The sequence below is a fragment of the Anolis sagrei genome, chromosome 6, assembly GCF_037176765.1.
Source record: "Anolis sagrei isolate rAnoSag1 chromosome 6, rAnoSag1.mat, whole genome shotgun sequence".
Lineage (NCBI taxonomy): Eukaryota > Metazoa > Chordata > Lepidosauria > Squamata > Dactyloidae > Anolis > Anolis sagrei.
In genome coordinates, this window is record NC_090026.1 from 32,069,765 (window position 1) to 32,213,943 (window position 144,179).

The 144,179-nt window shown below is 41.7% G+C and overlaps 1 protein-coding gene across 1 annotated transcript; it reads right to left on the reverse strand.

Moving 5' to 3' along the window:
• Positions 1-12,213: 12,213 nt before the first annotated feature.
• On the reverse strand, positions 12,214-84,249 carry NGFR (nerve growth factor receptor). Its single transcript, XM_060780841.2, has 7 exons — positions 83,857-84,249; positions 55,633-55,771; positions 31,192-31,551; positions 21,492-21,575; positions 19,847-20,048; positions 18,154-18,314; positions 12,214-15,797 (listed from the first exon to the last, which is right to left on the reverse strand). Exons 1-7 carry the CDS (start codon positions 83,932-83,934, stop codon positions 15,496-15,498), a joined length of 1,326 nt encoding a protein of 441 aa, XP_060636824.2. The 5' UTR covers positions 83,935-84,249; the 3' UTR covers positions 12,214-15,495.
• Between the last annotated feature and the right edge of the window lie 59,930 nt (positions 84,250-144,179).

The window sequence follows — 144,179 nt, forward strand, 5'->3', positions numbered from 1 at the left end:
GCATAGATTTCACCAGGAAACTGGCATCCCTCCTCACTCAGATCAGGAGCCGATTTCATATTCTGACTCTGTGGTTGCTTTCCCTTCAAGCCAGTTTAGTACTATGTCAATTTTTAAATGGCCATTTATCATAACATGTAGTTTGGCAAATGATGAGAGGTTATGTACATAACCAAAAGCTGTTTTGAAATTTCTTAGGGTGTAAACACAGGATTTTGCCATTGCCTCCAGCAGGGTGCTTGCAGTACAGGGAAGAGTTTCTATTCATAGTAAATTTTAATTCTTTCATCTCCTCCCCTTCCTCCCTCCCTCCCCCTCCTCCTCTCCACTCCTCTCTTTGCTAAGAAGTTCAGAATGATCTGTCTCCAGCACCCTGTGAAGTTGCAACTGCCTCACAGTCTCCAATAAAAGCTTCAAATATCAACAGGGCTTTGATTGTGTATTCCTGGCTGGCAGGAAGTTGGTTTGGATCGTCCTTGTGGAACTCCTTGACAATCCTAATTTCAGTTCCTATTGTAAAATGGATTAAAATCCAAATGAGTGCATTTTGTCCTTGGGTACCCTAGAACTATATTTAATAAGAAGGGTTAACATTGGGAGGCTGGTTGGTTGTTCTTAATTTTTCTCCCTTGCAGGAGGAGGGCAAGTTAGTGCCCTTATCCATTACCTTTAAAACATACTTAAGGATGGAGGCTCTTGAGAGCACAATATGTACTTTGAAGTCCATTGCTTGTGTTTAGTGTAGCTTACTCTGAAATAAGTGCATAGAATAGGTTGTAGGCAGCCATTATTATTCATGCGAGGAATGAATGATAACAGCTGTCATAATGCTTCTGAGTGCGGGATCATTTACTACTTACCTACTTACTTAGGTGATCCCTCGTTGTCCAAGTAGGATTGTCTTCTAAGATCAGTGTATTGGCGGTGGGTCCGTAGGTGACTGTGGAGACCTATTCTTGATCTGCATGTTCTCCTGTTCTCCTTCCAGGTGAAAGGCGGTCCTGGTCAGGGTTGGCTTGACACGCCTTCCTCTTGGCACGTTTTTCTCTTTCGCCCTCCATTCGTGCCTCTTCAAATTCTACAGCACTGCTGGTCACAGCTGACCTCCAGCTGGAGCGCTCAAGGGCCAGGGCTTCCCAGTTCTCAGTTATGCCAGAGTTTTAAAGGTTAGCTTTGAGCTCATCTTTAAATCTCTTTTCCTGCCTACCAATATTCAATTTTCCATTCTTGAGTTCAGAGTAGAGCAACTGCTTTGGGAGACGGTGGTCGAACATCTGGACAATGTGGCCAGTCCAGCAGAGTTGATGGCGGAGGACCATCGCTTCAATGCTAGTGGTCTTTGCTTCTTCCAGCATGCTGACATTTGTCTGCTTGTCTTCCCAAGAGATTTGCAGGATCATTTAGTACACATCTGATAGATAATTCCTGAGGAACCTCAACTATATTTGAGTCTTGGTGGTCCAATTTTACCGGATAATTGCAAACAGGACAACAACCTCAGCTTTGTCTTAATGGGGACTTGAACCCCTTAGTCTCCTGTTCTGAGATCAATGTCGGCCCAGCATGATTGATTTCAATACCATTGGAAATAATAAAGAAGAAAGTGCCTCTGAGCTTGTAGTGAGTGCATTTGCCTGCCACCTGACTGTCATCCCCCCACAAGCCCACAAGCCCTTCCTCACATCTGGACTTATGACAGACTTTCAGTTTCAGATCTGCTTATAAAATGTTGAGTCAAGATAATAACAATGAAGTAAACAGCCTTGGCTATCTTTCAATGAGTAAACAAGACACAAGGCGAAACTCTGCTTGAAATCAGTAACATCTGGCGCACTTCTCCTCCCATTGCCAGTCAGATGCCACTGTTTATGTTCCTTTTCTGTGGGAGGTTTGGGGTTTAAGAGGAAATGGGTTAAAACAAGTACTTGCTAAAATAATTCAGTCTAAAATCAGAAGGTTGCTGTCTCCCTCCTCCCCAAAAGGAACGTGAATGAATGTGTATGTATAGTGTGAATATCTAGGTAGTTAAGGGACTGAGAATGGCCCAGAACTATGCACATGTATATGCATATTTATAGAGAGAGCTCTATAAGTCTTAATATTGGAGTTCAAGGCTGGAACATTGATGCTGTTAGAGAGATAAGAGCCGTTTGGTATTCCCCTATGGAAGTGCCTGGGTGTTTTTGTATAATGAATAATAACTACATTTGGTTGAAGCCCATACTAGTCGACTCACAGTTGGAAGATATGAAAAGATACTTGTGGATCGCTTTAGGATAGTAATCAAATTGGAAAGATGGGAACTGAACTACCACAAGTCTAATGCATATACATGCACATGCAAAATCTGGCAAAGAAAAGAAATAAGCTTGGCCTTCTTTGTAAAACATATGAAGTACCTTTATTTTAAGTACTTGGGTCAGGAGGTTAGAGAGGCAAGAAGAACGTGGCTGTTGGTTAGCAGGATTCAGGAAGAGAGAGGATGCAGGAAAAATGTTAATGAACAGAAAATTACTATAAAAATTGCTGTGTCTAAGTTTCTAGAGAGTCACGTGCAAATTAGCATTTAAGGAATAGGCAAAAGTAAAAGTTTTCCTGACATTAAGTCTAGTTGTGTCCGACTCTGGGGGGGGGGGGGGGTTGCTCACCTCCATTTCTAAGCTGAAGAGCCAGCATTGTCCATAGACACCTCCAAGGTCATGTGGCCGGCATGACTGCATGGAGTGCCATTACCTTTCCGCAAAAGCAGTACCTATTTATTTATTTATTTTTATTTATTTACTTTGCTTGTATACCGCAGTTTCTCAGCCCGTAGGCGACTCAACGCGGTTCACAACAAGAGCAAAAAGTCAATCATAACAACATACAATTTAAAAACCATTAACAGCATAGTATACAAAGTAATGACACATCAATAACAACACATTAACGTCTCGTAACTAGAGTCGTGATCCAACTCATCATCCATAATTTCGTTCCTATATTCATCGTATTCATTGCACTGTTTATCCGAATGCCTGTTCAAACAGCCAGGTTTTTAGTTTTCTTCGAAACACCATTAACGAAGGAGCTGATCTAATGTCCATGGGAAGGGCGTTCCACAGCCAAGGGGCCACCACAGAGAAGGCCCTGTCCCTCGTCCCCGCCAGCCGTGCTTGTGATGCAGGCAGGATCGAGAGCAGGGCCTCCCCAGAAGATCTTAGAGTCCTGGTGGGTTCATAGGCAGAGATACGTTCGGATAGGTAGCTTGGGCCAGAACCGTTTAGGGCTTTATAGGCCAACGCCAGCACTTTGAATTGAGCCCGGTAGCAAATCGGCAGCCAGTGGAGCTGGTGCAGCAGAGGAGTTGTATGCTCCCTGCGCTCCGCTCCTGTTAGTATCATGGCTGCCGAGTGTGGGACTAGTTGGACCTATTGATCTACTCACACTTGCATGTTTTCAAACGGCTAGGTTGGCAGAAGCTGGGCCTAACAGCAGGAGCTCACTCCACTTCCTGGATTCGAACTGCTAACATTTCAGTCAGTAAGTTCAGCAGCTCAGAGGTTTAACCCGCTGCAACACCAGGGGACCTATTTAATGAATATGGACACACAAAGTTTGATAACTATAGTAGTGGCTCATGCAGTGTTGTTGTGCCTATGCATTCTTTATGCCAATGCCTACTGAAACTGGCAGCAGAACGTATACAGTTTTGCTCTTAGTCACACATTCAGTTGCACGTTCGTTTGTGGTTTTTGTTGCACATTCAGCTGTATAATGTGCCATTCAGGACAGTGATTGCACAGCCTATTCACTGTGTCATTCTGCATTTTGAACTTTATATATCTGTGTAACTGGTTTCGTTCTATAGAATCCTTGGATTTGGAGTTTAGGGAGGAGCAGTTAGGACCTCCAACTAGAAAGTTCTAGTACCTCACCAAACAACTCCATAGAATGCAGCCATGGCTGTTAAAAGTAGAATCCCAGGACTACATATTGTGAAAAGTCCTTTGCTCCCTCTGTGGGAATGAGTTGCATTTCTATTAATTTATAGTGATAATATCTTTTTGCATCCATATATATAACAGATGTGTTTATTTTCCAAATCAATTGCCTTTTTTCTTTGTAAGTATGTGTTTGTTGGCAATGAAGAAGTGTTCGCCTTAATTGCTATGCCAGATAGCACCACTTTTGTTTGGGAAACTGGTTCAGGCCTTGATTGTATCCTTAAAATGCCTGGACTGTTTCCAGCTGGGAATTCATTACAGAATCATCACTGCTTATATATTACTGCTCTGCAGAAAGTTCATCTAACATCATCATCCATTTCTAATCCTCACTCCACTTCCTGAAGTTGTTTAGTTCCTTGACCTCCTCCTTGTGTTCCTCTTCCTCCTTCCGCCTCTTCTTCTTTTTATGCCTCCTCCTTCTCACACCTTCTCCCCCCCCCTCCCATTTTTCTCTTATTTGAGAACATACTTTTTGGTGCCTTCTCTTCACATAAAGGACAGGAGACTAGTGTCACGGCTGCTTCATACAACTCTTTATCCATTTGACTTGAAGAGATAAGGTGTGAACTACAGTTGTGCACAGATTTTGTTCCCACTGTTTTTTTCATCTCTTTCGTTTCTTCAGGAGCATGAAACAAGAAGCCTCCCTGCACAAAAATCTGCTCAACATGAAAAGTAAGGTTGCTTACCTGTAACCATGTTTCTTCAAGTGGTCAACTGTGAAATTCACACCTGTAGTATTTCCTGCGTCCACGCAGCTGATGCGGATCCTTATTGAAAAGCTTTTGCCAAATCAGGGACTCCAGCCCTGCCCATCCACTCCAGTAATAAAGCTAGGCAGTGGGGCTTGAGGCCTTAGTTCCTTTTGTCTGCGAAAGACAGTTGGAGATAGAAGGCATGACGGAGTGTGGGGAGGATGGGTGGGTTGTGTGAATTTAACAGTTGACCACTCGAAGAAACATGGTTACAGGTAAGCAACCTTACTTTCTTCAGCGTAGTCACTGTGAAATCCATACCTGTGATAGACTAGCGAGCAGCCCCATGGATAGTGGGCATCATGCTAGTGCAGAAAAAAGAATTGCCTTCCCAAAAGCCGCATGTATGTTGGCGGCCAAGTCCAGTTCATAATGGGAGACAAACGTGTATGGGGTCGGCCAAATGGCCACCCGACAAATGTCATCCAGTGGCACACAGTGCAAAAATGCTGTAGAGGCTGCCACTGCTTGAGTGGAATGAGCATGGATCTGAACAGGTAAGTACAGTCCTGCCATCTGATATGCTAGCCAGATAGCTGGGACTATCCAGGCTGTCAATCTCTGGGTAGAAACTGGAAGGCCTACAGAGTCTAACCAATAGTTGTTTTAGGAGAGTAGAGAACACCGAGTTGTTGCTGCTTTTGCGGACAAAAGGAACTAAGGCCTCAAACCCCGCTGCCTGGCTTTATTACTGGAGTGGATGGGCGGGGCTGGAGTCCCTGATTTGGTGAAAGCTTTTCAATAAGAATCCGAATCAGCTGCATGGACGCAGGAAATACTACAGGTGTGGATTTCACAGTGACCACGCTGAAGAAGCCTACTTTTGTCTGCAGCCAAACTTCCCTCCTTGCCTTGGAAATTTTTCTCCTTGCCTTGTGTAGGCAGACCTGGAGTGTGCTTGCAGTTGAGCGCCTTATTCACTAGAATAAGAAGCGCTCGGCTGTAGGCACTGGCAGGCGTGTGTGCTTTCTGGGCCTGCCTGCATGCCCCACCACACAAGGAGAATGTGTGTATGCCATAACATGCAAGCAGGCCCGAAAAACACAGGTGGCTGTCAGTGCCTACAGCCAAGCACCTCTTACTCTAGAGTAGAAACAGCAGGTGCCAGGTAAGAAGAAAGGAAGCCAGGAAGGGGAACCAGTGGGTGAAAAGCTCCCCTCCCTATAATGGACCAATTTTCAGGGCCCCAAACCGAAAACATCCCTCCCGATTTCAGGAGACTCCCAAAAAACAGATTGAGGCACCCAATGAAATCTAGGACACAAAATGGGGCAAGGTTTACCATAAAAGCACAACCTTAGTCTGAACCTAACACAATTCAGTATACTTTCAGTATCAGTTTTGGACTGCATGCTATTTGTATCATCCGTTTTTCAAAATAGATCTTTTAAGTAGTGTTAAAGCACTTTGCCAAAGCACTTTTCTGGCTATATATTTGTAAAGATATGCTGAAGTAATAGCAAAATGTCGCTTACATAATAAAGAAGTGTTAAACTCCTTTACCCTTATAATGACATATTGTACATACATTCTTTTAAAATTACAAAAACCAAGCTTTTAAGTGGAAGGGACTTAATGGAAACAATTGGAATTTTTCATGATTTATTTAAATAAAGAGATATATATTCTTGCAGTGCTGTACTACTGCTTTAAAGAAATGGCGTAAGACTATAATAGCGTGAAAAGCACTACATAATAACGTTTTAAAAAACCAACCCTTTCCAGACATGACTATTAACCATAATGCTAAAATAGTGCTGACTGGAAAAGGTTTTTAATAAAAGAAAATTTAAAAACATACCTAGTGTTTTATAGCATTGTTATACGAGTGCTGTACAATAGAACTCGCTGCATTTAAGTAGCATTCCAGTCTTTTAATGTGCCTTTTAAAAATCATATGGCTACTTCAATGATAGATAATATAACAATTAACAGGAGGTTTAAAATGGCACCTCTTGCATAGACTGTAATGATAGTTACGCTGTCTGTGATAGGTTGAGCTGCCCAATAAAAGCTACAACCCCTCAATAGAAAAGAAAAGTGGCACTAAGAGGTACCAGTATGGATAGAACTTTCTGGGACACACGTACGTATGTTGTGCATATTATTTGTTAAATTCTATTGTGTTTGTACAATACAATCATCGCTCCTCATTTGTGTTTTTGACTTTTGATTCTTCAGATTTAATTCACCACAGATTTGATTTATAATGTTCTCTCTATAAATTTCTAGATCCTCCAGTGTGACTGCATGGTCAGATTCCTCCAGAAGTTTCTTGGTCCACCAATGGAATTCTGTATTCAGCTAAAGAATTATGATAGAAAACTCATTGCTGATCCTGGGACCTCAGGTTGTGGCAGTGGCTAGGGAGGCTTTCACACAATTAAAACTTGTGTGCCAGTTGTGCCCATATCTAGGGAGGTCAAACTTGGCAGCGGCTCTCGTTACATCCAGGATAGACTACTGCAGCACTCTACGTGGGGCTGCCTTTGAAGACTTTTGGAAGCTTCAAATAGTCCAACCAGAGGCAGCCAGGTTAATAACTGGGGCTGCATACAGGGAGCACACAACTTCCATATTGCACCAGCTCCACTGGCTGCCAGTTTGGTACTAGGCACAATTCAAAGTGCAGCATTTGGCCTATAAAGTCCCAATCCCCCCCTGCCCAGTTTACCCACATATAATGAATTCATGCCCCAGCATTGAATGTTTGCCATTTGTATGTTGTGCTCTGCCTTGAGTCCCCTTCGGGGTGAGAAGGGTGGAATATAAATGTTTTAAATAAATTATAAAATAAATACCTGTTCAAATGTGTCTCCCTCCAAGGAGTCCCTGCTCTTGGTCCCGCCACCATCACAAGCACAGTTGTTGGGGATAAGAGACAGGGCCTTCTCAGTGATTGCCCCTCGACTATGGAACTCCCTCCCTGGCGAGATTAGATCAGTTCCCTCCCTCCTGTCCTTTAGAAAGATGATAAAAACTTGGCCATGGGACCAAGCCTTTGGGGACAGTGCAATAAGATAATAATCCGGTATGGCTAGTTTGAGATGGTTTTTAACAATTTGATTTCAAAGTGGATACAACTGATTTTAATGATTGTGTATATTTATAGTTTGTTTTTATTCTGGCATTGAATGTTTGCCGTATTTATGTTGTGCTCTGTCCTGAGTTGCCTTCGGGGTGAGAAGGGTGGAATACAAATGTGCTAATAAATAAATAAATAAATAAATAAATGATAAGACTTAGTTATTCCTAGAGAAGTGTTATCTTTATTTATATTGTTTTACTTTCTTGTTTCCATAACCCCAGCAAAGGCGGGAGATTGGCTGTATGAAGTTGGAAAAGCAAAGGTTTATGAGGAAGAGTTGACATCTGTCTGAATACACCATAGGTTTAATTCCACCTCTAAAGCTGAGCAAATACGATCCGACCAGCAAGAGGGGCAAGGAAAAATACCACCCAGTGTACATATTACATTGAACACCTTGAAGGATGAGAAGAAAGAAAGAAGACAGATGCAACCAATAAAACAAAGGAAACTCCAAAGGAGGTCCTCCTGGAAGTGATCTCCACTCCTCAGGCAGTGCTATGCCAGTCCTGACAAATCACATGCTGACTCATTGGACTGCATGAATGTGCTTCAGTGTGAATATTTTAGCAAAAAAAAATAAACATCTGTTGACTGAACCAGAGATTTGGAGCAGAGGTATGCACATTACATATGTTTACCTTAACCTGCCTCATTTGTCTGTTTTGATTGCAATGTAAACTTGAAAGCACTGCAGAAATTAGGGAGGATTAGCAAAGGGGGCACCGTTGAATGAAGGAAGAGGGGATGGTGAAATATTCTAGCCATTTGGAAAGCAACAGATGCGGTCAACGGAAAACCAGGCTGGAACTTGTAGAGACAAGAGCACAGTGGGCCGCTCCCTTCACTTGATTGCTGGAATAGATACAAGATGCGATGGGGCACAGGTATGTATATTTATTCACATCTGAACAGTACACAGTTACAGTTGTCCACGCAGCCGCTACAGAATCATCTACCGCCATACAAGTGCATCAGTCTCCCTTGAACCCCCACCCACCGCTGCCATCCAGCAATGTCCCCCCTCTGACTCCAAGTCATCCATCCATGCAAACTGAAACACAAGGGGAAGAAGTCTTTGGGCAATCACAGTGAAAACCTACTGACCGATCCAGTGCTTCTGTTGCAGAAATATTTATTGGCAGTAAGAATGTTCTAATAAATTTGCATTTGTATTACAGGCAAACCATGGGACAGGGTAATAACATTATTGATTAAAAAAAGGTTCCCCATGTGTCACAATAAACAAATGAAACATATAAAAGGCATCACAGATTTTATTTTAATAGATAATAACTTTGGTTATTTTATTTTTCTCTTTCCAAAGAATTCCTTCCTTCCCTCCCTCCTTCCTTCCTTGTTTCCTTCCTTCCTTGTTTCCTTCCTAGATTCAGAAACTAGTCAAAATGTCATATGAGAAACCATTTCCAAATGTTTATTCTTTCTTTCATGCAAATGCCATATTTAAAATAAGCATGGCTCCGATATAGTACATTTCTCTCCTTATTAAATTGAATTACTGAATGGAACAATCCCGTTTTACAGTCATGTTTTGATCTGTGTTCTCCACGCTCCCATCTCTTCTCGTCTCTCATTGCTAGATGGTTGCCAGCTCAAGAATTGACCATCTTTGTACTTCTTAGATGTAGATAAAGAACTTTCGGATTTGAATTCTGAAGCAGGGATGTTACTATTTGAACATTTCATTCCCGCATGCAAATAATAATTTCCCTCTTTTTCTACCTGTTGCAAGAAAGTCCTTAAAAAGTGAAGCTTTTTGACACTTCTTCTGTGCAAATAAAATAAAATTAAAAATCCAGCATTGCAAAGTACTGCAAATGTGCAATTCTATATAATCATCTGACCCAACTCCTGCATATAATCTCCTAAACTCCATTTTACAGCAAGAGGCAGCTGGAAAGATCACCCTGGAACACTTCTACCAACAGCAGAATGAATCTTCACCACTCGGTGTGGTTGCTGGCTGTTCAGATAAATTTAGGAGGCATTTTTTATTATGGTAATAATGCCTAAATCGTAAGCATGAACAGTTATGAAAATGTAAATCTAGCTAGCATATTTGTTATTACTCAAAAGGATGCCAGCCAGCATAATCTGTGTAACAAATCAATTTTTCTTTGCCATCCAACCGCTCCCAGAAATCCATACACATGAAACCTTTATGTGGGCTTCCTTACAAAGAATAGTCCCAAACTGCAAAGAGTCTTGTTGCAGGGATTTCTCATTGCAGTTTTCTTAGAATTCAGAAATCTCCTTTCCTCCTGTTGATAGAACATTTCACACAATTTTTTCCATCCCTGCTCTGAAGGTACAATATGCACAACCATATACCTCCACTGGCTAACATGTCTGTTATTTTAACATTCATGTAAACATGTAAAAATAAATAAATGAGGGTTTGTTTGTTTTTACCATAAATGTATTTTGAGGCCTCTCATCATAAGCTGTGGCCCTGACCTGTATGTTGCTTAGCATAAATCTGACATTGGGAGAACTCCCATTCTCTGGTTGGCTTTTCTTGCATGCTCTCCCAAAATATGGTATGACAACATTATGGTTTGTGTTTCCTTGCACCAGCATCTTTCAATGATGTCGGACAAAAGCAAGGAGGATAACAGCATGGTGGCATCCGCACAAGTGACTAATTCAGTGGCACAACACTCTTGAGGATAGATGGGAGAAACGTTTGGAGTTGCTTATGGTCCTGAAATAATTTACACTTCAGTTTATTATAGGGACTCATTAATCTCTGCCTATGTCTCTGTTATACAGTTATACATCTGTATATACAATGTTAGTCATCCACTATGACAAACTATGAAAGAGTGATGGAATACAGAAGTTTGATTACACAGTGAAATGACGGTTCTATTTTACACTGGAGATGTTCAGCAACAATCTGAGCACTTGGTTAATTTAATTCCAATACTCTATTCCATCGGATGACCTCTCAGATTCATCTTCATTACAGTATCATCCTTAGGGCTGATAGTGGTGGTGGATATTTTTTTGTAAGAAAACAAAACCAAAGTGCTGAGGATGTTGCTGCTGTTAGGTAGTTAAATGTGATCTAATCCTGATGATGATGAACTCCCTGATCTTCCAGAGGTAGTAAACTCAGAGTATTACAACAGCACCTGTTTTGTACTCATTTCCTACAACAGGTATTCATCAGAGGGACTCTTTGTGTCTGTTCTCCCTTATAGTAGAATTGGTGCCAAATTCTGTTACAATCATAATAGATGTTGAATCTTTTATTCTTCTGCCTATGGTGGAAGAAATCCCTAAATGAAATCAAGGCTTACTGGAATCACTTGGCTAATCCAGAGGTTCCTAGGTGTGCGCACACATATATAATAAACTTTGGCTTCTTCTTATGGTCAATGAGATCATTGACAATATGGCATGCCAGGGGTTCTGCAGATGTGCACTGAGGCCTAGTGTGGTTCCCAGACATTGCTTAAGTCCATATGCACACCTGCCAAGGTTGCCAGGGTGTCATGAAATCACTGATGTAATCATGTGTGAGGTCCGTTGGACACCTATCACACACAAAGGTTCACCCAGGATTTGCAGGTGTCTTGGCTTCTCTTGCATTCTAGATTGTGAACCAGATGTTCCCTTTCTTCTATTTCTACAGAATCTTCCTCCACCTTGCAGTGTTTAATATCCAAGATGATAATGAGATTATGGTACTAGTATTTCACAACAATAATCAAAGTCTCTCCAATGTACCACAATTATTATATTATCCAAGGGATCACTCATTTTCAGAATTTGTTAATATGTTAGAATTAGTTATTATAACTTTCAGAGTGGGAAGAACATGACATTACTTCTTGAGGTCTGGTACTTTTTGTTATTTTCATTGTGAGTTTTTCTTGTTGTTGATATGGAGGAGGAATCCTAAGGATGCTTGCCACAGATGCAGGAGAAACATCAGGAGAGAACGCTTCTAGAACATGTCTATACAGCCTGAAAAACTTACAACAATCCTAAGAGTGATATGACATAAAAAGTTGAAAATCCCTGTCAAATTACCTCCAAAAAACCTTTTGAAGTAACTAGAGGCCAATATTAATTAAACTCATTATGTTGCTTTTGAAATGTTATTTTTTTATTCCCTTGTTGCTCCAAAAGTAACTAGCTTTCTCATATTATATTAGTTCTGATATTGCTAATAATTACTAAAATTTCCTAATAATGGTCAAAACTGGTCATACAGATTAAGTTCAAGAGGGTTGTAGGTTTTTTCGGGCTATATGGCCATGTTCTAGAGGCATTTTCCCCTGACGTTTCGCCTGCATCTATGGCAAGCATCCTCAGAGGTTGTGAAGTCAGACCTCACAACCTCTGAGGATGCTTGCCATAGATGCAGGCGAAACGTCAGGAGAGAATGCCTCTAGAACATGGCCATATAGCCCGAAAAAACCTACAACGACCCAGTGATTCCAGCCACGAAAGCCTTCGACAATACATTGAAGTTCAAGAGGTTTGTATTTTGTGCTGAATGCAGAAATCAGGCCACCAACATAGGAAAACACTCCTCACTGTGCTGGAATGATCAACAAGAATTGCATCATGCTTCCATCAATCTATCTATTTAGATTTAGTAGAGGTGAAAAGGAAAAGGCTGGTTTGCTGCATTGTACCTAAAGAGGAAAGACATGCTTAAGCATCCTTCATGCTCAAAGACAGCTAAAACATTCTGCTCCATCATTTGACTTATATTACCTAATCACGTTATGTTCCTTCATATGAAAAATAAATTGTGTGCAGTGTAGGGATACAAGAGTAATGACTGTACCACAAAAGACCTTCTGATACTAATGATCCTTAGCTCAGTAAATAGCATGTATAGGATCCAGATTCAGTTCCTTTCTTCTGTGGTGGGAAGCTTCCAACCTTCTAAATATTTTGGACTATAATTCTCATAGTACCTTACTACTGAATTTTCTGAATAGAGCCAATAGGAGTCTAAGCCAAAACACTCGGAGGGCCATGAGTTCTGCATACCTGCTCTACAGCTCTACCCAAAATATGGTCTTGAGTAGGCAGGTTAACAAAAACAGTACTTTCTTTCCTTCACTATGTTGTGATAATCCCTTTGGAACTGTCATTCAATTTTGTATAAAATCAACTTCCAAGGCAAATATTGGACATTCCTGTTAAGGCAAAACATTCCAGTGATTTTTTTTAAAGGAAACAAAATGGATGGAATCTTCTTACTGACATACATGCACATCTTCTGTTTAACCATGGTGCTGCAGTGTTCCATTCATCATTGTATACCCTATAACAACAGCTGCTAAGCCCTATGGATCTACTGCTACAATATTTGCTGCACTTTTTAAAAAACATTATCCCCACACTTTCTTTCTTGTGTACTGCAGCAAGATGCTGTAGACCCAAGTGAATAGCTGCAGCATTTGCCCCGTGGAGTTGGGAGTTGTCATTGAGTGATTACACTTACATGCAACACATAAAATCTTTGTCAATGAGTCTAGATCAGAGCACTCACATTTCGTAGACAGTTGGCCCATACCCTTCATCATACACAACTGATCTCTTTGGATGGGAAGGGAAGTTAAAATCCTCTTCTGTCTAGAGTCCAGAAAAGTTACCTTACTGGATAACAATCCTAAAATCCTTCAGCTAACATTAGCAATGGTAATTGGAAGACTCTGGGACAGGCATCTTCAAACTGTGGCCCTCCAGCTGTTTGGGCCTCCAACTCCCAGAAGCCCTAATGAGCTTGTCCAATTGTCAGGAATTCTGGAAGTTGAAGGCCCAAACAGCTGGAGGGCTGCACTTTGAGGGTGCCTGCTCTGGGAAATGTGATCCAGAAAAAGTAGCTGTTTCAAACTTTTCATTATGTTCTGGCATTCCTTTAAATTTGCTGCTATCATTTCCACAAGCCACTACAATTTAATGCATGTGCATATCAGGAAATTCTTCCCTTTACTTAGTTTTCAGAACTAATTCAGAAGAACAACAGACATAGTAAAATAATACCAACTAGTGGCCCAACTTGATGAAAAATTCAAAACAATAAGTTCAACAGGTTTATATAACTGTTCAGAACCAGAATAAAACAAAGCAAAATAGATCTTCCTTGTAATACGTATCAAGGTTGGATGGATGTGAGATGATGGATCATTTCCAGTTTACTTTTCTTGGATTTCTAATTATTCCTCCTAGCTTATGGACACCCTTCCCTTCCCCTATGTTTTTCTCCCAGTCCATTTTAATATTGATGAAAATGGAAAATGCTAGCAAACCCTAGAAGTGGTACATCACAAGATGCAAGAATAAATTCCAATTCAGCTCAAAGAATTTGTTCATACAATCTGTGTAGAAGCAAGAGATCTCATATCTTTACCATAAGCCTTAAGGCCACCCAGGGGTTATTTCGCTCTACCCTTTTAATACAATAGAGGTAATGGCTTGATGACCCACAGTGTTTGGTTCATAACTCTTGAGAAAGATTACAGAGTAAAGCTTCCAAAGTCTCACCAACACAACACCAACACTAACATTGCAGCTGGTTTTTGGCTTGATTTATAGCATCACAGTGATTATTAATAATTCACACCCATTAACAAATGCCATCTGCACTGTTGGTTTGTTGGTTTAGACCAGTTCAACTCCTCAGTATGGCTTATAACCCTTTTGTATCAGTGCAGTCCAGTTTATGATTCTGCTAGCTTTGATCAAATCCAGAAAGAAAGCTACAGTGCGAGGATCACTACGGCTTACTTCAACTACAGGAATGTATCAGAGCAAGAAAAGAAAGAAGGCAGGGATTAAGATGCCACCACTTCAATGCACAGACGGAATTGTGGATGATTTTGCTTTTAGTTCCACTCATAAACATCAAGGTTTGATCTTCCCAGTGTCACTTTGACACCCAGAAATTTATGTCCTTCCCATCTTCTGTCTCCCCTCTTCCTCCCACCCAGAGATCTCCCACAAATGTCTTTCAAAGTCTCCACAGTGTCCTCCTCATGCCATATATCATCTTCCTCCAAGCCCAATATTTCATTTTCTTTGCTTTCCTCAAGTCCATCACCAGCCATACAACATATTCAGACAGGCCTCCATTTGTTCCTCTGTTTAGGGGACAATGGCACCCAGAAGGGAAGAGCCAGTGATGGAAGAACAAGAGGTGGAAGTATGGAAACAGAATTCACATAGAAGAGAAAGGAGAGGCACAAAGATGAATTTTGCAAACAGAGGCACCTGAAAGAGAGAGGCCAAACTATATTGGCGTTGACTGGACGTGGTTCTTCACTCTTGATTTTCAGCAGAACTAAGAAAATGTGGTCAGTCCAAGAAAGTTATACCATAACAAAACAAATATCTGTTTTGGTTATCTTCCTCTGCTTCTTTTCAGTATATAACTGTTTTGCCACTGGCAAGAAATACTGGGTGAAAATACAGAGGAGAAGAGAAATAAAACCAAGTCAGTGCATATAGGACTGCTTCAGAGTCTCCCAAAATGGTAGCTTAGTTAGAACAAACTCCGCTTTTTAAAACTTTCCTTCACATGCTTTCTCCCAGGAGGCACCAGTGAGAGAAAAGCAAGGTATGGGGGAGTAACAGAGGAGTTGCTCAGAGCACCTCTGCCCTTCTCCCGACTTCACACCGGTGAGCTAGCGGTGGATTCGCTGTAAAGGTTTTCCACAATGTCTCCCCTCTGGATTTTACGTAAGGCAGAATAAAGGGCGTCCATTGTGGCACTGTCCTTGCTGGACCAATCTGAGAGCAGGGCCCGGACGGGATATTCCTCCTGAGTGAAGGAGTCTATGAAGTCCTCCTTGTATCCCAGCTCTCCGGCCAAGTGGCGCCAAGTCTCCTCCGTGGAACCATTCAGCAGCTTCTCAACTTCCTCTCGCTTGTTAGCAGGCAGATTTGTATAAAGGTTTCCATCTCCTTTAAGGCCTGGATTGGGGACAAAAGATAGGGTAGGGAAGAGGATGAGATGGCTTTAAAGAGAAGACAGCAGCAGCAGCAGCAGCAGCAGCAACAAAAGATCAGGGCTCTTGGAGGTCCCTCACTCATAGGGTCATTCTAAGTCAAAGCTGCCTTATAGCAAATAACAACAGCTGAGATATGGGTATTTGGGTAACCAAGTCCAATTATGCCAGCCTTGGAGAAAAAGAAACCAAAATATTTGAATCAGGAATGTGTGAGAGAATCACTCATAGTTGGTGAGTGTTGGAGTAGCAGTCAGAGGTGACATATGCAAAATAAATATGCTCTGACCATTAAGAAAATATTCTTAGCATGCGAATATACCAAAATGAAAATAAAGCACACCTATTGAATGCCAAAAAGATGTTACAACAAAATTTTGAAGATCTGTCCTTCCTTATGTATTTTGTCTCCTAAAACAATAGTGATGCCTACAATCAAGATGAACTTTTGCAGAAAAAAGCCAGAAAAGAAAGAACAATGTGAGATAATAGAAGATACCAGATTGAAACCTGACTGACAACATCACTCCTCTCTTAGTTAAATAAGTGTAATGGAAATGAAGAATTAGATGTAATAACCATAACTATGTAAATTGCCTTCCTTCTGGGAAATATTAGATATTGGTAAAGACTTAATTTAATGACAATTACTCCAATATTCCCACCTTCCCTTTTTCTTTCTTATCCAACTTTTACACCTTTCCCCCTTGTATGAGTGTGAAAAAAGGAAATGTTGCATGTGTGTGTGTGTGTGAATTGTGCCTATTTATATGTATGTTTTATAGGTATGTATTATCTGCCAAAGAGTAACATAGCTGCAACACATTCAGTACCATATATGGATCCCTTCAAAGCACTGTATCAATCTGTATCTAACATCTTCAATTTATGCTAAAGTGACTGTGAAATAGGCTTGTACAAAGGAGTGGCTCACAAAAAAAAAAAGATTTTAGAGGACGTAATACACTTGTTTATACAAATATTGCACGGCTTTGTTTGAACACTTCTTGGGTATTTAAATAAAAGTGCCTCCCTACAACCATGCAAAAAATCTTTCTAACCACAACTACTATACATATACATGACTAATGCTAGCACTATCCTTCCTGAGGATTATGCAGAAATATATCCAACTAGTCTGAGAGTTGAGTTGATTTCCAGATAAAGAAATAAAGAATGATTCACTTGTTTGGACTTTTGTTTTGAAAATAGCTGGATCTGTAGAACCTATCCTTTCAGTTCTAGAGACAAAATGTGCAGAATCTCTATCCTTAATGTGACTATTGGGATCTATGGAGGTTGGGGAGGACATTGTAAATATTGCCGTTGCATTTCTACTATGTTGTTTTGCTCTTTCCAGCTTGTAATTGCTACATCTGATACCTGATCCCAAATGTAGCCTCAAGCAATGCTGTCCTGCAATGCGTCCCCCGGTTTGCAAGCCAAAAAACAATTCTCTACATATTGCACTGTGTGGAAAACAGTGGATGGGAAATGTTTGTCCCTCTGGAGGTTTCAGACTACAACTCCAATAATCCTCAGTAATCAGCCAAGCTAGATGCACTTCTTTAAGTTGAAATCTAAGACATATCAGTCATAGAAACATAGAGTTGGAAAAAAGCACAAGGGTCATCCAGTCCAACCCCCTGCCATGCAGGAATACACAATCAAAGCATTTCTGACATATGAGCATCCCATCTAGTTGAAAAATCTCCAGAGAAGGCAATTTCCCAACATTCAGAGGTAGCATGTTTCATCGTCAAACAGCTCCCACTGTTAGGAAGCCCTTCCTAATATTTAGGTAGCATCTCAAGCACCAGCTTGAATGATTATTTTCATGTTTTGGGAAGGATTGACATTATAGAATTAATGAAGTTCCACAATACTTGGACTGCTGTGGCTCAATGCTATGGAATCTTTTTCTCTGTATGTTTTGCCTGATATACTAGTTTGGCTTATTTGAAGCTACCGATTATAGGTAATGACCTGTCTCTACTCATCAGACTTTGCTGGGATAGACTGTGTACAGGATTTGATAGGACTGATTTACAAAAATAGGCACCAGAGAAATGGAATCTATTGGGCTGATGGTTCTCCTCATAGCAAGCCAAAGAGTTTGTAGTATTTCTGTGGTATGCCTGAATAAGTTATTTATTTTGACGATGACTCCCAGAATCCACACTTGCCAGGCTGGCAGGGGGATTCTGGGAATTATCAGATAAAATAATTTTTCCAAGCTCCGCAGAACCCTTTGTTCTTGACCCTATCTCCTCCATTTACGTTTCCTCCCCAAGCAGGGTGAACCCAGCCCACTTGCGTACCTTGCATTGATGCTGTCTGTGTCTGTGGCTGTTGATCATGGAGGCTCTGGCTGTCAACTGAGATGCCACTGTCACTGTGAAGCTTCTCGCCTTCCGGTGAAGGTGTCTGGTTGACAGGACGGTTGTTGGCACCCTGCTTGTTCTGTTTGCAGCTGTTCCACCTAGAGGTTGGAAGCATTTCACAGCTGAATTTAAGAGATATCCCACTCCTGCTTCCCAAGCTCAAGGTGTATATGCATCACAAACCATGATAGATTCCCTCTTCCACACCACAGCACTTTGAGTATAGCTGCCCTGGCAGACCTCATTGGAGGAACTGTTTCAGCAATCTATTTATTTATTTATTTATTTATTTAAAACTTTTATATCTCTATCTCCTCTACCTCCGTAGAGGGACTCAGACTGGCTAACAGCAAGGATTCAATGCTAACAGTACAGTCTAAAACATCTAAAACAACAAACATCAACAGTGAATTAAAATTTAAACACATGGCTGCAGCTTTCCTCTCCACAAGCAACTCAACAATAATCAAAGATCACTGGCTCAAATGGGCAGTGACATCTCCAGCCCATCCCCTGTTCAGATATCAGCTAGCATGCCAACGCCTTAAATCAAAGAATAGCCTCCTAAGATCTATGGAGATACTCGCAGGAAACATCAGCAAGTGAGAGTCCAAACATGGCAGGCTGAAACCCGGAACCTCAACCCATGGCTGATACCAGATGAGAGACTCCCCCTGGGCAGACAGAAGACTGGGTGACTTGGAAGGTGCTGAACAGATTGCGCTCTGGTACCACAAGATGCAAAGCCAACCTTAAGAAATGGGCCCACATAGTGGAGTTCACAACATGCAAGTGTGGAGAGGAGCAAACCACAGCTCACTTACTACAATGCTGTCTGAGCCCTGCCACATGCACAATGGCAACACCAGAGGCACTCAAAGTGGACAGCTACTGGTCAAAAGGCATTTAGTATAATGCCAAGTTTTTTAAACTTTGTGTTTTTTTAAATACAGTACAACTGAACCCTCAGTTTGCTTCTGATAAGATTAAAAAACTGGCTCTAATTGCCTGCTGTTTCAAAGAGAGAGCTATGTGAGTAGGAAATTCTGTTTCTTCTTCTTTCTTCTTCTTTCTTCTTCTTGCTTTGGTTCCTTATGTACCGATGTGGTGAGAACGAGCAATGAAAACAGCACAGAGAAAGAAGTGTCTCCAGGACCCAAAGATTCATGGTGTGGTTGAAGCAATGGTACCCTTGCCTTGCCAGATGCCAGCTGAGGCAGATTGCTGACCCTCCCACATGTTCCCCACCCCTCCTTTACAACCTTCCACTTTGCAAAGAAGAATTGAGATCTGAAAGGGGGTTTTGGGTCTCAGAACAGAAAAGGTATTCCTTCTGATTTCAAACTATGATTATGTTGCTTTCTAGAAGCAGACCTTTTCTGGACAACAACACCTTAAATTTCCAATCAGCCTAGCACTATATATGTTGGCTGAGATTTTTATAAGTGCTGTTGTTCAGAAAAGTCAAATTTCCAAGCTCTGCCTACAAGTTATCTTTGCTTTCTTGACCACCATGAAAATTCTTCCTGGTAGCAGAACATGGCAATGAAAACACAGTCTTTGTGACTATCTGAAATCCTCAACCTCTCATACATCCTTCTATCTTAGGGATTCAAGTAGCACTATTTACCTTTTGAAAGCAATGTATGCCACCAGTCCCACAATCACAGCTGCCAAAATCGAGCAGTACACAGGGATAAGATTGTCTGCTGTGCCACCTCGGATTACTGGCTGTGAGCTGCCCATGATTGTGGTTGCTGTGCCAGCCATTGTGCTCCCAGAAACATCCAGGATATCTGGAACACTTGTGACAGGAAATGGGCTTTCTGGATCTGCAAAAATAAAGAAGGAAAATAATGATTAATTGACATGGAAAGCTGGGAAAGTTTTTTTCTTGAAATCCATAAGTTCTGGAGGAGGAGCAGGCAACACCATTGGAACTTACAGTGTAAAAGGTCACCTTTCCAGATTCTGGAAAAAGGTGAGGTTGCATTCAGACAGATGAAAGATTGCATTTCAAAATTAAAGCATCATCTGTGTCTTTCTTATATATGACTATTTGTTTGCATGGTGTTGATGGAACATATTAGTCATATTTAAAAGCCCAGTCTTTTGCAAGTTCAAACATATATTAAAATGCATATACAAAGACAGAGCTTTCCAGTGCAGAAGTACTGTACATCTACAGTGTAATCCTATTGATCCAGTTTAATGAGACTTACTCTTAGAAAAGTGTTTACTAATGCAACCTCATTCATTTTGAAATGATGTGCCTCATTTCTCCCATTTTTAAAACAAAGGCTAAGCAACCCCCTTGCCCTTTTCTAATAATCTGATTGGGATGGGTTCTTTGTTTATCAAATTCTCATTTTCTGGGTAGTGTGCAAGCCCCAACCACCTATGGTGATTCCCCAATTTTTCTGGTAAGTAGGGTATCTCCTTATATGCATATATCTAGTTTTAGGTTTTTGTAGGCTACCTAGAAGTGTCCTAATCATTTGCATACCATTCTGAATGAATGACTAAAAATTCTTTGTAATATTTTTAAAACCCTCTTTTACTGTGCTTAAGTAAGTATAGAGGAATGCTCTCATCCTGAAGTTATGTAAGAAAGAAAGTCAGAACTTGTATTTTAAAGTATCTAAATCACAAAATAAGTAACAGTTCTTTCCTTTGTTGCCAGCTTTTGGCTGTTCAAATGTTGATGAACTATAACTGGAATTCACTTGGGGACCGATGCCTTTTAAGTGAACTTACACATCTGGGAAATAGAATTGAGCAGTTTTGCAGCATCCATATTTAGCTACTTTTATGTTGCTGTGTACGGAATCCAGCAAAGTGACCAATGACAATGGGATCAATGTGTATTGGAACATTGGCTTGAGTGTACCGCTGTTTATCACCACTTTTGATGCAAATGATGAGATTCTTACTGGCACAGAGATACACATTTTTACAATTCACTAATAAGAATTTCTTGGTGCTCCTGTTATGCAGTTAGGTAAATTTACATAACATAGACCATGAAAGAGAATTCCTATCTGGATTTTCACCATGTTCTACCACTGATCGGGTTGATGGAGACTAATCGGAATCCATCTTCAACTACTTCTGAAATGCTATATTCCCTATCATTGTTTTGGTTACCAAACTAAACTTTCATGAAATTCATGTTCTCAGCAAGGTACTTGCTGGGACCGCAACTAAATTAAAAAAATCAGGAATTGTTTCAACAGTATCATGGAACAGAACATAATGAAGATATGCAAAAATACCGGGTCTGAAATCTGTGACTGCCTCACTGGTGTCGGAATCCATTGAGGATGTTGTCGGTGGAATTGTCCATCGTGGATGAAGAGCTGCCAAAAAGACAGGGGAGAACTAAGTATCATCATTACCAAAAGTCCTCGCTGCACTTTTCTTGAAGGTCCCAATTCTCCCCTATGCTGTCCCCGAAATGGACAGAATGGCACAAGAACCATGGTGCCATTTTCAAAGCCATCAATGTTTAATGTGTTTAGTCAGGGTACCTTCCAACATTTTGCAGATAAAAACCAGAACATGTGTGGCCAAGCAACATTACACTGTGGTCAAAATCATGTATCCATGGACAAAAATTTTAATGAAGAAGAATACACTCATTTAGCATTTTAACAGGAACTCTAGGCCCGTTGAGGTGAAGCAGTGAATCCACTCTAAGTTGGATGGCTGCTTCTTCCAAAGCTGCTCCAAGTTGGATGATAAGCTTTATTGATGCCAAACCTCTACCACAGAGTGGACAATACCAAAAGTGCTCTTATATAACCTGGAGTAGTTGCAGGAGGAATAGCTGAAAATTGGAAGTGGATTCACTAACATTTTGCAACAACAACCAGCTATATTTATTTTCCATATTCATATCCCATCTTTCTCACCTCAGAGGGGACTCAAGGCAGCCTTAGAGCAGGCAGCAATTTGATGCCATACACACATATCTCTATATAAATAAAAATGTAATGTTCACTTTTGGGATTAACATAACTCAAAAACCACTGGACAAATTGGCACCAAATTTGGACATGATACACCTATCAGGCCAAGAAGTGACCATCACTCATAAATATGCTGAAAAACACATCAGAAGAGACTTAAAAGGCAACCCCCCCCCCAAAAAAAGCTGCATTACAATGCATGCGCAAAACCACCTATATATACATGAACACACATTTATACAAATATACACAAATATATACACAAACAAAACACATACACACAGACTGGGCCACAGTCTGGGGATGGCTAGTATCAAATAAACAATCACAATTAAAACCAAATAATTAAAACATGAATTATTAAAACATCAATTAAAAACATGCCACCTAAAACATGAGTCTGTTACTCTTTCTGGGCCAAATTACCTGTATGCCAAGAATTTTATGCTTGGTTTCCTAATCTCCCTCCCTCCCATCCATCTTTCTTTCGTTTTAGGCAAAATGCAGGCATGGGAATATATCAGTTATGTGTAGGCTGGAAAGGGTGGGGGTGGTGTTTTCCTAAATTCATAATTCAAATGTACTTTTGTGAGAACACGCCAATATTGTGTTTGGCTTTCTCCTACCATTCTCTGCAACCTCAACCTATCATTCTTTTTCTCCACATTCTTCAGACAGCTGTGAATTTGTGGTTTTGCTTCAGAGAATGAACACTCAAGCTGCAACCAGGTCCTTGCAGCTCATTTTAGTTAAGTAATATTATGAAAGTCAGGGCAAATGTTTGCATTTGTCATCTTAAACCTTGTTTTGTTCTTTTCTGGAAAGCTGAACCAGTCTCTTCTTGATGCCACCTCGCAAATACACATATTTCCTTAATGCTGCTGATCTGATCCATTTCTGCTTAGGTTTATGGAATTTGGCAATGCCTAAGGGAACAGCTGTTCCTTTTGCTTCGCAGGCGGTAGAACTCTGACCTTCTCTACCTGGAGCCCAGTTATATCACAGCAACACTTACTCATCTTCAGGGGATACTATACTGCCATTTATGTCTACTCTAGCAGTCAGAGGTGGAATTCTTGTGGTTTCAAGTTCTCAAGGTGTCCACCAGCTATACCTTTCAACACCAGCCATCATCCACACACCTTTAAGAAAGTGCAGAAAAACTACTAGTATTTACTAGGTCCCAAAGAAAAGAGGGGTTTTCTCCATCTACCACATTGTTTTTTCCTTCTGTCATGAACTACATTTTAAACTACTGAAATTCTAATAATTCTAATAAATATGCTAATAACTAAAATTAAAGATAAAGCTAGAACACATTTTGTAGGAGGTAGAGGACTAGAAAATATTTAATCTCATGGCGAGGAAGATTCACTGGCTCTTTTCTGATGGGTAATAACAAGAAGAAATCTAGGATGACCAACGAAAATGGCAGCAAAGGTTGGCAGAGGAGGAACCTGCAAAGAACCAAAAGTGAGGGGCCAAGCAAATACGTAGTAGTCACTACGGTTACACATACATTTTAGAATTAATGAAGTTTAATGCTGTGCAGAAGTCATTGTTGTTATGTTTGTGTTTAACTGTTAGAGTATGCGTTTGTGTTTGTAACAGTAGCTAAAACTGGAGTCATCTGGTTTGAATCCACAGTGAGCGTTGCCAAGGAGACGAGGCTGGCTAGCTCATGAGAGGGAGAAGTGGGCGGAGCCAAGCAGGAAAAGTTATGTGGTTTTAAAAAAGAGGGGAGAGAGACTTGAAAAGGCCTGAGAGAGAGGCTTGGAAAGGCCAGAGAGAGAGGCTTGTGTGTGAGCGGCTGGTGTTTTTTCAGTCTAGGAGGGCTGAAGAAAGAAACCTGGCCAGATTCTTTAGTCAAAGAAGACTAAAGGAAGCCTAGTTAAGATCCCTAGTTAAGGCAGGACTAGAGATCAGAGATTTGATCGAGGGAAGATCAATTGAAAGGCTATTTATAGTAGTGAAACATTGTTCACTAGAGAGCTTCACCTCAGTGAAAGTTAGCCACAAGCTGTGTTATCTGGAAGAGTGGACTGTATTATAAACCACGTGATATTCAAAGTTCCATAAGTTATTTAACAGCCTGCAACCATAAGCTTTGTACACAATAAACTTGTTATCTTTTGTTGAAAACTGTCTCATCTCAACTAATCTGCGTCTGTGGAGCCAGATCTCATCGGTGGTATCTCAAATACCTCATGTTGGTGGCAGTTACCTTAATTTACAAATAATAATCGGCCTCCTCCGTAATATACTCTTCTACACCATTGAGGCCTGAGGTAAATTCCCTCCATAACATCCACATCTGTACAATTGGTGGCAGCGGTGGGATTAAAAAGTGCTTGAGGTAAAATACCTCCATTATTAGGGCCTGCCGTTGCCAACCTCAGCAACACACAAGCACCTCCTCGCAATTGGTGATAGCAGGGTGGGGATCTTCAAAGAAAAAAATCCCTATACCCTGTCCATCGTTGTGTTCACATCTTCCCAAATGCCACTTTAACAGTCATGGCTCAGTACTATGGAATCATGTGAGTTGTACTTTTAGAAGGCATTTAAAAGGTAAAGGTTTCCCCTTGACATGAAGTATAGTCATGTCTGTGGTACTCTGTGGAGAGTGGTACTCATCTCCATTTCTAAGCCAATAAGCTGGCGTTGTCCGTAGACACCTCCAAGGCCATTTGGCTGGCATGACTGCATGGAGCACCGTTACCTTCCCACAGAAGCAGTACCTATTGATCTACTCACATTGGCATGTTTTCGAAGTGCTAGGTTGGCAGAAGTTGGGCCTAACAGTGGGAGCTCACCATGCTCCCTGGATTCGAATGGCCAACCTTTTGGTCAGCAAGTTCAGCACCTCAGAGGTTGAACCTGCTGCACCACCAGTGGCTCCTTTGCCTTTGGAAAAAAATGCTGGTGTCCCACCAAACTATATATCCCAGAATTCCATGGGATGGAGTCACGGTACTTAAAGTGGTGTCAAATTGCATGAATTCTACAGTACAAATGCAGCCTATGTCTCAGGCATGTGTCAAGTTATATAGAACTTAGGATTTTCACTTTTTTGGACTACCAACTCCCAGAATTCCCTAATCAGCATGGCCAGGTGCTATTTCTGGAAGCTATCATCCAAACAACAGTGTTGTCTACAGATGAATCAAATCCCTGTGTAACAAAAAAAAGTCCAAAATCTGGAACTCCCGCTGCTTTTGAATCAGCCATTTTGCTATCTCTTCAAAAGACATTCATTCTGTGGAAATTCCCAGAGATGAATCATTTTTCTCTCTGGGCCTGATATCAAAGAATCATCTGCTACTTTCTGCAGGTTGCACCACAGTTAAAGAAACAGGATGAGAGTGGATTGTTTGTGTTTGTTTGTAGGCAAACCCAGGGAAATACATATAGTGTGTGTTCCAAGCAAAACAAATGTAGCTATTTATTACAAAAAGATGGGCTTGAGATTTCTTTGCCAAGAGAATAAAGGAAAGTCAGCAAGAAAAAAAGAAGAACACACACTGGGTGGTTTTGTTTTCTCATCTTTGATGCACAAGGAAGAGGAAGAAAAAGGCACTAGGGGAATGGTTGCACTGGGAATGTGGGAGATGCCCTGGTTCCATGTGGACATGTTCAAAGAATAAAAACTGTGGATGGAAACTCTGTAATCATAGCCTTCTTGCACCAGTTATGTGCATCTGGGCCACCTGGCTGGATGAGCTGGGCATGCCATTGGCCACAAGCCTTTGCACATAGTTTTATGTGTGTATGTGTTTGCTTTCAAGTTGACTGTCATGGTGACCCTATTAATTTTATAGGGTTTTCTTAGGCAAAGAATACTCAGAGGAAACATGCTACATTCCTTTGAAATATAGCATGTTTCACCTGGTATTCATTGGCAGTCTCCCATCCAAGTACTAACCAGAATTGGTTCTGCATAGCTTCCAAGATCAGAATGTGATTTAGTGCCATTAGAGTATGTAGATCCTGCACTCCTTTATACAGCTTCACAATCTCTGCTTACTGCAGATGCAAATAGTAGGAAGGAAATCAGAAGACGTTTACTTCTTGGGAGGAGAGCAATGACTGCTCTACATTAAATAGCGAAGAGTTAAGACATCACACTGGCAATGAAGATCTGCATGGTTAAAGCCATAGTATTCCCCATAGGAACCTATGAATGTGAGAGCTGGACTTGAGTGAAGGAAGGCTGAGTGAAGGAAGATAGACGCTTTTGAACTGTGGTGTTGGAGGAAAATTCTGAGAGTGCCTTGGACCACAGGAAGATCAAAACAGTCAATAGGAAGTAATGCCTGGCTGCTAACTGGAGGGAAGGATATTAGACACAAAGATAAAGTACTTTGGCCACATCATGAGAAGACAGGAAAGCTTGGAGAAGACAATGATGCTGGGGAAAATGGAAGGAAAAAGGAAGATGGGACGACCAAGGGCAAGATGGCTGGATGGTATACTTGAAGTGACTGGCTTGACCTTAAAGGAACTGAGGGTGGCCATGGCTGACAGGGGGCTCTGGTGTGGGCTGGTCCATGAGGTCACAAAGAGTTGGAAGCAACTGAACGAATAAACAACAACACAATTTGCTTGTATCTCTGATTTCTTTATCCACTCAAAGGATGAATTAATAGTTGAATTTTCAGAATTAGCATAATCTGCAGCATGATTAGAGATAAAATGTTTCAGCTTTGTATTGTTTTTCCTTGTTCGTAAATTGTGAAGCCCTTGTGGGCTGGGAGACAATAGAGAAATCTGATCAATAGATGATAGGTAGGTAGACAGACAGACAGCAATTAATTCCCTCCGCCAGAGTTTAGAAACATTACTGTCATATTACAAAATGCTGGCTGGGGGGAATTCATTGAGTTGTCAACTCCCCGGTGAACCGAAGTCATAAATCACTCTTCCTGACAGCCTCCAGGTATTTTGGACTACATCTCCAGTCATCCACAGAAAGCATGGCTATTACATAGTGGTACCATGTTTTGACTTGTAAAATGCTAGAGAGGCCACTTACACCACTCAAAAAAAAAAGAGAGCAGAATTCTGCATAGACTTTATATTAGATTAATTAAGGTGTATAAGGTAAAGGTTTCTGCCAACCTAGCAGTTCGAAAACATGCAAATGTGAGTAGATCAATAGGTACCGCTCCGGCGGGAAGGTAACGGCGCTCCATGCAGTCATGCCGGCCACATGACCTTGGAGGTGTCTACGGACAACGCTGGCTCTTCGGCTTAGAAATGGAGATGAGCACCACGCCCCAGAGTCAGACATGACTGGACTTAATGTCAGGGGACTACCTTTTCCTTTACCTATAAGGTAAAGGTAAAGGTAAAGGTAAAGGTAAAGGTTTCCCCTTGACATTAAGTCTAGTCGTGTCCAACTCTGGGGGTGGTGCTCATCTCCATTTCAATGCTGGCATTGTCCAAAGAGCTGGCATTGTCCATAGGCACCTCCAAGTTCATGTGACTAGCATGATTGCATGGAGCATTGTTACATTCCCGCCAAAGCAGCGCCTATTGATCTATTCACATTTACATGTTTTGAAAATGCCAGGTTGACAGAAGCTGGGGCTAACAGCAGGAGCTCACCCTGCTCCCCAGATTCAAATCACCAACCTTTCAATCAGCAAGTTCAGCAGCTTAGCTGTTTAACCCGCTGCATCACCAGGTCCATATTCCAATTAAAAAGTTGGACTACAATTTAGCTAGAAACATGAGGCAATTCACATTAGGGAAAGAAGACTTTGATTAGGCAACCCAGATTTCTCCAGATGCAGCTTCAAAGTCTGTCCTACTCTTCATTCTTAGACTTATTTTCAAACTGGTCTTGGATTGGACTAGTCTAGTAAGCAAGACAGATGATCACTCCAGGACAGTGCTACTGAAGCAATGGTCACTGGACCAGCAAGCCATTATCTTTCTTTCCTGGTGAAATTTGGGTAAAGAAAGAAACATTTTTAGCCAATGAGTACAAATCTGGTCCTGGTCACTGGCACATTGGAAAATACTAAATGACAGTCCTTTAGATTAAATAGCCTGGGAAACATTATGCTAGGACATGCTGGAACATCTTGCTGGTGGTACTCAATAACTGTGATGGTTATGTTTATACTGATGTAACATTTTTTAAAAGAAAACACCTTCTTATTCGTTTTGGGGATTTGTGGCAGGATATAAATAATAATAATAATAATAATAATAATAATAATTATTATTATTATTATTATAGGACCTCGGTGGTGCAGCAGGTTAAACCATTGAGCTGCTGAACTTGCTGACCAAAAGGTTGGTGGTTCAAATCCAGGGATCGGGATGAGCTCCCGCTGTTAGCCCCAGCCCAATCTAGCAGTTCGAAAACATGCAAATGTGAGATTAATAGGTACCACTTCTGCAGGAAGGTAATGGCATTCCATGCAGTCATGCCAACCACATGACCTTGGAGGCATCTATGGACAATGCTGGCTCTTCGGATTAGAAATGGAGATGAGCACCACCCCCCAAAGTTGGCCTAGACTAGACTTAATGTCAGGGGAAAACTTTATGTTTATTATTATTCATTTGTTTTGTGTGACCTTATCTCAAGATATCCTTTTATTCTGTAAATTGAAAAACTTACCAAATTTGCCACCCTCTCTCTTACTCTCTCCCCGATTCTGTCTAGATTGATAGATAGACACATATGATAGATAGAAACTACTCTTTGTGTTCTTCAGGCAGGGCAATGGTAAAAGGCCAAGAGCAAGGTTGAAATAAATGGGAGTTATGAACCAAAAGACACAGGGTTGCTATTGTTGAGAGGCCCTCAAGTTTATGAGGGGTGAGGGGCAGGGTTGCAGCAAGCCGGATATGGACACCACACAAGGGCACACTTTGAAGAGGCAGTGAGAGGATCCAACAGGCAGCACTCTGTTCCTGGGTGAGACAGAAAAACAACAAGTTTGGCTCTTCCTCCCTCTGCCTACTTCTGAGCCTATGTAGGTATTTTGAGGACCAGAATGTGAACTGAGCCCACAGCCCTTCCACAAGGGGGTAAAGGCTCTAAAATGGCAAATGATCAACTGCATGTGACAGAATGTTAAATGTGTTGGTGCTTGCATACTCTCCAACTGTGCCAATTTGGCAGGGACAATCCCATTCAATATTTTGTCATTCCTCTATTTCAGTTCCCTTTAAATTATCCCAGTTATTAGAGTCTTGCGTGGAATTTGTTCCTACCATTTCTACCGTTTCTTTTGTATCTTCAATTTCTTCGGGAGCACAAAAAGGGAAGCCCCCTCCCTGCACAAAAATCTGTTCAACATGAAAGTCTGTGTTCATTTGCAGCCGAACTTGCCTCCTTGCCTTGGAAAGAGAGTGCATGTGTGGTGGGGCGTGCAGGTAGGCCTGGAGCACGCCTGCAGCTGAGCTCCTTTTACTCTAGAGAAAGATGCGCTTGGCTTCAGGCACTGGCAGGTGCATGAGCTTACCGGGCCTGCCTGCACACTAATTCTCTTTCCAGGGAGAGTGCATGTGTGTCATGGCATGCAACCAGGCTTGGAAAGAGTGCATACCTGCCAGTGCCCACATCCGAGCGCCTCTTACTCTAGAATAGAAACAGCAGGTGCCAGGTAAGAAAAACAGAAGCGCACACCGGGAAGAGGAGCCAGTGGGTGAGAAGCCCACCCCATAATGGTCTGATTTTTTGGGGGCCCAAACCAAAAACAACCCTCCCAATTTTGGGAGGCTCCACAAAAACAGATTGGGGCCCCCAACGAAAGCCGGGACACAAAACGGGACAAGGTTTACCCTGAAAGCACAACCCTACAAGTTATTCTCTCATCTTATCTCTTTCTCCTTTGTTCTTAGTTTATTTCACTTACAGAAAGCTGGGTCAAATGTGCAAAAATTTTGTGCACTCAGATAAGCCAGGAAATGGGAGAGCAGCGACTGGAATCATCTCCTTCCTAGTAAGCTCGTACAAAAGCAAATTGCTGCAGCCTCTCCTAAGTTATTTGTTGTTCTTCCTTACTAACTTTTGTCATCTTGATCAAATTCTGATCTTACCTGGTTACATGTAATCTGGTTTTAATCTGTGAAATGTTGGAAAGTATGGTGTTTATTGGTGAGAAAAACAGCAGGGAGAGGACTGGAGTGTTTAAACAGCGAAAGAGCAAGACTTGGAGAGACAGTTTACTGAAGGCTGAAACTATCTTAGAGTGCTGGGTCAAGATGGCACCAGAAATAGACTAAAGGACATGGATAAACAACAATGACAGCTTACGAATAGGGTTTTTTTTTTAATCATGTCAGAAGCGACTTGGGATAACTCCACAAGTTGCTTCTGGTGTAAGAGAGTTGGCAGTCTGCAGAGGATGCCTGGATGTGTTACCATCCTGTGGGAGGCTTCTCTCATGTCCCCGAATGGGAAGCTGGTACTGACAGAAGGGAGCTCACCCTGTCTCACGGATTTGAACCGCCGACCTTCAGGTCAGCTAGCACAAGGGTTTAACCCATTGTGTCACTGTGGCTCCCACAAATAGTGGTGACACATTGCTTTCTTTTAAAACTGCCCATCATTTAACAGCAGTTGTTTGGTACGTTGTGGAGCAAAATCACATTATACCTGGACTCTTCGGCTTCCAGACTGTCACTTCAACTATGCTCCATTTGTAAATTTTTGTATGATATACCCCAATAAACTATGGTTTGTCCTTCCAAAAGGACCCAAACTTTGGAAACACTATCCCACCAACCTTTCATTGCTCTGCGAACTATGGAAAACATTATAATTTTCAATAATTTATTACTGATAAAAATGGTAGCCTGTGGACCAGTGGTACTCCAGAACCATTGGCTGCTGGCCCACATAAGTTTACAAGAAATAAAGCTACCAGTCCCTGGCATATTTTATATTTTTCAATGTTAGCCCCCTCACAGACTGCTGCCATAACAAATCCTTCCCCTTCAGCAGCCAAAATAGGCAGGTTACTGTTGTAATTATTACCTCTACATCTAGCATCAGATGTTGCCGTGCACTCCTTGATTGTGATCTCATCCTCTTCGCACACCGTGCAAGGAAAACAGGGGTCCACATGGTTAGCCTCATCGGAGTAAGTCCCCAAGGGACATTTCTCACACATGGTGTTCTGATTATCCCCGCAAGGGTACATGAGGCCGTAGCCCACCTCGCAGATTTGGCACTCTTGGCATTGATTGGTCTTTTTGTCCCGATAGTAGCCGTAGATACATTTGCAGACCGTGTTGTCTGACTCCACGCAAGGCACCAACATGCTCTCCAGGTCAATGCATTCCTTACAGGGCTTGCATGCCTCTGTGGCACTCACTGTGTCAGAATAGCTAATACCTGCAACATATGAGAAGAACAGAAGTCATTCATAGTCCTGCAAAAAGTTAATTGTGCACTGATTTCTGTGCATCAATCGCAAAGCCTGGAATGGTGAGCTCTTTATTACTATAATCCCCTATGGAGTGTTGCAATTGTTGAAGTTATAGTACAAAAGGTAATGAGTTGCTGTGAGTTTTCTGGGCTGAATGACCATGTTCCAGAGGCATTCTCTCCTGATGTTTCACCCACATCTATGACAGGCATCCTCAGAGGTTGTGAGATCTATTGGAAACTAGGCAGGCAAGGTTTATATATCAGTGAAATGTCCAGTGTGAGAGAAAGAACTCTTGTCTGCTTGAGGCAAGTGTGAATGCTGCAACTGGCTACATTGATTAGCATCCAATGGCCTTGCAGCTTCAAAGCCTGGCTGGGTGCCACCTGGGGGATCCTTTGTTGGGAGGTGTTAGCTGGCCCTGATTTATTCTTGTCTGGAATTTCCCTGTCTTTTGTGTGTCGCTCTTTATTTACTGTCCTGAATTTAGGTCTGTTTAATAAGTGCAACAACAAATCAAATCAATCAATAAATCCATTAAAAATCTGTGATCTGGAAAATTCTTATGAAAAACTGAACCAGTCAAAATCCTCAGCTAGTTGAAACAGGAAGTTGCAGGTCAGAAAAAAAACCCTCAGTTAAGTCACAAAACAACCTTCTGCCCTCCAGAAATGCTGGACTGCAATTCCCATTGTAGGACATATGTGGAAAGCACCAGGTTGGGGAAGGCTGGTCTAGAACACAAGGAAAACACTTCATATGTGGATATAAAAAGCAAATAGTGCAATCTCCTGTCTGTCTCCACAGCAATAAGTCTCACTATGTTCAATGGGATTTTCTGCCAGGTGAGTAGAAATAGAAAAACAGATTCTATTGCACCTATGAGTTTCCAAAAAGGCCTGCCAAGTCTTTGTCTGTAGGGTCCTTTCAGGAAAGCAAAGGCTGCAATATATCCACTCCCTAATTATGTGGTCCTTATTTTTCCCACCCTCATTTCCTCCCCAAATTAAGCAATGCTATGTGACTCCTGAAATGGAAGAGGGAATAGGCCTGTTTAAAGTTTGCATAACGATGCCTGAAGGCAAAATTCACTGGCTATTCATTGCTGTGCAGTTATAATCTGCTCGTAACAATAAAATTGACCTGACTCCTTCACAAAGATCTCATAGGATGAATCACACACCACTGAGTACTATAAAGTGCACTGCAATGCCTAAAGAGGCAATATATTATGATTTAATGGGGAGTTAAACCAGCGGAAGAAGCTATGCGCACAGGCTGACTTCAGGTTAAAACAGTTTATTTCGATTTAGCTTTGGCACCAGTGAGCCTGTCTATGTAGAAAACAGGGCACAGAAGATCTCTTATTTGGTGTGTACTAGAACGAAGGAGGCTGGGAAAGGAGCCATTTCTAAACCCTTTAGAGTGATATGGAAAACGTCTGTGCTGCATGCTTTTCATGGCACAAACCTGAAACTGAAGCAGGAAGAATTCTCCCTTCTCTTCATGCAAGGTGCCATATATAAAGTGCACTTCTTGGAACTTTCTTGAAGACTGACATTTTGGAGGCTCCGTGTATAGCAGTGGTGCCCAGCCTGTGGTCCATGGACCACCAATGGTTCCTAAGAACTAAAATATGGTCCATGGTCTCACTGTTACTACCCCGTTGCAATGAGAGTGACTGGTCTTGCGAAACCCCCTTATAGTCCCGTGGCAATGGGATGTTGGGAGGGGAGGTGCTGACTACCCACGAAAGGTGCAACAACAAGCCTCCTGACTGCTACTTCTCCTCGTCCTCCCTCCCCCTGAGTGGAGTCATTGCAAGTGGTGTTTGGAAGTGGGGATTCCTTGGTGTCTTCATTTTAGGTCTGTTCCAAGGGTTATTTGAGGTGCTGATTCAGAAAATTACACATTAGAAAATTGCACACATAGACCTCATCATAGAATCATAGTTGGAAGAGACCTCATGGGCCATCCAGTCCAACCCCCCACCAAGAAGCAGGAAAATTGCATTCAAACCACCCCTGACAGATGGCCACCCATCCTCTGTATAAAAGCTTCCAAAGAAAGAGCCTCCACCACATTCCACTGCTGAATGGCTCTCAAAGTTAGGAAGATCAAGCAGAATCTCCCTTCTTGTAGTTTGAAGCCATTATTCCGCATCCTAGTCTCCAGGGCAGCAGAAAACATGCTTCCTAATATTCAGGTGGAATCTCCTTTCAACAATAGATTATTAAGTACGGTTTTCAGTAGGCAAGCAGATGGTGACTACTGGATCGCATAGGTTCTGTATCTCAAACTAGAGCTGATGTGGTTTATCCAATACAGTTTTCTGAATCAACACCCCAAATAACCAAACTGAATGTAAAGTTGACCAAAAACAGATTCATAACCCTTTTGGTACTAATGTTGGAGAGTCGTCCCTGGTTAAAGTGGTCCCTGGTCAAAAAATGGTTAGGAACCACTGGTGTGTAGGTTTCTCCAGGACTTTGGGAATTTATTTGTTAAAAAGAACTAATTACAGTTGTTGGCCAGAATCCTCTATCACAGTTTTGATTATTTGCAGACTTGTACTTCCATGCTTGCCTCCCAAATTTGGGCTGCTGTGTGAGCCCTGTACTCAGGAAGTGAGGTTGGCCCCATCTTTGGGAGGTTCCCATGACATGGGCACTGATGACTTCTCCCTCTCTTTCACTTCCTGAGGAGAGGGCATCTGACTTTTCACAGGTGAACCCCATTTTTGGGAACTGAGGGAGGTTAACTCTCACCCCTACTATTCTTCTCATGAAGGGGCTATTACTGGAATGTTCACAGGGTTTGGGGAAAAAAGTTTGGTCACTGCTCTACCTTTGGTTCACCAGGTGTTCTGGACTTCAGCTCCCACAATTCCTAACAGCTGGTAAGCTGGCTGGGATTTCTGGGACTTGAAGTCCAAAACAACTGGAGGACTAAAGGTTGGGAACCAGTGATAGTGACATGTTTGCATTCGCTGGATTTCATATTGTTTTATTTATTTTTGTGAGACATGCTGAGTACTGTCACAGATCTTGGAACACTCACATTTTGGGGGCTGCAACACCTAGAACCACCGAGTTAGCACCCCCATTTTCTATGCTATGTGAGGAATTTCTGGAATTGTAGTTTCAAAAAGCCGCACAACTTCCAAATTCTGCACTATAAACACTGTAAGGAAACACACACACACACACACATATTGATATGGCCATCACACATTTCTGCTGTTACTGCTTCACAATAGACCAGGATGAGGGGGAAGCCATATTTGGGGAAGCATTCAGTTCATCTGTTTTCCATCCATTAGCGAAGGGAAAGGATGATGGTGATGATGTCCAATATAAATACTCAACAGTGATGCCAAAATTCTGACTTTCTGTTGACCCTCCTCTTCATTCCTGCTTCCTTGGTTTCAACTAATCTCTGTAGGGAATTAAATCCTGAATACAAATTGGTCTTCCTGTTCCCTATCTCAAACCATTCTCCACCTTGGAATCCTCTTTGTTTTCATTTCCCAGAAATATTGAATGGAGAAGTGTTCCCCGCTCCCCAGACTGTTGCAGGAATACAATTGCTATTTTCATTAAATAAAAACTAGTAGTCCTTGGGCATTTTTGCTGTCAGGAACATTAATATCCATTGATATCGAGTCATTAAAGAGACGTAATTAAAGCAGATGATTCATCCTCAGGAGTACTTTCTGTACAGTGGAACAGCTGTGGTTCCTTCACTGTCAGAAATCTGATGGTGAGCATAAAAAAGACATTTAGAGATGGATCCTTTAATTCTGTTAAAAGTTTTCACAGCTGAGCTGCTGAACTTGCCGAATGAAAGTTTAGTGGTTTGAATCCAGAGAGTGGGGTGAGCTCCTGCTATTAGCCCCAGGTTCTGCCAACCTAGCAGTTTGAATGTGAGTAAAATAATAGGTACCACTTCTGCAGGAAGGTCACGGCACTCCATACAGTCATGCTGGCCACATGACCTTGGAGGTGTCTACAGACAACACTGGTTCTTCAGCTTAGAAATGGAGATAAGTGCCACTCCCCAGAGTCCGACATGACTAGACTTCATGTTAGGGGAAACCTTTACCTCTACTATATCCCTTCAATCAATTGGATTTGCATATATTTTCACTTGCTACCTACCTATTGATGAAGTGAACTAATTTAGCTGGGACCATCCATTCTTCTTAGACCCATGAAAATGAGGTACAATAAAATGAAATGTTATGGCAAATGTATGGGTTTTTTTGTGTTCTTACCTCATGCCTCCCATAGTAACAAGTGGACACCCATACCATCAGGAAAAAAAAATTAATTATGAAAATAGCTGCATTTCTTCAGTAACCAAAAATCACAGAATCATAGAGTTGGAAGAGACATTGTGGGCCATCCAATCCAACCCCCTGCCAAGAAGCAGGAAATTTGCATTCAAAGCACCCTGACAGATGGCCATCCAGCCTCTGCTTAAAAGCCTCCAAAGAAGGAGCCTCCACCATTCTCCGGAGCAGAGAGTTCCACTTCTGAACAACTCCCACAGTCAGAAAGTTCTTCCTAACATTTGGAAAGTGTCACCCGATCCTTTCCTCTAGAACGGCAACTTTTCTGCATCCATGCCACACAAAAAGTTTCACTTGTGCATATTCAGCGTGCTTCCACACATTCATGCATAAGCAAACATTCTCCCACAAATAAATAGCTCTGGGAAAGGTGCAGAGAAGCCTCGCCTATTACTAAGCAATTTCCAGTAACAAATATATAAGAGGTTTCACACTGGTTTTTTGCCAAGTCAAGCTTTCCTCCTTCCTTCCCTTTTTTCCTTCCTTCATTTCCTGGTTTCCCCTCCTGCATCAGGTGAGGACTTGAACCTTTCTCTGGGGGGGGGGGGGGCTGGTGATATTAACTCTAATCCACCATTGATTTCCTCCACCCGCTTTCAGAGCCGCCCAGCTCCACCCGTCTCCCGCCCAGCACAGCACATTAATCTTTAATTAGCTGTATGATTCTCTGGAGGACATTCTTGGGAAATAGCTACTTTCCTTATGAATGGCAGGATGCAAAAAAGTCGCTCCCCAGATTGCCTCCATCAAAACATGCCGGCGCTCTCATTTAAACTTGCCCTTTGCTGTCACTATCAATGAGACCCTGGCCTTTGTCACAGCCCTCTCCAGCGCTGCCCCTGCCGCCACCCTCAACCCACCCTCCGTGCCCCATGGAACTCTAGGGAAAGCAGTAATAAGTCTAAATTGCAGGGAGAAAAGCAAAGGTTAACTAGAAGGGGGCATTTTTTGAAATATTAGGAGACTCGAGGACTGAGAAAAATGTTATGAAAGGTTTCAGCACTTTGGGGAAAAGGGCTTCACGTTGGAAGAACTTCATATGCTTTGTGTGTTCTTTCCAGCTAAAGAATCAAGCAGGGCCAATCATATTATTACATACGGATGGGACAGTTGCCCAGGTAATAATAATTTGATTAATTAGCCTTTAGGCCACATCACAATAACAAACCAAGCAACAAGGCTTGATAAGACTTGATTGCACTCTATGCAGTAAGTTAAAATAAGACGCTTATAACAATACAGTAAATAAATATGATAAAATAGGATAAAACTGAGTATCATCATATTTCCTTATTGCCCCTACAATTTACCCCAATCAGCCCAACATATATGGTTCCCAGGGGATTTTTCCCAGATGTTTTGATGTTTTACCATCCTTGTGGGAGGCTTCTCTCATGTCTCCGCATGGGGAGCTGGAGCTGACAGAAGGAGCTCATCTGCACTCCCCTCGAATTGGAACCTGTGTCCTGTCAGTCTTCAGTCCGGCTGGCACAAAGGTTTAACCCACTGCACCACTGGGGACTTAATGAAGGATATGGAAGGGGAGCCTAGGGAAGTCCCTCCCCATAATGGGCTGGACAGAGTGCTTTCTTAACCCTGTTTCCGACACCCAGGCTCCAGGGAAAGAGGAACCTCGTAAGTTCCCCATAGCTACCAATGGGCCAAAAAGAGCTGCTTTTTTAGGATGCGGATCGAAAACGCCCATTCTGCAGCTCACCCATTTTTGGGAGGCACTGGAAAACGGATATGGGGGGCTTCTGGTATCAGCCAAGCAGAAACAGATAACAATTCACCCAAAATGGACAAACCTAATATAGAGTAATGTGAGAAAACCTAGAAACTCCTATAGGTGCATTTTCTTGGATTAAAAAATAGCATTTTCTTTATTTGTGGCTTTTCACTTTCATGGAGTCTCTAAACTCAACAAATGTGAAAGGCTGGCTGGAGAGTAGATATTTCACTGCCCTTTTGTTTCACCCACAAATTGAAGGGAATATTGAGGGAGGCTGATAGAAAGTGAGCCATGTATGGAACTTGGAAGTATTACTCTTTAAACTAAAAGCTCTCACAGTTCCTCAGAGTCTCTGGGGAAATCTAGGACTTGTGGTCCTAAACAGTAACATTTCCATGCTCTGAAAATTCCTCCAATTCTCTCATGTGGATTCATGCTCCATTAAGCAAGGGAAGCCTCTGCCTAAACAAACAACCAGCCAAACTAGCCCTTTGCAGAAAAGCAGATAGAATTCCCGTGAAGTTAATTTTAGGAAGTGCCATAAATTATTCAACAGAATAATAGATAATTCACACCACGAAACAGGATTCAAGCCATAAAAGGCAAAGCATTCCGATAGATCTGGCAGGAGTCAAAAAAGTGTATGTGCTTTCAAATCTCTTATTAACTTATGGAGACCCAATGATTTCATAATACCTATCTCCATCAATGTTTGATACAAAATGATACCTGAATTGGAACAGGAGCAGCTTGATGGTTTGGTATCTTGCAAAGACATTTAGAGCAAAATCAAAGTACTAGAATTGTTTTTATTTGTTTATCATGTCAGAAGCGAATTGAGGGTACAGTTATAATGTATTTAAAAACAGAAACAAAGTTAAAAACTTGGCATGGTACTAAATGTCCTTTGACCAGAAGCTGGCCACTTGGGGTGCCTCTGGTGTCACTGTGAGAAGTTCCTCCATCGTGCATGTGGCAGGGCTCAGACTGCATTGCACTAAGTGGTCTGTGGTTTGCTCTTCTCCACACCCACATGTTGTGGACTCCACTTTGTAGTCCCATTTCTTAAGATTGGCTCTGCATCTCGTTGTGTCAGAGTGCAGTTTGTTCAACACCTTCCACATTGCCCAGTCTTCTGTGTGCCCAGGAGGGAGTCTCTCATCCGATGACAGCCATGGATTGAGGTTCTGGATTTTAGCCTGCCACTTTTGGACTCTCACTTGCTGAGGTGTTCCTGCAAGCATCTCTTAGATCTTTCTAAGTAGATCTTAGGAAACTATTTCTTGATTTAAGGTCTTAGTGTGCTCGCTGATATCCGAACAGAGGATGGGCCAAAGATATCACTGCCTTGGTCCTTTCATTATTGGCTGCTACTTCCCGACAGATGTCAGGTGGTGCAATATAGCAAAACAGTATAATTTCTCCAGTGGTGTGAGCATAGACATCTTGTGATAATGCAACATGTCTCATTAAGAGCCACATCCACTGTTTTAACATGGGGAGATGTGTTGCACACTGGGCATGTGTATTCAGCAGTATTGAGGCAAAGCACAAAGACAGATGTCTTCTCTGTATCTGGTTGTGATCTCCAGGTTGTGCCAGTCAGCTTTCATACATTATTATTTCTAGCACCCACTTTTTGTTTGATAGCCAAGCAGTGCTTCTTGTAATTCAGAGCACAGTCAGAGCACAGTCCAAGGTAACTCCCATGTGTTTTGGTTTGGTGCAATGCTCCAGTGAGATTTCTTCCCTGGTGATCCTCAGAGCTCGAGATGCTTGTCTGTATTTGATATGGATTAGGAATCAGCTGGTTTTCCCTGTAATAGGCAGTAAGACCACCTAAAGCTTCAGAGAGCTTCTGTTCAACCATTTCAAAGCTCCCTGCTTGATGGCACAATCAACCACATAGATGAAACTCAATGTGTAATGTGTGGACAGACTGTAGTTTGTGCCTTCTCCTCCACCTCAGCCTAAGATGCTGCTCCATTGGGCCCCATCCAAAGACAAGAAAAGTTTTTATTTAAGAGCTTGTTATCTCATATGTTTTCTCAAGCTGAGAAGTCTTCACTTGCCTTTATAGAATTTAAACTTCCCCCTACGTCTCAAAAGAGTAATTAAAGTCAATTAAAGGAAATTACAAAAAAATAATTAAAGGGTTTCATGGTTTGCATTTATGTCAGACAGATAAAATGTATGAGAGGCTGTTGACTGGGCTTGGCTAGGGGAAGCTTTCTGGTGGGTCAATGTACACCTACTGTGCTGTCGCACGCTGGGCCTGTGCATAAGACTGTAGACAGGACATAAATTCTGTGTGCCCATCAGGACGCCAGGGCTACCTCAGATTAAAGGCCTTTGAATTTTCTTAAAACTGAGTCTCTAGATTGCTCAAAGGTTCAACAAAGTTCTTTATTAATGAAAACAAACAGGTACTTTAAGGCTTTCTTAACAGTCTATTGGCTTTCTCTCAATCTTGTCCACAGGGAACAGGCACTATCTTCATAAACTGTAACTAATGGGGAAATCCTTAACTTCTAATCTGGGCAGTCTGTCTTTGCCTCTGTTGGCATGGAGCCCCTGCACCCGGTACCAACTGCTTCTGGCTTCCGCGAGTGACCCTTACCAAGCAGAGCTTTGTAGACTTCCAGGGGAAAAAGAACTCAGGTTTCCGTGATGGCTGACTGAAGTCCTTCAGCAAAGGAACTGTAGGGCTGTATAACCCCGGCCAAGCTGTGGGCTGTATATCTCCCCGGCCAAGCCATAGAAGATGAAGCTTTCTACAGGAGCTCTTGGTATTATGTCCTGCATGAAAAGCTTCTCTGTGTGGACTGAACTCAAAATGGCTCCTTTTCCCTCTAAAACTCAAAAAGGGGGCAGGACCAGGGAACCTAACTATAATTGACAGGTGGCTTGCCCTATGATTGCAGCCAAAAGAAGCCACCTATCTGCAGAGTCCCTGAAACTTAAGACTACAACAAACATTCAATGCAAAGCAAACAAAATTGGAGCTCCTGGTACAGTTGTACCTGCACACCAACTTTGTTTCATACACACAGTTAGTTAAAATATGAAACATACATTCATATTGTGTTGAATCTTGGGTCCCATCTCCAGGATATCTCATTATGTATATGCAGATATTCCAAAATTTAAATAAAATCCAAAATAAGGAATATTTCTGATCCTATACGCTCTCTACCTGTACTAAAATTTGAGTTTTACATCCTTATTAGTATCATGCTAGTTATTTGGCAAATCAATCAATCAAAACTAAATTTCAAGTTTTAAAACCTTATTAGAATACTTTCATTATTTGGTAAAATAATATAAGGCCTCTTGGACCTGCCACAGTTTAGAGTTCAACTTATATTAGCCCAATCCTGCTGAAGCAACTTAGGCGATCCCTCGTAGCCTCGTAATGTAGTTTCTTGCCGATGGGTCTGTAGGTGGCTGTAGAGCAGTGGTTCTCAACCTGTGGGTCCCCAGATGTTTTGGCCTTCAACTCCCAGAAATCCTAACAGCTGGTAAACTAGCTGGGCTTTCTGGGAGTTGTAGGCCAAAACACCTGGGGACCCACAGGTTGAGAACCACTGCTGTCGAGCCTTATTCTTGATCTGCATGGTATCCCGCAGTGAGGACATTGGTTTCCAGGTGGAAGGCGATGGTTTCCAGGTGGAAGGCGATCCTGGTCAGGGCTGGCTTGATGCACTTTCCTCTTGGCACATTTCTCCCTTTTGCCCTCCATTAGTGCCTCTTTGAAATCTGCAGCATTGCTGGTCACAGCTGACCTCCAGTTAGAGCGCTCAAGTTTTTAAGATTGACTTTAAGCCCATCTTTAAATCTCTTTTCCTGTCTACTAACATTACATTATAGGCACATCAGCACTCACCTGATGTGCCTATCACCCTCTGCAGTTGATACGACTTTTCCAGGAATGATAGGAATTGTAGTTTAACATATATGTAGGAAAACAATTTGCGGAAGGCTGATCTAGAGCCTCTCTATCAAATCTCAGGCTTCCTTCCTCCAACATGATTTTTTTTTATTTTTGTTTTCATCATCTTCATGCCCCTTGCTTTAAAAAAAAACCCAAAAAACATTGATGTGCTTTGATCACCTTGGCTACAGCTATTTCCTCTTTGCCAGACTTCTCTCCTGCTGCTGTTAAACTCATCTCTCTTTTTATTCTCTCTCACCTGTCATTTATCTCTTTCTGTAAATACGTATGCTGACAGCTACTTGTCACATACTTCAAAATGCTTAAAGAGGAAGAGCTTGTTTCACTGCAAAACATCAAGAGACAACACTGGTGACAAGATGAAAATCTGACGCAAACAGAGTTCATTAGGTATTGCTGCCTAATTAAGAGATCTAGCTGGATAAATGTCTAAAAATGTGTGCCAAATACCGGTTTCTGGTTCTTAATATTAAAATGTTCTTCCCTCATTCCAATACTGTATTGACTTGTCAGTTCTTGATTTATCAAGAGATCGTGGGTGCATCTACATAAGATTAAGCCATCACAGTTTGACACCATTTTAATTGCCATGGCTCAAAGCTGTGGAGTTCTGTGAGCTGGGGTTTGGTGAGGCACTAGCATCCTTTGGCAGAGACTTTGTAAAACTACAACTCCGAAAAGTTATAGCAGCAAGCAATAGCAGCTAAAGTGATATCAAACTGCAGTAATTCTACAGTATAGATGCATCAATGTGGCCATGGGCAAAGTGCTTTCCAGTCTTTCCCCTGTTTCTATAATGGTAGGTCTCACCACAAGATTACCAATGGACAGAGGTGTGAATGTCAATGCAAAGGTAGCTGTAAAAATAGGCCATAGTGAACAACCCGGGAAAGGACGAAATGAAATAGAGTCACATAATAATAATAATAATAATCATCATCATCATCATCATCATCATCAAGGTATGGATTGTCGATGTTGCAATCCCAGATGACAGTAGGATTGAAGAGAAACAACTGGAAAAGCTGACACAATATGAGGATTTAAAGATCGAACTGCAAAGACTCTTCCACAAGCCAGTAAAGGTGGTCCCAGTGGTGATCGGCACACTAAAGACCTTGGCCTGCAGATCCCAGTAAGGTGGCCTTTTGAAGCTGGCAGATGGTCATTTTGTCAATGCCGATTGTGTTTAAGTGCAGTGCCTAAAGATCTTGGCCTGCCCTTAAACTCAATTGGTGCTGACAACATTACCATCTTCCAGCTGCAAAAGGCCACCTTACTGGGATCTGCACGCATTATTCGCCGATACATCACACAGTCCTAGACACTTGGGAAGTGTCCGATGTGTAATCCAATACAACAGCCAGCAAAGTGACCTTGTTTGCTGTGGACTCATCTTGTTGTGTTTCAAATAATAATAATAATAATCATCATCATCATCATCATCATCATCATCTTTATTTCTAGATCACCCTCTCTCCCTGAAGGGACTCACACATATAAAAAGGCAAGCATTCAATGCTTCAGGTGAGTAAATAAGACAGTGTAAATAAGCCAGTGAATCTGGTCAAGGTTTTAGTCTTGTAAGAGGTATCCACTCTACTTTAGCACCTTGGGAAAATCTGCTGAAATTTGGGCTAAAACATGGACTACTGACATAGAAATCACAATTCACTTGAAAGTTCCTATTCAATTTTCCAGCTACATAGTGGGCTGGAATATATTATCCTTTTCTATCCCCCCTCTGCAACTTGCCATTTCTCCCACCTCCTTAAGATAGTTCTGCGGGTCTTTCATAACTATAACCATGGCTTTACATCCATCTTCAGCTCACGTGCAAGAGCAAATCTCTGCCATTAACATGGGTAAATCCTTACATCAAACTGAATTATTGATAAGTTGGCCATTAGACTGGTACAGAGATGGGAGAAGGCACTGTGTTAGAGAAAGTAAATGGATGGGCTGCATGGGTACTCTGTCAGGAGCAGTCTGGGGTAAGAGATGAGTTCTGCAGATGGCAAACCTAGCCAAACTCTGTATGATGATGGATGTTATGGGGAGAAAGATAAATAGTTAATCCTTTCCTCACCATCAGTGGAGCAATGCCAAGCATCAGGCACACCCCCAGGTTGGGAACTAAAGTGCTAGTCTATTATTCCACAGCCTGCTTCATCTAGTCCCTCATTTCTAAAGTGTCCTTTATTTCTTTATTTTTGGCACTTCCCAGTATAAATACCCTTGTGATTTCAAGTGCAGCATCTTTCAATGAAATCAGTTCTTCTCACATAGTTCACTGAAAGCCGTGTTATGCAGTTCAAGTCTTGTATATCCTCAACTTTACCTACCCTCATCCTGAAGGACCTGGAAAATTCCTAGGGAAGATACTTCTCTAAGAAGTCCTCCAGAATGACCCCTGGAAATTACTAACAATATAACTAGATGGCCCAGTACTATGATTTGGTGTATGTTGCATCACTACGTTCCTTCCTTTCTTTGAATAGTATTCTTATATGTTCAGAATTTGCTGTTGTAGTAGTTGCTAAGCTAACATTTGATCATGTCCCAACCCTGTTATACACCTGTGAAACATGGACTGTCTACAGACATCATATGCAACTCCTGGAATGATTCCATCAGCTCTGCCTCTGAAAAATCCTGCAAATCTCTTGGGAAGACAGGCAGACAAATGTCAGCATGCTGGAAGAAGCAAAGACCACCAGCACTGAAGCGATGCTCCTCTGCCATCAACTCCACTGGACTGGCCATGTTGTCTGAATGCCTGATCACCATCTCCAAGTGACTCTACTTTGAACTCAAGAACAGAAAATGGAATGTTGGTGGACAGGAAAAGAGATTTAAAGATGGGTTTAAAGCCAACCTCAAAAACTGTGGCACAGACACTGAGAACTGGGAAGCCCTGGCCCTTGAGTGCTCTAACTGGAGGTCAGCTGTGACCAGCAGTGCTGCAGAGTTCAAAGAGGTACAAATGGAGAGCGAAATGGAGAAACGTGTCAAGAGGAGGGCACATCAAGCCAACCATGACCAGGACCGCCTTCTATCTGGAAACCGATGTTCTCACTGCAGGAGAATGTGCGGATCAAGAATAGGGCTCCACAGCCAATTACGTACCCACTGCCTAGACACCATATCTGGAAGACAATCATCCTCGAGCTATGAGGGATCGCCTAAGTAAGTAAGTAAGTAAGTAAGTAATTTGATCATGTCTGCATATATTGCTTCAATAGATTTGATTTTAAAAGATTCAACAGCTGGATATGCTATGTGAATTCAAAACAGAATTAAAGACCAGACTCTTCTGGCAGATCTACCCAAATAATTATGAATTTTTAAATTATGGATTGATTGTTTTAACATTTACTGGTTTTATATGTTCTTTTAGCTGATGTCATGCATTTTAAGTCATCTATTTGTTTTTAACTGATGTCATGTGTTGTAGTTCAAATTGTTGTTTCTTGCTTCAATCCATAGAGAGAAGCAGTTGTTGTTCTTATACAACTTTTTGTTTACTCCCTTTTTGACATTCTACTGTTTCAAGGCTGACAAACTACAGACAACTTCAATTAATTTGATGAAGGATAATTTCTTCTTGCCGACGGAGGTTCACTTGGGTCTGCTTGCATGTGCATGTTCCCAAATCTTGACTACAGAAATTGTGGAGCCCTCATCAAATCAATGGCACATGTCTGTAATTTGCAAGTTTTGAAGTAATAAGTTTCTATCAGTTCTACTTGCCTTTGGAGACTCACTTTGGACAACTCACATGCATGCATTCTGTTTGCAAATCAAGCTGAAAGGAGGTAAGAAGCTAAAAGGACTTGGGTTCCATTTTTCAATGATTCCACTTTCTGACAATGCTCTAGTCAGATATGTGAGAGAAGCCTGTATATTTTTAAAAGGCTATGAGCCTAATTGTAGAGTCCAATATGTACATAATTGCCTGAGTCAATATGAAGAACTACAGTACAGAGTCATTCAGTGATGGGTTAAGAGGACATTAAATTATAGATAGCTTTACTAATTATATTCACTCTTAAATAAAGCATTGAAAAATGCAATAGATGTATTCAAAAGAAGGACACAGGTTTCTACTATATTAAAAAATAATAAAAGTGCCCAACCCAGTGTGGTCAATGTAAAATGCTTAAATTGCTAATTACACACAGCAAGCAAGGCAACCAATATTCTAAACACTATAAGCGGAGAAAAATGTGCAGGTGCTCGATGCTTTACAGCAACATAGGCTGACAGAAGTATATAAATAGATAATGCTGTACAGCAAGCATAAATATGTAAATACATTAAGTGAACAGGCAAAAGTATGCAAGTAAACAACAGGGTTCTAGGTAATAACCTGTTTCATGCAGAGACTTCTTCAGGTGCCCAGCTTCATGAATTTAATCATCTTGGCAGCAGACAGCCACTTAATTGGCTTTTACTACCATGAACATCTTACATTTTATTTTTTCAAACTTGCCTGTGGTTAAGTTGAATGCATTTTAGGACGCAGATAACCTGCTATGACTGCAATTAAAAATGTGTCATTTGCCTTTTGGAAGATTTGTATCCTAAGTCCAGGCATGTTGCAAGTGAGAGACTTTAGTTTCAAGTAAATATTTTACTCTGCTGCCAGGAAATTTCCCTGACTCAGGCATCCGGTTCGAGTTCGGGTCTTTTCTAAACCTTTGAGGGTTGACCAAGGGCTTCTCGACATTGCTCCAAAAATCTATATTTACTGTGAATTGATTGATGGCAGTCTTCATGACGCACAGCACCTTCCAGTAAGTATCCCAGATTTTTTGCTTGAAACTGATTTTGCCCATGTTTGGCCAAGGCAGAAGGTACTCTGGAGTTTTCTTGAAACTGCAGCGTATCCTTGGACTTCAAGGCAGCCTGGACAGCTGAATTGAATCCAAGTTCATCAGATCCACTGTCCAGATGGGCATTGCTGCCATCCCTATTTTCTTGTACTGATCAGTGAAGGAAAAGGGATGGATTGTGCCTCTGTCACCACCGTTGCTGCTCTTGGCCGGCTTTGGAGTTCTGTCTGAGTGCTTGGCTACCATTATCGCCTCTGGATCCAACACATATAGAATGTAGCCAGGGACATTGTCCAGATGGGTTGGGATCACATCTGCCCTGCTAATCTCTCGCCTCAACCATTTTACCCTCACTGCTGCTCCTAGCTGGCCGTGAAGTTCTTTCCAAGAGCCTTACCACCACAGTTGCCTCTGCTGATGTCAGAATTGAGTGTCCACATGGCCAGCAATGAGAAGGGGATTGATCTCCCCTTCTTCTTGCTGGCTGTGCAAGTGCTTTTTTCTGACATTAGCAAAGGTGACCACAGAAACCTCTGAATGTGGAGTCTGTGCAACAAGGAAGAAGGAAAAGAGATCATTCCCTTTCTTGGTGGTTATGTGGACCCCCATTTCCGATATCAGGAAAGACTACTGGGGTGGCCAGCACTTGGACAGAACTTCAAGGTCAGTTGGGAGCAGAGACAGTGACAAAATTGGTGAGGTGATGGATCACTAGGGCAGATGTGGTCCTGACTCATCTGGACAGCATCCCCAAATACAGCATATATATACTGGGTCCAAGGCTGCTTCAGGCCAGATTTGCACTGGGCTAATTAGCCCAGTGTAGATGACCTTCAAATGGTTTGTTTACTCTACAACTGTTAAAACATCAATGACTGAGTTGCTGTGAGGATTTTTTTTGGGGGGGGGGGGTGTATGGCCATGTTTCAGAGGCATTCTCTCCTGATGTTTTGCCTGCATCTATGGCAGGCATCCTCAGAGGTTGTGAGGTCTCAGACCTCACAACCTCTGAGGATGCCTGCCATAGATGCAGGCAAAACATCAGGAGAGAATGCCTCTATGAGGATGCCTGCCATAGATGCAGGCAAAATATCAGGAGAGAATGCTTCTGGAACATGGCCATACAACCTGAAAAACTTATAGCAACCCAGTGATTCCAACCATGAAAGCCTTCGACAATGAGTGACTGAGTTTGCATTATTTTTGTACAAGATCTTCCTCATCGTCACAAAGAGTGATATTTGGTGGGAACCAGCTCTCTTTGGCTGAGAATTATTATTATTTATTATTTACCTCATTTCTACCCCACCTTTCCCAACCCAAGAGGAGACTCAAGGCAGCTTACAAATTTGGCAAAAATTCAATGCCGCACGGGTAAACAATAAAACACATCTCATAATAATATAAACAATCTAAGCATATAAACAATTATAACTCATAACAATCTATTAAGCAGATTAAAAACCACATAAAAAACACAGAGTCATGATCTAAGGCTAAATATCTTGTAAAACTACAACTCCCTTGACTCCATAGCATTGAGCCATGGCAGTTAAAGTGGTGTCATATTGCATTCATTCTTCAGTATACATGCACCCCCAGAGTGGATTTGTCATCCATGTGATAACTCATCCACTAGTTGCACCCCATTGCATTGAGCCATGGCATTTAAAGTGGTGTCAAACTGCATTAATTCTACAGTTCAGATACAGCCTCAGTCTCTTAGGGTGTATCTGAACTGAAGTTCTCTTTTATATTCTTACAGATTAACATGTTTATGTCTTTGAATATAGATAGCCGTTAATTATTTCTCATGTGCATTTTGTCAAATTACATCCAATCAGACAAGTTTTAGGAGCCCCCGCACTTTTACTGAAATAATGTACCAAAAGTAGTCTCTCTCCCACCCCACACCCCGAACAAGATACCCAAATATACAGACAAGAAAAAATCAAATAAAAAACACCAAGAAATTTGCAATTCAACCACTATTGGCAGCCAATAAAAACCTAGGTATTGCACAATTTTAAGCAAAATTGCAAAACAGTTATGTCCGGTGCACCACTATTTTTAGCAAAAAAAAAAAAATAACCCCAAAAAAAACTATGTCCAAGTTCCCCTTTTCTCTAGATTTTTCCAGCTGTTTCTTTTCTCTTTTTGGCCATTTCCCTTCTCCTTTCTGCAAACATGACCTTTTCATTTTACTTATAGTGTCTTCTCTCACAATTTCTTTGCAAACTGACTGGATTTTCAATACATTTATACCATTTTAAACAATCTAAAGATATATATTTTAGAAGTAACAACAAAAATGGAAATCTGGTGAACAACAGGTTCACTTAGACTGTAGAATTAATGCAGGTTGACACCATTTTAATTGACATGGCTCAATGGCATGAAATCCTGGGAGTTTTATTTTGGTATAGGATCAGAATTCTTTGGCAGAGAAGGTTTAAAAGCCTTGTAAACTCTACCGATTCCATAGCATTGAGCAATGGTGGTTAAAGTGGTGTCAAACTGTATTAAATCTACAATTGATCAATCGTTCCCAACCTTTTTTTGATCAGGGACCACTCTCCAATATTAGTACCAAAAGGGTTACAAAGCAGTTTTTTGGTCAACTTTAGATTTGGTTTGGTTATTTGGGGTGCTGATTTGGAAAATTGCACTGGATAGACCACATCAGCTCTAGTTTGTGATACAGAAATATGCCATCCCGTAGTCTCCATCTGCTTGCCCACAGAAAACCATATTTAATAATCTAGAGCTGATGTGGTAAGAGCAATCTTTTATGGGTAGTCAGCCTCTCCCCTCCCGACATTCTCATTGCCTCGGCCCTATACGGGGTTTCGCGAGACCAGTCACTGCATTGTTTCGAGGCAATGGTGTAGTAATGGTGAAGCCGTGGACCATATTTTTGTTATTGCGAACCACTGGTGGTCCATGGACCACAGGTTAGGAACCACTGGTGAAGATGCACCCATAGATACATCCTAAAGCTGTAATTTAGGCCTCATATTGAACCTCATTGTATGCTTCTACAATGCCCATATAATGCAATTTCAAACTGCAATATATGGTAGTACAGATGGGACCTTGATGCACCAACGTGGTCGATGTAGCAGAATTCGGTGGAAGCTTATATCAGATTAGACAGAGCTAGGATTGATCTATATGTGACTATAAATAATAGAATAGACTCAATTACCTCTTCTGCTTTGCCCCTTAGAAAAAACCCTGAAAGATTGTTCTTTTCAGCCTCACCATCATTATGTCCCAATTGAAGTTTTTGCCTGACTGTGTATTTTAGAAGTTTTCATTGGGACAATTGACATTTCCTTTTACTTTCTGTGCTCATCTCATTTTCTCCTTTATGGTTTTGACTATATACAAAGGATTGATGGTGGTTTGAATTCCTTTTAAGACAACATTCTTTTCTGGCAATGATCATCCAAGCCAAAGACTCCAGTTTACCAAACCAGTATTGAGGGCATCTTGGGAGCAGCACAGATTCACTAGAAGGAAGTCTCACTGAGGTCAGATTTATGCAAAGTAGCACAAAGCAAGAACATATGTGTTTATCCCCACAACCACCCACAGGCAGCTTGACAGATTCAGATGCACATCCCAGACTGTGGTAGTTTCAATGTGGTAGACGAATCGTAAATCTGCTCCTAGGAAGCAGTGCATCTTCCCAAATAGATATCCCAGATGAGAAAGGAAACGTCTCCTCCAATAACATCTTAGACTCTAAGGTTGGGCTTAGTAGAAGGAAATGTTTCCCCAGAACAGAAGCCAGACGTCCATGTCAATCTCATTAACTTTAGCACAGAATGAGGTATGTGTGGTTTGAGTAGTGCAGGTGGTCTCATTCATTATCAATTATAATCCCAATCCAGTAGCTGCTCTTGTTCCTCCATGTGGGTTTCATCTGTTCAATGAGGGCATAAGAAATTACCTGCGTTTTAGTTTAGCACTATATAAAAGGGTGAGAGGTGTTATAGTCCTGAACTTGAAAAAGTTTCTTTTTTTGGACTACAACTCCCACCCAACATGACCAAGAATCAAGTACTTGTAATCGAAAACCTTTCCCAATCTCTGGTCATGAAGCTTCAATATCACAGGGACAGATCAATATCAAATTGACCTATGTCAAGGCAATTGTAGATCCATTACCACATGGATGGAAAATCCACTCTTGAGGTGTACACTGTAGAATGAATGCAGCTCAACGGTGCTTCAATTGCTATGGCTCAATGCTGTGGAATCATGGGAGTTGTCATTCAAGGTCTTTAATCTTATTTGCTGGAGAGTGCTGATGCCTCACCAAACTACAAATCCCAAAATTCCATAGGACAGAGCTACAGCCATTAAAGTGGTGTTAAACTGAATTAATTCTACAGTATAGCTGCATCCTTGGTTTCACAGCTGCTCCTCTTTATAGCCATTCCAATAAGCCGTCCAGATGTGCAACTATTTTCCTGGCAAAAGGTCAGCCTTAAACAAATTCCCATAGAACCTTGAGCAGATGCAATAATATACTATAAGCTGTAAGACTGAAAGTAGATTCGGAGAAAAGCTCAGCAGCTTCCTCTATGCAGGGATGTACCACCAGGCTATTGTGGGATGGAAATGCTGAGAGATGGGAGAAACCTTGCAGTCTTCTGACAGACATTAAAACAAAGAGATGAAGATTCTCTTGATCAGGCAAATGAAGGGGAGGGAGTTGTTTAGTATATAATCTATGAACCAGCATGCTTTCAGTTCAAATCTGACCTCATACCAACGCCTCACCATACAATATTAGACAAGGCACTCTCCTTTCAGTTCTAGTTTCCCAAAATATTGTTGAAGGCTTCCATGGCTGGAATTACTGGGTTGTTGTAGGTTTTTTGGACTATATGGCCAAATTCTAGAAGCATTATCTCCTGACATTTCGCCTGCATCTATGGCAGGCATCCTCAGAGGTTGTGGGGGTCTGTTGGAAACTTGGAAATGTGGGCTTATATCCAGGGTAGGAGAGAGAACTCTTGTCTGTTCCACAGATATATAAACTCACATTTCTTAGTTTCCAACAGACCTCACAACCTCTAAGGATGCCTGCAATAGATGCAGGTGAAATGTCAGAAGAGAATGCTTCTAGAACATAGCCATATTTCCCAAAATACTTTGGCCTTTCGTTGTCAAAGGCTTGAAATAATGTATGCCAGCATTGTCCAATCTAGTGCTCTCCAGACTAAAAACCCCACCATCCCTGACTATGAACCATCCTAGCTGAACCTGATGAGAGTTGCAATCCAACCCACCTGGAGGATCTGAAGTTATAGTAGGTTGATGCTTATGTGTCAGGTTTTACAATGTATTGTAATGTAATATAGCTGAGTCATGCACTGCTATTAGGCTTCTATTGGAAATGCTAAGTCATGCATTAACTGTATATAGGGAATCATTTGGGGAATGTGTTCTGGCCTAGTCCAGGTGATTGTGAATGATGTAATCCTGGGTCTGAGTTAATCAGAGATTGCTATGTGTAATTGTATAGAATTGTATATAAGGAAGTCATGCAGAGTGTATACTTTCTCCTTGTGCTGTGATGCTGTTCGTCGAAGGCTCTATGTAATTGATTAAAAGAACCTGTCTGCTAAGACAAGATATAACTGTATGCTGTGGTAAGTTTGTAATGTCATCTAGACTGGGGGAAAACAATAGTAAAACTGACAATGGCCGGGCATGTGCTCAAGTGTCTGTAAATGAGTTCCAGAGTTACTGCAGGCTGTAGGAGCAGTTGGCTGAGAATACTGTGCAGGAAGAAGCTACTGGAAAGCGCTGAAGTTGTGCAACTGATCTGGTGCTGAATTGTGAAATTAATCTCAACATTATGATATGCTTCTGAAACATCAAATATGCTGTTTCTGTGATGCATATTTATTTTGTTGTTAAATATATTTGCTACCTCTACTCTTAAAATTAGTGCCCTGGGCAATAACATACATATAAAACATTATAATTGAAGCTTTAAACCACCTCCCAATAAAAATATCAAATAAAAATATGAACACAAACAGATTTTTTTTAAAAAAAGAACTGTCTTGGATTGCAGAAAAGATTAAAGGTGTGAATCTGGGACATAGCAAGGTTTGTGTATAAGGCAACATAATAGAAAGCATAGGAAACCTAACCCCTGGAGTGCTAACTTTAGTGCTAGTAAATCCCAAAATGTAAAGGAAGCTGGCACAGGAAAAAAAAGGACAAGATACTGGGGTTATGTTCAGGCACTCTGTCCTGATTATTATGTTTCAGCCTTGGTTTGGTATTTTGGGAACTGACTCATCTGAAAGTTGGTTTTTGTCTCTCTGGGCTCTTTGCTGAGTTCTCTTTATTGATTTCCCCCTATCCGGAGTCAGCTTTCAACTGAAATCCCCCTGTGGCTGCTGCCATCTTTCATTCTTTGTGTGTGCGTGTGTGGAGCATACGTTTCTGCCAGCGTATCTGCGTATAGAAGAAATAATTATAGAAAAATGGATTGCAGGATATATCGCACACAAGATCCAGATAAATTGCCACAGACCTGCATAAACAGTCCATTGGATCCAAAGCGTTGATATGCGCTTGCAATTCCAAAGTTTGCAGGTTTCCTTAAAATAAAAGCAGAATTGCTTCTCCTTCCTTTTTCCTCTGCCCTGCCAAATGCCAATACAGCAACTCTTCCAAGGTCAGATTATCAGCTTGGTATTCGATACCCAGTATCTCTGCTGCCATTCTCTGCTGAGGTTAAGTAGCAGCCATTGATTTTGCATGGGAAGGTTATTTTTAGTTATTTTCAACCAGTGTTGCAAGGAGTGGAACAGACCTGAGATTTCCCCAAGCAAGCCAGCTTTTCTCATTTCTAAATCACCATGCTTCTGAAGGTTTGGGGACCACTGTTTCAGCCAGGCACACTGGTATTATCACTAGAGCTTGGAAAAGTAACTTTTGAGGCTACAACTCCCAGGATCCTTCAGCCAGTATGGCTAATGGAACCTGGGAGCTGTTGCCCAAAAAGTAAGTTTCCCAAGTTCTAAAGATCAAAGCCCAATCTTAGCTATAGCTCATATAGCAGACACGCTTATATTTTAGCTTAAGAAGTTTCTAATTTAAAGGAAAGCTTAGAGAAGACAATTATGTTGGGGAAAATGGAAGGAAAAAGGAAGAGGGGCTGACCAAGGGCAAGGTGGATGGATGGGATCCTTGAAGTGACTGGATTGACCTTGAAGGAGCTGGGGGTGCTGACGGCCAACAGGGAGCTCTGGCGTGGACTGGTCCATGAGGTCAGGAAGAGTCGGAAATGAATGAACAAATGAACAACAACAACTGAGCACCCCAAACTAACAAAGAAGCATTAAATGTGACCAGTTACTCAACTGGTACAGGCCGATCTGCATTGCTCCATAATGCATTGTGCTGCATTATATGGCAGTGTAGATTCAGCCTTATGACCTCATCATACGGGCTAATTTGCCCATCATACCCGGTTCCTCTCCACTTTGGCCACAGAGGCCATCCCATGATGTACATCTACTTCCAGTGAGGCTCCATGGCCAAAGGGGAGACAAAGCAGCATATGCAATCATGGTAGCAACACAGGGGCGGGGGGGATCCCATGTTGTATTTGCAACACTGGGGGAAGCCAGGTGGCGGACACTTCCCTCCATGGATGGGGCCAAAGGTAAGTCAAGTGATGTGGGGTATGGGGCAATGGGTTCCCCAAACCTCCTGCCAGACTCCCATGGATTTGCCATGATGCATGGCGAAACCATAGGTTCTTGTGATAAGGTCCTTAGTCATGATTTTAGTTAATTTGGGGATTAGAATGTGCCATTTTACTTTTTGCGTGTGCAATGACCTGTTGGAAGAGATTTGACAGCTAGATCAGCTGTCAGAATTTGAAGACACAACTGAAGATCTATCTCCTCCAGCAGGCCTACCCAGCCAATTTTAATTATGACATTAAAACTCATGTCTTGTGTCCGCTATCATTTGATCATTATTTAGTAATACATATATTTTACATACTTTAATATATGTATTTTGTAGAAATATATTTTAATATGTGTATTTATATAATGATTATGTGTTTTAATTATATGGTAACCCTCCTCAAGCCACGGGAAGAGGCATGTAATAAAATCATCATCATCATTTTTATTTGTGAGGGGAAATCTGCCAGCCAACCTGAGAGGGACAAAACTTCATTGGAAGATCTTTCCCTGGCCCAGAGGCGGCCCTAGGTAATTTTCAACAGTAAGCAAACAGTATTTTGGCGCCGACCCCCACCAATCATTGATATATATTTTCTGTTCGTCATGGGAGTTCTGTGTGCCATATTTGGTTCAATTCCATCATTGGTGGAGTTCAGAATGCTCTTTGATTGAAGGTGAACGATACATCCCAGTAACTACAACTCGCATATGTCAAGGTCTATTTTCCCCCAAGAGTGCCTCAAGAGTGCCCCTGGGCAAAATCAATCATACTGCAAATGCTTACTTTGCGTAATGGGTTGAGCCGCCCCTGCCCTGGCCCTAAATGATCATTTTATGCATCCCTAAAAGAAAAACAGGAAATGTACTGATTTTTAAAAAAGGCAAAATTGGATGTCAGTTTGGATATGTGATTCATATGGAAAGAGGGAGATACACACTGGAGGACTTCCAAGAGGAATGCTCTCTCAAGTAAAAAAAAAAAGTTTTTTACTCACAATCTTCCCACTTTTAACACCATCAGATAGGGAGGGTCTAGTGTAATGTGTTTCTTTTTCTTGTATACTGCCTTCAGCTTTACTTTTGATCTGTCCAAAATCATTTAGGGTTAATTTGGTTATTGTGAAATAAGTCTATTCATAAATAGTGTTTAAAAGTCAAAACTTCTCCAAGTTTCAAAGTGTTTCACTTGTGATGTAGCTAAGGGACTGCCTTTTGATTGATTTTTTTCTATGCATGTAAACAAAAAATATACACAAACACAAATAAGTTGAACTTAAGTTTCAAAGATACTATACCTCTAGAAAAGCAGTTCTTATTCTGTGCCTAATCTAAACCAACAGTGCATCTTTTGACATTTTGATTGCAAACAAAAGGATGCTGTACATGTCATAGCATATGGACACGGGTGATTTCCTTGTGTATTACTTACTGTCCAAGCATGGTTCACAGACAGTTTGGTTTAACCCACACGGCTGGGCAACCCCTTCCCCGATATTACAAGTTCTGCAGCATTCTCCGCTTGCGGTATACTTCCCGGTATCGCATTTCTCCTTGGCCCATGCAGACCTCTGTGGAAAAAGGACAACAGAAGGTAAGAGATTACAGATTCTCCACCATTATATACAAGGTCACATAGGGCAGCATCCTATTGATGACTTAGGCAAGCATAACAAGAAGTTACACACTTACGTAAGTACTTTCTTGGATTTGCAGAAGGTATTCAGTATCCCAAAAAGACCTCCACTAACAGAAGAGAGTTAGTCCAAAATAGAATCATAGAATCATAGAGTTGGAAGAGACCTCATGGGCCATCCTGTCTAACCCCCTGCCAAGAAGCAGGAATATTGCATTTAAATCACCCCTGACAGATGGCCATCCAGCCTCTGTTTAAAAGCTTCCAAAGAAGGAGCCTCCACCACACACCGGGGCAGAGAGTTCCACTGCTGAACAGCTCTCACAGTCAGGAAGTTCTTCCTCATGTTCAGATGGAATCTCCTTTCTTGTAGTTTGAGGCCATTGTTCCGCATCCTAGTCTCCAGGGAGGCAGAAAACAAGCTTGCTCCCTCCTCCCTGTGGCTTCCTCTCACATATTTATACATGGCTATCATATCTCCTCTCAGCCTTCTCTTTTTCAGGCTAAACATGCCCAGCTCCTTAAGCCGCTCCTCATAGGGCTTGTTCTCCAGACCCTTAATTATTTTAGTCATCCTCCTCTGGACACATTCCAGCTTGTCAATATCTCTCTTGAATTGTGGTGCCCAGAATTGGACACAATGTTCCAGGTGTGGTCTAACCAAAGCAGAATAGAGGGGTAGCATTACTTCCCTAGATCTAGACACTATGCTCCTATTGATGCAGGCCAAATCCCATTGGCTTTTTTTTTTGCCGCCACATCACATTGTTGGCTCATGTTTAACTTGTTGTCCACAAGGACTCCAAGATGTCTGAAGGGGCATAAAAATAGACCCAAGGGCCACAATTTTGTCCACCCATGCTATAAAGGACCTGAGCTCTCCTTCAGATGTTAGACTATCATTGATGAATGTTGGTCTTGTTGGCTGGGGTTAAGGAGAGTTAGAGGTTCAAAATGTCAAGAGAACTACAGGTTGGACAGATTCGTAGCTCTGGCTAAAATGGCTAAAAATATCTCTAGCTACAAGCAAGGGCGAGATGGATGGATAGTATCCTTGAAGCGACTGGCTTGACCTTGAAAGAGCTGGAAGTGGTGACTATCGACAGGGAGCTCTAGTGTGGGCTGGTCCATGAGGTCATGACGAGTAGGAAGCGACTGAACAAATAAACATCAACAAAACACAATATTCACGATGAAACATCTGCTGGACTGAAAATGAGGGAGATTCACAGGTCTAAATGTCATTGCTATTCCCAATGAGAGTAGGTTCATTGAATTAATGGGATTTATAGAAGTATTGATTTGCCATTCACCAGTTGTTTCTACGGATGTTTGCTAGTTGGAAATAGCAATTGGATTTAGGTCATTATTTTCTACTTTTCCTTAATGACCATGACAAATTTAGCATCTGTATGTCTGATACTGCTTGATGAACAAATGCAGAGTGGAAATTAATCTGCAATAGATAAGCCCATGTCTGATCCTCTTTCCAAGTACTTGGCATAACAATTACCTAACAGAGGGGAGTCTCCTTGTGATCCTGAAATCTCTAGGTTTCATTGAATTCAGATGCTAAACAGGGTCAGATCTGGTTTGTACTTGAATGGAAGGGTGCCAAAAGAATACCAGGCCTCTTTAGGTAATGCTATGAAAGAGCTCCCAGTGGTGCAGTGGGTTAAACCGCCGAGCTGCTGAGCTTGTTGACCGAAAGATCGCAGTTTCAAATCCGGGGAGCAGCATGAGCTTCTGCCAACCTAGTAGTTTGAAAACATGCAAATGTGAGTAGATCAATAGATACCACTTCGGTGGGAAGGTAACGACGCTCCATGCAGTCATGCCGGCCGCATGACCTTGGAGGTGTCTATGGACAACGTCGGCTCTTCAGCTTAGAAATGGAGAGGAGCACCAACCCCGAGTTTGGACTTAATGTCAGGGCAATACCTTTACTTTTACCTTATAAAAGAATGGTACTTAAAACACTGGAGAGCCACTGCCAGTCAGAACAGACTGCACAGTGGAGTTGCTCATTTTTTATGTTCGTGTGTTCTTCTTTATTGTGTTTTAAGATAGTAAGTATCTCCTGTCTAGAAAAAGAGCAGCTCATATCATCAAACTGTAGAGAGAGAGAAATATCAGATGTCTCTAAAGTCAAATTGAGAGGGACTAAATAAGATAATCACTTTCAGTGTGCGTCTACACTGTAGAATTAATGCATTTTGACACTGCTTTAGCCGTCTTGCTTTGGAATCCTAGGAGTTGTAGCTTGGTGAGACACCAGCACTCTTGGGCAGGGAAAGGTAAAGATCTTGCAAAACTACAGCTACCATAATTCCCCAGCATTGAGCTATGGCAGTGAATGTGGTGTCAAACTGCATTAATTCGACTATGTAGATGCACCCTCAATGCAGAAACCAACCCGGTGTGAAATCTGGCAGAGAATCAAGATAGAGATGCAACTGTGAAATATGTGGTTTAGGCACATGGGAGTTTTTAATTACCTTGGAAATGTATTTATTTCAGCACTCTGAAAGTTATCTTGTAACACATCAGTTTGTCCCTGCCTGCACAGTTAAGGGATTACTTGAAATAAATCGAAGTTCCAGTCGCAGCTGGAAAGCATGAATTTGGTGAGTATTTCAAATGAAGTGTGGAATTAGCTAGTTTTGCCATATGTCAAAACTGACAGGCAATTGACTTCTCAAACTGTGGTATATTTTCTCCTGAAATCTTATCTCTATTAGTGAACTGAGTGGAACCCAGCGAAAAGGATTTGAAAAAATTCTTCCCTTTGTTTTACTAACTCCAGAATTTACATTCACCTTGAATGATTTCCCTTCAACATTTTGTGTTATGGACTCAATGGCAGGTTCATATGTTAGGCGATTATAGGATTAAACTCAAAGGGGTTTTCACTAAAATATGACAGCTTTCCCTCCAATGGAAGCTCTTGCAGATCCAATGTGAAGTCATGACTTCAACAAGATTTCGTTGTTTTCCATAGCAGTTCCCATATCAGTTAGGTGGTGAATCCAGTCTGGGTTTTGGTCTTAACTTTAAAAGAGCTATCAAAAGTGCTGAACTAATTTTGAGGATGAGGTTTAGAACTTTGGGATAGTTCTTTTAAAATATGGATTAATATCAGGAATGGGTTGTTGTAGGTTTTTTGGGCTGTATGACCATGTTCTAGAAGCATTCTCTCCTGACGTTTTGCCTGCATTTATGGCAAGCATCCTCAGAGGCTGTGAGGTCTGTTGGAAACTAGGAAAATTGGGTTTATATATATATATGGAAAGTCCAGGGTAGGATACAGAACTCTTGTCTGTTGGAGCTAGGTGTGAATGTTTCAATGGCCACCTTGATTAGCATTTGATGACCTGACAGTTTTTAGGTTTGGCTTGTTACTGCCTGGGAAAATAATAATTAATAATAATTAACTTTATTTGTATCCCGCCACCATCTCCCTGATGGGGACTCAGAGCGGCTTACATGAGGCCAAGCCCAAACAACAATTACATAAAATAAAACCAAAAACGCAAATAATAAACAATAACAACGTAATTACATAAAACAAATTAAAACATAGCAATTTAAAATTACAATAAGCACAATCACAATGAGAATGGGCAAGCTACATGTAATGGACAAAAGAAAAGCTGATTAAAAGCAGATGAAAAACTTAGGCGAGAGGTGATTAGCTGTCCCTGATTGTTTCTTGTCTGGAGTTCCCCATGTTTGAGAGAAACATTCACACCTAGCTCCATCAGACAAGAGTTTTTTCTTCCACTCTGGACTTTCCACAGATATATAATCCTAATTTTCCTAGTTTCCAACACATGTCACAACCTCTGAGGATGCCTGCCATAGATGTAGGTGAAACGTCAGGAGAGAATGCTTCTAGAACATGGCCATACAGCCCGAAAAACCTACAACAACCCAGTGATTCTGGCCATGAAAGCCTTCAAAAATATCAGGAATGATTTCTCAGTCAGCAGGTGGCGCAATGGGTTAAAACCTTATGCCAGCAGGACTGAGGACTGACAGGTTGGAGGTTCGAATCTTGGGAGAGCATGGATGAGCTCCCTATGTCAGCTCCAGCTCCACATGCGGGGGCACGAGAGAAGCCTCCCACAAGAATGGTTTTCGTAGTAATGACGATGTTTTTGTATAATTGCTGGATTGTGAATTGTTTTTATACTGTGTCTTGAATTTTGTTGCTCCTATGTTGTACACCGCTGTGAGTCGCCCCCGGGCTGAGAATAACGGTATATAAGCAAAGTAAATAAATAAATAAATAAATAAGTATGGTAAAACATCAAAACATCCTAGGCAATATCCTTGCAGATGGCCAGTTTTCTCACACCAGAAGTAACCTGCAGTTTCTCAAATCACTCCTGACAAAACAAAACAAAATAAAACCTGCTTGATTAACTGGGTTAAAAATTTTAGAAAGTATTCAAGAACCTTTATTAAAATCAAAAGTTAAATTGAAACATTTGCAAAATGTCAAATCCTGATACCTGAGATGTTGCTAAAATCTGTGAAACTAAAATAATTCCAACTCTCCTTGGCAGGCCTGAACTTGCTCAAGCCAGTTTACAACCAAATACACCAAAATAAGCTTTGCAAGAGGTTGGCCTCAATAAATCACCCCTCAAACAGTTTCCTTGGCTTTAAAACTAGATGATGCTACTAATAGTCTTACTGCATGTGGGAGAAAATTGCATTCTCACAATTTATTCCATAATATGAGGGAGGACATGAACTTCGCAAGAATCCAGGAACTCAATAATTGGAAATATATATAGTACTCTCAAAAGGCTTTATAATAATCTGCTGCTGGGTGGATTTTAGATGTATTTTCTCTCTCTTGTAAATAGAAGTTAGTTTACAAATAAATATTATTCCCTCTTGGAAGGCAGGGAAATATATCCCAAGACTTTTATAGGGCCTGTAAACCTCTAGGATAGAAAAGAGGTAAATTCTACTGATGAACAAAATTAATCCTGCCAGTGATTTCCAACCTAGTTGTGTATTTCATAAAAATAAAGTTGCCTACCTCCTGTATAGCAATGAAGGGCTTGTTGATCTATAATAAGAGTGTATCTTATCCCATTTGGTGGAGAGCAATCAAAATGTTGAAGAGGGATGAAAATGAGAGGCCTCGGGGGGGGGGGGGGGGTTATACAGCTGGATGGAGCTCATAGGCTACAAATTACCTAAACTTCTCATAGAGTAGTGCAGGGGTCCTCAAACTTTTTAAACAAGGGGTCAGTTCACTGTCCCTCACAACCTGGCACAACCTGGGGGTCACAACCAGACACAGTGAAGACATCTGCCCTTGCATGCCCAGTGTGGAACACATCTCACCATGCTAAAACAGTGGATGTGGTTCTTAATGAGACATGCCGCATTATCACAGGGTGCCTGCGCCCTACACCACTGGAGAAATTACACTGCTTAGCCGGTATTGCACCACCTGACATCCGCCGGGAAGTAGCAGCCAATAGGGAAAGGACCAAGGCAGAGACATCTCCAGCTCATCCCTTGTTTGGGTACCAGCCAGCACGTCAACGACTTAAATTAAGAAATAGTTTTCTTAGATCTACAGAGACACTCGCTGGAACACCTTAGCAAGCGAGAGTTCAAAAGTGGCAGGCTCAAACCCAGCACCTCAATCCGTGGGTGATACCAGATGAGAGACTCCCCCCCCCCCCCCCGGGCACACAGAAGACTGGGCGACTTGGAGGGCGCTGAACAGACTGCGCTCTGGCACCACAAGATGCAGAGGCAATCTTAAGAAATGGGTCTACAAAGTGGAATCCACGAGTGTGGAGAAGAGCCAACCACTGACCACCTGCTGCAATGCACCCTGAGCCCTGCCACATGCACGATGGAGGAGCTTCTTGCGGCAACACCAGAGGCACTCCAAGTGGACAGATACTGGTCAAAGGACATTTAATCAACTACCAAGTTTGCAAAATTTGTGTTTTTTTATCTGTTTGTTTGTTTTGTCCTGTTAGAAATGTAATACAATGTTCTGGTTGCAGATGACACGATAAATAAATAAATAACTGTCCCTCAGACCGTTGGAGGGCTAGACTAAAAAAACTATGATCAAATTCCTATGCACACTGCACATATCTTATTTTGAAGTAAAAAAAAACGTGGGAACAAATACAGTATTTAAAATGAAGAACCACTTTAACTCAATGTTATGGAATCTTGTAGCTGCAGGTTGATCTTTTTGCAGAAAAGGCAAAACAGCTTATATTGCCATATAAACCAGTTCAGTGTGGATTTTATACAGCTGTGTGGAAGAGGCCAAAGCAGTTTACAATTTCAAATCTACAAATATATGAAACGTTACAGCAGAATTAAATATCATTAGCATTCTTTAAAGCAGGCATGGGCCAACTTGGGTCCTCCTTGTGTTTTGGACTTCAGTTCCCACAATTCCTCACAGCCTACCTACCGACTATTTTCACAGCAGGAGCCTGGATTTGCCAAAGAGAAGCAGAGGACAAAGAGGGGAAGAAAAGGAACCCCAAATTTTGAGAAGATGTATTTCCTTCAGGAACAGGCCTGTAGCCAGGGAGGAGGGGGTTAGGGGTTCAACCCCCCCCCCCCGAAACCTTTCAGGTTAAAAAAACCCTGGTTTACTCATGAATTTTAACTGGTTAACCAAATCCCCATGCTAAGTCTATGAGACGCAAAAAAATTCCCCCAGAACTGCAAGCACTATCTCAAGCAAATATTGACAATTTATTCACACTGTCATTACTTGCAGCAATAGCCGATGCAGTGAAGCAACCAAGTTGGGGGGCGAGAGGGTTGAATGCTCTCATTAAGGAGGCCAGACTTGGTGGAGGTGGTTGACAGGGGCGGAGCTGCAGGCTATTGAAGGTTGCTCTGCCCCTGCTGTGCTCTTTGCTTCAGCATGAGCTAGGAGGCAGGTTTCAACCCCCCCCCCACCCAATTTTCAACCCCTCCCAAAAATATTTCTGGCTATGGCCCTGTTCAGGAGACTGGCATTTCTGCCACCCCCACTGTCCCCTTCCTGTTTAACTGGGGGGGGGGGGGTTTCAGGGGCTCCTTGAGCCCTGAACCCTGATAGAGGTGGAGGGAAGAGGGATGGCTGGATGGTGAGGAGAGCCTTCGGTTTGCCTACTGGCTGCACAGAAGAAAGGAATATAAAAAAGAGAAAGGGAGAGATAAAAGAGAGAGAAAGAGGGAAGGGAAAAAGGAGGAGGGAGAAAGAAAAAGAAAAATAGAGGGGAAAAGGGGAGAGACTGGAACAGGGTGAAAGAGAGAGAGCATGAGGTGGAGACAGAAAGAACGAAAGGAGCTCTGCATTAGCAGAGCCAAGGCTGATTTCACTGAGAGGGAGGCTTCCTCTTTGGTGGGCCAGATAAATGCCCTTGGCGGGCCACATGTGGCTTCCGGGCCATAGTTTGAGGACCCCTGGAGTAGTGGTTCTCATCCTGTGGGTCCCCAGATGTTTTGGCCTTCAACGGTTCTGGCCCAATTTACCTGTTCGAACGCATATCCCCTTAGGAACCATTAGGACCTTAAGATCGTCTGGGGAGGCCCTGCTCTCGATCCCACCTTCATCACAAATACAGTTGACAGGGATGAGAGACAGTGCCTTCTCAGTGGCGGCCCCTCGGCTATGGAACGCCCTCCCTACGGATATCAGATCAGCTCCCTCCCTCTTAATGTTTTGGAGAAAAGTTAAGACATGGTTGTTTGAGCAAGAGTTTACAAATGCAGAGTAACTGACACAGGAAATGGAATGACTAAACGATGGAATTGGACAATGTTTTAACAAGGAGATGCTAATGATGCTGGTTTTATTGTTTTTGTTGAGTTGCCGATAGGCTGAGGAAGGCGGTATACAAATACAGTAAATAAATAAATAAATAAATAAATAAATAAATAAATAAATAAATAAATTTTACATTGCTTTTGATGTTTTAATTTGTAGTTTGATATTATGTGTACTGACTTGTTGTAAACCGCTTTAAGTCGCCGACAGGCTGAGAAAGGCGGTATACAAATACAGTAAAATAAATAAATAAATAAACTCACAGAAATCCTAACAGTGGGTAAACTGGCTGGGATTTCTGGGAGTTATAGGCCAAAACACCTGGGGACCCACAGGTTGAGACCACTGACATAGAGGAACACCAGCATTAGATTGGCCACATATCCTACTTAATAGCAAAGAATATTTTATTTGAAAGCACTTCCTTTTAAGAAAATAAAGGAAATGAACCACAGAGCTTAGCATTATTCATTTTCAGGAGCGGTCTCAAGGGAAACATTGGAGAGCAATTTTTGGTTCCTGTGCAGGTTACAGTTTTCATAAAACGAGAGTTACTGTAACAATGGCTTGCCTGAAGGTCTGTCATTGGAGTCTTCCATCAATATCTAAGTCTATTTTATGCTGAGGCAGGCTTGTGTTCCATCCACTTGTATTGATTGTTTGGTTGGTTAATTAGTTATATTAGATGCATTTTATTCTGGCTTTGTTCAAAAGAGCTTAAGGTGGGGTATAGGGCTGTGCTTTTCACTACATCTGTACAATAATACCGTGTAGCAGGTCTTCTAGAAGGTGGACCTCTCAAAGTCCAGCCCAGCTCTCCTAAAATCACACTATTCTGGAAATCTACTCTGATGGGTAATAGTTCTTTTATATATCAGGCAGGGTTTCCTGCAGCAATACTTCTTTCGGGAGGGAGCCACAGTGGCACAATGGGTTAAACCCTTGTGCTGGCTGAACTGCTGAACTGAAGGTTTGGTGGTTCGAATCTGCAAGACAAGGTGAGCTCCTGTCTGTCAGCTCCAGCTTCCCATGGGGAGACATGAGAGTCTCCCACGGGATGGTAACACATCCAGGTCTCCCCTGGGCAACATCTCTACAGATGGCCAATTCTCTCATACCAGAAGCAACTTGTAGTTTCTCAAGTTGCTTCTGACACAGTAAAAAAACAACTCTAAGGGATGTGTTTTAAAATGATAGTGTTTTAACATTGGGAGGAGGGGGAGGAGATAGATTTTATTTATTTATTTATTTATTTATTTATTTCAGATATTTGTACCCTGCCCTTCTCAACCCCCACTTTGTACATATTCTACATTCCAGCCATCATCATCACCACCACCACCATTTCAATGTACACCTTTCTTCAAACAACTTTAAAGTGGTATTTTATGTTGTTTATTCCTAAATATCCTGGAGTCACCAGATTCGACTGTCTCCTGAAAGCTAAGAAGGGTCAGCCCTGGTTCATACTTGGGCAGGAAATTGTCAAGGAATATCAGATGCTGTAGTCCAGTGGTTCTCAACCTGTGGGTCCCCAGGTGTTTTGGCCTACAACTCCCAGAAATCTCAGCTAGTTTACCAGCTGTTATGATTTCTGGGAGTTGAAGGCCAAAACATCTGGGGACCCATAGGTTGAGAACCACTGCTGTCGTCTATATTTCAGAGACAGGTGATATCCATCACCTAAGAAAATTCTGTGAAGTTCATAGGGCAACATAAATTGACAGGTGGCTTGAAGGTACATATTAAATGTGTTGTTCAGGTAATACAAAAGGGGTTGTTCCTAAACAAATGCAGGGACTAGAATGCCCTAGCATTCGGTTTTTCACACTTCTCTAAATGTTATGATAGAGTTCTTTCCGCCAAAGAAACACATACTAAATGTGTAGCTTGAAAAGGACATGATACAAAAATCAAGGGGAAATGTTTACACAAAATCGACATTTCAGGAAAGAACATACAAAACAGCATGCAAATTTTAATGTCTCTTAAAATACACATGGGTTGTTTAAAAAAACAGAATTTCCCTACTGATGAGGAAATGGGATGGAGAGAATGTATGCTTATATAGATCTGACCATCCTCAGGTCAAGGCTGGATGTTACTGTATTTATCTCACACCATCAGTCTTCATTTGCTATGTTGGCTTGGACTGCTGAAAGTTGCACCCCAGCAACAAATGAAGAACCACAAGTTGTCCTAGAAACACAGCAGACTGAATATGGAATCTACTACATGCTGACTATGTGCTCCATCACTAATCCATAATATCTCGCTTGAGACAGAACTGCAGCCAACATAGTCATCTTGACCTGCTGTGTTGAAAATCAAGCATGTAGAATGGGTCTATCAAATCCACAGTGGGCCCCTAAACCAGGATGTTTAGCAAAGAGCTTGAAAAAATAAGTAGGAATTTTGCTTTGCTTTTTAGACCACAATGCTGGCAATCAAATCTTGCTGATAGGACAGTTCTGGGAGTTGTGGGCCTAAAAAAAGAGTAACGTTTCCAAACTCTGGTCAGAAAGAGCCTTAGCTTGTGCATCTTTGCTAAGGTCTGCAATGAACCAACTCGTGTAATGCTGTGAGGACAGAAAATACACTCCATATACCGAGAAGCAACAATGGGTTGGGTACATCTACATGCAGAATGCAAACTTGATATATTTACATATCAGACTAGCATTTTAAGGTGGGCATTAAACCCTGCATTTTTGGTCTCTCCAGTAGAATTCTGGGAAATGTAGTTTAGGGCAGGGTCTTTGGAATTCTCAGCTATAAAGGTCCTCGCCTTTATAGGCAGAAGATGCTAAAATACAGGAGGTGCACACTTTAAAATGCTAGTCCGATAAAGCCTGTACAAATGAATGCTGTTTGACACCAGTTTGACCATCATGGCTCAATGCTATGGAATCTTTAGGCTTTTAAGTTTGATGAAGTACCAACACCCTTTCACTGAAAAGGTTAAAGACTGTGTACAACTACAACTTCCATGATTCCATAACCTTGACACACAGAAATGGCAATGGATTCAAACTGCAGTAATTCTACAGTGTAGATGCACCCTTAAGCTGTTAGTCATCATAACTGCAGAAGAGAAGGCTGAAAGGAGACATGATGGCCATGTATCAATATGTGAGGGGAAGTCATAGGGAGGAGGGAGCAAGCTTGTTTTCTGCTGCCCTGGAGATGAGGACGCGGAACAATGGCTTCAAACTACAGGAAAGGAGATTCTACCTGAACATGAGGAAGAACTTCCTAACTGTGAGAGTTGTTCAGCAGTGGAACTCTCTGCCCCGGGAGTGTGGTGGAGGCTCCTTTTTTGGAGGCTTTTAAACAGTGGCTGAATGGCCATCTCTCGGGAGTGCTTTGAACACAATTTTCCTGCTTCTTGGAGGAAGGGGTTGGACTGGATGGCCCACGAGGCCTCTTCCAACTCTATGGTTCTATAATAACTAATAATTCGTTCCCTTGATATCAGTGGTATATCTTTGATTGATATGCCTCCTTTCCAACCCATTTGGTTAATTATGTATTGATTTTTTTAAATGGGACCATTAGACGTACAATCTTTCCAAGATGTAAAAAAAAAGTTGGATAAAGTGGTCTGACCGAAGGGAGATAAAACAGGTGTTTCACATTTCCCAGGGATTGTTTTCTCTACCTAAAATAAGTTTCATAGTTCCCTGTTGGCTGAAATTGAGTCCTCAATGTATTCCTCTCAGGAAAAACTATCTTGAGAAGAAAATAGCAGAAATGAGAGAGTGCTTCACCCGTAATCTGTTTCTCTTTCACGTGCACACAGAACATCCAAATTGTTCAATGGTGTGGAAGATATATATTTCCCTATACATCCAGGCCTATATCTTACAAGTACTTTATACACGAGGCTTTCAATAGTGTCCAATACCTTCCTCCCTCCCCACCAAAGATAGCACTCTTTGGGGAGGGCACCTGTTCTGCATTAGTCCCATCCCAATGTGCTTGCTATTAACACAAGTCCTGTTGACAAAGCCAAAGTATTAACCCCATAAAGCATTCTGACAAGTGGAACAAAATGAAGAGGGAGAAAGAAGGAGAGAGTGACATCTTTGCTGAGCCCTTAATTGCTTTTTTAAGTTGGGTTCATGTTTTGATTGTTCTTTTTCTTTTCATCTGTGAGATTCAGTAACTGAGAAAGAGAGAGATCTTTAATTCCACACTTAGGGATTTTTTAGAAGTTATATAAGCCTTTAGAATAGTTGATTTTACAAGGTTGATATGAAAGTTTGGGTTAATGCAGAAGGGAAGAAACAGGAATGCTTCAAAGCTAAAACATTCCAGAAACAAGTCTTTCAAAACATCATTGTGGTACAGCCATAGTAGTATAATTGGCTAGAGTTTTTCCAATGCAATAGTTCAGTGATTCTGACTGGCTTCATGTATATACACACTTTCGCATTCACCCTCTCAGTTGGAAACGTCTAAGTAAATAGCATCCCTACTTCTGTGTATGGTAGCTGTTCAAACATTTTTCAAAGCAGCTGGAAAATCTTACCATTATATTTTGCCAGCTAACTTTCAAAAATGAGATTTCCATCCCAGGATGCAAACAGGCTCCAGATGACTGCATTCAGGTGTCACCATGTCTAGAGTAGATCCATTGAAAATCATTGTTAACTACAGGTTTCATACTGTATTGTTGAAGGTTTTCATGGCCGGAATCACTGGGTTGTTGTAGGTTTTTTCGGGCTATATGGCCATGTTCTAGAGGCATTCTCTCCTGACGTTTCGCCTGCATCTTTGGCAAGCATCCTCAGAGGTAGTGAGGTCTGTTGGAACTAGGAAAATGGGTTTATATATCTGTGGAAAGACCAGGGTGGGACAAAGGACTCTAGTCTGCTGGAGCTAGGTGTGAATGTTTCAACTGATCACCTTGATTAGCATTTGATTGCCTGGCAGTGCCTGGAGCAATCTTTTGTTGAGAGGTGATTAGATGTTCCTGATTGTTACAAAAGATTGCTCCAGGCATTGCCAGGCTATCAAATGCCAACAGACCTCACTACCTCTGAGGATGCTTGCCAAAGATGAAGGTGAAACGTCAGGAGAGAATGCCTCTAGAACATGGCCATATGGCCTGAAAAAACCTACAACAACCCAGGTTTCATACTATTCAGTTGAGGAGCCTTTATTTCAGTGAGTCTCCTTTAAGCAAGATTGTATGAATCTATCTCTCCATTTCTCTACTAGGATGGGAAATATGATGTTATTTCAATTGCCATTCCCAATGCCTTGGCCAGTAAACCCAACCTAACTTCCTATGTTGTGAACAGAAGCACAAACTCAGGACCCTTCCACACAGACCTATATCCCAGAATACATATCATGGCAGAAAATCCCACATTATCTGAGTGTGGACTCAGATAACCCAGTTCAAAGCAGATATTGAGGGATTTTCTTCCTTGATATTCTGGAATATAGGGCTGTGTGGAAGGGCCCTTGCTGTCCCAGGAGAAAAGGGGAAATGTATAGCTTTCAACATCATGGGAATAATATATAAGAAAATAAAGATTAAATGGAGAATTTTGATATGGGAAATACTTGCTTTATATTGAAATCTAAAATGAGTACATATGTTGTTGTTATGTGCCTTCAAGTCATTTCCAATCTACAGTGACCCTATTTCAGGGTTTTCTTGGCAATGTTTGTTTAGAAGTTGGTTTTTCATTGCCTTCAACTGTGGCTTAGAGAGTATGACTTGCCAAGGTCACCCAGTGCTTTTCACAGAATCTTAAGTCTTCAAAGTCATAGTCTAACACTTAAATCACTATACCATGTTGGCTCTAAAACCCTATACAAATTACACTATTGACATTCATCTCCTTGCACTCTTTCAGATCTTCGCTGGAGTTATATAGCACTGAAGAATACATATAACACATTTATATAGACTCAGTTGATATGCAATTAAGTATACATTGCTTTATTTAACATGTTTTTGACAGATACATAACTACTACAACTATAACTGTAGTAATGTTATTATATATAGAGAAAGGGGGGGTGCAGATGGTGAGAGGAAACTGAGATGAAATGCATAGATGAATTAGGTGGCTGGAAGAGACAAAAGTCTCAGGAATCCAGGCTTCCTGATTTTTAGATCAGGCTGTAATTTGAAATAAAATGGCCAGAGAGTATGCCTTCCCTTATCTTATCTCAAAGAGTCCAAGTATGGAAATGTTAATATTTGGGACTAGAATTCCTAGAATTCCTCATTTGATCCCAGGATTTCTCCAAAGAACAACATTTTCAAATTCTTTCGGGGGCTGTACTGTATGACTTCTGGCCATCACAACATACCAGCTTCCCCAGTCTCCAAGCACTTGAGAACAACAATGACATAGGTCACAGAATAATTTAGGCATGGAATGCAATGAAGAAGAAGGGAAAGTTATGTCTCCGCATGACTACTTTAGGTAAGCTATGCCTGGTGTGCAGGACAGGCCTTGTATCTCCCCATCTCAACTCATAGCATGGTGGGAAGAATGCAAGAATTGGAGGGTGGGCTTCCATTGCTCCCTTTTGGGCACTTGCCGCCTGAGGCAGTTGCTCCACTCTGTCAAAGGTTAGGGCCAGCTCTGGGTGGTTCATATTTGCCAGCGGGGCCATACTGGACTGCTGGCCTGACCAAACTGTGCTCATCATTCAGAAATGCAATTCGTGTAAACTAGGACCTCAATGTATGAATCTACATAGGGGCAACTGTGTTTTTAGCACTGCAGACATGCCTCTCAGTGAGTCATTATGCAAACATGCCCTTCAGCATTGCCTGAGCACAAGCTTCAGATACTTTCTTGAGGTTCAGATGACTTGAAATAAATGTCAACACAATGTGTTCTCTGCATCCTCTTTTGATCTACTACACTATGGAAATTAATTCCAATCTCTGTCTTTGACTCATTGCAAAGCAAGACTGCAGCTCCTAGAAGTTACTAGCCAGCAACAGTAATAGCCATGCTGGCTTATAAATGCTGGTTCCTGTACTGCAAAAACATAACAAAAAAAATCTCTGGAAGAACCACAATCTCTCTCACCCACAGTTCTCCCATCTGTAAGATGGGCATAAGCAAGGACCTGCCACAGTAAGCTGTGCCAAGAGCCAATGGAAATTATAAAACATATTGCATGAGATGAACGATGCCTAGTAATAACAGCTGCTATTTTGGTTTGTCTGAGAAATGAGGAGTTTTCAATTTTATCCCCCTTTTATAAAGGCTAATGGGTTGACAAAGTGGTTACTAACCCCTGATAGACCAATCTATCTCTTCATTTCCTTTCCATTTCCACTTTGGCCAACCATATGCTGAACTACTATTCAAGATGACTACCCACTGTGATTTCCCACCACTGTCAAGATCTTTAAATGCAGGAAAGGACGTGTTCATAAACTACTTTCCCCTCTGTATGTGCTATTTCTGACCCCGAGGTCGTTCTGCTTGAACAAGAAGAATTCACAAGAACAGTTGGAAGGGGCGCCTGTCGAGTTGTAATACTTTTCCTGATTCGATTATTTTTCTCAGGAAAAGGATATGAATCGTGGTCAATTCCTCCAGTTGAGCTCTCCCATGGCAATTTTGTGCTCATTTCCCTCACCTATCCTGGAGGGATTTTCTATAGTGCTAAACCCTTCAGCTAATGAGGTGCACTTCTGAATTCCATTTACTAGAGACTGGTTGTCATCTTACTAATTCAATTTGGTCTCCATTGTACCACAAGCCCTGTAAATTATATATCCAGCACCTTCTGTGTTTACGCTTTGGAGGAAGTAAGATGTTGCCTTTGACAGTTCTAGCTGCAATAAATCAATTAGCCTCTAAGGTGCTATAAATTAATCCCAGGTGTCAGGAGGTTGCTAGGAGAAGTATCCGTCATGAGATGGAGGCAACCCTGTGTCATCTAACAAATGCTGGTACTGTGCAGTACAGAAATTGGAGAAGTTGGGGGAGATGACATAGGAAGAAAGGAGGTAGACTCAGCTATTCTATCAAGGATGGTTCAGAGCAGGACTAGGCAGCATATGGGCTTCCAGATGCTTTTGGACTGCCATTCCCCAAGGAAGACAGGATGTCTCCTTACACTGAGTCAGATCATTGATCCAGCTAACTGGCAACTCCCTAGTTTTAGGCACAATTCTCTCCTAGGCCCTCCAAGCCTTCTGTTTCAACATGTCCTCTGTTTCAAAGCCTGCTAGTTCAAAGAACCATAAAAAGAATTAGCAGCCTATAGACAATAGGCTGAAGCAGTGTTGTGAAATGTACTTTATTTCTATTGCTAGTGTTGTTATTTCAAAATTTCCAGATAAATGAGAAAATGCAAATAGACACAAGAGCCAGTCTGGTGTAGTGGTTTGAGCATCAGACAATTGCTCTGAAAGTCAATCCCAACTCAGTGATGGAAACGCAGTGGTTGATCTTGGGTAAGATACACTCATTCAGCCTCACAAAGGCAAACCTTGTCTGAACAAGTCTTGCTGATTAGAAAACTCCATGATAGGTTTGTCTTAGGGCCACCATGAGTTGGAAATGACTTAAAGGCACATAACAAATAGGTACACTCTTTGCAGGATCTGGAAATGTTAGGACTACATCTTCCAGTTTCCTCAAATAGGGGGGCTACCAGGCTGAGATCCTATAGTGCAGCATAACTCTGCTCAAGGTGCTGCAAGTCCTTCTCTTCCAACCCCACAGTTAATACTGGCTGATACTGCTTATAGCTATGGAAGGGAAGCAATTCAGACCATGAAATAGCTCAGTGGGAGGGGAAAAAGAAAGTGTGCTCATAAATGGAAAGCATCCTTTGAAGCCCAGAGTAGCCATATCTTCATGGTCTGAATTGCACCTTCTTTCCCTTCTTGTCCCAGTAGTAAGCAGCAGCAGCCCATCTTAGGGCTTGACCGCTGATAGGGAAGATAATGTTTTGGGAGATTGCATTGAGGTGAGGGCAATAGCCCACTCTGCCCTGCCCATAAAAGGACACAGTTTGCTTATGCATGCAGATGTCACTAATATGAACAGGCTATAAAGTGCTGCCATTGTACTCGGTGACAGCTGAGCACTTTCATTTCAGTAGGGCAGTGAATCTGTTTTGGATTTTAGTTCAAACTGTAAAGAAGCCATTGAGAGTGTTGAATTCTATCTCTAAAGCAGATTCAGCACTCTGGATAGCGGAGTGGATTCATCATCATTTCACTGACATTGAAGGCAGTGGCTACAACTTGCACTTTTCCAAACCTCCATGCAGTATTTATTCCAGGCTGTTGCTGAAATTGTAGAAGCAGAGCACTTAACTATTTACACCTTTGATCTAATCTAGTTTATGCTCTTATGCCTCCCCCCGAAATTGTATGGCATTAACTGATAACCCTTGGAGTTCTCTAATTATGTTGATTATGCTGATTTCCACTGATAATATTTCCTCAGCCAGTGTGGGTATCTCACAGCCACTGATATTAGCTATAGCCTGCTTTTGTGTGTCCTTTTAAAAAGAAAATGTTATGTATACAGTTTATAAATCCTCACTGTATTATTTTTGCTTTAAATATCTCTAAAATGTACACATCCTTAACAACTTGCACATTTTATAATAATTTTGATTTTTTTTCAGTGGAGGGGTGGGGAGTATACACCATTAATTAAAGTTTCCAGTAGTAGATCAGTATAATGAAATAACAACAAAAGCTTTAAGTGAGGTTTGCAACTCTGTATTTTGGCAATGCCAGTAGTGCATTGTTGTATAGGGGCAAGGTACTGTTCCATTATCCAGGCAAAGGTCAAAAGGAGGAGCTAGACGGAGAAGGATAGTCCATTTTAGTGGGGGGGGGGGGAGAGAGACTGAAGGAGGAAAACCATTTCCCCCAGGATTGTTCCCCCCAACTTCCCATGTCATACATAAGGATTGTTTCCATGATGGCCACATTGGTGGTTGGGATAACAGGAAAACAGGGGGAAATGATTTTACTCTTTCAGTCCCGTCCCGTCCCCCCCCCCACCCCAATGAACTATACTTTTCTATCTAGTGCCCCCTTTTGGACTCTATCTGGATAATGGAGCAGTATCTGGAACAACATTAAATTGTAATTTGAGATAGAATTTGTTATAACTTTCATTCTTCAATATGTCTCTATTTCTCCTTTATGGATGTTTTGTTTTTACTCTAACCAGTCTAGGCTGTAGAAAAATGGAAAAGCAAGTTGTAGGAGGAGATAAATGTTTAGTTACGTGTTCGACAGCTGAAGTAATCCACATGGCCATCTAATGGGGGTCTCTGTAAATCCATTAATTTCAAAGCCTAAAATTAACTAGCTGACCAAATGTGTTTCCAAGACTAAGACACATATCTTATTCATTGTTTGTAAACATATGCATAACACAGCAGAATAAATAATCTCCTTGTTAAATAGTAACACATGTCACTTGGCACTGTAGTCTCTCCACCACATTATCAAGATGGAATATGTTAGAGTTAGTTATATTAGCATAAAGAATGATGAGACAGCCCAAGTAGGGGTTATTTGGGGCACTGATTCAGGCACTTACATTGGATAGAGTGCATTAACTCTAGTTTCTTAGATATGGTTATCATGATTCTTCACAGACAAGCAGATAGCATCCAGTATATGGCATATGTTCTGTATCTCAAAAACTAGAGCTGATAGGGGAAAACAGATACAGTTTTTGGAATCAGCTGGTCAGATATGCCCAGAAACAGATCTAACATTTGAGTCACCTAATGTGTAATACAGTGTTCCCTCACTGTTTCACAGTTTGCTTTCTGCGGACTCAGTGTTTCGCGGTTAGGGTTTAGACTTAATATTCTGAACTCTAACCGCGAAACAGTGACTCCGTGGGCTCCATGGCTGCCAGGGCGAGGTGGGGAAGCCAGCCCTCGTCGATCCAGGGGTGGAAACTGCCAGCTTCTCCATCTCGCCCAGCAGCCTTTGCAGCTCTGCCCTGGGCCTCCGTGGCTGCCAGGTCGAGATGGGGAAGCTGGCCCTGGCGATCTGCTGGTTGGATCGGCCAGGGCCAGCTTCCCCACCTTGCCCCAGCAGCCATAGAGTTCTGCGGAGACCCTGGGCAGCCCTGCAAAGGCTGCTGGGGCGGGGAAGCCAGCCCTGGCCAATCCAGGGGTGGGGCAGGGCCTACCGCCGGTTGGCCAACTGGCCAAGTGGCAAGAGACCCCACTGTGCAGGGGGCATCTGGGAAGAAGAAGCCCCCTGCAAGCAGCATGGCCAGCGGGAGGGTTCCCACTGCAGCAATGGCCCTTGCCCAGTAAGTCAGGCAAGGCATTTCATATATATATACACACACACCCCTACATTACGGTTTTTCACTTATCGTGGGTAGTCCTGGAATGCAACACCTGTGGTAAGTGAGAGATCACTGTAGATTCTTTTGTATATGTCAACTTCAATGACAAGTTTTGGGGCCAAAATTATGATATGACCTGTGGAGAAGTCAAGAGTAAATTTTGGGGTTCAACACAGGGCTCCACCAGAGAGAAAACAGAAGGCTTTGCTTCTTTCAGGTTATCCTTTCTTGGACTCTTGGAGCTTTGTCAGTATTGAGAGGGCTTCAAAGAAGCACCCATCATTACCTCTGCTCCCTGTCCTATCACCAACAGTTTTTGAGCAAGTATTAGAAAGGACCAGAAGTGGTGCCACAACAGATGGACATACCACACTGACTATGTACAAATTGACCCAGATTTTGGAAGAATCCGTTTTTTGATAAATTATTTTTTATTTATGCTCAAGCATATTATTACTGTGTTTATGTTTATTATGGTTATGCCACACTTTTTCTCTCCACAAAGGGGACTATATATAGTATCTTCATTTATTTTTCTTTCTCCCATCTTCTCTTCTGAGCCTTGGTTTGAAATGGTCATGAATATCTAAGTCCATGGGATAATATGAAACTATCACACCATCAATTTGATGGGCAATGTTGAGAGAAGCACAGCTTGGAAAGAACTAGCAAAAGACGGCATTGCCTTGTACCAGGTTGGAATGTTGCTCAACCTAATTGAGCATTGTCTGCTCCTTCAAACCTCCAGTTTTTTTTTAAGGCCATTGCCAAATATACCACAATATGATCAGTGGTGAGAGATTGTGGGACTTGAGAATCAAAACATCTGGAGGGCCAAAATTCACCATTCAAGGATCCCAGTTGTTTTCAGGCAGAGTCCTTTCTCAATATCTACTTATCAATTATTTTAATAGGAAATCTTGAGGATTAAATCTGAGACCTTACCCCATTGTCAAACAGTGGGAGTGCCATTAGTACAGATGGGGAGACTGCTCAGCCTTGCAAAGCCTGAGCAAGGCTGTTAACTCAGAAATCTCATTATCTTTTTTTCTTGTGTCCCTTCAAATTTTTTTTTAACTTTAAGTCTACTCTACTGGAAAGATTTGTTTGGAGGATGGGGTTACCATAGGGTTGTCAAAGTCAATTGACAGGAGTTAACAACAAAAACAAAGTGCCATTAGAGAAGGCCTGGGCAAACTTTGGTCCTCCAGGTGTTTTGGACTTCAACTCCCACAATTCCTAACAGCCTAAAGGCATTGCCTTGTACCTAAAGGCTGTTAGAAATTGTGGGAGTTGAAGTCCAAAACACCTGGAAGGCCTGCGTTAGAGTGTAGTTTCTTTCTTTCTCGCCCTCCTTTCCCTTTCTTGCTAAAACCAGATTAGCTTCAGTCATATTCTGAAACATGCCACTTTTACTCTTTGTCATCTTTTGCTTTTTTGGAACAGCAGAATGCTGAAGAAGCATCCTGTATAGATCAAAAGCTTCTGTGTAGCTTTGAAAGACTGATAGCCCAATAACAAGCACTCTCCCATTTCTGTTCCATGCTTCTGCTTTCAGAGTCTATTATCCCAATGCCCCTCTGGCATGAGGGCGTTTTCCGGAAATTATGCACATTAGTCTTTCTCTGTGTGTGCGCGCATGCAAACTTGGGACTGAACATGTTGTGGAACATTTTAATTGAATATATTTTTCTGTAGTCTTGGCACTTGAAGATATTTTGAGTCCTGGATTTTTATTTTTATTTTAGTTTTGTAACATTTTCTGTTTATCATCTTGGTTGTGAACTTTTGGAAGCACAGCCTGGGAAAGTTATTTGATTTTTGATTTTTTACTACAGCCCCATTTCCCATCCAGTCTTAACCACACTGGCTGGAAGATTCTGGAAGATATTGTCCAAAAAAATACTTTTTCTAGCTGCCTGAAGTGAAAGACAAGAAATTGACAGGACTGGTATCTGGAATTTAGTCCAAAATTGGCAATAGACGACTATTGTTTACTACATTTTTCAGGGAGTTCAGTGTTCAGCTGTCCCTCCACATTTGCAGTTTTGACTTTTGTGGATTTGATTGTTCATTGATTTGACTTAACATGTTATTTCTAGGAATCTCTAAGGCCTCTTCCACACAGCTGAATAAAATTCCACATTTTCAGCTTTGAACTGGAATATATGGCAGTGTGGACTCAAATAACCCAGCTCAAAGCAAATATTGTAGGATTTTCTGACTTGATATTCTGGATTATAGGGCTGTGTGGAAGGACCCTCAGTCCTCCAGTGTGACTTTATGGTCAATTTCTTTCTATCATGCATATATATATATATATATATATATATATATATATATATGCCATCCCCTGCCACGCATTGCTGTGGCCCACATGGGGGTTCCGTGTGGGAGGCTTGGCCCAATTCTATCATTGGTGGGGTTCAGAATGCTATGTGATTGTAGGTGAACTATAAATCCCAGCAACTACAACTCCCAAATGCCAAGATTCTATTTTCCCCAAACTCCACCAGTGTTCACATTTGGGCATATTGAGTATTCATGTAGTGTTTGATCCAGATTCATCATTGTTTGAGTCCACAGTGATCTTGGGATGTAGGTGAACTACAACTCCAAAACCAAAGGACACTGCCACCAAACCCTTCCAGTATTTCGTTGGTCATGGGAGAACTGTGTGCCAAGTTTGCTTCAATTCCATCGTTGATGGGGTTCAGAATGCTCTTTGATTGTAGGTGAACTATAAATCCCAGCAACTACAACTCCCAAATGACAAAACCATTTTTTGAGTGAAGGACATACCTTGGGTTGTTAGGTGTATTGTGTCCAAGTTTGGTCTCATTTGTCCAGTGGTTTTTGAGTTCTGTTAATTCCACAAACAAACATTACATTTTTATTTATATAGATTGCTAGAGATAACACTTCTCTAGAATTACTAGGTCCTCCAATGCAATTCTATGGCCACCTTCTAGCAGGTAGACTTAGAGTTGTGCTGGAAGACCTAGAAATCTCCAGAGAAGTGTTATCTCTAGCAAAAAAAAAAAAAAAAACCAACAAATTATTCATGTTTTTTCTCTCACTTTCATGGGGGGTCTTATGCCCCTAATCCCAGTGAATGTGGAGGATTGTCTCTAGACTCTTTGACAAAGTAGCTTTGTCCTCCAACACCTTACCATCATCCGTCCCATCTCATTATCCGCTCTCTGAATTGGTTGTACCACTTTGCCTTACAGCAGGGCTGACTGTGTGGGATTAGATACTTAATAGGATCTTTTCAAGGAGGTCCCACATTCAATTATGGTAGGAAAGATGACATCTTTAGCTTTTACCCCCAACGTGGGAAAGAATGGATTATATTCGGCTACCTAGAGCCAGAGAATGCCTGGGGAGACAGGCAGAGGAGTTACAGACAATGCTTAACACATTAAAATGGTAATAATAATCATAAAGTAATCGTGATGCCAGGTTTAGCAACACTGGGAAACCACACCCTCCTCTGTCTTTTCATGCCTTTTAAGCGCAGGATGCCTTTCCAGAAAAACCTACATATCACTCGCTGGCACTTCTCTTCAAGCAAATGCAGTTAAGTGATTTTAGTCTCCAGGCTTAATGGTCTTTATACAACCACTCCCTCAGTGAGAGGGCAATATATATTATTCCAATTACCGTAACATCTAATAAGTCAGGCTTGCTGCATTTGTGGGCCATTCTGCTCATTTTGCTGAAAGGATCATGGACTTTTCCAAGACAGCCAGATTTCACCTCTCACTTGCCTTTTTCCCCCTTCTTTGAGTACCATTTTCATAAAGACTTTGCATGACTCTCCACATGATTAAGGTAAAGGTTTCCCTTTGATATTAAGTCAAGTTGAGTCCAATTCTGGGTGTGATGCTCATCTCCATTTCTAAACCAAAGAGCCGGCATTGTCCATAGACACCTCCAAGGCCATGTGGCCAGCATGACTGCATGGAGTCTCATTACCTTCCTGCCGAAGTGGTACCTATTGATCTACTCCTCATGAATATATAGGAATTAAATGGAACATCCAAAATGTCTAAGTCAGGGGTCCTCAAACTAAGGCCCTCCAAGGTCATTTACCCAGCCTTCACTCATGGTCAACCTAAGACTGAAACTACTTGAAAGCACACAACAACAACAACCCCCTTGCATCAGCCAAAAGCAGGCCCACACTTCCCATTGAAATACTAATAAGTTTATATTTGTTAAAATTGTTCTTCATTTTAATTATTGTATTTTTAAGTGTTTTTGCACTACAAATAAGATGTGTGCAGTGTGCATAGGAATTCATGTTTTTTTCCCAAATTATAATCCGGCCCTCCAACAGTTTGAGGGACTATCACCTGGCCCTCTGTTCAAAAAGTTTGAGGACCCCTGGTCTAAGTCATTCATATCCATTTTTTCTATTCTTGCCTTGTTCTACTCTGCCGCCACCACAGTTGAATAATTTTGAAAACTTTATGCAGCTGACTCTAGGATGCTCTGGATATTCATAGCTCAGTGGTATGAGTTTTAAATATATATTTAAAACAAAATATAAGTACACATATTAGAAACTCTTCTCCGAGTTCCTAGTATGGCTTGCTTGTGTTTATGAGGTACAAAAAAATTTGGCACACATTCTCTTCACATGCTCAAAACATTCTCAGCTTGTGAGCATGTGAAGACTATTTAATTCACCTCAGAATGCACCCTTAAAATGGATACCAGAACTGAATCACAGCTTGGAAATGTCACTTTGTGAATTACAGTTTCCAGATTCCCCCATCATCATAGCCATGAACTTGAGGCTATAACCCACAGATTCTTACACCCAGTGACTTTCTGGATTGGAGGATTCTGAGAGCTGTAATCCAAGAACGAAGTTTTCCAATTCTTTGCCTGATTTCTACCGAACTCTTAGTATAATGTTAAGAAAGATGCCTGGTTATAGAAACTAAGACTTCCCTCTCAAATACCTGCCATAATGCCAGATCTTGTGGTAAAGTCCTGACATCTGCTTCTTGCATTCAACTATTCAAACCCAAATGCCTATCATCCCCATAACCCATGGCCCATCTCTTACTGTGACATCCCTCTACATTGTTTCCTTCAAACAATGTTAATTTAAGCAAAGCCTTAACCTTAGACATTTGTTTTTCATATTAACTATCCAGAAAAAGGAAGGTGATAGGAACAAAGGAAAGGCAGCCTCTGATCATATATAGATTTTCTTTACTGCCAAACTGCCCTAGGGTGTGCCTAGAGTTATGGGCACAAATTCGAGGTCCTCTGTTTAGCCTCACTTGCAAATTAATCAAGGTTAAACCAATCAAAAAACAGTGTTGTTGAGTGGCTATTATTATGTATACCCTGCTTTATCTATCGGAAAGGAAAAGAAATATGGGTAAGAATTTGGTCTCCACTTGCATTATAGATAATGAATACCTTTACACTTCCTCTAATAGGGTAACCATCCTGTTCTCCCTTGCATCCCACAATGATACTGACACAATAGCAATTTTTCAGGAGCGACTTGAGAAATTGCAAGTTGCTTCAGGTGTGAGAGAATTGACCATCTGCAAGGACGTTGTCCAAGGGACGCCTGGATGTGTTACCAACCTGTGGGAAGCTTCTCTCATGTTCTGCATGAGAAGCTAGAGCTGACAGGTGGGAGCTCACCCCACTCCTCAGATTTGAATGGCTGACCTGCCAGCACAAGGGGGCTCCACAATAGCAATGATGAAGATGGTGATGGTGATGCTGATATCTTATAATCACAATTAAGGGTTGAAGTAATGCTTCTGCATTAAAAAAAAACCCTACTTCATCACACTAGAGGATGAATCCACTTTAAATACAGTGGCTGCCTCCTGCCGAATTGTGGGGTTTGTAGTTTAGGGAGGAGCCTTTAACACCTCACTAAACTACAAAGCTCAGAATTCTGTAGAAGGCAGAAACCAGATTTAAAGTGGGTTCATTCTCTAGTGTGATGCTGTCCACAGTATATTCTTCTCCTTCTTGTGTGCCTTTGAGTCATTTCCAATTTATGGCAACTCTAAAACAGACTTATCCCAGGCTTTTCTTGGCATGATTTGTCTGGGGGTGGGTAACATTGCCTTTCTCTGACACTGAGAGGGTGTGAGTGCTGTAAGGTCATCCAATGGGTTTCCATGGCTGAGCAGGATTCGAACCCTGATTCCCAGGGTCCAAAGTCCAGCATCACACTGTATTTATAATATCGGTAGATATCAAACATGAGCATTAAAGACTCTTTCCCTTGATACATTTTTGGATCCATTCCTCAGTCCCTAGAGCACCTTTCCCAGTTCTTGCTGGGATTTTCAAAATATTGTAGAGCAATCTGTTAACACATTTACTCTAAAGTAAAATCCTTTGAATACAATGGGACCAGAGTAAGTGTAAGGACTGTAGTCATAAATACATCCCTCCCACAAGCCCTGGCACACTTTGACATTTTCAAATAGAAGCTGTTTTTTTAAAAAAATATCTCCATTCACTTTTTTGCCCCAGATTGTAACTCCAGCTCACAATATTTCCCCTGCCTTAAAGGGAAGCACAATAGTTGCTGCTAGAAGAGACCCATTAAAGCAATTAGATTTGCTTCACTGCTCTCTGGTCAATCAACAGCTTGGTCAACTGCTTAGTAGGGATAACCAATATGACAGAGGCAGGCTATAATATTACAAATGTCATTGTATTACAATATATTCAAAAATCTGCCTGGTATTGCTGCTAAAAGTGTGGTGTCCTGGCTTGAAGGGTGACCCTGGAGACCAGATTTGAAATCCCTACTCAGTCTTAGAAACCCACTGGATGACCTTGGACAAGGCACACTCTCTCAGCCTCAGAGGAAGCCTCTGAAGAAATCTTGCCAAGAAAGCCCTGTTAGAGATTCACTTTGGTGCCAGCATTGGTAGGAAACAGCAGCATCCAAGTATTGCTAAGGAAGTGAGAGCCTCAAAGGCAACTCTCCCCAGCCCTTCCCTCCGGTCTCTCAAGCCTTATAGTGTCTCCGAGGAAGGATGCCATTATATAGAAGTGGGAGGCGTGGTGATGCCCTCTTCTTCATGTTGTTGTTCTCGGGAAGACCCACCCATCCACCCTTCGCCCCTCCTGGACCATCCGCACTGGTTTGGAAGGAATAGACAGTCTTGGGGCGCATCAAAATCCCCCTCCTCTCCCCCCTCCCCGCTTCCTCTCACTCTTTCTCATGGGGAACCTGAGTAGGGGAGAAGGACTCGTCACTCCCCTTAACCTCACTTCCCACAAAAAAGTTCACCCAGGATACCCACACACCCCAAAACGGACTCATGACCCAGGAGCCAACCACGTCCTGGAGCGCTCTGGCATCCAAGAAGGAGGAGAAAGAAGAAAGGCAGAGGAGGGAGAAGAAGGGGGGGGGGGTAGAAGAAGAAATGGTAAAGTGAGGAAGAGGAGGAGGAAGAAGAAGAAGAAGAAGAAGAAGAAGAAGAAGAAGAAGAAGAAGAAGAAGAAGAAGAAGAAGAAACGGGTGACAGTTAGGTGGAGAGGAGGAGGAGAAAGAAGAAGAGGCAGTGAGGAGGAGGAGAAAACAGAGACAAGAAACTGGTGGTAGACTTAGAAGGAGGAGGAGGAGGAAGAGAAGCAACAAACTGGTGGTAGAAAGAGACAGAGGAGAAGGGGGAGGAGGAAGAAGCAGAAGAATGAGGGGTGGCAGAGTTAGGAGGAGGAGAGGAAGAGGGGAGAGGATAAGAAGAAGAGGTAGAGTGAGGAGGAGGAAGAAGCAGCAGAAGAAACGGTTGGTAGAATGAGGAGGAAGAGGGGGTAAAAAGAGGTAGAGTGAGGAGGAGGAGGATGAAGAAGAGAGCAGAAGAAACGGGTGGTAGAGTTAGAAGAAGAGGAAGAGGAGGAAAAGGAAGAGGGGAGGGGATAAGAAGAAGAGGTAGAGTGAGGAGGAAGAAGAAGAGAGAGCAGAAGAAACGGGTGGCTGAATTAGGAGGAGAGGAAGAGGAGGAAGAGGGGAGGGGATAAGAAGAAGTAAGTGAAGAGGAGGAGGAAGAAGAAGAAGCAGAAGAAACGGGTGGTAGAGTTAGGAGGAGGAGGAAGGAGCAGAAGAAACGGGTGGTAGAGTTAGGAGGAGAGAAAGAGGAGGAAGAAGAGGAGGAGGAGGGGAGGGGATAAGAAGAGGTAGAGTGAGGAGGAGGAAGAAGCAGCAGAAGAAACGGATGCTAGTTACGAGGAGGAGAGGAAGAGGAGGAAGAGGGGAGGGGATAAGAAGAAGAGGTGGAGGAGGAGGAAGCAGCAGCAGAAGAAACGGGTGGTAGAGGAGGAGGAGGAGGAGGAGGAGGAAGAGGAAGGAAGGAAGAAGTAGAGGTAGAGTGAGGAAGTAGAGGAGGGGAGGAGGAAGAAGCAGAAGAGAAGAAATTGGGTTAGTAGAGTTAGGAGGAGGAGAAAGGTGGTGGAGAAGTAGCATCAACGGTGGTGGTGATGGAAGGAGGAGGAAGAAGGAGAGAGGAGAGGGAAGAGAAGAAGCAGTAGTAGTACTAATAGTAGTGGTAGAGGGAGGAGGAAGAGGGAGAAGAAGAAGTAGTGGTGTTAGAGGGAGAAGGAAGAGAAGTAGAAAAAGAAGAGGAGGAGAAACAACAACAAACTCCCTTAAAAAAACCCATCATTCCCCCGCAGGGCTTTCCAAAGCAATAGTGCAAGCCTCCCACAACAAACCACTCAGAAATGGGGATTTGCGCCCCTTTGAGACTCGCTCCCTACTTCTCTCCTTTCCCCTTCAGGAGGGAGAAAAGGGTAGACTTTGGATAGGGTAGACCGTGGGTGCCGCTCGGGCCCGTTTCCACTCACCGCGGCCAGCAGCAAGAAGCCCAGGAGGAGCGCGATCCGGTGCCGGTGCTGCTGGTGCGGCTTCTTTTCCTGCTCCATGGTCGTGGTTCCCCGAGGGAAGCCGAGGGGAGGAAGAAGAAGAGGAGGAGGACGAAGGCTAGAGAAGAAGCCGAGGCGGGACTCTTCCTCTACATGCCCCGGTAGAGCGCTTTGGGGGCGCCTCGGAGCCCGGAGCCCGCTGCCGCCGCCGCCTTTCCAGCAGTTGCTGAAACTGAGAGGCAGCCCGGACAGCACCTGCTTTCTGTAACTGGGAAGCTCAGCCCCCTTTTTTTGTATTATTCCGATTACTGTTATGATGATTATTAAAGCGATCAATGCTCTCCTCCCACTGGCTGGGTGGCTTCAAATCCACGCCACGGAGAGCGGGGAGCGCCTCCCCTTTTCTCCTCGTCAGCCAAAGCTTCCCCAAGGCGAGCACGCCGCCGAAAAAGGCACCCGCCTTGCCTTGCATTTTCAACGGACTCCCATATTATCTTCTAAAATTCTCCCAAAGGTTCATTCTCAAAGGTGGGGAACTCTATCAAGGTGTGGAAGTCGCTTCAAACGCACTCTCCCAGAGCTGAAATGCTCCAGCATGGTTGGCTGAAAGAGTGATGCCTTTGCTTATAGATGGTCCAAGGGACACACTTTGTTTAATGGGCAAAATGATTAAAAAATACCGTAAATATTTGCCTGTATATAAGGAGAATGAATTTCCTGTGGAAATTTGAGTCCCCTCTTCAAGATCCTGCATTATGGAGATGCTACTTTTCCTTACGTTTCTTAGGCGATCCCTCATTGTCCAAGTAGGATAGTCTTCCAAGATTGGTGTACTGGCAGTAGATCCGTAGGTGACTGTGGAGCTCTATTCTTGATCTGCATCTTCTTCCGCAGGGTTGGCTTGATGCACCTTCCTCTTGGCATGCTTCTCTTTTTCGCCCTCCATTCGTGCCTCTTCAAATTCTGCAGCACTGCTGGTCACAGCTGACCTCCAGCTGGAGCACTCAAGGGCCAGGGCTTCCCAGTTCTCAGTGTCTATGCCGGAGTTTTTAAGGTTGGCTTTGAGCCCATCTTTAAATCTCTTTTCCTGCCCACCAACATTCCGTTCTCCGTTCTTGAGTTCGGAGTAGACTATGAATCTGAAGACTAGGGTTCGAATCACCATTCAGCCACAGAGACCCACTGGATGATCTTAAGGAAGTCACACTCTCTCAGCTTCAGCAGAGGCAAAAGCAACCTTCCTGTGAATAAATCTTGCCAAGAAAATTCTATGATAGAGTCGACATAAGTTGGAGAAAAACTGAAAGCACACAACAATAATGGGTTATCTAGTCTAATAATATGCTCTCACAGGATCCCTTCATTGCCCCTGTCTTTCTGCCTTCCATATGCGCAAACTAAAGTTTTCTAGCCAAAAATAGAGAATTTTGTCTTCAGGGATCTCCAGAAGGCACAATTTGCGATCATCTCCCCCATTCCACACGTCATTTAGGTCTTGGAAAGCTGGAAAACGTCTGGATCATAGGTGCTAAATCTATTTTGGTGAATCCAAATAGGTTTAGCACCTTGGATAATTCCTTTAACAAAACCAACTGAAACAAGCATTGTCTTGTTCTCTGGTCCTGCCTCTTGACTTTCCCCTGATCCTTGTTGCTCTTTAGCTCTCACTCCTGACTTTGTCCAGACTCCTGCACTAATTGGAATAATAGGGGTTTTTTTCCTCACTGCATCTCAGTTCTGGCTGATGAATTCCATTTCAGTATGGTAGTGATTCAATCAGGATTTTAGTCTAACATTTAAAGACATTTTCAAAAGGGACTGAACCTTATTCACCCAGCAAACTTAGGTAGCTTCTTTGAGTTTGTTGTTGTTCATTCAATCAATAGTTTTCGACTATTTGTGACCCCATGGACCAGCCCATGCCAGAGTGCCTTGTCGGCCGCTAACCCTAACCCTAACCCTAACCCTAAACAAGAACCTTGGTATCCCTACAAATGTCCTGGTCCTCAAACACTCTCTGCTTCATTCAGAAAAAGCTGCATTCACAGAGTTCAGGCGGTGTCGTATTTCGGTGTCAATGTTGACTTTTGTGGAGAGGTAGCTGCCAAGGGAGAGGAAATTGTCAACGTTTTCTAATGTCACACCATTAAGCTGTATTTCTGGCATTGGAGAGGGATTGGCTGGTGACTGCTGGAAGAGCACTTTGGTTTTCTCGATGTTCAATGACATGCCAAGCTTCTCGTATGCTTCTGTGAAGGTGTATAGAGTGGCTTGTAGATCTTCTTTTGATTGCGCACAGATGATGTTGTCATCAGCATACTGGAATTCTATAACAGATGGTGTTGTGACCTTAGTTTTGGCTTTCTGGCTGCTGAGGTTAAATAGCTTGCCATCTGTCCTATAGATGATTTCCACTCTGGTGGGAAACTTCCAGTCAACAAGGTGAAGCATCATAGCAATGAAGATGGAGAATAAAGTTGGGGCAATAATACATCCCTGTTTGACACCTGATTCCACCTTAAATGGGTCACTTTGGGAACCATTGCTGTCCAAGACTGTTGCCATCATGTCATCATGGAGGAGCCGCAGGATGTTCACAAATTTGTTAGGACACCCGATTTCTGAAGGATATGCAAAATAGAAGCCAACTAAGCTCCTTCTACCTGCCATATAAGATCCAGATTATCTGCTTTGAACTGGATTATATGGCAGTGTAGGCTCATATAATCCAGTTCAAAGCAGATCATGTGGATTATATAGCAGTGTAAAGGGAGTCTGAGTGTTTGGACAATGAATCTGGAGACCAGCGTTTGAATCTAAACTCAATCATAGCAACTTACGGGTGGCCTTAGGTGGCTTGGTAATTCCTCAAGATAGTAGTTTGCATGTGGGACTCCCAAATCTGGAGAGCTGAAGTCGCCCATAAAAATTCATGAGGTGACCATGGGCAAGTCATATTCTCTTAGCATTAGACAGGCATGGGTAAAGAAAATATCAAGATAAATGTTTTGAATGTTTATGTATGCATACAATTAATTATTGTTCTGGCATTGAATGTTTTCCATATATATGCTCCGCCCTGAGTCCCCTTTGGGGTGAGAAGGGCGGAATATAAATGTTTTAAATACTTGACCAGAAACCACTTGACCAGGGACCACTTGAACAAAAGACCACTTTGGCCATGGACCACTTGAACAGGGACTACTTGACCAGGAATCACTTTGACTAGGGACCACTTGACCAGGGACCACTTTGACCAGGGACAACTTGAACCAGGGACACTTTAACCAGGGACCATTTGACCAGGGACCACCTAAACAGGCACCACTTGACAAGGGACCACTTGAACAGGAACCACTTTGACCAGGGACCACTCTCCAACATTACTACCAAAAGGGTTACAAATCAGTTTTTGGTCAACTTAGATTCGGTTTGGTTATTTGGGGTGCTGATTCAAAAGGTTGCATTGGATAGACCATATCAGCTCTAGTTTCTGATACAGAACATATGCCATCCAGTAGTCACCATCTGCTCACCCACAGAAAACCATATTTAATAAGCCTCGGTACTATAAGAGGTTTTCGCGAGGCCAGTTGCTCTCGTTGCAATGGTGTAGTAATGGTGAGGCTGTGGACCATATTTTTTGTTCTTGAGGACCACTAGTGGTGCAAGGACCACAAGTTGGGAACCACTAGCTAGTGGATTCCTTGTTGGAGCTTGTGCATATGTAAATCTGCTCTGGCTTTTAGTTTGAAATTTGCATGAGCTAACCAAGATACAACACCCTGTTCCAAAATAGATATATAGACAAAATTCCAGAGCGGATTCACTTGTCCATAAACAGCATCAATTGTCACTGTCTTCATCATTGGCTCTCTTCTAGCTGAGGGAAAAATGAAGACCAAAATAGGGAATGCTTGAAAAGGAAGGAAAATTGACCAGAGTGATGACCATAGACTTAGCCAAAGTTCAATCTTCCATTGTTTTATACACCCTGCCCTACATCCCAGATTATTTCATAAGAGAGCCCATTCTACCAGGAGATAAGACAACATCTCCTTCATGGGTGGTATTGTGAAGGCAGATGGTGTGGAAAGCAGACAAATTTGACCTATGAGGCTCAAGTTGCTGGGATGTTCTTCTGAACAAACTTCATACAGCTCCCCTGCACTGCATTTGCCCTCTCTATTCATGGGCTGGACCAGTTGCTGGAATGTCAGTAAAAGGTCAGCAGTGGGAGGGAACATCCATTGGGATTTTCCACCCTCAAGCACCACCTTCCTTGCCCTGCATAATATAACATGTCAGAACAATATTGTAAATTAACAGAGGCATAATATGGTCAAGATAGATGCCAAAAGGGGTGGCCTAAATGCTCTAAATGCGCCCATCTGATCTTGGAAGAGAATCAGATTCAGCCCTGGTGACAGGAGACTGCCAACAAATGTCAGTAGACAATTTTTCAGCCTACGAAAACCCTAGGCAATTCTTGGGTCACCACCAAGTCAGCAGGCAACTTGAAATGACACGTATACAGGAAAGCATAGCCCTTTCTATATGTTAAAAATGTTTTTGAACTTGAATTTTCAAAAGTCGAAATGCTCTGAAGTATGTACAATTGCACACTGATGGAGAAAACTCAGGAAAAGGAGTCTCCTTTTAAAAACTGTTGCCTGAAGCAGTTGGTTCATGCTGCTTAATGGCTAGTCCAGCCCTATTTTTAAACCACTTTGTTTTAGTCTGAGCATTTTCAAGATGTTTTTCTCTTGCCTGATCTCAGACAACTCCTTTCTGCGTCCTCTATAAGATCAATAATAACAGAAACAAAGGTCTTATTGTCTTACTCAACAAAATTATCCTTCTTTTATGCGCAAGCTCAGAGCTAACTGGATTTGGCCTGGCCTGCCTTGCCTCTTTCGTTCATGAAAGCATCTGCCATCTCAGTTCCAGTCCTGTGGCCATGAAAGACTACATTGCCTACTTGTTTAAAGAAAGACATTTTCAAACACCATAACTTCTGTATTTTACCCAAAGCAATTCTGGAGAGACAGGAGATGCTGGCTGTAGCACTTCAGCAGCACGCTGGAGTATGATTTGGCTGCAGTGGACTCTCTAGTTGCTCATTAAATTTCTGATGGCTTTAATAATGAATACCAGCTTGACCATTTACTCAGGAAGTTCCCTCTTACATTGATAAATCTTCTCTAAACCTAGGGCTGATGATGGATGAAATAAAGTATATCTTAAAAAAAATACAAATACACATCAGAAGCATCTTTTAAATGGCTATAGTTTAAAGAATTTGCCTTTGGTGTTGCACTCCAGGTCTGGAAACATCTATGACCACTGCACCACACAAGAGTCTAGGAATACAAGCAAACTGATTATTGTAAAAACATATAAAAAGCATATAAAAACCAGAATAAGAAATATATATAATCCAAAAAGGTTTAGCAACTGGAAATAACCAAACAAAGGACACAAGCCCAAAAATCACAGATAAAATACAATGCATTGAAACCAATCAAGTATAATAATAAAACAAAATACAGTCAAGACAACATCATAAAACAATGTGGCTGAGGTAAAAGTCATAGCTATATTTATACACACACACACACATGCTACTTACTTATCAAGTGATAAGTGAGTAAGTAGCTTACAAGCCTGATGTTTCCAGTTGACAAACTGTATGTGAGTATTAATAACACATATTGTTTATAGACCCAACTACCTGAAGAAGAGAAGGCTGAGAGGAGACATGATAGTCATGTATAAATACGTGAGAGGAAGGAAGTCATAGGGAGAAGGGAGCAAGTTTGTTTTCTGCTGCCCTGGAGACTAGGACGTGGAACAATGGCTTCAAATGACAAGAAAGGAGATTCCACCTGAACATTAGGAAGAACTTCCTGACTGTGAGAGCCGTTCAGCAGTGGAACTCTCTGCCCCGGAGTGTGGTGGAGGCCACTTCTTTGAAAGCTTTTAAACAGAGGCTGTTTGGCCATCTGTTGGGGGTGCTTTAAATGTAATTTTCCTGTTCTTGGCAGGGGGTTGGACAGGATGGCCCATGAGGTCTCTTCCAACTCTATGATTCTATGATACCTGATGAAGACTCCTGAGAGTCCTGGTTGTGAATGAATATTGGAGTGCAGTCCTGTGTTGTAATAAAGAAAATAGGACATTTACTATCCAAGGATTTGGAGTCTACTCATGTGTACTAAAGACACAAGAACTATTTCCACACATGTGAAAAACATTTTTTCCCCCATCTTTTGAGAAAAGAACAAATTATTTCCATTTAATGTGAATCTCTGCTCAGCCATGGAAACCCACTTGGTGGCCTTGAGCAAGTCACACTTTTTAAGCTAAGAAGAACGTAATGGCAAGCCTCTCCTGAATCAATCTTGCCAAGCAACCCTATTATAAAGAGTTGATTTGAAGGCATTTAACAACAAGAAAGTTCAAAGGATATAACTTTCCTAAGCACAGAAAGTGGTTTCTTGCCTCAGTGACGAACGTAAGAAAGTAGGTGTATTGAGTTGTGTTACAGCCGAACCGTGTCTGCATTTTGAAGGCATGCTATGGAGAAGTGGGATTTGAGGAGGCACTGCACACTCAGATGTCTCTAATTTGGGCACTGGATGTGGTTGCTGCAGAATTTCCAAACATCCTAGTTCAGAAATGTGGAGCGCTTCAACACATGCCAACCCCCTACTGAGCTGCACAGTCAACAGGGACTAGTGTGGGTTGAACAGCCTACACATCTGGCATGTTAGGCTGAGCACAAGGCTATCTTTTTCCAAGGGACACTCTTGACTTACACAAACTATCCTAGGAATAGCTCTATCCACACATTTGCTTGACACATATTTTTTTTTACCCACGCCTTCTTCTAAGGAAAGCATACCTGATCTTTTCCTTCTCGCATTTCAGACCAAACTATTAAAAACGTGAGAAGAGCTATGCTGATACTGGATCAAATGAGAAAGTCGACCTAAGCTAGAATTTTGTGCACACAGTGGCCAACTGGATGCTTCTAGGAAGCCTACCAACTGGACATGAGTTCACTTGAATTTTCCTGCTCATGTGTGATAGCATTTTAGTATACCAAAGTATATTATCTCTTGCTGTTAAAAAGAATAAGTTACCAAGCATGCCAACTTTCCATTTTGGCTCAAAGCTTCTTAGCATAACTGCAGAAACCCCTATATATTATGTCCCTCTCCAGGTGGCTCTGGCTTGAGCATTTCCTGCTTTGGTCCTTAGGTCGCATTGACCAGCTATTACATTTTACTCTGTATTCATGGTTTGTTTCCACCCATTCTCATCTGGGCAATCAAAATATTGTTACTTTCATCTCTTAGAGTGGATTTAACCAAATTGGAAACTTCCCTGTTTTTTTTTTCTAACTTCCTCCCATATTTAGTTCAAAAGCTCTCTTCCACCTTTTTTTAATGTTTAGGTCCCATTCCAGTTCATACACAGCTTATCGCTTTCATATAGCCCCAGCTTGTTCCAAAATGTTAACCAATGAAAAACACACCTAAATCTTCTCCTGTTAGAACAGTGGTACACAACTTGTAGTCCATGGACCACCAGTGGTCCCCAAGAATGAAAATATGGTCCGCAGCCTCACAATTACTACAGGGTTGCCTTGAAACGATGCGACAACAAGAGCAACTAGTCTCGTAAAACCCTCTTATAGTGCTGAGGCAACAGGGATGTCGAGAGGGGAGAGGCTGACTATTCTTGAAAGTTTGCTACTACCACATCAGCTCTAGATTATTAAATATGATTTTCTGTGGGCGGCTACTGCATGGCATATGTTCTGTATTGGAAACTAGAGTTGATGTGGTCTATTTGATGCATCTTTCTGAATCAGCACCCCAAATAACCAAACCAAATCTAAAGTTGACCAAAAACTGATTTGTAATCCTTTTAGTACTGATATTGGAGAGTGGTCTCTGGTCAAAGTGGTCCTTGATCAAGTGGTCAAGTAAAGTAAAAGTTTCTCCTTGACATTAAGTCTAGTCGTGTCCCACTCTAGGGGATGGTGCTCATCTTCATTTCTAATCTGAAGAGCCAGCATTGTCTGTAGACGCCTCCAAGGTCATGTGGCCAGCATGACTGCATGAAGTGCCATTACCTTTCTGGAGAAACAGTAGCTACTCACATTTGCATGTTTTTGAACTGTTAAGTTGGCAGAAGCTGGGGGTAACAGCAGGAGCTCACCCCATTCCCCGTATTTGAATTGCCAACCTTTTGGTCAGCAAGTTCAGCCGCTCAGCGGTTTAACCTGCTGCACCACCGGGCACTCTGGTCAAGTGGTCCTAGTCAAGAAAAGGTTTGTAACACTGCTTAGAGCATTGCCAATGTTTCTTAGCCTGAGATGAATATCTATTTAAATAGTTCTTTTCTAAAGAATCATTTATAATTTTCTTATGCTAACTCGGACAGACAATGTGGTGTAGAGATTTCATTGCTGGACTATGACTTTTGAGACCAAGTTTGAATGTCTCTTTGGCCATGGAAATACACTGGGTCTTTGGTCAAGTCATGCGCTCTTAGCCTCAGAGGAAGGCAAATTCATACTGCCTCTGAAAAAAAAAGCTTGCCAAGAAAAGCCTGTGATAGGCTTGACTTAGGGCCCATCTATACAGTACCGATTTTCTGTGTTAACAAGGGGAGCAACTACATGATGTTAGCATTAAATGTGTGCTGATTCCCTGCAATGGCCAAAAAACATGGGTTTATATGTTCCCCTTTTATCCCGGTTCTGGCCAAGAAAATACACATTTTTGCATCACTGTATATCCCTGCACTCACCAAAAACATGTAATTTCCTTCCCTTCCCCCTCTGGAGAATGCTTCAGCACATGTCTGCTTTTATAAAGCCCAAAACAGCTGATTGGGCTGTCAAATGGACACACAGCTGATTTAAAGGAAACACTGGCAGAGAGTAATTAGAACTCTGGAACTCTTTATTTTAAACTGTATAATATTAAACAGAGCTTGAAAAAACAATTAGGGGAAGGGAGAAATCCAGAAGTTTTTTTTTTAAATCTATTATATGCTGAAGATCATATGCACACATGCAAATCTGCTTATTTTTATATTAAGATATTTGCATGCACCCATATACAGTTTAGTGCATAATGGAGAGATTTTTTAAAATAAAAACCACCAATGTCTCCTGTTTACCCTCCATCTTGTTCCAATACAGGGGAGGCCTGTGAGGATGGTGGGGGAAGAAATCCTAGGACCTACAGGTTTGTGTGGGGACATGTTCTCATGTTTTAGGGTTTCTTTGCTCTTCCTTTAAAACCCACATTTTTGTGCTGTCTGGAAGCGCCCTTGGAGTCATCATAATTTGGAAATGACTGGAAGGTATAGGGCAGTAATGTATTAGCCCCCTCTCCCCAGGTCTCTTATTTTACACAACAGGAGAGAAGCTATTTTCTCAGCTTAGAATGCCATTAGGACACCGCCAAAGTTCTGCTTTTTAGAGTAACAATTTACCTGGACATGAGAAAACCTCTAGAAATCTCACATCACAAATTGGAGGGGATCCAGGAAGGCATTTTTGGCCCTTCAGGGAGAGGGGGTGGAGTGTAAATAAAGATGATGATGATGATGATGATGATGATGATGATGATGATACCTACATTTTTCATTAGGTAAAGGTTATCCCCTGATATTAAGTCCAGTCATGTCTGACTCTGGAGTGTGATGCTCATCTCCATTTCTAAGCCGAAGAGCCGGCGTTGCCCATACACACCTCCAAGGTCATGTGGCCGGCATGACTGCATGGAGCGCCGCTACCTTCCCACCAGAGCGGTACCTATTGATCTACTCATATTTGCATGTTTTCGAACTGCTAGGTTGGCAGAAGCTAGGGCTGACAGCAGAAGCTCACGCTGCTCCCCGGAATTGAACCTGCGACCTTTCGGTCAACAAGCTCAGCAGCTCAGCACTTTAACCCACTGCGCCACCGGGGGCTCCAATTCTTCATTATATCCACTTTATTTTATTTTTATTTAAACATTTAATATCTCTCTGAAAAGTCAAAAGTTAAATAACTTCTTCATCATCATTCCAAAACAATCTGAATGTTGAAAGCATACAAATGATGAGCCAGGAAATCTAGGTTATTAAACCATAATGTTAATGAAAACAGTGTACACATAACAACCAGTTTGTTGCCTCACCAGAGCACGTGGATAAATAATCCAGCCAAATATTTTCATTTGTTTCACTGAAACAAACTCAATAGCTAATTTTAGATAATGGGTTGTTCTTTGTTTGAGCACAACAAGTTGTGTTTGTGTGTGTATGTGGGGGGGATTGGCACAATAAATCAAAATCTTAGATTTACATGAAGCTATCCCTGCTTTGTTAATATTTTGCATGAAGGAAGGAGGAAATCGGGTACTTGCAACAGGTTGAAGCTCACTCCTAATGTGCCTTATTAAGCCATAATTCCAGGTTGTAATTATGAAATTAGCATAGATCCTTAGTTTGCCATGATGAAGCATGGCCTTGTGAGAAATATTTGGTCTTAAAGAATTCATCTCATTGTTGTTTGGATCCAGAACACTGAGTCGTTGCTTATGGCAAATTAATCTCATTAACCTGCATACCTTGTACACCAATGGTGAAATAAGGATCTTTGGACCATAATAAAATGTTGTTGCCGCTGTTGTTGTTGTTGTTGTTGCTGCTGCTGCTGCTGCTGCTGCTTATGGTAAGTATAGATGATTGACACATTTTATTTTTCATTTTTATTTCTCAAATATGAACAGCAGATTTCCCTGGGAAACACTGCTGTCAATTCAAATTTAGGTTGGTGAAACATTTTGCACTTGTGTGTCACTTGTGTTCAACACTCCAATTCATTTCATTTAACTCAAGTACTGAATGCTTTCGCACAAACTTGAGGTCATACTACATAATAAATTTTATAGTCTTAAACTTCCATAGTCTAGAATTCTGCATAATTTAGCATGCATAATTTAATTTCAAGAACATGAAACAAGATGATTTGATTTTACCCAGAGAAACCAGAATGTTTTTGTTTGAAAGGGATTATTACAAGGTCTTGGGTGGTTAATTATCAAAAGGTGAAAAGTTTGACTGCAGAAATCACAAGAACACATCATGCTTTTTCTGAAAGGGTCATTCCAGACAAGCTTTTAATCATGAAATCACGCAGTCTCATTCCCATACTTTTACCAGAAGAGAAGGAATCTTCAGTAGTGCAGTGGGTTAAACCCTTGTGCCAGCAGGACTGATGACTGAAAGGTTCAAATCTGTGGAACAGGGTGAGCTCCCATCTGTCAGCTCTAGCTTCTCATGCAGGGGCATGAGAGAAGCCTCCCACAGGATGGTAAAACATTCGGTGTCCCCTAGGCAGACAGCCAATTCTCTCACACCAGAAGTGACTTGCAGTTTTTCAAGTCGCTCCTCACACTCACACACACACACACACACAGAAACAGAAGAAAAAAGCAAGACTGCACAGTCTTCTACTTGTAATCCTCCCATTTCCAGCTATCATTTTATCTTTTTTCTTGAAAAAATCTATTAAAGTGGAAAAAATAGAATATGTCAAGCCTTTTGCTTAGTAAGAACCTTCTATCTGAAAGCACCCTAAGCATATGCTGCAAGTGAACATGGCAAAGAGTGTGATGCATAGTGGGTTCTGAAGTGGCAGTCATTATGTTCAGATCCCAGGTCTGGAAATAAGAGATTTCAGATATAGCGGAACCTTGGTATCTGCTGCGGTTTGGTTTCAGAACACTCTGCCTTATGGGAATGCCAAAGTCCATAGATGCTCCAGTCCCATCATATACAATGGCATCGTAAAACATTGTAGCTTATGTAAACTGGCAAAATCAAGATTTGCTTTTTAAGATTTCTTTTTGTTTTGCAGTATATTTAAGCTGTGAATTGTTGAATCTGTAGACATAAGATCCGTGGATATGGATGGCTGACTGCATTTAAACCAAATTCTCTGTTGCTGTTATCGATGTATATCTTGCTTTCCCCTAATACTGGGGCTCAAGATGGCTACAGAGTGAAATACATAAAATATTTGTTAAAATATACAAATTACTTTTGAAGACAATTAAGCAATCTACAATATTGACTGTTTAAGAATCCATTAACAGAAGATAAAAATCAACAAGACAGTACAATTTTGCAAGCCCATTGTTGTCACTTCCCAAAAGCCTGTGGGAATAGAAAAGCTTACATTTGCCAGCAACAGAATAGTAAGGTGCGACTTATCCTCATCTCTCTAGGGAAGGAGTTTCAAAGTCTGGAAACACTCACTAAAAGGCCCTATTCCTTATTCTCATCTGCTGTGTGTGGGAAGGTGATAAGACAGAAAGAGGGAGAGCGTTCTTTAGATAGCCTTGACCCAAGCTATATAAGGAAAGTTAAAGGTTTCCCCTCGATATTAAGTCTAATAGATACCAACTCCGGGAGGTGGTGCTCATCTCCACTTCTCAGCCGAAGAGCTAGCATTGTCTGTAGACACCTCCTAGGTCATGTGGCAGGCATGACTGCATGGAGTGCCAGTACCTTGGAGAGGTACCTATTTGTATACTCACATTTGCATGTTTTTGAACTGCTAGGTTGGCAGACGCTGAGACTATCAACGGGAGGTCACTCTCTCCTGTAGACTCGAACCGCCAACTTTCCAGTCAACAAGTTCAGCAACTCGGCGGTTTAATCCACTGCACCACCACGGCCCTTCCCAAGCTATATAATGCTCATCAAATGTCAACAGTAGATAGCATGGTAAGCAGTGCTTGTGCAGATGCCATGAGAAAAAGGATAATGTGTTTGGCACATCATTTGGGTGCAGACTGGACATCAGAACAGTAGAGGAAATAAGGCTCTTTCTATGTTTGTTGAGACCATAATTAGATGTGAAGGAGATAGTTGTAGTTTTTCACTTGTCCTGTTTCACAGCTTGGCTTCCTGCCCCCCCCCCCCTCAAAAAAACCCCCCTCTGTCTTTGGAAATTTACAGATCAATAAAGAGACCAGGGGTGGGCAGACTAATCGAGTTCATCTCCACAGAGTTCCTCCTTTGTTCACTTTCCAAGTCTGCTCTTTATGAATTCTGTATATACAGACTTTTTAAATTGGAAAAAGCGACAATGGATGCTGTCAAGTAAAACATGTTTGTGCAGAATATAGCAATGTACGCAATCGTGGTTTTGGAGAGGGGCACATTTTACAGATGCGCACATGTTGTCAAACAGATATTTTAATTTTTAATGCCCCAGAGTTCACCAGATTTCCTCCACATTGTCTCCATGTTTAAGGAGGTACAGAACTGGATAAATTATCCGATGCTTCCTTTTGGAGCAAATGGAACAAATGTTTGTTACATCATGAGAAGAGACTGGGAGGTTGTGTGGAATATGGTGGATTCCTGGTCTTGGGAACACTGAGGAAAAGAAAGTATTGACACTGATGAAAAAAATATGCTTGGCACTGCATTTTCTTGGTCTGCAGTGACCCCATTAATACCACACACATCATGGTGGGATTGCCATAGCAAGCCACATAATTCTTCCTGCCAACTTCACCTGTTTGCATTGTTTCTAGCCACATTGTGCTCTGCTTCTTTTCCCAATATGCTTGTAAATATACCCTGTATACACTTGAGTATAAGCCGACCAGACAATAAGCCGCGGTACCTAATTTTACCACAAAAAACCCTGGGAAAATGGATTGATTCGAGTATAAGCTGAGGGTGGGGAATGCAACAGGTACTGGAAAATTTCAAAATAAAAATAGATATCAATACAATTACATTTATTGAGGCATCAGTAGGTTAATTTTTTAATATTTACATAAAATTGTAATTTAAGATAAGACTGCCCAACTCTGATTTAACCATTATTTTAACCTTCTTCAAAATAAATGTGCTTACCTATCCTTCCAATAATAATGAATAGAGTAAAATAATAAATATTATAATAATACTAAAATAAGAAATAATTATTAATAAAATAATTAAAATAATAAAAGGAGCCCCCGGTGGTGCAGTGGGTTAAAGCGCTGAGCTGCTGAGCTTGTTGACTCAAAGGTCACAGATTCGAATTCCGCTGTCAGCCCCAGCTTCTGCCAACCTAGCAGTTCGAAAACATGCAAATGTGAGTAGGTCAATAGGTACCACTCTGGCAGGAAGGTAATGACGCTCCATGCAGTCATGCCAGCCACATGACCTTGGAGGTGTTTACGGACAATGCCGGCTCTTCGGCTTAGAAAAGGAGATGAGCACCACACCCCAGAGTCGGACACGACTGGCCTTAATGTCAGGGGAAAACCTTTACCTTTACCTAATAGTAATAATAATAATAATAATAATAATAATAATAGAGTAAAATAATGGAAATGTAATAATAACAGTAATAATAGAGTAAAATAATAAATGTAATAATAACAATAATAAAGTAAAATAATAAATGTAATAATAATAGAGTAAAATGATAAATGTAATAATAATAATAATAATAATAATAATAATAATAATAGAGTAAAATAATAAATGTAATAAAAATAATAACAATATCAGAGTAAAATAATAAACAACCAAGACTCAAGTATAAGCTAAAAAGGGGGCTGAAAAACTAGGCTCATACTGAAGTATATACAGTACATATTTTCTGTTATACTGATTTGCAAATATTTGCACACGTGCACCTTTTTGTTTTTTAAATGCTCAACCTAGGAAAGAACCAGTTCCACCCACCATCGGTATTTCTCCCCCTAACTACAGTGAAGTGGAGGCCAAAAATGTCAAATTTTCTCAAAATCTTGAAGTGGATTAAAGTCGAAAGAATTGTATTGCAAGTGAATCATCCTGACTGTGTCCGGATCACAGAACCTATGAGTGAGTATGTTTTTTGAGTTGATGTAGACAAACACAGAGCTTAATATTAGGGACTGGTAAACCTTTTGGCCGGGTGGCAGGAGAAGGTCAAAGGGCTGGCTCAAAAACCAGACAGTGCGGTAAACGAATCACTCGAATCACTCCCCGGTCCCAGTTTGAGTATTCCACAAGATGTCGTTGAGCTGTTCTTCCCTTTCCCAGCATCTCTGTTCTTTGTCCTTTTTATTCCCTTTGCTCGCAAAATCCATCCCTCCTCCCACTGCCCTCAACCTTTCTTTGATTATCTTTCCTCTCAACTCTCTCCAGCTAGCCAATATCTTTCCAGTAATGAGGTGGCCCAAAACCCCCACTGTAGTAGCATGAAGGGGCGGGTGTGTTTTTTCAGATGACGATCATAAAAAACCACTTTTTTATAACCCTCATTACTACCCGGGCCCTGCTGCTCGCAAGGCAGTATATAGCCTGTCAATCTTTATGCGCTGATAAAAGAGGGGAGAAGAAAAAGCTCAGGGACATTGACGCTATAAGCTGACCTCTCCATGTGTCATATAGTTCTTCTTCTGCACATGGATGCAGTTATGAAGTGACGGGACATTGCCTCAGGCATCTTTGGGTGCCCTTCTTGCTCGAGTTAACAGTTTTCTCTGGAATAAGGACTTTGTTGTATTGATTCCTTCAGACTGGATTTTCTCTCGAAAACCAGAACGATTGGCCCACTGAGGTTTGCGGGGTCAGCTGTTTGGAAGAGCGGTTGCTCCACTACCATTATTATATTTGTGATAGGTCTCGTCTGCTCTGATTAGCAACAACAAAAGGGAGATAATATTGATGGAGATAAGGGTTGTCTCCCACCTCCCCCAGACTCTTGTATGAATATTTCATAATCCCCTCCCCACACACGCGCACAACGCTGCTGCTACAAGTTGTCTCCTGTGCTATTTTAATAATATAACATTATTATATACCTTGTCTCCTGCGCTATTCTAATAATATAATATAATGTGATATTATATAATATACTAGCTGTCCCCTGCCACACGTTGCTGTGGCCCAGTCTGTTGATCTGGGAAATAAAGTAATGAGAAAGTGTTGGTTTCTAACATATGTAATGTCTTTATGCTTGTGGGTCAACAGTATTTCTTGCTGTTTCTTTGTCCGTGTTGATGTGGAGAGTGTCTGGTTTGTCCACCCTGGAACATGCAAGACATCATTGTCCTTCTTTAAGGGTTCCTTTCAAATCTATGATACTATATCTCTGTGTGTGTGAATCATATCTATCTATCTATCTATCTATCTATCATCTATCTATCTATCATCTATCTATATCTATAGCTGGATGGCTCTTTGTCAGGAGGACTTTGATTATGTTTTTTTGCCCTGATGAAGGGAGTTGGATTGGATGGCCTTAAGTATTTTCTGTTGTTGGTGGGTGTTCTGTGTGGGAAGTTTGCCCCGATTCTGTTGTTCATGGGGTTCATAATGCTCTTTGATTGTAGACGAATTGTGAATCCCAGTGACTACAACTCTCAAATGTCAAGGTCTATTTCCCCCAAACTCCATCTGTGTTCGCATTTGGGCATGTTGAGTATTCGTGCCAGGTTTGGCCCATATCCATCATTGTTTGAGTCCACAGTGCCCTCTGGATGTAGGTGAACTACAACTCCCAAATTCAATGTCAATGTCCATCAAACCCTTCCAGTATTTTCTGTTGGTCATGGGAGTTCTGTGTGCCAAGTTTGGTTCAATTCCATCGTTGATGGAGTTCTGAGTACTCTTTGATTGTAGGTGAACTATAAACTATAAATCCCAGCAACTACAACTCCCAAATGAGAAAATCATAATTTTTTTTTGAGTGATAGTAACTCCTTGTGTTGTGAGACATTTTGTTGCCAAATTTGGTGTCATTTTGTTCATTGGTTCTTTTGTTTTTAAGGTACTCATTATGCACAGAGCATTTATATATACAATTTTGGAGAGGAATCATTTTGCAGAAATCATTTTTTTCTCTCTGAAAAACACATTTCTTATGCAGAATCATAGAATCATAGATTTGGAAGAGCTTGTGGGCTATCCAGTCCAACCTGCCAAGATGCAAGAAAATCACATGCAAAGCGCCCCCAACAGCTGGCCATCCAGCCTCTGCTTAAAGGCCTCCAAAGAAGGAGCCTCCACCACACTCTGAGGCAGAGAGTTCTACTGCTGAACAGCTCTCACAGGAAGTTCAGGTGGAATCTCCTTTCCTGTGGTTTAAAGCCATTTTTCCACATCCTCGTCTCCAGGGCAGCAGAAAACAGGCTTGCTCCCTCCTTCCTATGATTTCCTCGCACATATTTATACAGGGCCATCATGTCTCCTCTCAGCCTTCTCTTCTGCAAGCTAAACATGCCCAGTTCTTTAAGCCGCTCCTCATAGGGCTTGTTCTCCCAACCCTTGGCCATTTTAGTCACCCTTCTCTGGGCACATTGCAGCTTGTTAACATCTTCCTTCAACTGCAGTGCCCAGAATTAGACACAATATTCCAGGTGTGGTCTGGCCAAGGCAGAATAGAGGGGTAGCATTACTTCCCTGGATCTAGGCAACATACTCTTATTTATGCAGGCCAGAATCCCATTGACTTTTTTTGCTGCCACATGACATTGTTGGCTCATATTTAACTTGTTTTCCATGAGGATTCCAAGATCTTCTCAAGTCAGGTGTCCCCCATTCTGTATCTTTGCATTTCATTTTTCCTGCCTAAGTGGAGTATCTTGCATGTGTCCCTGTTGAACTTCATTTTTTTAGCTTTGGCCAATCATCTCTCTAATCTGTTAAGATCCTTTTGAATTCTGCTCCTGTCTTCTGGAGTATTGGCTATCCCTCCCAATTTGGTGTCTCCTGCAAACTTGATGATCATGCCTTCTAACCCTTCCTCCAAGTCAGAAAGCCCTGTTTCCTGCACAGGAAACCTTTGTGTAGAAAATAGAGTTATTCCCTATGAAAAATTCTCCCTTCAGAACTTTCAAATATGCAGAGAAATATTCATTTGCTCTTAGAGAATGAAGGAATCTCCCTTAATTATTTGTCTTCACATAAGAAGGCAAAATACTTGAGGATTTACATGATGGAGGAGGGTCAAATGTCACGTGAAACACGGGGATATATAAATGGTTCTCTTGCCTCTCCCTTAGAAATACTAGTAGTTTCTCTGATCATGTGTGAAGTGATTAATTTGATGTGGGAATGCTTACACATGACTCCTGCACATCTGGGATGAGACGCCAGAACTTCCAGGTCAAAGAGAGCTGAGCTAAAGCATTCATTTCTTTCGCTTCTTTTCCTTTCCCCTCCTTACAGATTCAGTCTATCTGTGTTACATGGAAAACACTCATTTAACCAGGGATGGAAATGATGGTTGCAATGACTAGCCACGTGAAGCCTAAAAACAACCATGGTGCCCTTCCCTCTGAACCATCAATGTTCAGGGTCTTAATTCAAGTCTTTAAACAGAATAAAATCCTGCCTGAAATATTTTGGAAGTCTTCTCTTATAGCCAGCTCCTAAACGACACAGACATGTGTGTCCCACATGGTTATGCCTCTCTGGAATATGATTTGGAGGTTGCTGGCTTCGATCAAGCATCTCTTGAGGTGCAAAGGAGGAGGGAAAGGGCAGCGGACGGGGGAGATGCTCAGGCATCAGCATCTGGTTTGGGAAGAGATGCTTTGGAGTCCTACATTGTAGCCCCCAAAACTGAGGTACCCGGGCTGTAGAGGAGTGGGAGGGAAACTCAGATGGGGTAAAGAAATGCCAAGATTAGAAGAAAGAATGGGACATACTACAGGGGGAAAAACTGATCTCATGCCTCCCCTGCTAATTTCCTGCAGTGTCTATATTTCCTGGAATGCGCTCCAGATTTCTGAGGGTATTTTGACAATCGGAGAGATTTAGGGGCTAAATGCACGCAATATGAGGTTTGGATCCCCCGTGACTGTTTGCCTTTTGGGGGAAGGAGGAGCAGGTGGGGTGGGAGAAGAAGTGAAAAACCAAAGAGACCGAAAAGGGAATTAAATAGCAGTAGCAACTTCTGTCTGTTGTTTCTGTTGGTGTAAAATGATTATTGATAGCAACTTCTGTCTAATTCTCTCTTGCATTCGTATTTTTTAAACTTTCTTTTTTTGTTTCAGATATGAGGAAATTTGGGAATTGGGCTAATTTTTTCCAAAATGAGCTATAACAAAATTCTCCTCTATCTGTGTCAGTGACATTTGATTAGTAGTGTTGTATCTCCCCCTGTTACATTGGTATTAAGTATTAAAGATGAAAGGAGCCCCTGATGGTGCAGTGGGTTAAACCACTGAGCTGCTGAACTTGCTGATCGAAAGGTCATAGATTTGAATCTGGAGAACGGTGTGAGCTCCTGCTGTTAGCCCCAGCTTCTGTCAACCTAGCAGAAAACATGCAAATGTGAGTAGATCAATAGGTACCCTCTGGCGGGAAGGTAGAATTGCTCCATGCAGTCATGCCAGCCACATGACCTTGGAGGTGTCTATGGACAATGCCGGGTCTTTGGCTTAGAAATGGAGATGAGCACCAACCCCCAGAGTCAGACACAACTGGACTTAATGTCAGGGGAAAACCTTTACCTTTACTATTAAAGATGAAAATCCACCCCTTCCACTCCAGGGGAAAAAATAACAATGCAGTAGGACCTCTTTCCAATTATTGTAACCCTCGGGCCTTAACTCTTTGGCTGAGATACTGCATCAAGAGATAGACTTAGTTTATGTAGCTACATTTCCTTAGCTACCCCTCCCAAAGCTATACCCCTCCAAAAAAAACCCAACCCACCTGGTAAACTGCACAGGACTCCCTACCTGGCAGGACATCTATTTCTGGGTTGCTGGAGAGGGAGGAATCAGGAGACACACATCCAGGTATTTTACTGAACCTTAGGGTTAGGCCACTGAGTAGGAGGTGGAAGTCATTTCCTCCCCGTGCTCACCTGACGGACTGCACATTTTGATGTACCTGACATGTTACATCCTCATTTCCACTCACTTTTTTTGGGAGCTTTGGTAGGGTTGGAAAAAACAAACTGTAATGTACAGACAGTCCTCAAGGTACAAACAAGATGGGTTCTGTAGGTTTGTTCTTACATTGAATTTATGGAAGTTGAAAAAGGTACTTTTAAAAGTGTAACTTCAGCCATATTTGTGCGTGCGTGTATGTGTGTGCACGCGCGTGCACGTTTTGGAAAGTATTGGGAAGGGTCAGCATCCTTGTCATATTTGCTTTGCCCTCGGTGAACCTGTTCTGAAAATTTCACCTCACTTTCTGTCCATGTGATAATTGGATTGTGACATATTTGGCTTGCTGTGGAAACAAGGATAGGTGAGTTGCATATTTGTAAATCAGATGTTCAATCAATCAAATCGTTTAATGTACAAGCCCAAGGCCATGACAAAAAGGTACAGGTACAGGGTGCACAGAATAGTACTCTCAAAACAAAACAAAAGATAATAAACAAAGGTCAACTTCAAGTCCACAGAAAGACCAAAAACTAATGTGAATTATCAATATTGACTGGTACATTATGGAGGAAGGTCAAATTAGCTCTTTGAGTCTCCATAGCAATTGATGGCTTTGGAGAGTCACACTTAGGGGTCCCAATGACTTCTTTAATAACTGGACACGCTGTGAAAGATACCAGTAGAGACCTCTGGGAAAATTGGGCCCTGACACATAACTTCCATGTGGAGTGTTTGGCTATAATAAAATAGCTAGATGTATCTGCATCATTGCTGATCTCCTCACTTTCTTACAAGTTGGAAATGGCTTATTGAGGGGTAGTTGCACATCTAATAAGGGTGGGGTTTAAGGAGAACTTTTTGTTGAATTATGACCTGTTGTTGTTCATTCGTTCAGTCATCTCCGACTCTTCGTGACCTCATGGACCAGCCCACGTCAGAGCTCTCTGTCAGCCGTCACTACCCCCAGCTCCTTCAAGGTCAGTCCAGTCACTTCAAGGATGCCATCCATCCATCTTGCCCTTGGTTGGCCCCTCTTCCTTTTACCTTCCACTTTCCCCAGCATAATTGTCTTCTCTAGGCTTTGCTGTCTCCTCATGATGTGGCCAAAGTACTTCAACTTTGTCTCTAGTATCCTTCCCTCCAATGAGCAGCCGGGCTTTATTTCCTGGAGGATGGACTGGTTGGACCTTCTCGCAGTCCAAGGCACTCTCAGAACTTTCCTCCAACACCACAGCTCAAAAGCATCTATCTTCCTTCGCTCAGCCTTCCCTAAGATCCAGCTCTCACATCCGTAGGTTACTACAGGAATACCATGGCTTTGACTAGGTGGATCTTTGTTGCCAGTCTAATGTCTCTACTCTTTACTATTTTATCGAGATTGGACATTGCTCTCCTCCCAAGAAGTAAGCGTCTTCTGATTTCCTTATGACCTACATAATGACAAAAATGAGTTGCAATATAATAAGGTAAACTTATTGTTGTGTACCTCCAATCCTTTCTGAGTTATAACAACTCTTTTTTCACATTTTCCGGGACTGAGAGTCTGTGACTTGCCCAAGGTTCACCCAGTGGGTTTCCATGGCTGAGCAGAGGATTGAACTCTGGTCTCCAGAGAGAACAGTCCAGTGCTTAAAACCCTTCAACATGTTGGCTCTCACAGCAGACTCGCAACATCACAATTTAGCAACAGGATACCAGAGTGTGTTTTTGCATAATTTAACTTCCTTGGAATTAAGCCCCTAGAGTGTTTGAAAGTTCAAATTGTTGTCAAATATTCTGTGAAACGCTTAGTCTTTGAAAATGAGGGAAGGAAGAAGCCCTTGAGTAAATAAAAAAGATAAATATTGCCATTAAATGCTTCTTGTTTGTAAACAACAATGGTTGTAACAGTTGTTCAGACAAATGCCACATGTTGCGCTACATAGTGGTTAGAGAGTTGGACTTAAAGTCATAAAAAAGGGTTCAGATCATTGCTGAACTGCTTTAATATTTTAATTAACACTATGCATTAAATGTTGGGAATTGCTTTGTTTAAACTATGCTAACTTTTATTTTGGAAATGTTTTCACCTGATAGTTTTAATTGGGAGCCTTTGAGACCTAGGAAGCAACACGAAAATACTTTAGATAAATAAATGAAATAATTATCCAATGGGTTGCTGTGAATTTTTTGGGCTGTAAGGCCATGTTCCAGTAGCATTCTCTCCTGATGTTTCACCTGCATTTATGGCAGGCATCCTCAGAGGTTTGTTCATAGATGCAGTTTTTGTTGTTGTTGTTGTTGTGTCAGGAGGAACTGCAAGTCGCTTCTGGTGTGAGAGAATTGGCTGTCTGAAAGGACGTTGCCCTGGGGACACCCGGATGTTTTGATGTGTTACCATCCTTGTGGGAGGCTTCTCTCATGTCCCCGCATGAGGAGCTAGAGCTGATTGAGGGAGCTTATCCGTGCTCTTCCCGGATTCGAACCTGTGACCTGTTGGTCTTCAGTCCTGCTGGCACAGGGGTTTAACCCACTGCGCCACCGGGGGCTCTTATAGATGCAGGTGAAACTTCAGGAAAGAATGCTACTGGAACATGGCCATACAGCCCGAAAAGCTCACAGCAACCCGGTGATTCTGGCTATGAAAGTCTTTGACAACACAATGATCCAATGGTTCCCACCTTGATCTAAGAACATCTAGTACCACTTTTCAGGTTGCATAAAATTATAAGAATGAGGCAGGTAGTATCCTCATTTGCTAAAACTGTAGTAAAGGTAAAGGTAAAGGTTTCCCCTGACATTAAGTCCAGTTGTGTCCGACTCTGGAGGTTGGTGCTCATCTCCATTTCAAAGCCAAAGAGCCAGCGTTGTCCATAGACACCTCCAAGGACATGTAGCCGGCATGACTCCATGGAGAACCATTACCTTCATGCTGGAGCGGTACCTATTGATCTACTCACATTTGCATGTTTCCAAACTGCTAGGTTGGCAGAAGCTGGGGCTAACAGTGGGAGCTCACACCGCTCCCCGAATTCAAACCTGTGACCTTTCGGTCTGCAAGCTCAGCGGTTCAACTCACTGTGCCACTGGGGGCTCCAAAATTGTAGAGAGGTCCAAAAGAGTCAGATTTAAGTTTCTTCATACTTATTTTAGGTCTAAAATAGTGAGGATGTGCATGAAAATAACATGCATTTTGACAGAAGTTTTAAAGATGGAACATTAATTTCCACGGAGTTCCTCCTAAATGTCTATGAAGAATCACAATGATATCCTCATGTGTAGAGGTGTGCCACTGAATATCAAATTTAGGTTCATTCATGCTGTAGTACTTCTGACTTCTATTTATGGATGTGAAAGCTGGCAGGGAAAAGAGATCAACTCATCTGAAATGTGAAGCCAGAGGAGAGTTCTGTAGATGCCATGAACTGCCCAAAAGACAAATCACAGAGCGAATTAAGCCTGAACTCTCCCTAGAAGCCACAATGACTGAAGGGAGGCTGTCAAACTTTGGAAATATCTTGAGATGACACAATTCATTGGAAATTGCAAGAATCCTTGGCAAAGGTGGTAGGAAAAGAGGAAGATTACATCACGGATAAATGGACCAAGGAAGTTATAGCTCTGAGCTTGCAAGGCCTGAGCTCAGTTAATGTCAAAGTCTTTTGGTCACATATTCAGAGGGCCTCCTAATGGATCAAATACACCTCATGGGACACAAGACTATTTATTTCCTCAACCAATAGTATGCTTTATTGATTAGCCCATCGGCTATATAAAAACATTTGACAAACACATTTAACGCATACGCATACAACATACAACCCACAATACAACAAAAATTAAAATATACAGAAATATGGCAATGCAATCCATAGAAGTATGAAATTAAGCAGATTTAGCCTGTCTCCAAAGCTTTAAAATTCAGAATACAACCTGGAGCAGATTAAGAGTCCCAATAACATGAAAGCTGCTGCTGTTATTGATCACAGACTGAGAAGTTACATTTCAGACTACAATACAGAATCTCCTCAGCTGGGAAACTGAAAGAATTGTAGTCTCAGAAAGTAACTTTTTCAAGTTCTGTTTCACATCTGTACTTACAGTAACATCTATTTTGGCCCTACCCCACAGGCATCCATGAAAGAGGCATCTGTTCCGCCTGGCTTTCAACTCTTATTAGCAGCCTTCAACCCTTTAACATTGTTTTTGAATAGTTAGACTGCCCTTAGAAATATTGTGGTTTCTTTGTGTATTGTTTTGGTTTGTAAATTGAGGGAGGAAATATTGTCCTTTGACTGTCTTTTCTGTTTAATTATTATAGCGTGTGACATAATTGTCAACCAGCTGAGCTGTCTCCAGAACACAAGGACAACACTACAGAGGAAAGTTTAAAAGAAAGAAAGAAACAAAATAAAATGTGTTTGTGAACACAAAGATGAAGCACAATGTAGCCATACATTTCAAAATGCAGGCATTCCTAGCTTTGCCATCCCCTGAAGGAGAATCCCAAAATGCAGTTGTCTGTTTGAAGAAGCAAATGCTAGAAGTAGGAATGTGTGATCCATTTTAAAAATGGTTCAATTTAAATGGTCCAAAAATCATTGCAAAACTGGGGGATGCTGGCACTTCGTTTCTAAAGTGTTTCTAAAGTATTCTTAGTTAAAATTTCATTACTATAATGAGACTAACGAAATTTCATTACTATTTTGTTACAGTAATTGTGAATGCACATAATTAAATTACTATAATTGGGGAATCTTCAAGGGCTCCTATCTACCTCATTTCAAATGTATTAGGGTGAAACTTGCTACCATGGTAGAACACAATTTACCACTCTTAGCCCACCAAATTTCAGAACGTTTCACTTACCCACACATTTTTGGCAAATTTTCCATTTTAATAAACAACAATCTATATCAGTGGTTCTCAACCTGGGGTCCCCAGAAGTTTTTGGCTTTCATCTCCCAGAAATCCTAACAGCTAGTAAACTGGCTGGGATTTCTGAGAGTTGTAGACCAAAAACATCTGGGGACCCCAGGTTGAGAACCACTGATCTATATAAATAAAAATGCAATGTTCATTTGTGGGATTAACGTAACTGAAAAACTCCTGGGCGAATTGACACCAAATTTGGGCACAATATACCTATCAGGCCAATGAGTGACTATCACTCATAAAAACACTGAAAAACACAGCTGAAGAGACTTAAAAAGCCAAAAAATAAAAAATACATTACAATGCATGTGCAAAACCACATATATACACCTATACACACAGAAAACACATATACACAGACTGGGCCACAGCAACATGTGGCAGGGAATGGCTAGTTTTTATTCATAAATAAAATCTGTTCCTAGTTTCAAAGTGTTATTTCCAGGGAATTATTTATTTATTTATTTATTTATTTATTTACAGTGTTTATATTCCGCCCTTCTCACCCCGCAGGGAACTCAAGGTGGATTACAATACACATATACAAGGCAAACATTCAATGCCATTAGACACACAACAAATATAGACAGACAAAGAGGCAATTTAACATTCCAGCTTTTTGGCTTCATGAGGATATGTTCAATTCCAGCCACAGGGGGAGCTGCTGCTTCACCATCCACTTGTGACACTGAGTCCTTGATGGAGTACTTCCTCATACTTACACACGCTGCTGGAAGGTTTTTATGATGTTGTAAATTAGTTAAATCCCCCCCCCCCCCGCAGAAAGCAGTACCAAATTACCTACTTGACAGGTGAAACTGATGACAGCATAGGTCAACAGCAAGCTAGATTATTAATGGTTGGGAGCTCACTTCAAACTTATGACCTGTCGGTCAGTAGTGATTTAATGCAGCTTGTTACTAACGAGCTACCCCACAGTCCGGCCTTTATGGCTTCTTTTGCTGTAATTTTAGAACACCGATAAAATACCAATTGTGATTAATTTTAGTCACTTTTAGTCATCATCCCAAATTCAAGATGATAACATCTATTTGGAGTGCCAGTGTGGTCAAATGATTTGAGTGCTGGACTATGATTCTAAAGACAAGAGTTCAAATTCCTACTTGGCCATGGAAACTCACTGGGTGACCTTCGGCATGTCACACTCTTGCAGCATCAGACAGAGGCAAAGGTAACCCCTTTCTGAGCATATCTTGCCAAGAAAATCCCTTAGGGCAGTGATTCTCAAGTTTCCTAATGCCACAACCCCTAAATACAGTTCCTCATATTGTGGTGACCTCCAATCATAAAATTATTTTCATTGCTACTTCATAATTGTAATTTTGCTACTGTTGTTAATCGTCATGGAAATATGCAGCATGCATTTTCATTCACTGGACCACACTTGGCACAAATACCCAATACGCCCAAATTTGAATACTGGTGGGGTTGGGGCAAGGATCTATTTTGTCATTTGGGAGTTGTAGTTGCTGGTGTTTATAGTTAGCCTACAGTCAAAAAACATTCTGAACTCCACTAGTGATGGAATTGAACCAAACTTGGCAGCTAGAACTCCCAAGACCAACATAAAATACTGGAAGGGTTTGGTGAGCATTGACCTTGAGTTTGGGAGTTGTTGTTCACCTACATCCAGAGAACTCTGTGGGCTCAAACGATGATAGATCTGGACCAAATTTGGCATGAATACTCAATATGCTCAAATATGAACACTTGTAGAGTTTAGGTCAAATAGACCTTGACATTTGAGAGTTGCAGTTGCTGGGATTTATAGTTCAGCAAAAGTCAAAGAGCATTCTGAACTTCACCAACAATAAAATTAGACCAAACTTCCCACACTGAACTCCCATGCCTTGAAGGGACTTGCTGGGAGTTGTAGTTGCTGTGATTTACAGTTTACCTTCAATCTAAGAGCATTCTGAACCCCATAAATGATAGAATTGGCCCAAACTTCCCACATGGGACCCCCATGACCAACAGAAAATACTGTGTTTTCTGATAGTCTTTAGTGACATTTCTGACACCCCCTCGTGACCCCCCCCCCCCCCCCGGGGTCCCGACCCCAGGTTGAGAAACACTGCCTTAGGGTCATCATAAGTCAGAAGCAACTTTTTAATAGAGCTAGCTATTATGCTTAACCTATTCAAGGCTAGAATTCAGTTCCTTGGATTGTTCATTTAAAGCAGCCCTGCACAACCTGTGGCCCTCCAGTTGTTTGGGATTCCAGTTCCCAGAAGCCTTAGGCAGTTTGTCCAATGGTCAGGAATTCTGGAGGCTGACATCTAAAACACTTGGAGGGCCACTGGTTGCGCAGGTCTACTTTGGAGTATGCACTCAAACCCAAGAATGCTTGACAAGTCCATGGATGTAAGAGCCACCACCTACTATTGTGAGTGTGTGGTTGTGTATTTACAGTAGCAGTGAGTTAGTTAAAATCCCCAGAACTCGGCCTATGACCACCCGCTGTCCTAGGAATGCTGTGATTGATTCCTGCTTTGTGATGGAATTCCTCTTTGGGGCTCAATCAAAAGCAGGAGTCTCTTTTGAGCTGAGCTGGAGATGAGACTCTCCGCCTATAAGTCGCTAGTGGTTTGCACTTCTACAGCTACCACACACAAACACACACGAAACTCTTGGCAACAGAAAAAAGACACTTGAAAAAGGAGAAGCTGGGCGCCCAATGGGATGGGTTGCATCTGCGCGTCTGGCTGGTAGCCAGCCAAGGTAAGTGAAAACTTCTGCTTCCTTGAGTAACGTTACATGGTTTGCTTTGATAAATACTTTTAGCTCTTTGTGTCATCTAAATTCCCAACACAAGCTTCTCACCTCTCACGTTGGGACAGTTGGGACTCCGTGTCTTGACTTGATCTCACCTACCTCTTCTGAAGTTTTGAAAATCAGATTTCCTGTCGCTTTAAGAAAAGGGCAAAGGGTGACATGTTTCCCTTTACACATTAGGAGATGAGAGGAAATAGGACTCAACAAGCCATCAGCACCATGTTTAAGAAAGTTTACAGGAACAATGAATGATCATTTCTCCCACCAGCACCAGAAAGGATGAGCCAAGACAGATAAACAGGTGTGTTGCTGGCTCCAATAGTAATGAGGCAGCACACAAACACTAGATTGTCTAGATTTTCAAGATACTATCCAGAAAACTTAGCCATTACAAATACATTTCAGCACCTTTAGTCACGTTCTGACTAAAACCCAGTGAAAGCCCCCAGTTGCCACTGGACATACACAGACACATGGGTAAAGTAAGATAATTCTCAATGGTTGTTTTTTCAATAATGCGCTTCTTTAGTGTACAGAAATTGATTGCTGTTCTCTCTCTTAGCTTTCCTTCAAGGATTTCATAACCCTGTAAGCTAGGCACAGAAATGATAATTTCCCAGAGTTTATCAAGTAACCTTTATAGGTAAGGAAGGATTTCACAGGACTAATAGTCTAATCAGTACTTACTTACTTAGGCGATCCCTCGATGTCCGAGTAGGATGGTCTTCCCAGGTCAGTGTTCTGGTGGGTCCGTAGGTGATTGTGGAGCCCTATTCTTGATTTGCATCTTCTCCCGCAGTGAGGGCATCGGTTTCCAGGTGGAAGGTGGTCTCGGTCGGGGTTGGCTTGATGTGCCTTCCTCTTGGCACATTTCTCTCTTTCACCCTCAATTTGTGCCTCTTCAAATTCTACAGCCCTGCTGGTCACAGCTGACCTCCAGCTGGAGTGCTCAAGGGCCAGGGCTTCCCAGTTCTCAGTGTTTATGCCAGAGTTTTTCAGGTTGGCTTTGAGCCCATCTTTAAATCTCTTTTCCTGTTCACCAACATTCCGTTTTCCATTCTTGAGTTTGGAGTAGAGCAACTGCTTTGGGAGACGGTGGTCAGACATCTGGACAATGTGGCCGATCCAGTGGAGTTGATGGCAGAGGACCACCACTGCATTGCTGGTGATCTTTGCTTCTTCCAGCATGCTGACTTTTGTCCGCTTGTCTTCCCAAGAGATTTGCAGGATTTTCCGGAGGCAGCACAGATGGAATCGTTCCAGGAGTTGCATGTGACATCTGTAGATAGTCCACGTCTCACAGGCCTATAGCAGGGTTGGGAGGACAATAGCTTTATAAACAAAGCTATTGGTATCCCTACGGATGTCCTGGTCCTCAAACACTCTCTGCTTCATTCAGAAAAAAGCTGCACTTGCAGAGCTCAGGCAGTGTTGTATTTCAGTGTCAATATTGACTTTGGTGGAGAGGTGGCTGCCAAGGTAGTGGAAATGGTCAATGTTTTCTAATATTACACCATTAAGCTGTATTTCTAATCCGTATGCTATATTGACTGTATTAACTGCATGGCCCTTGGGCCTCTTCTGATTTGTCTTTTAGGCAGCCCCTAGAAATGTCCTCACAAACATAGGTGGAATTAGAGTTCAGGCCCTTGGGTCTTTCCTTTAAAGTATGAACTAAGGCTCAGAAAGGATTCACTAGTTCATAAGACACAAAATCCACCAGCCACTATTGTGTGTGCATGTTAGATCATGTTAAGGACTTATGTAGAGATCCAGTGTAGTTTAATGACTTGAACATTTAGAAAATTCTATGATAGAGTCAACATAAGTTGGGAAAAAATTGAAAGCACACAACAATAATGGGTTATCTAGTCCAATAATCTGCTCTCACAGGATCCCCTCATTGCCCCTGCCTTTCTGCCTTCCATATGCGTAAACTAAAGTTTTCTAGCCAAAAATAGAGAGTTTTGTCTTCAGGGATCTCCAGAAGGCACAATTTGCTATCATCTCCCCCATTCCACACATCATTTAAGTATTGGAAAGCTGGAAACGTCTGGATCATAGGTGCTAAACCTATTTGGATTCACCAAAATAGGTTTAGCACCTTGGATAATTCCTTTAACAAAACTAACTGAAACAAACATTGTCTTGTTCTCTCGTCCTGCCTCTTGACTTTCCCCTGATCCTTGTTGTTCTTTAGCTCTCACTCCTGACTTTGTCCAGACTCCTGCATTAATTGGAATAATAGGGGTTTTTTCTCACTACATCTCAATTCTGGCTGATGAATTCCATTTCAGTATGGTAGTGATTCAATCAGGATTTTAGTCCAACATTTAAAGACATTTTCGAAAGGGACTGAACTTTATTCACCCAGCAAACTTAGGTAGCGTCTTTGAGTTTGTTGTTGTTTATTCAATCAATAGCTTTTGACTATTTGTGACCTCATGGACCAGAGCTCCCTGTCAGCCGTCACCACCCCCAGGTCCTTCAGAGTCAAGACAGTCACTTCAAGGATACCATCCATCCATCTTGCCATTGGTCGGCCCCCTTCCTTTTTCCTTCCATTTCCCCCAGCGTAATTGTCTTCTATAAGCTTTCCTGTCTTCTCATTATGTGGCCATAGTTCTTCATCTTTGCCTCTAATATCCTTCCCTCCAATGAGCAGTTGGGCTTTATTTCCTGAAGTATGGACTGGTTGGATCTTCTTGCAGTCCAAGGCACTCTCAGAAGTTTCCTCCAGTACTACAGTTCAAAAGCATCTATCTTCCTTCGCTCAGCCTTACTTATGGTCCAGCTCTCACATCCATATGTTACTACGGAAAACACCATTGCTTTAACTATGTGGAGCTCTGTTGCCGGTGTGATGTCTCTACTCTTCACTATTTTATCGAGATTGGTCATTGCTCTCCTCCCAAGAAGTAAACATCTTCTGATTTCCTGGCTGCAGTCTATGTCTTTGAGGTTCAGAGTAAATCCCAGATCATTGCTTGAGGATTTCTCCTGAGCTCAGGATGTGCCTTACCTTATCACATATTTCCTAATGTGAAATATTTAAGCAGTTGTATGAGTATAAACCTTGAGTTCTGATTATTACTGGATTATTTGGAAATCCAAGACACCTTGGATACCACTCCAGGAGAAAAATGAGATATAAATTGAGTCAATCAAACAAATAAATGTTGGCTACATTGGGAGATGTTTGCATCATGGAATGCTTTAAGTGTTTAAAGTCTTGGTTCAAATCCCTATGCTAACACTATTTAAATCTGGTTTTGAATCCCTGGATTAATGTTGTTAATCCTCACTGATTTAGAGATACCCCCTCTATTTTTTGACAGATCATTTAGGGTCAGCTTAAACTGAAGGCACATAAAAAACAATCCCACATACATCTGCATGTGTGAGAAGGAAGAGCTTCTGGGATAGAAGATAGGATTTTCCAGATGCCTTGATCAGTCCCTCTGAGAGATCAGAGGAGATGAGAAAGAAAGATTTAAATCCTTTCTTCATGCTGTGTGACTCTTTGACATCTTATTTCTAGAAGGCAGATTCCATTAATGCAGGCCGCTCCAAGAGGTGCTAGAATAGTCCTGATGGGTCGCCCGAACCTTCCGGGCTCTTGCTGTAGCAGAAGCATCTTTCATCTCAAATAAGTCATTTCATGACAGTTAAGGAAAAGAGACTCACTTTGCCAAGAGTGAGGAGTCATTATCCCTGTGATCCATATTGGTTCAGGTCCAAGCAGTTGGATGTGGGAACTGTCACGGGCAGCATTATGGGCACATGATGTCTCAGATGGGCAGCTGAATGGCTGAGTCAGCATCACATCTGTTGGGAAGAGAGGAAAAATGAGAAATGAGAGAGAAGGAAGTTAGCTGAGGAAGGAAAGAAGAGCTCCCAATTATTGTAGCTTGTTCTTTCACATGCACTACTCCCTTGATAGGTGTTGCCAGACTGCAGAGTGTGTCAGTCGGTGCCAGCAAAGCCAATGTTGAATGGAACTGAAGATCAGCAACACCTCCAGTGCCATAAATGCCCCAATCTTTACCTTTTTATTATTATTATTTATTATTATTAAACTTTATTTGTACCCCACTAGCATCTCCTGAAGGACTTGATGCGGCTTACAAAGGCCAAGGCCTCAACACAATAACAACAAACAATAACAATGCAGCAAATTAAAAACATAAGCAATAACTTTCACATTTAAGGCTGAAGTTTGATTCATACATCCCTTCTAATGAGATTGGAATGCAACTCTGACTCAGCTGTGTGATGCTGCAGGAAAAGAGGAAAATAATATTTTAGCCTGCATTATAAGAAGCAAAGATTCCAAGACAACAGAAAGTAATAGTGCCACTATAGTCTGTACTAATTAACACTCATCTGGAGTACTGCATCCAATCCAGGACACTTTATTTTACAAAGAATATAGACAAGGTGGAGTGCATTCAGTGAAGGTAATAAGGATGAGAGTGATGGAAACTAAAAACATGAAGCAGTTGGGCATGTTCAGCCTGATGAAGAAAAGACTCAGAGATTATATTAGTAAGCTCTTCGGGGGACAGTTCCATCTTGTCTCCTGCATATGTCATCAGTTGGGGATCCCTCCTCCCCATCACCAACTGCTGCTCTGGGCCAGAGTGAAGAGAGGGGGGGCCAGGGGACACTTCTATCTTGTCTCCTGTGCTATACTAATAATATAATACAATGATAATATTATTAATATAATATACTGTATATACATATAATATTTATAATATTATAGTGCAAAAGAATATAATACTAATAATAATATATTACGATTATATATTTTGTATTACATGTAATATTACTAATAGTATTACAATATAATAGTATAGTACAATATAGTAATAGATAATACTGATATTCTACTATGCTAATAATATAATATATTGTATGTGTATATATATCTTGTAAGCTGCTCTGAGTCCCCTTCGGGGTGAGAAGGGCAGCATATAAATGTTGTAAATAAATAAATATCTAAAGGGCTCTTCTAAAGAGGAAGATGCAAGCTTGTTCTCTTCTACCCCAGAAGGTAGACCCATGTCTAATGATTTTGTTAGAGATGAGTAGGTATCTCACAACCTCTGAGGATGCCTGCAATAGATGCAAGCGAAACATCAGGAGAGGATGCTTCTAGAACATGGACATACAGCCCGAAAAACCTACAACAACTCTGTGATTCCAGCCGTGAAAGCCTCCGACTATACATTGAGTAGGTATTGTTTGTGTTAGGGAAAACTACCCTAAAATATAGCAGAGCATGCAAATTACAAACAAGATATTAAAAGTTGAGCATTCAGCTCATAAGCGAGCAGAGCATGATGTGCTGTTGGCTGTGGCTGTAAAGAATTAAGAGCTTAGGCAGGCAAAGATGCAGAGTCCAATCTTAAATATCACAAAAGGTTTATTTACAATAATAAGAACTACCGACATTTCTTAATGGTTAAGAATTAACACCATCTCTTCTCAGGATTCAGAGAGAGGTAAAAATACCAATCACTACATCTCTCTGACACACACGCAGAGAGAGATCTCAAAGCACACAGCACATACTCTCCATACTAAAGTGTAAGAAGGCAGAAGGCAGATTCAAAAAGGTTCGCAATGGAAAAGTATCCATTTTAAATAACTAATCAGAATGAGAGGTGAAAGAGAGAAGAGAGAAGAAAAAGATACGTTCTCAAATGTCATACAGGAGACATGGGGGAAGGAAAACCCTCAGATTATTATATTGCTAATTAACTTCTCCTCGTTGAGGACTTGAGACTTGAGCAGTATGGGGTTGAATCCCAACAGCTTTAACATTGGAAGGAACATTGTGACAGAGCAGAGTGATGGTTAAACCAATTGTCTACAGAGGTGCAGAGGCCTTTTTCTCTGAATATGCTCAGAAAGCGATCTGCCAGGGATGCTCTAGCTGGATTTCCTGCACTGAACTGGGATTGAATTAGATGCCCAATGGGACTCCTGCCAACGCTATGGATTTATGACTCCATGACCTCCCATCATTCCTTATGTGCTGTCTAGGTCAGATGGGAATTAGATCAATCCAGCAATCTCTGGAGGAATACATGGTTCCAACCTTGGCTGGGGGAAACCAAGATTTTGTTTGAAGCATATCCATAAGAATTCAGACACAGAAGTTGCTTCTAATGACATAATGCAACCATACAGATGTTGCTGGACTATGACCCCCTCGAGTCCCTTTTTAGAATGTAAAACCGAAACCTATTTTTACATTAATACAAAGGTTTAGAGCAAGTAACAGAACATATATTTAGCGCTTGGATGCAATACGGTCCTGTTATTAAGCTTATTTCGCTGCTAAAATGTTTCCATTTCTCCTGTGAAGGAAACAGGTCAACTTGGCTTTATTTGTGACACTTTCTTGTCTTTTGCTTCCCACATTGTAGCTAACTCATGCTGATTTTTTCTTTACAATATTGCCAAAATCACACCTTTTCTTTCAGCTTCCTCTGCTAAAACTTTAGTCCATGTCTTAGTCATTTCTCATTTTGATTATTGCATTTTGATTATTTCAACTGGTTTTCCATTATCTCAGCTTAGTCCCCTGGTTTCCATTTCCCATTCTGCTGCAAAAATTGTGTTTTTGGCCTGTCAGTTTGACCATGTTAGACCATTCTTGATATCTCTTTATTGGTTACCCTTTCTTTCTATAATTCAGTACAAGTTTCTTGTTTTGTCCTAGGAGCCCCCGGTGGCGCAGTGGGTTAAACCCCTGTGCTGGCAGGTCTGAAGACCGACAGGTCGCAGGTTCGAATCCGGGGAGAGGTGGATGAGCTCCCTCTATCAGCTCCAGCTCCTCATGCAGGGACATGAGAGAAGCCTCCCACAAGGCTGATAAAACATCAAATCATCCGGGTGTCCCCTGGGCAATGTCCTTGTAGACAGTCAATTCTCTCACACCAGAAGCAACTTGCAGTTTCTCAGGTTGCTACTGACACAACAACAAAAAATTCAAAGTCCTACATAACCTAGCTCCCCTTTCCCATCTTTCAGTCATTATTTTTTACCAGCCTGCTCTGGTTCTTTTTCCTAGGAATGTTATGATTCTTGACCAGCCAGCGATTTCCTCTTTCTTGGCTCCACTTTGTCCTTTTTTACTTACTGCTCTGAACTCTTCAAATTGCTTTCCTAAACATTTCCCTCATTATCTTAAAATCTCAGTTAAAAGCTTCCTTGTTTTCTAAAGCCTTTAGAATTTTAGTTGAATCTTATTTCATATTATATTTTGCTTATATGTATTTGTTAGTATAAAGGTAAAGGTAAAGGTAGTCCCCTGACATTAAGTCCAGTCATGTCTGACTCTGGGGTGTGGTGCTCATCTCCATTTCTAAGCCGAAGAGCCAGCGTTGTCCGTAGACACCTCCAAGGTCATGTGGCCGGCATGACTGCATGGAGCGCCGTTACCTTCCCACCGGAGCGGTACCTATTGATCTACCCACATTTGCATGTTTTCGAACTGCTAGTTTGGCAGAAGCTAGGGCTGACAGCAGAAGCTCACGCCGCTCCCCGGAATTGAACCTGCGACCTTTCGATCAACAAGCTCAGCAGCTCAGTGCTTTAACCCACTATGCCGGGGCTCTATTTGTTAGTATAGGTAAAGGTAAAAGTTTCCCCTGACATTAAATCTAGTCATGTCCGACTCTCGGGTTGGTGCTCATCTCCATTTTTAAGCCGAAGAGCTGGCGTTGTCCGTAGACGCCTCTAAGGTCATGTGGCTGGCATGACTGCATGGAGTGCCGTTACCTTCCCACCGGAGCAGTACTCACAATTCGCATGTTTTTGAACTGCTAGATTGGCAGAAGCTGAGGCTAACAGCAGGAGCTCATCCTGCTCCCCAGATTCGAACTGCTGAACTTTCAGTCAGCAAGTTCAGTTGCTCAACAGTTTAACCCACTGCGCCACCAGGGGCTCCATTTGTTAGTATACTTTATATTATATTTATTTTGCATTTTATCAGATTTTTTTTTTACTGTTGTATTGTATAGTTGTATAGTTGTATTACTACTTCATCCCTTCTCTCTGTGTATATGTATGTTTTATATGCACACATCTTAGATTTTACGCTTTGGAAAGGGCCCATTGTTTCTGGCTGTTTTACTCGTGAAGCATTTGTTTGCCTGGATACATTAATGGTGCTATTTAAATATGTCATCATTCTACTCATCCTTCAGGCTTTGCAGCCTTTCACTCTCAGTCTGCAGGTTAGAATTGATAGATGATCTGCTGCTTTTGCTAGGCTAGGAGTTTTGGTTGCTGCTTTATTTCACTTACAAGATATTGCACGTTATTTGTAAATATTTTATGCATGGCCATGTGAGCACTGGGATATAATTTGTGAAGATAAATAAATAAATAGGACCAATTTTTTTCTGTGTTCAATAGAGCTGTCTGCCTCTGCATCTCTTTTCTCCTCTCTGAATTTTTTCCCTCCCCAGCATTTCTGCCAAACTTTTTTCCAGAGCTTAGAAATGTTATTTTTGGACTACAGCTCCCACAATTTGCAGGCCAGCACAACCACTGATTGTGGAGTTTTGTATGTTATAATAATAATAAAAGTTTTCCCAAGCTCTGTGCTATACGTGCTTAACCTTCATCCAGTCAAATAAATGCTGCTCTGCTGGATGCATCCAAGCTGCTCCTCAACATAGTTGCATTTCACAAATGTTCAGCGGGAACACACATTTTCAGGGTTTGGGCTGCTTTCAGCTGGAATCACAGTGTCTTTATCCTCTATATTCAGTGCTCGCTTTCAAGTTCACTCTGAAAGTGCTGTTCCAGGGCTTTCTCTGAAGTACAAGATTGCCTTCACAAACACAACACTTCACTATTTTATTAAACAAAAAAAAGTGTTTATGCATATCATAGGATTTCAGCTCATAGAGGTTTTGGAAAAAGAAGAGGTTGCTTGTCATCCAAGCATCAATGTTAGGCGATCCCTCGTAGCTTGAGGGTTTATTTGTCGTGTCAGAGCAGCCAGTCCATTATATTACATTTCTAACAGAACAAAGCAAACAAACAGAAAAATACACAATTTGTGAGTTTGGTAGCTGGTTAAATGTCCTTTGACCAGTATCTGGCCACTTGGAGTGCTTCTGGTGTTGCTGCAAGAAGGTCCTCCACTGTGCATGTGGCAGGGCTCAGGTTGCATTGCAGCAGGTGGTCAGTGGTTTGCTCTTCTCCACACTCGCATGTCGAGGATTCTACTTTGTAGCCCCATTTCTGAATGTTGGCTCTGCATCTCGTGGTGCCAGAGCGCAGTCTGTTCAATGCCTTCCAAGTCGCCCAGTCTTCTGTGTGCCCAGGAGGGAGTCTCTCATTTGGTATCAGCCATTGGTTAAGGTGCTGGGTTTGAGCCTGCCACTTTTGGACTCTCGCTTGCTGAGGTGTTCCAGCGAGTGTCTCTGTAGATCTTAGAAAACTATGTCTAGATTTAGGTCATTGGCGTGCTGGCTGATACCCAAACAGGGGATGAGCTGGAGATGTCTCTGCCTTGGTCCTTTCACTATTGGCTGCTACTTCCCGGCGGATGTTAGGTGGTGCAGTACCGGCTAAGCAGTGTAATTTCTCCAGTGGTGTAGGGCGCAGACACCCCGTGATAATGCGGCACGTCTCATTAAGGGCCACATCCACTGTTTTAGTATGGTGAGATGTGTTCCACACTGGGCATGCATACTCAGCAGCAGAGTAGCACAGCGCAAGGGCAGGTGTCTTCACTGTATCTGGTTGTGATCCCCAGGTTGTGCCAGTCAGCTTTCGTATGATATTGTTTCTAGCACCCACTTTTTGCTTGATGTTCAGGCAGTGCTTCTTGTAGGTAAAAGCACGGTCCAGAGTGACTCCCAGGTATTTGGGTGCGCTGCAATGCTCCAGTGGGATTCCTTCCCAGGTGATCTTCAGAGCTCGGGATGCTTCTCTGTTCTTGAGATGAAAGGCACATGTCTGTGTTTTAGATGGGTTAGGGATCCGCTGGTTTTCCCGGTAGTAGGCAGTAAGAGCACCTAGAGCTTCAGGGAGCTTCTGTTCTACAGTCTCAAAGCTCCCTACTTGAGCAGTAATGACACGGGGGACATGAGAGAAGCCTCCTCGTAGGATTGCAAGACATCCGGGCATCCCCTGGGCAACGTCTTCATAGACGGCTAATTTTCTTGCCACAGAAGCGACCAGCATGCAAGCAAGCTTGAGGATGATGGTCTTCCAGATGTAGTGACTTGGCGGCGGGTTCATAGGTGGCTGTGGAGCACTATTCTTGATCTGCATGTTCTTCTGCAGTGAGGACATCGGTTTCCAGATGGAAGGCGGTCCTGGTCAAGGTTGGCTTGACGTGACTTCCTCTTGGCACATTTCTCCCTTTCACCCTCCATTCGTGCCTCTTCGAATTCTGCAGCACTGCTGGTCATAGCTGACCAGCATCAATACCTTCTTCCCTATGTTATATTTCAGCTGCAAATTTTGATGTTGTTTGTTGCCATATTGTGACTGAAATATATGCTTTACCATATCTCTCAAATAAAACATGGAGCTGTAATAAGCCCTGAAACTGAGCAGGAAGGCAAATGGACAAAAAATAATAACTTTGGCCAAAGAATCTACCAAAACCCCATTACTGCTTTCATTTCAAGCTACACATATTTATTTATTTTAATATATTTCTATTCTGCTCTTTCTCATCCTGAGGGGGGCACAGAGTGGCTTACAATTCAGCAAATTTCAATGCTACATTTCAATATAAATGTAAAAACAAATAAATACAATTAAAACAGTAAAAAACACAATACCTCATCCCATAATAGTTAATGCATTTCCGCACTAAGAAGCCCCCGGTGGTGCAATGGGTTAACCCCTTGTGCCAGCAGGACTGAAAAGCAACAGGTTGCAGGTTCAAATACAGGGAGAGTGTGGATGAGCTCCCTCTGTCAGCTCCAGCTTCCCATGCAGGGACATGAGAGAAGCCTCCCACAAGGATGATAAAACATCTAAACATCTGGGCAACGTCCTCACATATGGCCAATTCTCTCACACCAGTTTCTCAAGTCGTCCTGACACAGAAAAAAAAATTATGCACTGATATCAATGAAATCTAATTAACTAATTACAATCCAAACAGAGTAATCAAATATAAATGGTACAATAGAAATGGTACAAGTGCTTGCAAGTTCCAATGTCAGTCAGTAAGGCTTAGGCTATCTATGTGTGATCAGAAATGTTTCGCAGACAATTTTCTGGCATATATGATTTCCCAATTTTCATGGTACCACATCCAGCAGTAGTTTCCCATCATGTTTGCATTCCACTAACCTTGGTAGCGCTGCTCCATCAACTGAATGTCTGAGTGGAAGCGTTCTCCCTGCTCATCACTCATCATGCCAAGATTTTCAGGAAAGAATTCCAGGTCGGAGTACAAGAAATGCATAGCACTGATCAAGATAGATAAAACCTATTCCAGGCATTAATATATTATAGAACTTCAGAGTAATGCAGACAAAGACAAAATGTGCATGAGCAATATCAAATGCATATGTGATCATCCACATCTGAGCTGTGTGTGACCAGCATAGAATGTAGTGGAGCTTGTTTGTTATTTAAAAGGATGTTCTCAAGATCTGGTACTCTGGTTGTTGTCTAGTTGTTGTTGACCCTGGACTCATAATATTTTGGTTACAGCATTTCTAACACAGCACAAATGATAGACCAGAGGTGCTCAACCTTTTTAAACAGAGGGCCAGGTCACAGTCCCTCAAACTGTTGGAGGGCTGAATTATATTTTTATATATATATATAAAAACATGAATGAATTCCTATGCACACTGCACATATCTTATTTGTAGTGCAAAAACACTTTAAAACAGTACAATAATTAAAATGAAGAAGAATTTTAACAAATATAAACTTATAAGTATTTCAATGGAGAGTGTGGGCTTGCTTTTGGCTGAAGAGATAGGATTGTTGTTGTTGTGTGCTTTCAAGTCATTTCAGACTTAGGTTGACCTGAGCGAGGGCTGGGTAAATAACCTTGGAGGGCCGTATCCGGTCCTCGGGCCTTAGTTTGAAGACCCCTGATATAGCCATGGGGAGTTGTCAGTTATTGTCAAGTCTGAATTGATAAGTCCCACTAAAGCAGATTAGCACACAGTTGAATCTTTAATTCTTATTTTACACCAACAGTTAAGTCAACTTCTGCCTATTGGCAACTATGAATGAGAGACATCTAAGATCCGCAATCATTCATTATACTGTCCAATGAAGCATCACCTCATGTTATGTCCCATAATTTTAATAATCTTTTGAAATGTGATGCTGGAAAAGTATTCCACAGATACAATGGATTGCAAAAAAAAAAAAAAAAAAAGGACAAATGAATGGGAGTCAGAGTAAATCAACCACAAAAGAGAACAATTATTTTATTTATTATTATTTCAAGCATTTGTACCCTGCCCTTCTCAAAGCCGCCCCCCTCCCCGGGGAGGACCACTCAGGGCAGCTTACATCCAGCACAATTCAATACCATTACATATAAATAAGACATACAATAATTACATATAATTAATGAAAATTAGTTTAAAATAAAAAGTACATTAATAAAAGTACAATAATACAGGCTGTCTAGCCTTATGCAGATAATGTTTGTATCAATTCATTACAATGGATTTATTTATTTATCATATCAGAAGCAAACCAATGGTACAGTTGTAATGTATTTTTAAAAAACACAAAGTTGAAGAACTTGGCATTATACTAAATGTCCTTTGACCAGTAGCTGACCACTTGGAGAGCCTCTGATGTTGCTATAAGAAGGTCCTCTATTGTGCATGTGGCAGAGCTCAGGCTGCATTGTAATAGGTAGTCTGCGGTTTGCTCTTCACCATGCTCTCATGTCATGGGCTCCACTTTGTGGACATATTTCTTAGGGTTGACTCCGCATAGCATGGTGCCAGAGAGCAGTCTGTTCAGCGCCTGCCAAGCTGCCCAGTCTTCTCTGTGGCGGGGGGGGGGGGGGGAGTCTCTCATTTGGTATCAGCCATGGATTGAGGTTCTGGATTTTAGCCTGCCACTTTTGGACTCTCACTTGCTGAGGTGTTCCTGTGAGTATCTATGTAGATCTTAGAAAACTATTTCTTGATTTAAGGCATTGGTGTGCTGGCTGATCTCTAAACAGGGGATGGGCCAGAGATGTCACTGCCTTGGTACATTGGATGTAATTGGTACATTGGATCCAAATTGCAACATGCAACTGTTCTGATAATTTTTCTCTGGCCATTTTGTTAAAAAAAGTTACATGTCAGATGGCTGAAACACAGGGAAATTGTTTACATCTCTTTAAGTGACAATGTCCAAAATGTCTCTCTTGTGGGTCTAATGTTTTGCAAATTCTGCAACAAAGCATAACTCTGGCGAATTAAAATGTCTTGTCTGACTATCTGAGGATTAAACAATAACAATGAATATCCACACACCGGCCAAAATAAAGATTATAGCGAACCAGATCTTACTCATATTGTCTTGGATTCCAGCCCAGTATCTGTTCCCAACCCATTGATTGATGCCTTAGATAAAATATTTTAGCTATAAACACACAGACGTTTGCCCTTTTATGGAGCCGTGAGCATTGACACTCACCTGTTTGTGAAATGAGTTAACTGTAAATTTCTCTCCCAGGCATCCCTGCTCTTGGCGTTCCTTGGAACTTGCTTATCTATTCATCCCAAGACATGGCACTTTGAGCTCATCCCATGCCTCACCCCTCTGCAGTAGATCACGTTAAATACTCTGTGCTCATTACTGCACTAAACTTTCCATTGATTTTGCTAAAAAGCAAACGGTAATTACTTTCCAGACAAAGATGGCTACCCATTAGTGGAAAGTTATAAATAACAATGCATAAATAAGACTGTGGCAGAAGACAAGAATTATTCCAGCAGAGAACATAACTATAAGACATGAAATGGGGGGAAGACAGGAGAGTACAAGTTCAGCTCTTGATTGTTATATAAAATAGATAAACATCTTACTATGAAATTAAAGGCAGAGTGCCATGATTTGTTTTGGGGGTTTTTTTAACCAAATTTTGTCAGAGGTTTTCATGGCTGGAATCACTGGGTTGTTGTGTGTTTTCTGGACTGTATGATCATGTTTCAGAAGTATTCTCTCCTGACATTTCACCTGCATCTGTGGCAGGTATCCTCAGAGGTCTGTTGGAAACTAAGAAAATTGGGTTGAGGTAAGTGTTAATGTTTCAATTGGCCACCTTGTTTAGCATTTAATGTCCTAGCAGTTTCAAAGTCTGGCTTCTTATTGCCTGGGGGAATCCTTTGTTGGGAGGTGATTAGCTAGTCCTGATTGTTTCTTGTCTGGAATTCCCCTGTTTTGAATGTTTTTCTTTATTTACTGTTATGATTTTAGAGTTCTTTAATACTGGTAGCCAGATTTTGTTCACTTTCATGGTTTTACCTTTTCTGTTGAAGTTGTCCACATGCATGTGGATTTCAGACTACACAGAGAAGCCATTGAAATCCAATGGCCAATTGCAACATTCACACTTGCCTCCAACAGACAAGAGTTCTTTCTCCCACCCTGGACATTATTCCACAAATATATAAACCTCGCTTGTCTAGTTTCCAATAGACTTCACAACCTCTGAGGAGGCCTGCCATAGATGCAGGTGAAACGTCAGGAGAGAATGCTTCTGGAACATGGCCATATAGCCCAGAAAACTCACGGCAACCCAGAAAACCAAGTGTCTGCTGCAAGAACCTCATGCCCTCCAACTGTCCTCATCTGGTCGGTACAATCCCAATTAATCCCCTGCCATCCTACCTTTTCAGCTACTTTTAAAATGTCTCGATTCCTCTCTCCTCCCATTTTCTCCCTTGTCCTAGGTTTACTTGATTACGTGCATAATCTTACTCAGCAGGCTGAACATTTTCTCATGCAACAACAAAATAAGCAAAGGTTTACTTCTTTGCCAAAAACAGAAACCACCAATCTGTTGTCAATGCTCCTGAGCATCAAGTAGGGAAGCCACATACACGCACAAGCTTTTGTGAATTTCTATCCCATTGGCAGACTTACTAACAATCTGGAAATGCTTCTCAGCCCATTGAACTTTTGAAAGCTGTTTATTCATTTCCAGCCTATGTAATAACAAGCCCAAAGAGAAATGTCACTTAGCTGGGTTTTGAAGCAGGACGCAAGTTTTTGATCATTTGCCAACAGAACCTCTAAGAAGATGCATAGAAAGAAATACACTACTATGTCCCAAATGCACAAGCGCTTGGAAGTAATTACAGTATGTATAATTTCTTTTCCCAGCAATAGAGGTATAACTTGTTCATTAGAGCTGACTATTGGGAAGAGCTGTCAATGTGGCATTCCACTTCTAGCGAATGGAAGTCATTTTGCTAACATTGTTCCAAATCTAGGATTGTGCTCTGTAATATAGAACATATAATCACTCTAAGCCAGTGTTTCTCAACCTGGGGGTCAGGGCCACTGGGGCAGTAGTGAGGGGTTGCCAAAGATTATCAGAAAACACAGTATTTTCTGTTGGTCATTGGGGTTCTGTGTTGAAAGTTTGGCCCAATTCTATCATTGGTGGGGTTTAGAATGCTCTTTAATTGCAGGTGAACTATGAATCCCAGCAACTACAACTCCCAAATGTCAAGGTCTATTTTCCCCAAACTCCACCATTGTTCACATTTTGGCATATTGAGGATTTGTGCCAAGTTTGGTCCAGAGCCATCATTGTTTGAGTCCACAGTGCTCTCTGAGATGTAGGGGAACTACGACCCCAAAACTTAAGATCAATGCCCACCAAACCCTTCCAGTACTTTCTGTTGCTCATGGGAGTCTGTGTGCCAAGTTTGGTTCGAATCTACCATTGGCCAAGTTCAGAATGCTCTTTGGATTGTAGGTTAACTATAAATTCCAGCAACTACAACTCCCAAATGACAAAATCAATCCCCTTTCCCAACCCCACCAGTATTTGAATTTGGACATATTGAGTATTTGTGCCAAATTTGATCTAGTGAATGAAAATACATCCTGCATATCAGATATTTACATTACGGTTTGTAACAGTAGCAAAATTACAGTTATGAAGTAGGAACGAAAATAATTTTATGGTTGGGGGTCACCACAACATGATGAACTGTCATGTTGGGGTCGCAGCATTAGGGGTTGAGAACCACTGCCCTAGGGGTTGAGAACCACTGGTGGGAGACTTCATTGTATAATGTGTGTGCGTGCGTGTGTATGTTTTGGTCAAGTCACCTCCCTGCATTTTTGTAAGCTTTTCTTAGAAAAAGAATACTCAGAGGTTGTTTTACCTGGTGTGAAAATTGGGGTTTGACAGGTTTGGCACTTAAATGTAATAGAGTGTGAACAGAAGCTTAGAAACATTTGAAGCCACTGTCCAATGAATATCTGTAATCCTTGAGCAACCAAGTGTTGCTCATAGGAGTTGGAAGAGACATAATATGCTAGCAAAAAAAAATGTACGGAGAAGGGCAGAGAGAATAAAAAGTGATAATTCTACCTTGCACAAAGGTGTCTGGATTTTATCGGGAAAAATGAAAAACAAATGTGTGCTGTCTATTGCATTAGCATATGGTCTTATAGCTTAATGTCTTCTGCATTATCAGAAGACCCCGAAGATGTTTCACCTGTGGACTTTATGAGTCATATTCCATGTACAAACAGTGTTTGATGGAGAGATGATATGTCATGGAAGAAGAGGGAAACTTCAGTGGGCCTGGGGGTCTCATGTAATGCCTAAAGTCAACCAAAATTAGGAAAAAAAAGAAAACCAGCACTAACCATGACTCACTTCTTGTTTAGAAAAATGTAATTTTTATTGTTGCAAGACTGAAAATTGACAGCTCCTCTATAGCTGGGTGGAAGAAAGCAATGCTAGCAATTTAATCTTCTGCACAAGCATAGGAACCCTCACCAGTTATCATTCTGGCAAATCTATGATGTAAAATCAAGGGTGTTCCTACAATCTATTAAAAAGGAAAAATGCTTCTCCTGCAATACAGGAAACGCAGGAAAGGGTTGGACTGGATGATCCATGTGGTCTCTTCCAACTTTATGATTTTATGATTCTATTCTTGCCCTCCAAAAGTGGTCCATGGAATCCCGTCTTGGGTGGCTCTTCACGGTTTCGCTCATGACATCATTGAGGTGCTCAAGCTCCAGTGCCACAATAAGGCGGTGATCCTTTGCTGGAGTCTGGAAGGGTTAGGAAACCACAAAAATAGGTTACTAATGGGAGCGGCGCTCAAGGAGCATACAACTCCTCTGTTGCGCCAGCTCCACTGGCTGTCGATTTGCTATTGGGCCCAATTCAAAGTGCTGGCTTTAGCCTATAAAGCCCTAAATGGTTCTGGCCCAGCTTACCTGTCTGAACGTATCTCCTCCTATGAATCAGCTAGGGTGTTATGATCGGCTGGGGAGACCCTGCTCTCGGTCCCGCCTGCATCGTACGTTTGGTGGGGACGAGAGACAGGGCCTTCTCAATGGTGGCCCCTCGGCTGTGGAACGCTCTTCCTACAGATATTAGATCGCCCCCCTCCCTGTTGACATTTCGGAGGAAAGTGAAGACCTGGTTGTTCGAGCAGGCATTTGAATAGGCAGTGTAATGAACATAGGAATATGGAACAATTGGATGATGAGACTGGATTTCAATCTTACCTATGAGACGCGAATGAGATGTTTTATTGATTTATATTGACTGTATGCTACTGTTTTAATTGTTTTTGACTTTTATGATGTTTTTGAGCATTGAATTTTGCTATTGTTAACTGCTCTGAGTCGCCCAAGGGCTGAGAAGAGAGGTATACAAATATTGTAAATAAATAAATAACAATAGCTCAGGGGGGCTGTATACAAATCCAGGACCAGACTTTACTCATTGCTGGTTTTGACTACTACTTGTAATAAAAAAAATCTCTGCATCAATATTTCTAGGGCTAATGGTTGGAAACTGCTTTGAGTTGTTCCCTTAGGGGGAGAAAAGTGGTATATAAATGTAGTAAATGTGGGTGTCCATCAAGCTGTACTCACCAAGTAAACCCACACACACACACACACACACCTATATATAAGGGAAGGTATGTGTACACCTCTAGGTTTGCAAAAGACCTGTCGTACGGCACTTGTTCTGTCCTTTCAGGTTGAAGCCCATTCTGACTTCCAGTGTGTGAAGATGGCGATGAGATGGACCTGCTGAGGGCTCTCAGCAAGCCAGCCCCATCCAAAGCGTCTGAGTAGAGCATCTGCTCCCTTCTACCGGCAGAGGCAAGTTGCGTGTTGCAGGGCGTGGAGCAACAGGTTCTCCAAGTGCCCCCCCCCCCCTTGTTGGAAGCCCATGGATTTGCCACAATGAGTGGCGAATCCATGGACCTTTGTGATAAGGTCCTGAGTGTTGAGGAGGGTGGGATGAGGAAAACGAGTGAAAGTGAGAGGAAATGGAATGGTGGGATTGGAATCCTAAATGATAGTGCTCCATACTGTAACATTCTGGTGCAGGTATCATTGGTCCCAAATATCTAAAGGCAAGTGTGAATTACTAACCTCTTTTTTTTTCTCTCTTGGCGTGTGTCAAGAGTGACTTGAGAAACTGCAAGTTGCTTCTGGTGTGAGAGAATTGACTGTCTACAAGGACATTACCCAGGAGATGCCTTGATGTTTGATATTTTACCATCCTTGTGGAAGGCTTCCCTCATGTCCTACATGGGGAGCTGGAGATGACAAAGGGAGTTCAACCCCCTCTCCCCAGATTTGGACTGCTGACCTGTCAGTCAGCAGTCCTGCTGGCTCAAGGGTTTAGTCCATTGCACCACTGAGTGTTCACTTCTCTCTTGGTGATGCAAAAGTAGCCACCTTCTATGCCTACACTACACAGACACCCAGCCCGATGGTTGTTGTACCAGCTTATGCCTTTTTGAAAGCAATTAAATAAGTTCAGTAATGAAAATGATGAAAAGCCATTTAAATAAAAAGGAACCAGCAAATAAGAGCAGGTCTTCCATGAAACCTTTTAAGGAGTACAGATTGCCTCACCAAAGGTTTTTATCGAATGGTCTTGGCTAATCCTCCAAAGAGGAGTCCCTGATGGTGCAATGGGTTCGAATCTGGGGAGAGAGCTGATGAGTTCCCTCTGTCAGCTCCAGTTTCCCATGCAGGGACATGAGAGCATCCTCCCACAAGGATAGTAAAACATCAAAACATCCAGACATCCCCTGGGCAACGTCCTTGCAGACAGCCAATTCTCTCACACCAGAAGCAACTTGCAGTTTCTCAAGTCACTCCTGACACACACACACACACACACACACACACACACACACACACACAAATTCCTCTAAAGGAGTTTCTCCGATGTGGAGCCCTCCAGATGGACTCCAGATCACATGTTCTCTTCCCATTGGTCATATTAACTAGGACTGATAAGGGCTGTAGTCCAAAACATCTGGAGGGCACCAGGTCAGGGAATGCTATTTTGCTTAGCAAATTGCAGGCCAGCAATATGTCTCCAGAGAGGAAGTTTTAGAAGTTGCAAAAGCAAACTGTAGTCAAGGGCGGTGACTTTTGCTCCGCATTAGGGAGCAGAAGTATCTACTTGGCGTTGTCCCAGACAGAGAGGCCCAAATGGGGTTTTCATGAAGGCTGCAGGCTTACAGACGGTCCCTGGTCAAAAGCAGTCCCCTTAAATGTCTAAATGCTACAAAACAAAACACCAATGATTACTCCACTGAAGATGAATCTCCAACTTAATTTCCAAAGAGTAAACCTACCAGAATGCAATGGGACTTACTGGTACTTCCAAACAGGAATGCACTCAATGTTCACTACGAAACGTAGCCCACTGGTGTTAATGGAAATTACTGACCTGCAAGTGTACACAGGATTGGTGCCTTAGGTTTCATGTGCTGTTCAAATTAAAAATAAAATTGAGCACTGGGTAGGAGGTAGAGGTTAGTTACTAGCAAGACAGGAAATAGTCTACATTCCATATATCTATATATAAAATATATGAGAGGCATAGGGGAGATAGATTGACTATCTACAGCCATTTAGTACTTGGTTGATTAATTCGCTAGTTAATGAGTTAAAAGCTGAACATTCAATCTGCTAAAATGTAATTGTTCAGCAAACCCCATTTTAAAATGATTTACACCCTTTGCAATATGTATCTGAGCTCCAATGCATTTAGATTAAGTTCCTGTTCATTTCCGGAAATCCATATTAAATTATCTTTATGTTCACTGCCCCTTTTTTAATCAGTGCAGCCCTGTCATTTTTATGTTAATGCTCACATGGAGTTTGATGAGACTTAACTTTCAGATAAATGCCTTTCTCGCTTCTTCCTTTCAGTAGGTCTTGTGCGGGAAGACATCCAGATAGAGGCTGCCCAGATCAGCTGGAGGTTTTTGCTATAGAACACTTCCACCCTGACTTGACAACAAATGAATATGAAAAGTAATGCTCTTCCATTCTCAAAATTCCCATGCAAAATCCATTTAGGAGCACATTCAAGTTGGTGGACCCTGGGCTGGAAATCATTGACTCCAAAATTCATCTTATTGTAAAGGTGCACCCACACTGTAGAATGAACGCAGTTTGACACCTCATTAACTGCCATGTCTCACCTCTATTTCATATATGACTAAGATAGACATATGAACACATGATTAGTTTCTGCCCTAAAACGTGCCCTTGTGAAATTAACCAGAATATATACATGGATATTAGGGATGGGCGGGCCATTAAAAAAATGGTTCAAAAGTCATTACAAAATTGACCGGTGCTGGCATTTCATTTCTATAGTGTTTCTAAAGTAGTGAAAAATTCATTACTATAATGAGAGTAACAACATTACATTAATATTTTGTTACAGTAATTGTGCATATCTACTATACTTGGGGATACTTCAGGGGCTCCTTTCACCCTAATTTTTAAAGCTATTGGAGTGAGCACATGGTAACACATGTTTACCACTGTTAGCCCACCAAATTTCAGAACATTTCACTTATCCACGAATTTTTGGGAATTTTTCAAAGTTTTTATAAGCAACATTTTAAAAATCTACAAAAGCTATCTACTTGAATTATATATAAAATGCACAAGATAATCAGAGCATCAATCCCCAGAAGTTTCAGAAAGATTCATATATCTACAGATTTTGGGGGATTTTTAAAAGTATAGAAAAAAATAATTTATCACTCCCAAAATGCAGCAATTTTTGTGAAGGTCTGTCTGTTGTTATGACACGCAACCACATAACTTCAATTTAGCACAGATTATAAATCTATTACTTATTACTACTTACTTATTTTAGTCCACTTTGCAGATTCAATAATATTATTTACTATTATCAAACTGACTCTACAGCTGGCTGCTGCAGCCTGATGCTGAGCATTGCCATCTGGGAAATGTAGTTTAGGGCAGGGCCTTCTGCATTCTCTGCCACAGGGAGCCCTGCCTTCCCAAACTACATTTAAGATGGCTGTGTTTCAATCACCCACTCAGTAATTTTAGTGGCAATTGGACCAAAGAAAAGGATTGGTTTTAAAAGCACTTTATGGTCTCTTGCTTTTACCAAAGTTGCTTAATGCTTATACTGAAAGTTAAACTGACCTTGGGAGGCGTCTGCATGTTACAGGATCTTAACAAAGATTATTGGTGAATGTATCAATTTCTAAATTCTCCCCTCCCCCCCAACTTTCCTGCATGTTTCTAATATCAATTTGTATGCACAAATTTAACTAATTTGATCCAAAATACAAATTAAAAACAAAATTATGCACAATGGATATCAATACTCTGGGCGGAATCCTGTTTATGTCTTACTCATATGTAAGTTCCCCTGGAGAAGAAACTGAACATTTTAATCCAAAGCACAAGTTTCACATTCAATTGAAAGTAGCGAGAGTGCAATTGTGCACATGGTGCAAGTTCACATGCTGGTTCATATTTCATTTGCATATTTGAATGCCCATTCAGTTGTGCATTTTGTTATGCAGTTGGCTATACATGCAGTTGTGTTGCCATGTTGGTTTACATTTGTGTTTACCCAGTGGATGTCTAGCAGTGCAATCTACACTGCAGAATAAATGTAGTTTGGCAACACTTTAATTGTCATGGCTCAATGCTATGGAATCCTGGGATTTGTAGTTTGACCAAGATTCTACAGCTGCAAAGCCTAAAAAACTTTTAAAACTACCAGTACTTAAGTTTAATGCAATATTGCAGGAAATGGATGATGCACTTTTACGCCCAACTTTAGAAATATTTTGATCTTTCAAACTGGAATGGGTTACAATATGTTTTTATTTAAAGATGCCAGTTATTGGCATCCTGATCCCCTTAATGTTCTACAAGGTAAATGGAGTAAAACATTTTCAGCCCTTCTGAAAATCCAGCACAATGTCTGATCTCCATTAATGTGAAAGAATCTCACTCTGGTTTCCATTACGGCCCTTAATTCACAACCCTATAATTTCTATTAAAGCGCCCCCACCCCGCCTGCCGCCTTTGCTGCCGCCACCTCCCATTTCACTTGTTAATCTTTTTTAGTTAAAGGTTTCCCATCTCCCTTTCTTTTCATACAAAGTGTCCTTTCAACTGGATGTCTCGGTCTGAAGAATGACAGGCCAAAGGGGCAACCGACGTAATAAGGCTTTGATTTCTTACAAGGAGCCCAGCTCAACCAAATGCAACCATGCCTATGAAACATGATCCTTTAAAAGGGGGAAAGGACAGCAAAAGTACTGAATTAGAGAAAGATGTATCAAATGGGTGCGTTCCTCTGTGTTTGTGTGTGATGTGCCTGCATAGCGCTCTTGCAAAAAGAAATTCACTATGCACTCTGAAGAAATGTTACTTTGAAATGTAATGAATTCCAGTTGCCATTCCACTAACCCTAACAGTAACTGGGGTTGTGGAATGACATCTACAACTCAACAGTAATTGAGGTAATGAGATGTCGTTGTAACAGCAGCATCTGAAGCGTCTCTCCAACTTTCCCAATATTCCAAAGTAAATAATTTGTGGCTGTGTAGCAACCTTTAAGGAAGGCTGAGTTAAGGAAGATAGACATTTTTGAACTGTGGTGCTGGAGGAAAATTCTGAGAGTGCCTTGGACCCCAAGAAGATCAAACTAGTCCATGCTCCAGGAAATAATGCCTCCTGCTCATTGGAGGGAAGGATATTAGAGGCAAAGGTGAAGTACTTTGGCCACATCACAAGAAGAAAGGAAAGCCAGGAAAAGATAGCGATGCTGGGAAAAATTGAAGGAAAAAGGAAGAGGGGCTGATCAAGGGCAAGATGGATGGATGGCATCCTTGAAGTGACTGGCTTGACCTTGAAGGAGCTGGGGGTGGCTATGGCTGACAGGGAGCTCTGGTGTGGGCTGGTTCATAAGGTCCATGAGATCAGAGTCAGAAACGACTGAACGAATAAACAACAACAAATCAACCCTCGGTCCTCCATATGCATGGATTCCACCATCCATGATTTGAAAATATTCCCCAGGCCTCCAAATTTCCCCAAAACAAACAATTTTGTCATTGGATATAAGGGACACCACAGGCATGTAGCCGGGGGGGGGGGGGGAGGGCTTGGAGGGCTTCATCCCCCCCCCCCCGAAATTCTCATGGTGGTTTGCAAAAAGGCCTTACAGGTGCATTATTTAAACTGTTATGTTTATTCATATCATGATCTGATCACCATACTCAATATATCCCATATGCATGGGGGTATTGGGGTAACGATACAAAAGGTTTGCTAGGGTAGACCCTCTTTCACTCAGACTCAGCCCCCCCCCCCGAAACAAACTCACCCCCCCCCCCGAATCGAGATCCTGGCTACAGGCCTGGGACACCATTTTACTACCCTTTGTCTATAGTCAGACTCAAGTATCCATGGATTTTTGTGTCCACGGAGGTCCTGGCACCAGACCCGAGCAAATACCAAATTACGCTGTACATAAAAACTGCAGAATCCTAAAAACTACATGTAAATACACCTAAGAACAAACTTACAGAACCTATCTTGTTTATAACTTGGGGATTTCCTGTATAAATCCTTGACTTATCCATGGGTCATATCAAAATCCACAACTTTGGCTCCCAAACCATAAGTATGCTGGCAACTTATGCATGACTATAGACCAGGCATGGGCAAACTTCATCCCTCCAAGTGTTTTGGACTTCAACTTCCACAATTAGACTTCAACTCACACAATTACTAACAGCCATTAGGCTGTTAGGAATTGAGAGAGTTGAAATCCAAAACACCTGGAGGGTCAAAGTTTGCCCATGCCTAGTATAGACAGTAGTGAGACCACATACATGTTGTAACTATAAAATTAACTAAGATAGTTACATATAAAGTTGTACTACAAAAGGGATGTAATTAGCCCTTGTGATTATCTCATAATTCTACTGGAGGCCAAAAATAAGAAATTCATTATAAGCAGTTCATTATTTGCAACTAGTTAATTCCAACTGCTGGGTGCCACACTGTAAGATCAGAGAGGATTTTACAAAAAGATCAAGCTCCTCGTGGCAAACATAATAAGGCAATAAATATGTCTGCAACTGCTTGTGGGTTACATTATCAATATTTTTCTGCTTAAAATATTGATTAATTCCACATGCAAAAGGCACAGCAGGCTTTCTTCTCACCGGCCGAGGTTTTTTTAGGAGTCCATTGATCCGCTTATGTTGTTGATAGAACAGGATTTCTGTTGTTCAAAGGAAATGAACTTCAAACACTGGGTTGCCCTGGATATCAGAGAAACAGAAGAAGGGGGGAAAGGAGGTGCAGTCAGGGCAATCTCATCATGTTAGCATTTACAGGAGGAAAGTGGCAGAGAAGGGAGAAGTCTGACTTTCCGTGAGCAATTTTTTTAGTGCTAGAGAGAGTATGCTCCCAACTTTGCATACGCAAATATGCAAACAAGCCAAAGAAATGATCAACCCTTTGGTTACTAAGGATGGAGGAATTGGCCATTTTCCCTTTTAAAATCACAAGTTTTAGCATATATATAGCCATAGGAATTAAATTTTCGTTATGACACAGAGAATGTAGCAGCATTCATGTCCAGTTGCTGGGAGTCTTGCTACCAACTTGACGGCCACGGTGTGAACAAAGGTTGGGTTTGGAGAGGACTTGGTCAGAGCCTAACACAACTCTCATGCAATTCTCAATCACTTGCACCAGCCACATTCAGGAGGTGCCTTTATGGGCATTATCATGTCCGTTTTATCAGCTTAAGATAAAATTTAAAGGCCTTCAGGGTGGAAAAAGAGAGGTGGTAATTCTAATTCGATATCACAAACATAGAGATCCAACAAATAGATTTTTAATCCAAAGACCAGCGTCATCTGGTGGATTCTGGGTCAGTGGGGCCATACAGTTGTAGTCCAAACTTGAAAGGAGCTATCTAAGGTGCTGAATTCTATTTTCAAGTTTGATTCCACTTTTTAGATAGTTCATTTAAAGTTCAAATGAAAACCTGGAGCATATTAACTGCTTCACTGACACAGAAACAAGTGGCTGCCACTGATTTAAAGCCTTCTCTCTGCCTCTGTGACTGAATCTATCAGTATTATTTATTTATTTATTTGTAAAAGTACAGGGAGTTCCCAAGTTACAAACAAGACAGGTTCTGTAGGTGTGTTCTTACACTGAATTTGTTCAAGTTGGAACAGGTGCATTGTTTAAGTGTAACTCCAGCCATATATATATATATATATATATATATATATATATATATATATAAAATGGTCCCGGTCCAGCTTACCTATCCAAGGGCATTTCTCCTTATGAACTATCTAGGAACTTAAGATCATCTGGGGAGGCCCTGCTCTCTATCCTGCCTCCTCGCAGGTGTGTCTGGCAGGGATGAGAGATAGGGCCTTCTCAGTGATGGCTCCTCAGCTGTGGAACTTCCTCCCCAGGGATATTAGATCGACCCCCTCCTTCCTGACTTTTCAAAAAAAGTAAAAACTTGGCTTTTCAAACAAGCTTTTGAAAATGCAGCACAATAGATGAACATGAAACCATGAATATGGAATGGCCCAACAATGTTACTAGACAATGAGTTTAACAGGTCGACTCTGGTGATTATATGTTTTTAATGGTCTTTTGTATGGTTTTTATAGTGCTATGTTGATTGTTTTAAATTATGTCTTTTATGAATGTGTGGCATTGAATTATTGTCAATCTGTAACCCTCCTTGAGTTGCCTTAGGGCTGAGAAAGGTGGGCTAGAAATGCCGTACATAAATAAATACACACACACATACATGTGGGTTATCCGGAAAGAAAGGTTACAAGCTCTTGCGGGGAATTTTCGTGGGGGAGTTGGTATCACTGCCGTGTAGCAGAAAGCCAGTGGAAGCAAACAAGCAATGCCAGTTGTCATTGACTGGCGTTGTGGTGAAGGTTAGAGATGAGCGTCCTCATTGCATTTCCCATCAAGTGTGAAGTTTGCATTGTAATATGCTACCTAAGTGCTAAGGGTATAAACGCTGCTGCGATTCATTGCAAGAAAAATCATGGCATCAGTGTTTTGGGACAGAAAAGGGGCTTTGCTCATTGATTTTTTCGAAAGAGGTGAAACAATCGATTATGCAAAATATTGTGAGACTGCAAATAAACTTTGCAAAGTCATCCAAAACAAATGCCATGGGATACTGACAGGGAGAGCCTGTCTCCTTCATGACAGTGCGCATCTGCACATCGCTCATACAACACAAGACTTGTTGACTTCATTTGGTTGGGATGTTTTAAGCCACCCCTCTCACAGCTCCAATCTCGCACCCAGTGACTTCATCTGTTCACTAAACTGAAGGAACGCCTGGAAGGAAAACACTTTTCCGACATCGACAAGGTGAAAATCAAAGTGACAAACTGGCTGAAATGGGCGGTGGAAGACTTCTGTGACAGAGGCATCAAAAAACTCGTCAGACAGATAACAAAATGTATTGAACTAAATGGTGATTGTGTGGAAAAATAATGTAATACCTATGCTACAATCCATGTAAGTTTTATTAAAATATATTCTTTGTATTGTAAAAAAATCTTGTATTTCTGGATATCCCATATCCAGATATCCAGATATGTATTTTCTGGATATCCCATATGTGTGTGTGTGTCTGTATACACACACACACACACACACACACAAGCTTTGGCTAGAATAGGGAAGGGTTAACACCACTGTGTTTGTTTTGCTGTCTGTGACCCTCTTCAGAAGATTTCACCTTACTTTCTGTCTCTGTCAGGTGTTTGTAACTCGGGGACTGCCTGTAGTATAATTTAATTTTATAGCACCCACAAAAGAACATGACATTTGTTATTAAACCTACAGAGTTTTCAGATTCTATATTTTGTACGTTGAATTTATGAAAAACTCGAGTAATTTGCGTAAGAACTTAACAACGACAAAAAGAGCTGCAACACTCTGCTCAGTTTCATGCAACAGGCTATTTGCCTGCAACACACATAGAATCAAAGAGTTGGAAGAGACCTCATGGGCCATCCAGTCCAACCCCCTGCCAAGAAGCAGGAATATTGCATTCAAATCACCCCTAACAGATGGCCATCCAGCCTCTGCTTAAAAGCTTCCAAAGAAGGAGCCTCCACCACACTCCGGGGCAGAGAGTTCCACTGCTGAACGGCTCTCACAGTCAGGAAGTTCTTCCTAATGTTCAGATGGAATCTCCTCTCTTGTAGTTTGAAGCCTTTGTTCCGCGTCCTAGTCTCCAAGGAAGCAGAAAACAAGCTTGCTCCCTCCTCCCTGTGGCTTCCTCTCACATATTTATACATGGCTATCATATCTCCTCTCAGCCTTCTCTTCTTCAGGCTAAACATGCCCAGTTCCCTAAGCCGCTCCTCATAGGGCTTGTTCTCCAGACCCTTGATCATTTTAGTCGCCCTCCTCTGGACACACTCCAGCTTGTCAATATCTCTCTTGAATTGTGGTGCCCAGAATTGGACACAATATTCCAGATGTGGTCTAACCAAAGCAGAATAGAGGGGTAGCATTACTTCCTTAGATCTAGACACTATGCTCCTATTGATGCAGGCCAAAATCCCACTGGCTTTTTTTGCCGCCACATCACATTGTTGGCTCATGTTTAACTTGTTGTCCACGAGGACTCCAAGATCTTTTTCACACGTACTGCTCTCGAGCCAGGCAGTACACACATGAGTTCTGTGCAAAATGTTTATAGTATTATTGGTATCTTATTTATGATCACTGATTTAAGATAAGAATATTTTTATTGTTGGATGGGGAAATTCCTATAGGAAACTTGTTGTCATTGGGATGGCTCTTCCTGATTCCTTGAAATAGAGGACACTCCGATCACCACCACTCTTCCAAGTAGAGAAAAAGGAAAGACTCAAACAGCTGTCTGGCCAGAGGTATAGCTGTGGAATTAAAGGACAAAGGGAAATTCCTCCAAATAATTCTGCCTCTTAATTAAATTTTAATTCAATCTCAAAATGTCTAGCTCTGTGGAGAGTGAGATGATGAAAATCATTCACACTTAGAACTCTGATCCATGTACATATTCCCTTGCTAATGTTGCCTGCTCTTTTTCTTTGGGTGTCCAAATTGTATTTCTAAATGCTCAGCTGATATTTGAAGTCATTACAATGTTAGAAATATTGGAAATGAAAGTTTCATGGGAAGGCAAAATTCTTACTGCTTCTCTATTTGCTCTCACCTCATAGCTGCATCCCTGACTTTGACAAACTCAACCCACTTGAGAAAATCTTGATTCCTCCTGTTGACCAATCCAAGTAAGAGCCAAAAAATTATAAAAGGGGTATGGCATTAAATCCACCCCCATCTTCTTTACTTTTCCATAGGTATTTGTGTGAAGGCCATTTAGCCGAAACTGATTTCCCATCTGTTATTAAAAGGGTGTCGCAAAATAGCACTAAGATCAGACTCTGAGCGTGGCTTGGAGTTCTCCTTGGGCTGCCAGGAAATGGCTCAGATTCCTGTTTGCGAATGGGAATCCCATCGTGGAATCGTTAATTCCAAAGCAGCATTAAATCACAGGCTACCATCCCGTCTTTGGACAGCTGTGTCGATTGGTGCGCCCTCCCCCCCTGCTGTTGGGGGCACTTTCAGAACTGCTGACGTCTGGACAGCAAGATTCATTGAGACAGTCACAGTGCTGCCGCCTCATTTGTCATCCTGTGTTTCAGGTCCACGGCCTTTTAATGTTCCTCATCCTTAAATCAGTTTTATTTCCGTTTCCCCAGTCCTTCTCCTGAAGGCTTACAACGGCCTTTCTGACATGGGAGGGATGATGCGGAAATCTGGAGGAAGGAAGGACCATAGATGTTAACAGGTCAGGGCAACATCTGTGTGGCACAACTTTACAATATGTTGGGATCAACCAGGTTCCAGGTGCACCCAAATCCTGCAATTCAGGAATGGCTCTTTAGGTCCATCTCATAAAGCAGTCACTGCCTTTGCTTCTGACAAGAGAACGTGCTTGGTTGGACATGGAAGGAGCACTGTATCCAGCTATCACAGCTGTATCTTTTATCCTATTACATCCTATTCTTTGTGAAATGTGTTCACCCTCCCTCTCAAAGTGAGGCTGGCAATCCAGATGCTGCAGGTTGTTGAGTGGCCTCAACTCCCATCATCCTACCCTGCATGAACAGGAATTATTAAAGCTGTAGTCCTACCTCTGTTGTACCATTGTTTTCCAGCTTCCTATTTCTTGAAGGAAACAGGACTTGCTGTTGTTAATGCTGGCAAGTTGACTTCAACTAATGGTAAACCATGAATGAGAGACTTCCAAATTACCCTGTCATCAGTAGTCCTACTCAGGTCTAATGTACTAGTCCTCTTTTCCTACTGCCTTCTACCATACCAAACCTTATTATCTTTTTAGTGAGTCATGTCTTCTCGTTATATGGCCAAAGTATGACAGTTTAAGTTTAGTCATCCTGACTTCTAGAGAGAAGTCTGGTTTGATTTGCTCTAAAACTCATTTATTTGACTTTCTAGCAGTCCACAATATCCACAGAACTCTTTTCTAGCTCCACATTTCAAATGAGTTGATTTTCTTCCTATCAGCTTTCTTCACTGTCCATATTTCATAACCACATTGAAATACAATGGCATAGACAATCCTAACTTTAGTGTTCTTTACATTTCAGGATCTTTGTTTGTTTGTTTGGTTGCATACGGCAAGTCACTTATGGTGTGAGAGAATCAGCTGTCTGTAAAGACGTTGCCCAAGGGATATCCGGATGTGTCCTGCAGGAAGGCTTCTCTCATGTCTGCAGGGGAGCATGCTTGCTCCATCAATGTTTAACATTTACACAAATGACCAGCCACTGCCAGAAGGGGGAGAGAGTTTCATCTATGCTGACGATCATATCATCACCACTCAAGCAGGTAGCCTTGAAATAATAGAACAGAATATCTTCAAAGCTTTAGGTGCTCTTACTGTCTATTACAGGGAAAACCAACTGATTCTTAATCCATCTAAAACACAGATGTGTGCTTTTCATCTTAAGAACAGACAAGCATCTTGAGCTCTGAGGATTACCTGGAATCCCACTGGAGCATTGGAACACACCAAAAATACCTGGTAGTTACTCTGGACCATGCTCTGACTTATAAGAAGCATGGCTTGAATATCAAGCAAAAAGTGGGTGCTAAAAATAATATCATACAAAAGTTGTCTGGCACAACCTGGGGATCACAGTGAAGATATCTGCCCTTGTGCTATGCTACTCTGCTGCTGAGTATGCATACTCAGTGTGGAATACATCTCACCACATTAAAACCATAGGTGTGGCTCTTAATGAGGCATGCCAAATTATCACAGGCTGCCTATGCCCTACACTGCTGGAGAAATTATACTGTTCAGCCAGTATTGCACCACCTGACATCCGTCGGGAAGTAGCAGCCTGTAATGAAAGGACCTAGGTATTGACATATCTGGTCCATCTCTGGTCCATCCTCAGCCAGCAGGTCAACACCTTAAATCCAGAAATAGCTTTCTAAGATCTACAGAGATATTCACAGGAACCCCTCAGCAAACAGGAGTCCAAAAGTGGCGGGCAAAAGCCCGAAACCTCAATCAGTGGCTGATACCGAATGAGAGAGGCACATAGGCACATAGAAGACTGGGTGACTTGGAAGGTGCTTAGCAGACTGCGCTCTGGCACCACGAGATGCAGAGCCAATAATAAGAAATGGGGCTGCAAAGTGGAATCCATGGCATTAGAGTGCGGAGAAGAGCAATCCACAGACCACCTACTACAATGCAATCTAAGCCCTGCTACATGAACAATGGAGGACCTTCTCACAGAGACATCAGAGGCACTCCAAGAGGACAACTTCTGGTCAAAGGGCATTTAACATAATGCCAAGTTTTTAACTTTGTGTTTCAAAATACATTATAACTGCATCCTCAATTCACTTCTGACATGATAAATAAATAAATAAATAAATAAATAAATAACTCCAGGATCTTATCTTGTTCCTTCCTAGTTTCCATTCTAGATCCAAGTCTTTTTTCTGATTTCTTGACAGCACTCCATTTTAATTAAAAATTGAGTTAAGGTAAGATTTTTTTCAAATTTTAATGTCTTCATCTGTAAACCATCTGTAGCCATTATTTTTGTTTTCTTAACATTCATCTGTAAACCTGCCGTTGTATTTTCTTTCTTGACTTCCTTCAGTAATTATTTCAACTCTTTGCTATTTTCCGCTAGTAGTAGGGTGCCATCTGCATGTCTTGAATTGTTGCTGATGTTCATTCCCCCAACGTTCATGCTTCCGTCCTCTGAGTCGAAACCTGCTTTACATATGATATGTTGAATGTCAAAGTTAAACAGATGAGATGATAAAATGCATCCCTGTTTGCCAATATTTTGAGTTAAAAAGTGGGACAGTAACATCTTATTTATTGATTTATGCATCAATTTAATACACTTGCTAGCAGAAATGTCTCCAGAAACTTCTTTGCATTGAAACAGTGGAACTTATACTTCTTCTTTCTAAGTTATTTTCCCAATGGAAGGGTTAGCATTGTAACTGTCATTGAACTTATTCCCCCTGTGATATTTTTTTTCTTGAATATTTTGTCTAGAGATATCATTTTAAAATTGCATTTTAATAAACAAACAACAGAAACAGCAGTTGAATTATAGCTGTCATCCTGATCTTTGATCAAACAAATACCTCCAGAGCTACATATCCCATCATCCACAGGCAGTTCACAATCACATCACCTGTTCTCCATACACCCTGCTGTTTCAATAGGGACAAGATTCAAGTGGTCTTCAGAGATAACCATGGGAAGAAAGCTGATCAGAAATATTGTCTGTGCTTCAGCACGTGGAATTTCCCATTGTTGCGTTTCATCCCTGGCTGCACACTCTTTACGCCTAAGCTTCTGCTGGTTATTAACTGTGCTGGCACTCCGCTACATTTTTGTGGAATCACACCAAGTGAGGTTTATTTTTGAGCCTAACAGCTCTTGATTCCCAACACCCAGTTCCTTTGTCACACAATACCTTGGCTCTCTTCAGGACCGTCCTGGGATGTCAGTGTGCTGGAAGA

Bases quoted from the DNA above. Each gene is read 5' to 3' on its own strand.
- NGFR (XM_060780841.2), bottom strand. From the start codon at position 83,934: ATGGAGCAGGAAAAGAAGCCGCACCAGCAGCACCGGCACCGGATCGCG. The intron at 31,552-55,632 runs GTAAGTAATACA...CATATGTTGCAG, and splicing joins CTGTGAACCATGCTTGGACA to GTATTAGCTATTCTGACACA. The intron at 21,576-31,191 runs GTAATAATTACA...TCTTTTTGGCAG, and splicing joins ATCTGATGCTAGATGTAGAG to CTCTTCATCCACGATGGACA.